This window comes from Tenrec ecaudatus, chromosome 1, assembly GCF_050624435.1.
Source record: "Tenrec ecaudatus isolate mTenEca1 chromosome 1, mTenEca1.hap1, whole genome shotgun sequence".
In the NCBI taxonomy this organism is placed as follows: Eukaryota; Metazoa; Chordata; class Mammalia; order Afrosoricida; family Tenrecidae; genus Tenrec; species Tenrec ecaudatus.
Genome location: NC_134530.1, coordinates 170,880,085 through 171,024,263, shown reverse-complemented (window position 1 = coordinate 171,024,263; position 144,179 = coordinate 170,880,085). Strand labels below are relative to the sequence as shown.

At 45.2% G+C, this 144,179-nt stretch overlaps 1 protein-coding gene and 3 pseudogenes across 1 annotated transcript; 2 read left to right on the top strand and 2 right to left on the bottom strand.

Annotated features, from left to right (window-relative positions):
- Positions 1-42,079: 42,079 nt before the first annotated feature.
- Positions 42,080-49,380, bottom strand: LOC142438614 (ferritin light chain pseudogene; annotated as a pseudogene).
- Positions 49,381-78,931: 29,551 nt separating this feature from the next.
- On the bottom strand, positions 78,932-114,984 carry VANGL2 (VANGL planar cell polarity protein 2). The gene is made up of 8 exons (XM_075563665.1): positions 114,667-114,984; positions 98,739-99,002; positions 98,487-98,607; positions 90,184-90,791; positions 89,324-89,460; positions 88,692-88,827; positions 83,600-83,831; positions 78,932-82,703 (listed from the first exon to the last, which is right to left on the bottom strand). The coding sequence occupies exons 2-8, from the start codon at positions 98,807-98,809 to the stop codon at positions 82,443-82,445; spliced, it is 1,566 nt and encodes a 521-aa protein (XP_075419780.1). The 5' UTR covers positions 98,810-99,002; positions 114,667-114,984; the 3' UTR covers positions 78,932-82,442.
- Positions 101,110-138,617, top strand: LOC142438597 (zinc finger and BTB domain-containing protein 14-like; annotated as a pseudogene).
- Positions 138,618-138,882: 265 nt separating this feature from the next.
- Positions 138,883-143,936, top strand: LOC142438581 (RAB6-interacting golgin-like; annotated as a pseudogene).
- Positions 143,937-144,179: the final 243 nt, after the last annotated feature.

Genomic DNA, 144,179 nt, shown 5'->3' with positions numbered 1-144,179 from the left:
GGGATGTTTTCTTAATATAGAATTACTCTTTATATAAAGCTCTTTCTTATACACTTGTAAGTCTCCCTAGATTTGTTTCTCTAGTCTACCTGAATGAACACAGTAGTGTTAGCTGCTGTGGAGCTGGTCCAAGACTCATGGTGACTCCAGGCAAAATTGAATAAAATGCCTCATGGTCCTGTACCATCCCTATAATGGGTTGTGAATTAGACCAACATGACCCATAGGGCTTCCAGTGACTGCTTTTCAGAAATAAATTGCCATGCCTTTTTGTCCTCACTCATCTTAGTCTGGAAGCTCTGCTGAAATCTGTTCCGCATTATAGCAACATGCAAGCCTCCACTGACAGACAAGTGGTGACTGTGCCTGAAGTGGATTGACCAGGAATTGAACCTGGAAATCCTTAATGGAAAACCCTTCGTGGCACAGTGGTTTAATCACTAGGCTACCAACCACAAGGCTGGTGGTTCAAACCCACCGTACACTTCTTGGGAAAAAGATAAAGCTGTCTGGTCTCATAAAGATTTACAGTCTTGGCTTGACCGGAAAACACTCCTAAAGGTCAACAAACATACCTTGAACTATTTACAGGCTTTTTGTTTTTCCGTCATTGGTTTTGTTGTTGTTTTCTTTTGCTGCTTTGTTTTGCTCTATCTTGTTTTTGTGCATATTATCAACTCTGAAGGTCTATCTAGATAAGATAGGCTGGATAAACAATCTGGAAGAGAAAACAATCGGACCAATGGTTCCAGGGGGACATGGGAGAGGGGTGGTGGGGGAAAGGAGGTGGTGGTATTGACCAACCCAGGGACAAGGGAACAACAAGTGATCCAAAATCAGTGTCAAGGAGGGTGTAGGAGTCCTGGTAGGGCTTGATCAAGGGCAATGTAAGCAAGAGGAATTACTGAAACCCGATTGAAGGCTGAGCGTGATAGTGGGACAAGAGGAAAGAACTAGGAGGCAAAGGGCATTTATAGAGGTCTAAATACAGGCATGTACATATGTAAATATATTTAATATATGAGGATGGTGAAATAGATTTATGTGCATATATTTATAGGTTTACTATTAAGGTAGCAGATAGACTTTGGGCCTCCACTCAAGTACTTCCTCAATGCAAGAACACTTTGTTCTATTACACTGGCATTCCATGAGGCTCACCTTCCCGACATGATCGCTGAAGACAAATGGGTGTTTAAGCAAATATGGTGAAGAAAGTTGATGGTGCCCAGCTATCAAAAGATATGGCGTCTGGAACCTTAAAGGCTTGAAGGTAAACAAGTGGACATCTAGCTCAGAAGCAACAAAGCCCACATGGAGGAAGCACAACTACCTGTGTGATCACGAGGTGTCGAAGGGATCAGGTATCAGGCATCAAAGAACAAAAAAAATCATATCATTGTGAATGAGGGAGAGTGCAGAGTGGGGACCCAAAGCCCATCTGCAGGCAACGGACACCCCCTTACAGAAGGGTTTCAGGGAGGAGATGAGCCAGTCAGGGTTCAGTGTAGCAATGATGAAACATACAGCTTTCATCTAGTTCTTAAATGCTTCCTCCCCGATCACTATCATGATCCCAGATCTGCTTTGCAAATCCAGTTGGGCCGGACAATGTACACTGGTACAGATAGGAACTGGAAGCACAGGGAATCCAGGACAGATGATCCCTTCAGGACCAGTGGTGAGAGTGGCAATGCTGGGATGGTGGAGGGAGGGTGGGGTGGAAAGGAGGAACCTGTTGCAAGAGTCTACATATAAGCCCCTCCCTAGAGGCTGGACAGCAGAAAAGTGGGTAAAGGAAGATGTCGGACAGTGTAAAACATGACAAAATAATAATAATTTATAAATTATAAAGGGTTCAAAAGGGAGGGGGTAAAGAGGAAGGGGGACAAAATGAGGAGGTGATACCAGGGGTTCAAGTGTTCAAATGTTTTGAGAATGACGGGGACAATAGAAATGCGGGTGTGCTTGACACAATAGATGTATGTATGGGTTGTGATAAGAGTTGTACAAGCTCCCAATAAAATGATTAAAATAAAAAAGATTTACAGTCTTGGAAGCCCTAGCAGAGCAGTTCTAGTTTGTCCTATAAAGTTAGCTATGTGTCAGAATCAACTCTATGGCAGAGGGTTTGGTTTGTTTTGGTTTGTTTTTGATTTTATCTCTAGTGGCGTGGTGGGTTGTGTGTTGTGCTGCTAACCACAAGTTCAGCAGTTTGAACCCACACTCTGTGGGGTGAAAATGAGGTTTTCTGTTGTAAAAATTTTACAGTATTGGACTCGGAAACTCACAAAGAACGTTCTATTCTATCTTATGTGAATCAGAATCAACTCAATAGCAATGAGTTTGGGTTTTTTGGATACTTCAGGAAAGGCAAGAATTTTGACAATGCCCAAAGACCAACAATTTCTCAATGCCCATAAAAAGCCTCACACGTGTGTGTTAACCGAACTCAGATTGGGGTCCAGAAAACCAGGAGAAGATGTGATTGCTGTTGTTGCTGAGTCTGTTCTGATTCAAAGCAATCCTGTATACAACAGGATGAGACACCCCCAATATTCAGGTTTAATTCCTGGCCCATCCACCTCATGCGGTCACCACCTGTCTCTCAGTGGAGGCTCGCATGTTGCTACAATGCTGAACAGGTTTCAGCAGGGCTTCCAGACTCAGATGGAAGTTTCACTGAAAACAACTTTCAGGCTCTGGGTCCAGGGACTCGGGGAGGAGGGATTGTGTGAGTAGTCCGTGGGGATGCTTGGAGGAAAGGGATAAAGGAACCAGACTTTTAAATAAGGAGAATGAGGATGCGGATCTCTCCAACCCGGGGCTCAGGGCCTCAAGATAATTTTGCAAGTCCCTGAGGGGAAATGACTTGCTAAGCATCATTTGAAATATGTGATAGCAAATGAAAGTTGCTAAGTCTGAGAGGAAACCACTTCCTTTATCTACCGCTTCCTGAAAAAGCTCCAAATCCTCCGTACTGATCCAGTCGCTGCACATGTGTTTGGTCTCCATGTCCATCCTTTTCTTGTGAGACTAAAAGTAAACTGCTACTTCAAAGAATTGCAGAGCCCCTGCCTGTATAGCCACTCAGTAAGAAGATATAGCCACCACTTGAGAAGAGCACGACAGCACTAACAAAGTCTTATATTTATATATCAATTTTATATTTATAAACGTCTGCATGTTTTTTCTAATGTCCTTTGAGTTTGCGTACATTACATTTCTTTTTTTTCCCCTAACCCTAATCCAAAGTGTATATTACATTTCATTACACTCCATTTCTTCTATGCATTACCCTAGGATTCTCCCTCGGCCTAACATGCCTTACTTCTTGTGTTAGTCTGAGTTCTTTAAAGAAACAAACCCAGTGACACTTACAGACAGAAGGAGGCATTTCAAGAAAAATGACTGACACAGTTGTAGGAGCAGGTATATCCAGTCAGGTTTCCTGTTTATCGATCCTATGTTATCGGAGGTTTTCCCTGCATGGCATAGCTTAGGAGACGGATGGACCCGAGCTTGTCAGAACACCACAGACAGCAGGTGAATCCGAGGCCAGTAACCCAGGCTTATAACTGGAGAGGCAAATGCATGCAAGGTCAGCCGGTCAGATGGCAGACTGGGATTGGCAGGCAATATGGCAGGAAGTTGGTTCAAGCCCAGAGAACCGGAAGCTGATGAGCCATGTGCAGAATTCAGACCCAGCAAAAAAAAAGCACGCAAGCTGCCCCACAGCTTCCACCAACCCCCAGGATACCGCTTGTCCGGTGAACACGTATTGTGACGTGAATAAGGAAGCTGCGTTCCACGATAAACGTCTTGTAATGTGTTGGCTGCTCACAGCAGACCCCATCATGGGGTGGACTGCACTGTGCAGCGCAACATCGTGGAGAGATTGCCAAACCGATTGTCAAGCCACCAATAATCCTTACCCAGCCAAGTTGACATAAAACCTAACTATCACACCTCCCCCTCCCTACCCTTATTACTCCCTATGCACACCTTCCCCTCATGATCACTCACTTATGCGCCAGATTCAGACCAAACGGCCCTCCTCGCATGAGTCTTTCCTGATGCTCCAGATGCTGTCTGCTGCTGTTATTTACGCACATTGTACTATGCCTCTTCTCAGAGCAAATTTTGGGTTTTGTATTCAAATCATTCTTTCTGCAATTATCTGATTAATATCTTTCCTCACTGGACTCTATCAGGACACTATTTCTGGTGTTATTACCATTTGTATCCACAGTGCATGTTTCAAAGTCGCAATGCACTGCATTTTTTCCCCTTTTTTCCCATAGCCAGGGTTTCACGCACTACATTTTTATCGATTAATAAAAATGCAAAAATTTGTAGAACTTTGAACAACTTTACCTTGAATGTGGCAATTCTGTGATGTGTGTCTTTTTTTTATGCATGTCTAATGACAAAGATAGTTGGCTTTATTGACTGCAAAATATATTCCCTTGATTGGTTCTAATATATTCCCTTGATTAGGAATTCATTAAAATAGTATTGATTTTACCTCCTGTAATAAAATGTTTGACACAGCGAGCCTGAAGCTTCTATCCTTTAAAAGGCTACTTATAAAGTTAACCCTTGCACCATCTGAAAACCTGGACTTTGGGAGGCTTTCTCCCATTGCCTGCTTAGTGGGGCTCATAATGTATGGAATTTACCCTACTGGACACCTAATGTACAAAACTAACAACTGCATCAGGGGGCATGAGAACGGAGCGCTAGAAATAGAGATCTGTGTGTTACTGACGTTAAGGTGGTATCCATTTAAACTATTTTAAATTTGAGGTGTTAAATGTGAACTTCATGGTATCTAAAGTATATATACAAAATGTGAGAAAGGTCAGGGAGGGATTCACAATGGTTCACGAAGTGAAAAATCAATAAGTAGACACAAATGATAGCAGTATTCGAGAAAATGCGGGGGAAAGATATGACACGTAAAAAAATAAGAAGTGGCAGATGTAAGCCCTTCCTTGTAGATAATTATCTTAAAAGTAAATGTATTAAACTCTCCATCAAAAAGCAGAGTGGCATAATGGATGAAAATTCATGGTCCATCAATATGCTACCTATAAAAGATGTGTCTTATACACAAAGACACAAATAGGTTGAAAATGGAAGGGTAGGAAAAATTCTATGCAAATAATATCCAAAAGAGAAGGTACACTAATATCAGATAAATTACACTATAAATCAATATCCAATATAAAAGACAAACAAGATCATTATATAATGGCAAAAGTGTTAATTCACCAATTGACAGGACACAACAATTATATATGTACCTAACTTCATAGCACCCCCAAATATGAAATAAACTGAAAGAATTGAAGGGGGAAATATAAAATTCTACAATAATAATTGGAGACTTCAATAATATATAAACCATCTGTGAAGAAAACCAATAAGGAAATAGAGAACATGAAAAACATAGTAAGCCAACTAGACTTTACAGACATATAAAAAATACAAAGCTCTGAAAGTATACATTCTTCTACAGGGTACATGAATCATTCCTCAAAATAGACCATATTCTAGGTCGTGATAAATATTTAACTCTTATAAAGTATCTTCTATCAATGAAATTAAATAAAACTATAAATAAGAATGAATACTGAAAAGTACACAAATATATGAAAATTAAACACATTATGAGGCAATCAATAAGTGAAAGGAAAAACTCAAGAGAAAGTGAACGCATGACATATCAAAAGTTAAGGGATCATATTAACATGAGAAAAGCAATCTAAAACCTGACTTGAATGGTTAAAATCTTATCAGTTGATCCCCTCTCTAATGCATGTTAAGCCTGATCTGGTTTTCAACATTTTCTATAATTTTTTTGTTTTTCGTTTGTTCATACTGGGGTTTGTCTCACATGTGTTATGTTATTGGGGGGTCACCCTCTTGAATTTTTGTTATATATTTTTTTCTGTTTTTTAGTATAGGATCGATGAACATATAGGGACAGCAAGCAGAATAAGGGTTTCTGGGGGTACAGTGGTGGGAAAGCGGGGGCATGTAAAAGGAAGCTGATGTCAAGGAGTCCAAGAAGAAAGAGGATGTTTTGAAGCTGATTGTGGTAGCAACTGTAAACACTGCTTGATGTGATGGAACTATAGAACGAGACGATATAGTATTAGCGCTCAATGAAATGGAAAAAGAAAAACAATCTATACAATCCACATAAATAAAACAAAAGGAAAGAACCACATGATGATATCAACTGACACAGAAAATGCATTTGACAAAGCCAGCGTGCATTTTTGATAAAAACACTAAACAAAGTAGGAATAGAAGGGAAAGGACATAGATGTAAAACCAATGGGCAGCACTACTCTTGCTGGAGAGAAACTGAAAGCACTCGAGGATGCCCTTTGCCGTTCAAGATTCACTGTTGTGCGGGAAGTCCTGGTCAGAGCTAGAAGTCAAGAAAGGGAAAGGGAAAGACATCCAGAAGGCAAAGAAGTGAAATTATCTCTACTTGCAAATAATATTTTAAAAATCTCAAAGATTTGGCCATAAAATTGTTGGGAAATTTTTTTTTTAATTCAACTAAGTGGCAAGGTGCAAGACAAGGTCAACATTTACAGCCTGAGAAACCTGCAGGGGCAGTTCTCTCCTGTCTTGCAGAGTCACTGCGAGTTGGAGTCAACCCGGTGACACTAAGTCCACTGGCTGAGAAATCATTTAAATGGCCTCCATGAGACATTTGGTAGTTCTACTAATACTATCGTTAATCTAGCCAATGGTATTTAAAGAGTTTAAATTTCTATAGAGAAAAGGAGAATATACGTTTAAAAAATACTTAAGTAGGAAAACTTTTTAAACTGGAATGCATGAGATGTCCACTTAAGTAACTGACACTGTTTATACAAGTTAAAAACTTAAGTAACTGGACACTGTTTAAGAAAGCAATGAGTGAGAAAGGCCTCAGGCTTCCCTACCCCTTGAAAGATAGGCTCCTGCCATCCCCAGCAAGGAAGGCCAACCATGTAACCTGACATGGAACACCTGTCTGTCCTGCTCCCAGGCAAGGCAGGCCCCCGTTGTCCCCGCCCCACAGCAAGAAAGGCTCTCGCCCTTCCAGCAAAGGCAGCCCAGTATAAGTAACTGAACACTGTTTATGAAAGCAATGAGGGTTAGATACAAGGCAAACTTTTCAATAGCACTCACTCACTACGGCAAAACTATGTCCGCAGAGCTAAGACATATCACAAAGAGCAAAGAAAGTATGAAAATATGAAGGATGTTGTACACTTAAGTGGCCAGTGCTTGGGAAACCTCAAAAGCAAACGATCTGAAGTGAGGTCCGCTGACTTCCAAATCCACAGCCTTGATAGAGTGCTCCTAAATATCTTCTCACCCTAGAGTGATTCAGCTACAAGTTCAAAGAAGTGTTTCCGTTTCTTTAATGCGCAATGGGTCTATTTAAGGTATAATCTAGTTTCCTTAGTGGGGTTTCCAAATCACATAATTCTGATGTGATCTGTGAAGAAAGCTGTGTACCCTGAAAAGACAAAATCTAAATTCTAGGTAGCCTATAGCTCGCAGAAATGGTCACCATGGACTGAAATAAACTGGATAAAAAAATTATTTCAATAAGATTTTTTTTTCTAATGCTGGTGTCCTAATGTCCAGTTTTCTTTTTATTTATTTATTTTTAACATTTTTAGGGGCTCATACAACTCTTATCACAATCCATACATATACATACATCAATTGTATAGAGCACATCTATACATTCTTTGCCCTAATCATCAATAAGATTTTTTAATCTACGATAAGCTACAGACAATTTGAAATTTCATGAAAATAAACGATTTTCTTGTTCTTTCTACATTGGGAAGGAGCTTATGTGTCTAGTTGTGTTTTACCTAAAAATGTATTTTTAACCAAGGTTCAAGTAGAAAGCAAATGTTTTGATGATGATGAGGGCAACAAATGTACAAATGTGCTTGACACAATGGATGAATGGATAGATTGTGATAAGAGTTGTACGAGTCCCCCAATAAAATGATTTTTTAAAAGAAAAGAAAAATGCTAAAATCATAGGTCTAAACCCTTTCATAGTTTTCTTTGTTTGTTTTTATTGTTTAGAAATTTATCCTTGCCTTAGAGGCAGAGTACATAAAGGATGCACAGGGTTTTATTACATATACCTTTCAACCAAGTTGTCAACGAAAATTTTGTTATTTTTAACAGCAAGAAACCTACTTTTTGTCTCACATGCTTATGAACATTAAAGCTCCCACAAATCTTATAAGTCATTACGTTTTAGTCAGACAGATAAAATTTTTGTTGTAATTGCTGCTGTTGGGGACTTTGGGTCAGTTCGAACTCATAGCCAATCTGTGAAACCGAAGCAACACTCCCTGGTCCTGGGCCATCTTCACAATTGAACAATAGATGTTCAGTCTATCATTGCAGCCACTGTGATCTGCTCGTTCTTCAATACTGTAAAGGGGTTTGAGCAACAGATTTCCCCAACGCAACATGTCATTTGATTTCGTGACTGCGGCTTCCACGAGCATTGGTTGTGGATCCAAGCAAGAGCATATGTTTGGAGATTGTGTTTTAGTACCTCCAGGAGTGCTTGGAGGGAAAAATTGGCAGCCTCAGAAACCGGAAGGAGCCAGTCTACTCTGTCCTGTAAACATAGGATCTCTATGAGATGTAATCAACTGGATGACAGTGAGGTTTTTTAGTTTGGATTTCACATTTAAAAACTACCACCAACCCACTGCCACCAGGTTGTTTCCAGTCATCATAAGCCTGTAGGACCGAGTAGCCCTCTCCCTTAGGATTTTCAAGACTGTAAATCTGTACGGGAACCGAGGGCCTCAACTCTCTTCCAAGGAGCACCTGCCACATTTGAATTGCTGTCCTTGTGGCTAGCAGCCCCAAAAGGTCCGGGCCGCCAGGACTCCTTAATAGAACTCAAGATGTTGTAAACCTAATAATGTGTACATGGACTGGGAAAGAAACAATCCATGTCCCCCACTCTTTCTCAACAATCATGTTACTGTGATTCCCTGGAGCCAAACCACAGATGTCTAAGGTAGGGCTGTGCTTGGGAATTGCCAAGGCACAGAGGGATGAATGGGACCAAAGAGGAGGCCGAGGGTAGCAATTGCAAAAGAAGCTAATCTAAGGCCCAAGGACGTGAGGGGAGGTTGAGGAGACTCAAAGCTGTACTTGACCAGGGCCCAATGGCCTCGCGAGAATTCAGACCCACATTCCCAGAAATGTAGGTCCGAAGTGCAGATACCTTCAGAGTGGGTGAGGCCAGAAGATGCTACCACCACATACATCCTGGTGTTCCGTCTGGAGCACCCAGGGCCAGGGTAAGGGTGATTTGGGGAACAGCAGAAATCTCGGCACAAGCTAGCTAGTTTGCAGCAATTACTGGTCTAGTTTTAATTGTCTTGCAATTGGCGCAACAATTAGACATGGACTGTCTGTTTATTAGACATGGACTGTCTGTTTATAACATTCCTAAACAAACCCCTGATGTCAGACCAGCTGATAGAAGTAAGGGGGGTCTCCAATGTCTGTTATTTAATAAACAACTTTCAAATCAGGGAAATGTCAGCTGGAGCCCTCCACGTGGTCCACTAGTAGGGACATACAGAGCCCTTTGTCTCCTGAGGGGCTCTGCCCCATCCCCCTTACTTCTAGCACTCTCAAATGTGTTTCGAAGTCTGTGTTTTCTATGTGTGTCCGCCTGCTTATCACCAAGTCTCTCCCTGTAATGTGTGATCATCACCTGTATGCATGTACTCAAATACAGTCATGCAGCTGTGTGACTCCATGGGCCAAGATGCCATGTGTGTTCCCTCCAGAGCGTGTACTGCTGTGTGTAACTGTGTGCAGCTGGGGTGGGAGTGAGGGGTGCATGTCTCCACATCTCTGCCGGTGTCCACACCAGAAGGTTTCAAAGATAAACATCATTTCCTTTAGAGCATGTGGTTAGGCCGGTATCTAGGTTAGAGAAACTGATATTTGAAAAGGCAGCTTTTAAAACTCAACACAGATTCTAGCACCATGCTAACGCCTTAAAATAGAGTTAAGGCTCTGCTTCCAGCCTGCTCTATCTACTCACACCAAATAACTCTTATTTAAGGCGCTAATACATTAGCAATATCTCACTCCTTGAAATATTTCCTTCAAGTATTTTCTAGGACCGTATATTCTACTGATTATTTTCTCACTTTACCATTCACCCCTTCTAAGATAATTAGGTTTATTGTGCCAACTAGGCCTCCATAGGAATGTGTGGGCAGTTTAATCACACCACAGCTTGATTGGAGGGCTATGAGATAAATATTTTCCTTGGCCAGCATCCCCTCTCTCTTCCTCTCTGATGATCAGACCAGCGTGCTGCTGCTTGAGCTAGTTCTTTGCCTCAACTGTGTGCTGCACTGCCTGTGGGACAAGCCTACCCATGGATGCTGTTGCTAGAGCTTGAGGCTCCTTTGAGACCTCTTTGCCACTTTGCTGGTGCATGCATCGCTTGAATTCGAGATTCCATGGGGGCCTGCTTCACTAAGCTGCCACACGACTGACTGTTGCTGCTCCACCCTGCTGTCTGCCTGTCTGCCTATCTGCTGACTGCAGGCTGATTCTGCCTGTCTTGCCTGAGGACAAACTTCACTGTCTGCTTCCTTGACCTTGGACCTACAGCCCACACGAATTGAAGGACCTTCAGTGTATTAACTACTGCATGAAAGTGAGTCGTATGAAAGCCCTCTGTACTGCTGTGTGTGGACTAATTAGCCAGTATGTTATATTCCTTCTCACTGTATAAACGTATCCAGACATATATATATAATCCATACATATATATAAAATCCATACATATATATAAAATCCATACATATATATAAAATCCATACATATATATAAAATCCATACATATATAAAATCCATACATATACAAAATCCATATATATATAATCCATATATATATATAAAATCCATATATATAAAATCCATATATATAAAATCCATATATATAAAATCCATATATATATATAATCCATATATATATAATCCATATATATATAATCCATATATATATAATCCATATATATATAATCCATATATATATATAATCCATATATATATAATCCATATATATATATATCCTGGTTTGTTTCTTTAGATAACCCTGTCTTGCACACCTTCCTTTGTCTCCTTCAGTGATACTCTTTCATCTTTCTTTCTATTAGTAAATAAAATCTTGTTTCAATCCAAAAGAATAACACATTATTTTCTTCCTCTGTTATTTAATAAGCACTTTTATTTTCAAATCAGGGCAACATTTTGCTTGTGCATGTTGCATCCACTTACAGAGGATGGAGAATTCACTGTCTTAAATAATTTTTGCCTGCTGAATGCAACTTTTCAGAATAATGAAGTGCTTAATTATTACTTTGTTAGGATTAAAAATAGACTTCTGGAAAGTTTGACCCTTAACCCATCCTTAATTATATGATCACTTCATATTAAAATCTGGAGACACTCAGAAACTTTTTCATTAGACCACAAAGTAATAGTTTTGTTATTGACTGCTCTTAAATAGAGAAAAAATCAATTAGCAAAATTTAATTAGGATTTAAAAACAGACCAAGAAAGCTGCAAGCAAGAACAATTGTGGGTCAGGAATTTTTTTATGTTCCTAGAAAAAAACATCTTCTCGAAATGAAAGTAAAATACCTATTTTCAATAAGAGTGTTGTTCCACACTATCTTTTAACATAGATTTCTCCGAGGCTCAGGTCTTTGAATGCTTCACTTTTGCATCTATTTTCATTTCAAAGGTGGCTTCATCTACCTTCATAAGTTTAAGTACCGTTTACAAGTTGATAACACAAATATATGTATACACACACACACATATATATCTTGCAGTAGTTAAGAGCTTGACTAGAAACCATTAAGTTTACAGTTTGAACCTAACCAACTGTTCTATGGGAGAAACCTGGACATCTGCTTTCATAAAGATTACAGCCAAGAAACCTTATGAGGCAGTTTTACTGTCTCCAATGGGGTCATAATGAAGTGGAATCTCAGCAGCATCAACATCAACAATCTGATTAAGCCATTAAACTCCTTTCTTCTTTACTTAACTACCTCAAGGCATGTGTCTAGTAAGTTTCTGTTATTTAATTCATCCAAGCCTGAGCTTCCGATCTCTCCCAGTAACTTATGTTAAAAAAAAAATCAAAAACAGTTCAAATCTTATTGTGGTACGGGGTCCACAACACTCAAAAGGGTCCTCAGGAGCAACTTCACGATTATGGAACATATTAAAGACAGCCAGCCAGGCACAGGGCTCCCTGTCCCATGTCAGGACTGAGGGGTGAATGTATTTCCCAGTGGGTATATATACTGGGGCTTACAGATCTTTCATAAGGCATGCATGTCACACAGGTAACATATACATAGTCCCTGGGTAATGTCATAAGCAGGTAGCATAATCAACAAGCAAGGAGGTGAGTCAGTGTCTTGGCCTAATGCTAGTTGACCTCTGAGCCCTCCCTGTGGGTGGTGGGGGCGGGTTGCACCATTTTGTAGGGGGTTGGCTATAGACTCAGATTGCTCTTATCTACACAGGCATAAGGAATGCCAGACTCATGAAGGATTCACCTCATATGGCAGCTCCTTTAAGACTCCTCCTTAATGGAGAGCTATAGCATGGGGGTGGGAGGGGTGTATGTTACTTGGCCTGGGGAATGTGTATTTGAACATATTTCTATCACGGAACAAGGGAGATCTTTCTCAAAATCGAGCTAGTTTCCGTGCCAGTGGTTTTGAGCGTAGAAATAATGTTAAATGTTTCCTACCAAGCCCTCAGTTTACCCCAAAATCCTTTCTGTAAGAGCTGGCCTCCAATCTGCGATTATATGCTATGGGATTCCCTTCGCATTAGAGGCTGCATCACTGTTGCTAGTGGGGAGCATCATCATCTTGTTGCAGGTAGACACCTCGAGGGATCAATCTCTCCTCTGGATACTTTTCCTGCTCACAGGAAAGGATTCTGATAAAGAAGAGCTCTCCGACGGGAATCCGAGAAGGTGTGAATGGAATGCGTGAGTCTATTACAGAGGTCCTCTGGAGCCCTGGTTGGATAGTGATTATGAATTGGGCTGCAGTCTGCCTGGTCAGACTCCTCCGGAGAAAGACTGGGCTTTCTACTCCTCTAGTTAAAGTCTCAGAAACCCACACGGGGTCATTAGGAGTCAGCATTGACACGATGTTAAGGAGGTTGGCTTGGTTGGTGGAAAAGTCACTGTTTATCCCACTAATGGCAGCCCTCCCTCATAGATCCAGCAGCACTATCCGCGGTTCCCAGCCATTTTCAAAATTCCTGCTCCGCCCACTCCCCCCCACCCAGAGAGTTCATGTCCATCGTGCGGCTGTCAGATGATTTCCTGTGCCCATAAAAGGGCAGCGTTTCCTCCTTTCATTTAAACTTCCAAATCAAGAGGGGCCCCTTCCTGATTAAATGATGGATAATTTCCCCAAAGAACATATTAACGTGGGTCTTCTTGGTTTCACTCTCTTAGCTCCCTTTCCTCTTCTGCTTGCACTCTCTCTCTCTCTCTCTCTAATTCTTTTTTTTAATTAAATATCTTATCACAATGCCCCTCTCGCCTCTCTCTCTCTTTCTCCCGGCACTCTCTGACTCTTGTTCTAGCCCTCTGGGTTCTCTAACTTCCCTGGGAAAATACCCTAATGCCTTTTATCTTACTTCCTTTGATCTCTCCTAGCTTGAATATAGCCCTGTAGGTCCCATTCCCTAAAATAAAGCTGTAAACTGTTATCCTCCCTCCATCTCTCTCCCCTCTGAAATTGCTTACACTTCCACCTTCTGCTTACTTTCTGGCAGACCTTCTGCTATCAGCTGGTTTTCTGGAGGTACCTCCCAGGTGCATGCCCCCTTGCACCCCAAAATTCATGCTGTGTCCTCCCTAAAACCAGTGGTCCATTCAGCCATTGCTGGAGTAGCGTGAACATTCTGTCTTTCCCCACCTACACCCTTTCACTACCTCTTCTACTGAAAACAAAAGTGTCTTATTGGCCCATCACCTTCCTTTTGTGCTTAACAAATGCCTTCCATTGTCAACCGCCACGCCCCCCACCCCCCTCCTTTTACCTTATTCTGTTTGGCAAAGAATCACTCATCTAAATTTTGGCCAAAAAACAAAAACTAATTAATATCGCTGCTTCCTCTCTTATTTTTTCCAATTTATTCTCAACTTAAAATGATCCTTTCAAACTGAAGTCAGAGCATACCACTTAACTGTTCAAACCCACTGACTTTCCATATCACTCCTAGTACATTCTAGGATTGTTCATACATTCTTGAGAGCCTTACATTATTTTAATACACACACACAGCCCACCATTACTTCTATGACTCCATTCCATATTAATTTATCCCTCACTCTCTCAGCGCCACTGCCTCCCTGCTGTTCTTTTAACATGACATACAAATTCCCACCTCAGAGCCTTTTTCATTTGGCATTTCTACTCTTCGGAGGGGAATTCTTACAGGTATGCATATAGCTTATCCTCATCTTCTTCTAACCTTTGTTCAAATGTCATGGTAGGAGTTGGAGATACATATTTAGGAACTATTTGGATAGCAACTGGTCACCCAGGGAGCATGTGTACATCTTCTCAAAAGAGGAGATGACTAAGTAGAGAGATGAGAAACACCATCGAGGGGGGGGGGGAATCCCAAGAAAAAAGAATTGACAGAGAAGTAGAACCAGAAAATCTTAGTATTGCCAAGTTCAAGGAAGAGAAGGGGTCTAAGTTCTGCAGAAAACCTAACTAATGTAAGATATCAGAAACTACCTGGCATGGTAATATTTGAAACCAGTAAACATTTACTTAAGTAATTATTGGAAAATAGGAAACTACAGACTAAAATTGGATGATTTTGAGAAAAAGATTGCTAGAGAAATTAGGTGCTAGCAGGAGGTGGGGTAATGTTGATATACACGAAGGAATGTGCTCTTTTGAAAGTTTTGCTGAAGATAATTCAACAATAGTTGTAGCAATGTATTGGTAGGAAACTATCAGAAATTCAATCCACATTTACAAGCGGGCATGGAACAAGAGATTACATTGCTGACATCAGATGGGTCTTGGCTAAAAGCAAAGAATGTCATAAAGATGTTTACTTGTGTTTCATTGACTATACAAAGGCATTTGAATGTATGGATCATAACAAACTATGGATAACATTACCAGTAGTGGGAATTCCAAAATGCTTCCTTATGCTCATAAGGAACTTCTACATGGACATCATGGTCACAGAACAAAGGGATATTGAATGATTTAATATCAGAAAAGGTCATGTATAAATATATTTACATATGTTCATGCTTGTATTTAGATCTCTATAAATGCCTTTGCCTCCTATTTCTTTCTTCTATTTCCTTTAACTCTCCACTTGTCCCACTGTCATGTTCAGCCTTCATTTGGGTTTCAGTAATTCTTCTCAGTTACATTGCCCTTGACCATGCTCTACTAAACCTCCTACACCCTCCTCACCATCAATTTTTGGTCACTTGTTGTTCCCTTGTCCCTGGGTTTGTTAACACCACTTCCTTTCCCCTGCCTCCCTATCTCCCATGTCCCCCCAGAACTGTCAGCCCATTGTTTTCTCCTCCAGCTTGTTTATCCGGCCTATCTTATTTAGATAGACACGCAGAAACAATGATGTGTGCAAACACAGGACAGAGCAAAACAAAGCAGCAGTAGAAAATAAAACAGTAACTCCAATAACAACAAAAATTTCAGTGCCAAATAAAGCCTATAAATAGTTCAAGATCTGTTTGTTGATCTCTATGAGTGTTTTCCAGTAAAGTCTGATGGGGTGCCATGCCCTGGCCCCACAGCCTATTTTTGGGATACCCGGGGGTTGCTCTACTCCCCTTGCTGTTCTGTTGGCTGCCCTTAGTGATTCACCTCGGTGTGGTGGGGTACATATAAGAGCTGGAAACACAGGGAATGAAGGACTAAACCCCTGAGGACCAATACTGAGAGTAGCCATACCAGGAGGGGAAGGGGAAGTGGAGGAAGAGAAAGGGGGGACTGATCACAATGACCCACCTATAACCCCCTTCCAGGGGTTATATAACAGATAAGTGGGTAAAGGGAGACATCGGTTAGTGTAAGACATGAAAAAAAACCAATAATTTATAAATTATCAATGGTTCATGAGGGAAGGAGGGTGTGGGAGGGAGGGGGAAAACGAGCTGATAGCAAGGGCTCAAGTAAAAAGAAAATGTTTTGAATATGATGATGGCAACAAATGTACAAATGTTCTTGACACAATGCATGTAATTATGGATTGTGATAAGAGTTGTACAAACCCCAAATAAAATGATTTAAAAGAGGACCTGATGCAAAGGGCTTAAGTGGAGAGCAAATGCCTTGAGAATGATTGGGGCAGGGAATGTATGGATGTGCTTTATACAATTGATGTATGTATATGTATGGATTGTGATAAGAGTTGTACGAGTCCCTAATAAAATGCAAAAAAAGAAAAGAGGAGAAAAAAATGATTAGGGCAAAAAAACTAATAAAATATGGAAGGTTAAAAAAATCAGAAAAGGTGTGCATCAGGGTTGAATCTTTTCACCGTGCTTATTCAATCTGTGTGCTGAGCAAAATGTTGGAGAAGGTACACTACATGAAAAAGAACATGGCATCAACCTTCAGTATGCAGATGACACAGCTTTATTTACCAAAACTAAGAGGACTTGAAGCATTTACTGAAGGATATTAAGGACTACAGCTTTCAGTATGGATCACAACTCAATGTAAAGAAAATACAACTTTTCAACACTAGGCCAACATACATCATGTTAAATGCGAAAAGATTGAAATTGTCAAGAATTTCATTTTACTAGAGAGGTTTGCAGGTCCCAATCCCAACTACTTGGATGCCCCCCTACCCCCACCCCTCCAGAAGAATGCACTCCAGAGGACAACACTGAGGCTACAGCTCTACAGGAGGGGCATGTCTTATCAGAGCACACAGGAGCAAACGAAGAGGGAAGAAGAGACAGATCCTGGCCCACCCAGCCCCTCGGACGATTTTCCTGCTCAGAGCAGTCAATGCACAGAGAGGACAATAGGGCTGGCCCCACCATGAGACATGGCGTCCCTCACTGACCCTTAGCGCCACAGGGGACAACACTGGAGACACAGTGTGGGAATTGTGCCCTATCTGACCCCACCACATCAGGGTGAAACACTAAGGGTCTGCATCAGAGCAGCCAGGGGAGCAAAGCAATGAAGTCCCAGAGGAATACCAAGAATAGACTTTGGGCTCAGGGCACGGCACCCCATCAGACTCCACTGGAAAGCACTCCTAAAGGTCAACAAACACATCCAAGACTATTTATAAGCTTTTCTTTTTTTCTCATTAGTTTTTGTTGTTGTGGTTTTGCTTTGCTTTGTCTTGTTTTGTGCTTATTATTGTCTCTGCATGTCTATCTAGAGAAGATAGATGGGATAAGCAATGTGGAGGAGAAAACAATGGGACAGATAGTTCCAGGGGGACTTGGGAGAGGGGAAGGTGGGGGAAAGAAAGGGGGCTGGCAACAAACCCAGGGACAAGGGAACAACAAGTGATCTAAAATTGATGGCAAGAAGGGTGTAGGATGCCTTGATCAAGATAGGGCTTGAGCAAGGACAAAGTAGCTGAGAGGAATTACTAAAACCTGAATGAAAGCCAAACATGATAGTGGGACAAGAGGAAAGTAAAAGGAAATAGAGGAAAGAACTAGGAGGCAAAGGACATTTATAGAGATCTAAATACAGGCATGTACATATGTAAATATATTTTATATAAGGAGAGGGAAATAGATCTATGTACATATATCCATATGTTAAGTATTAAGGTAGCAGACAGACATTGGGCCTCTGCTCAAGTGCTCCCTCAATGCAACACTTTGTTTTAATAACCTGTCATTCTGTGATGCTCACGTTCCTGACAAGATCATTGAAGGCAAAGTGGGTGCATAAGCAAATGTGGTGAAGAAAGCTGATAGTGCCTGGCTATCAAAAGATATAGCATCTGGGGTGTTAAAGTCTTGAAGACAAACAAGTGGCCATCTCGCCGAGAAGCAATAAAACCCACATGGAAGAAGCACACCAGTCTGTGTGATCATGAGGTCTTGATGTGAATGAGGGGAGGAAAGTGGAGACACAAAGTCTATCTGTAGACAATTGCACATCCCCTCACAAAAAGGTAACAAAGAAGAGATGAGCCAGTCAGGGTAGAGTATAGCACCGATGAAACATACAACTTTCCTCTAGTTCTTTAATGTTTACACCCCCACCATCATGACCCAAATTTTACCTTACAAATCTGGCTAGACCAGAGGATGTACACTGGTACAGATAAGAACTGGAAACACAGGGGATCCAGGACAAATGAACCCCTCAGGACCAATAATGAGAGTAGCGATGCCAGGAGGGGCAGGGGAAGATAGCGGGAGATATGGGGAACCGATCACTACGACCAACGTATAACCCCCTTTCAGGGGAATGGACAACAGAAAAGTGGGTGAAGGGGATAGCAGTTGGTGTAAGACATGAAAAAAAATTATAAATTATCAAGGGTTCATGAGAGAAGGAGGGTGGGGGGGGAATGAGCTGATACCAAGGGCTCAAATAGAAAGAAAATGTTTTGAAAATCATGATGGAAACATGTATAAATGTGCTTGATACAATGGATCTATGTATGGATTGTGATAAGAGTTGTAAGAACCCCCAATAAAAATGATTTTTTAAAGAATTTCATTTTACTTGGATTGCCAATCAACACTTATGGGAACAGCCATCAAGAAATCAGAAGTATTGAACTGGGTGAATTTACTGCACAAGACCTCTTTAGAGTGTTAAAGAGCAGAGAAGTCACTTTGAAGACTAAGATGCCCCTGACTTAAGCCATGGTACTTTCAATCACCTCACATGCGTGAGAACATTGGACAATGAATAAGAAACAGTGTAGAATTGATGCATTTGAATCGTGGTGTTGGCAAAGCACATTGAAAATACCAGCCACGTACTGAACAACAAACATGTATGGAGGAAATTCAAACAGAATGCTTCTTAGAAGCAAGGTTGTCAAGACTCCCTCACACATACTTTGGACGTGTTATAAGGAGAGACCTGTCCCTGTGTAAGGACATGAAACTTGGTAAAGTAAAGAAGGTCATTGAAAAATGGCAAGGCTCTATATGAGATAAACCGTCAAACTGGCTGCAACAGTGGGCTCAAATGTAACAACCATTGTGAGGATGGTGCATTGCCAGGCCATGTTTTGTTCTGTACTGAGGGTTGCTGTGAGTTGGAGCCACCTCCACAACACTTCTAACAACAACAACAACAACATTGTAGAGCTGCTACCATGCATCTAGATTGCCCTGTCCTAGGCTTATTATTATGTGGATCACATAAATACTGATTTAAGTAAGACACAATGTTTTGTATTTTCCGGTGATTGGTAATAAAATGCATTTATAATTGAAATTGAAGAGTGTTATTAGGTGTTCCAATCCATGGCAGCCCTGATACACCAGGGGGATGTGCCTGATCTTACACCATCTTCACAATTATTGTTACGTTTGAGTCCACTTTGCAGCCACTGTGTCAGTCTATCTGGTTGAAGGCCTTCCTCTTTTGCGCTGACCCTCTACTTTACCAAATATGATGTCTTTGTCCAGGGATTGGTCACTCCTGATAACATGTCCAAAGTATGTGAGAATTCTAAGGAGCGTTCTAAGAAGTCCCTTCTCCAAGATAGATTTATTTGCCTTCTGGCAGCCCATGGTACTTTCAATATTCTTTACCCATATCATAATTCAAATACATCATTTCTTCTACAGTTTTTCCTATTCACTGCCCAGCTTTCACGTGCATTTGAGGGGACTGAAAATACCATCACAAGTACTGCCTAGTGCTCAACGTGACAGCCTAACACTTAATGAGCCTTGTGCAGCAGATTTACCCAGTGCAATGTGTCATTTGATTTCTTGGCTGCTGCTTCCACGAACATTGATTATTGATCCAAGGAAAATAAAATCCTTGACAACTTCAGTCTTTTTTCTACTTAACATGATGCTGTCTACTGATCCAGTTCTGAGTTGTGTTTATTTTACATTTAGTTGTGATCCACCCTGGAGGCGGTAGTCTTTGCTCTTCACCAGTGCCTCAGTACTCAAAGCATATCTCCTCCTAATTATTTCACTGCACTTTTCTGTCATCTGTGCTCTTGACATATATGGGCAAATGTGCTGTACAAGATAGCTTCATAGTGTTGAAGAGCAAAGATGACACTTTGTGGACTAAGATGTGCCCAAGTGTTTTCAATTGCTTCCTGTGAGTGTGAAAGCCCGATAGTGAATGTGGAAGACCAGGGAGAATTTCCATTCTGTTCCACATGGGGTAACCGTGAGTCAGAACTGGCTGAATGACACCTAACACCAACAGCCTCTTTGGGATATTTACATCTATTGTGTCTGGGTCTGTCCATTTGTCATACTTTAGTGATGTGTGTGTTGCTATGATGCTATGCTGGTTACGTCAATTACCATTAGGTTACCCACGGTGGCAGATTTCAGTGAAGCTTCTAGACCAAATGGCACATAGGGGGCAACTACATTTGTGGACGTCACAGGATGGAATAAAAATAATCAAATTAGTGCTTGAGTGGAGAGCAAATGCTTTGAGAATGATTGGGGCGGGGAATGTGCAGATGTGCTTCATACAATTGATGTATGTATATGTATGGATTGTGATAAGAGTTATATGAGCCCCTAATAAAATGTAAAAAAAGAAAAGAGGAGAAAGGAAAAAAAATGATTGGGGCAGGGAATGTATGGATGTGCTTTATACAATTGATGTATGTATATGTATGGATTGTGATAAGAGTTGTATGAGCCCCTAATAAAATGTTTTTAAAAAATAATCAAATTGACCATAAGAAGAGACTACAGAGAAGTTCAATATCAGCAACCAAAACAAGGCCAGCTGCCAACTGTTGAACAGACAGACCACCAATGGCTCAGGTGGAAGTTCAGTTTGAAGCTGAAGAAAACAAAAACAAGTCATCGGAGCCAAAAACACAACCTTGAGTATATCCCACTTGAATTTAGAAAATATCTCAATAATAGATTTGACATATTGAACACTGAAGACATGCGACCTGATGATCGGTGGTGTGACATAAAGAGCATCATATGTGAAGAAATTAAAAGCTCTTTAATGTCTTTCTAAAGATGTGAAAAGACCAAAGTGGATTCAGAAGAAACTCTGAAACTTTATTTTGACCTAGGAGTTGCTAGAAAAAAATTAAGTAAATGGTGCAGTAAAAGATCTAAAGGGAAATTTTCTAAGGGCTGCTTGAAAAGACAATGTTTTATAATGAGATGCAGAAGGGCCTGGAGTTGGAAAACTAAAAAGGAAGAATGTGTTCAGCATATCTCAGGCTGAATGAACTGAAGAAAAAGATTCAGCTTCAAGTTGAAATGCTGAAGGAGTCTATAGGCGCAATTATGGGATGGCGCAGAAAGCATCAAAAAAGATGAAAGGGATACATAGAGTCAGTATACGGAAAAGAACTAGTCAACATTCAATCATTCCAAGCGGTGGCATATGACCAGAACCAATGGTGCTGAAGGAAGAAGCTCAAGCTTCACTTAAGGCATTAGCAAACAAAAGCTCCAGGAATTGACAGGATATCAATTAAAATGTTTCAGTAAGCTAAAGAAGCACTCATTCATCTATGTCAGGAAATTTGGAACGTAGCTACCTGGCCAACTAAGAGGTCCATATTTGTGTCCATTCCAAAGAAAGGTGACCAAATAGAGTTGGGAAATTATCAAACAATATCATTAATATCACATGTGTACAAATTTTACCTCATATAGGAGCTGCCTGAAATTCACGCTGGATTCAGAAGAGGGTGCGACACGAGGGACATCACTGCTGATGTCAGATGGATCTCATCCGAAAGCAGGGTTATATCATCTACAAGTCTTAGGTTGTTAAGAATCTTTCTTCTTGCTGAATCAGAGAATGTTCTGTATTGTGTAAAAAATCAGAGAATGTTGTCTATAATTTTGCCACAATTATAAGAAAATAATTACCTGAATAGCAATGAGTACAAGGAAGAAAAATGTTCTGGAATGTTGTGGTGATGATTGGACAGCTCTTTTTGACATGATCAAAGTATTGAATTATATGACATGTGGGTGAAATGCCACTAAAACTCTTCAGAAATCCTTCCTCCAGTCAAGTACTTTATATAATCTAGCTTTTTGGATTATATGCTCAGCATGCATACTGACAATTTGGTGAAAGAATACAACCTTGATACACCTTTCTTGATATTAACCCACACATCATCTTCTTGTTCCATTTGAATAACTTAGTCTGTATGTAGATGCCGCATGAGCACAATAAAGTGTTCTGGAAGTGCCCCTCTGATCAGGGCTGTCCATAGCTTGCCCCCACAGTCAGATGACTTCCATAAACACAAGTAAATATGCAATTAATTTTTATAATTGTGGCCAAAGTCTACACAACAAAACATTCTCCAATTCAACAAGGAGTATGAACAACCTGAGATACGCAGATGATCTAAACCCGCTTGCTGAACATGAGGAGGACTTGAAGCGCTCCCAGAGAAAGATCAAGAAATGACCCCTTCACATGGATGACGACTCAATGTAAAGGAAACCAGAGTCCTGACAACGGGACCAGTAGGTAAAATCATGATGAATCGACAAAAGGTTGAAGTTGCCAAGGATTTCATTTTGCCTGGATCTGCAATCAATGCTCGCTGAAGCAGCAGTCGGGAAGAAATCAAATGATGCATTGCTAAAATGCTTCACAAGAGCTCTTTGAAGTGTTGAACAGCCAGGATGTCACTTTAAGGACTAAGGTACACCTGACCCAACCCATGGTGTTTTCAATTGTCTCATCTGCATGAACAATAAGGAAGCGTGGGAAAGAATCCATGGCTTTGGATTCAGGGGTTGGGGAAGAACACTTGACAGCACTCTGTGCTGCCAGAATAGCGTACAAACCTGGCTTGGAAACAGGTCAGTGAGAATCCATCCCTCTGAAGCAAGGATGATGAGAAGTGCCCTTACATACTTTGAATACAGGAAAGACCAGTCCCTGGAGAAGAACTTCATCCTTCGTAAAATAGAGGGTCTTTTAAAAAAGACGAAGAGCCTCAATGAGATGCATTACCACAGTGGCTCCAACAGTGGGCTCCAACATACCTACAATTGTAAGGATGGCGTAGGACCAGGCAGGGTACCCATGGTCACTATGAGTCAGAACCGACTCAATGACACCTAACAACAACAGCATTCTATCTGGATAAACTGTACAATAGTTTGCATCTCTTCAACTATGTATTCAGTGACCATGTAAATCTACCATGGAAATGGGCAAACGCTACAAATCATGGTTTCGCATTTCTTGTTTGTCATTTCTTTGAATTGGGGAAGTGGTTGTTAAACATTGGCCAGTGCACCACTGACTGCACTCCCAAGGGCACACTGAAAGTAATCCGTTTCTCTCGTATCTAGGACAATTGGGTCTCTCCTCCGTCCCGGTAGTTCCCTGTAAAGACCAGCGTCTGGGCCTGGGTCTACACAACAGACACGTGTCACAGTGTTTTTCTAAGTATGAGAGGCTTCCACTTCCCAGATGAATCCTACCAATTCCCTTAAAATTCCACCTGCTGAGGTGGGTTTTTGTTGTTTTTAAGATGTCTTGTAGAAATCTTTAATTCTCCTTTCTTCAGTAGCTAATACTGATAACAACAGATACACGCAAGAAAGAAACGGTCTAAAATTGGCTCTGGTAGTGATTGTACAACTCTTCCTAATATAATTGAACTATTGGATTGTATGAGATAGCCAATAAAACCCTTTTAAAAACAGCTAATGTACAGCACAGTATTTGGTATTAACATGACTTATGAGAGATCAGAGTGAGAAGAGGACAGGGGGGCTTGTTGTGGGTTTGGAAAAACTGAGTCTCCCTCATAGAACAGAGTTAGGAAAGTGTGAGTTGTTAAAGGCAAAATCTTAAAAACAAAGCAAATGGAAACTTCTCTCAGTGAGGGGGTAATAACAGTGAGGGGAGCGACCACCTTTTCGTTGTTTATGAGTCACTGCCTATGTTAATTCTCTCTGTTTGCCTTTGTTTTTCCACAAATTTTGAGGCTCTATCTTTTGCCTTACCCCACTCTCTCGGGTTATAATAATCAATGCCCCAAGAGAAGCCAGTTTTATGCAGTTGGGTGTTGAACGTTGTTAGGGAGCGAGAAATTACTTCTACATTGACACACTTTCCAGTCACAGTGAACCTACCGAATTAAACATGTAAAGTATCAGCACCAAATCGAGCCATCATCTGAAACCCCTTTCTTTCTTTGCCTCTGCTCCCCATCTCCCTCCTCTCTTTCTCTCTCATTCATTAAACACTCCCTAATTGGGCAGTGGTACCTTGCACACTGTATGGCAAGCATGGAGTTCCTAACCGTCAGGTTGGCAGTTCACACTCACCAGCTGCTCCTGGAAAAGGATGTAACTGTTGCTTCTCTAAAGATGTACAGCCTAGGGTCCCGGGAGTCTGAATCAACTCAGTGGTAATGGGTTTGGTTTAGATCCTGAGGAAAGGAAGACTTTGACATAACTTTTGAAACTCAAAACTTCACTACTGCTAGTCCACTGGAACTGTGAGAAAGAAACAGACAAATAAGACAAAACTATGTTCTCGGCCTGATTTACCCAATTTCAAATAACATCAGCATATCTACTTCTCCTTTCATTTAACATGTTCATGCAACTAGAAGGAGCGTGAGCTTCAGTGTGAGACAGCCCTGAGAAGAAACCTTGGTTCACTCTTCACTTGCTCTTTGACTTGGTACAAGCTGCTCAGCCTCTTTATGCCTCTAAGTCTGTGTCCTCAAAACACACAGAATCAGGAGGATTGCACCCAGGGCGGAGGCTCAATCCTTACCAACACACTTACAAAATAATTCCAAACTCACCAGCATGGACTCTGTTCTGACCCACGGGGACCCTTCAGGACAGAGTGGAACTACTCTGTTTATGGTACATTCAGGCCTCACCTTTCTTCCACAAAGCAGCTGGTGGGGTTTTCTAATGGCTGACTTGGGGGTTAGCAGCCCAGTGTGGGGTTTTCTAATGGCTGACGTGGGGTTAGCAGCCCAGTGTGGGGTTTTCTAATGGCTGACGTGGGGGTTAGCAGCCCAGTGTGGGGTTTTCTAATGGCTGACGTGGGGTTAGCAGCCCAGTGTGGGGTTTTCTAATGGCTGACGTGGGGGTTAGGAGCCCAGTGCATAACCCACGACGAGGCCAGCACTCCTAGCTGATAACGGCCAGAGCCATTCTGATTAATCAGTGATTGTGCTGAATTTGTGTTCACTTTTTAATCAGCCTGAGTAACTTAAGCAGTGTATGTAAAGAACCTGCCACGGAGTTTCCCTGAAGCCTAGTAGCAAGTGTTCAAAAGATTTTAGCTCTACCGTTTTCCTTCCTGCTCACCCACCCACAATCTTCACCATCAACAGTGCGGCAAGAAGAAAAAAGAAGAAGTGTGAGTCTTAGGTTCCACAGTTAATATCAAGGAACATTCAAGCACAGAGGTGAATGTGCTGCACGAAATAGCGAATCAGAAGCAGCCGCACTGGAGCAAGCCTCCTCCTGCCTGTGTCAGCGCATTAACCGCAAGACTCCGGGACTTCCTGAAAACCAATTCGTAGTTTTCAAGGGCAAGGGCACAGATGCTGGAGTCAAGAAGATATAGGTTCAGATTCTACTCCTACCAGGTCCTCTCTTTGTTCCCTCACACAACTCACTGAGCCTTCCTAGCCTCAGTTTCCCCGTGTAAAAAGTGTGACCCATATGCCTCGTCTCCCACACTATCTGAAAATTAAATGACGCCGTGAGACAATGTTTGGGTTGTTGGCTGCCATTGAGTCTGTGTGGTTTGTAGCATCCCAGGGGAAGGAGCCTGATGGAACAGTGCTTACACAGCAGGCTGCTCAACACAAGGTCAGCAGTGCACAGCTCCGAGCTGCTCCTCGGGAGAAAGAGGGGGCTTTCTTCGCCCCTGGAGTTACCGTCTCAGAACCCACAGGGGCAGTTCTGCTCCATCCTAGAAGGTCCCTAGGAGTCAGCCCTGACCTGATGGAAGTGGATTTATTGCTCGGTTTTAAATTGCTTTATTGGCATATATTTCATATATCATGCAATTTAATCATTCGATTCAGAATATTTTCTTCTCGTACTCGTGTCTGGCAGTTTGTCATGCTGTTGGTGGCTTGGGTGCTGCTGTGGTGCTGGAAGCTATGTCACTGGAATTTCAGGTGCCAACAGGGCCACCCTAAGTGAACGGGTTTCAGCCAAGCTCCAGACTAAGAAGATACGATGAAGACAAACTCGGTCCCCACTGTGGAGGAAGAAGCCACTTAAAACCACATGCATAGCTTTGAAGCATTGTCAAATACTGAAAGCTTAAACAGTGATATTGCTGACAGATGGGCCCCTCAAGTCTGACACCACTCAAAATGTGACTGAGAGCAGATGATTTCTTGGAGGGAGACAACCATGGGGACATGAATTCGGTAAAGCCTGTGGATGAGGAGTCTTTCGGTCTTGCTTTGCTGACGGGACATGCTATAACTCAAGGTAAAGAGGAACAGCTGCAAAAACCTTCTAATGATTGTAAATTGGAATGTGAGAAGTAAGAAAAAGGAAAATTGGAAGTTGTCAAAAATGAAATGGAGCACATGAAGATCAATATCCTAAGCATCAAGTGGCCATCTAGCAGGGAAACAACCCAGCCCACTTGGAAGAAGCACACCAACCTGTGTGATCATGAGGTGTCCATGGGATCAGGTATCAGGCATCAGAAGACCCCAAACAAAAAATATATCAATGCAAATGATGGCAGTCAGAGTGGAGACCCAAAGCCTATCTGTAAACAATTGAATATTCCACCACAGAAGGGTCACAAGGGAAGAACAAGACAGTCGGGGTGCAGCATAGCACCGATGGAACACACAACATGCCTCTCGTTTTTGAATGCTTCTCCCCCACCCCTACTATCATGACCCTAGTTCTACCTTACAAATCTGGCTAGACCGGAGCATGTACACTGGTACAGATAAGAGTGTTCAACACTTGAGATCCAGGACAGATAAACCCCTCAGGACCAATAATGGGAGTAGTGATACCATGAAGGTAGGGGGAAGGTGGAGGGAGAAGGGGCAGAAATGGGGAACTGACTACAATGGTTGATGAATAACAGCCCCCAACCCCAGGAGATGACCAACAGAAATATGGGTGAAGGGGACAGTGGACATAGTAAGGTATGAAAGTAATCATAATTTATAATTTATCAGGAGTTCATGAGGGTGAGAGGATGGGAGAGGGAGAGGGGAATAGAGGAGCTGATATCAAGTGCTAAAACAGAAAGAAAATGTTTGGAAAATGCTGATGGCAACACATGTACATATATGTTAGATACAATTGATGTATGAATTTTTATAAGAGCTGTAAAAAGACCCCAATAAAATTATATATCTCCTAGGCATTAGTGAGATGAAATGGAGTGATATTGGCCATTCTGAATGGGAAAATCATGCAATTTTCTATGCCAGAAATAACACAATCAAGAGGAATGGTGTGGCATTCGTTGTCAGAAAGGATCTTGCTAAATTCAACATGAAGTATCAAACTGTGATCAGATTCTATCTATCTGCCTTCAAGGAAATCCAATAAATACAGCTATTATTCAAATTTATGCATCAACCACAAAAGCTAATGATGTAGAAATGGAAGAATTCTACAAATGACTTCAGTCAGAAATGGATCAAACATGCAATCCAGATGCATTGATAGTTATTGGTGATGGGAATGGAAAAGTTGGAAACAGAGGCCTGGTAGGGTGTGATCGAGGGCAACGTAACCGAGAGGAATTACTGAAGCCCAAATGAAGGCTGAGCACGATAGTGGGACAAGAAGAAAGTAAAAGGAAGTAGAGGAAAGAGCTAGGAGGCAAAGGGCATTTATAGAGGTCTAAATGAAGGCATGTACATATGTAAATACATTTGTATATGAGGATGGGGAAATAGATCTATCTGCATATATGTATCGGCTTAGTATTAAGGTAGCAGATGGACATTGGGCATCCACTCAAGTACTGCCTCAATGCAAGAACACTTTGTTCTATTAAACTGGCATTCCATGAAGCTCACCTTCCTGACACAATCGCTGAAGACAAAGCGGATGCATAAGCAAATGTAGTGAAGAAAGTTGATGGAGCCCAACTATCAAAAGATATAGCATCTAGGGCCTTAAAGACTTGAAGGTAAACAAGTGGCCATGTAGCTGAGAAGCAACAAAGCCCACATGGAAGAAACACACCAGCCTGTGTCATCACAAGGTTCCAAAGGGATCAGTTATCAGACATCAAAGAACAAAAAAATCATATCATTGTGTGCTCACCTCCCAGATATGATTGCTGAAGGCAAATGAGTGCATAAGCAAATGTGGTGAAGAAAGCTGATAGCTCCCGGCTATCAAAAGATATAGCATCTGGGGTCCTAAAGGCTTAAAGATAAACAAGCATCCATCTAGCTCAGAAGCAAAAAGCCCACATGGAAGAAGCACACCAGCCTGTGTGATCATGAGGTGTCAAAGGGATAAAGTATCAGGCATCAAAGAACCAAAAAAACATATCACTGTAAATGAGGGGGAGTGTGGAGTGTGGACCCAAAACCCATCTGTAGGCAACCGGACATCCCCTTACAGAAGGAAGGAGACAAGCCAGTCAAGGTGCAGTGTAGCAATGATGAAACATACAACTTTCCCTAGTTCCTAAATGCTTCCTCTCCCGCCCACTATCATGATCCCAACTCTATCTTACAAATCTGGCTAGACCAGAGGATGTACACTGGTACAGATAGGAACTGGAAACACAGGGAATCCAGGGTGGATGATCCCTCAGGACCAGTGGTGAGAGTGGTGATGCCAGAGAGTGGAGGGAGGGTGGGGTAGAAAGGGGGAACAGATTACAGGGATCTACATATAACCTCCTCCCTGGGGGACAGACAACAGAAAAGTGGATGAAGGGAGACGTCGGACAGTTTAAGATATGACAAAACAATAATTTATAAATTATCAAGGGTTCATGATGGAGGGGGAGTGGAGAAGGAGGGGGGGAAATGAGGAGCTGATTCCAGGGGCTTAAATGGAGAGCAAATGTTTTGAGAATGATGAGGATAACAAATGTACAAATGTGCTTTATACAATTGATGTATATATGGATTGTGAAATGAGTTGTATGAGCCCCCAATAAAATGATTTTTTTTTAAGTTGGAAACAAAGAGGAAAGAGCAGTAATTGGAAAATCTGGGCTTGATGATAGGAAAAAAGCTGGAGATTCCATGATGGAATTTTTCAAAACCAACAGCCTGTTGGCCATAGCAAATACCTTTTTTTAAACAACACAACAGATGACTATAGACATGGACTTCCCCAGATGGAATACAAAGAAATCAAATTGACTACTTCTGTGGGAAGACACAATGGAGAAGCTCAGTATCAGCAACCAAAACCAGACCAGTGGCCGAGTGTGGAGCAGACCATTACCTGCTCATATGTACAGTTGGAATCCAATTGAAGAAAATTAAACAAGTCCACAGGGGTCAAAATAAAAACTTGAGTCTATCCCATCTGAATTTCAAGAACAGATTGGACACATTGAACACTAATGACAGAAGAATTAATGAGTTGTGGGAGGACATCAAGAATATCATTCATGAAGAGAGCAAAGGGTCTTTAAAAAGACGGAGCAAAAAAGATCAGATTGAATGTCAGAAGAGACTCTGAAACTAGCTATTAATCATAGACCCTCTAAAGCAAATAGAAGAAAGGATGAAATCACGGAGCTGAATAGAAAATGTCAAAGGTTAGTTCGACAAGACAAAGCCAAATATTATCAAATGTGCAAGGACCTAAAATTAGAAAAGCAAGAGGGAAGGACACACTCAGCATATCTGAAATGGATAGAACTCAAGAAACACATATCAAGCCACCAATTGCAATCCTGAAATGTTCACTGGGCATAATGTTGAATGATGCAGGAAGCATCCGTATGCAGAGTACCAGAAAACAACTAGTCGATAGTCCACCATTTCAGAAGATAGCATATGAGCAAGAACCAATGATGCTAAAAGGAAAAGTTCAAACTACACTGAATGCATCAGCCAAAAGCAAGGCTCTGGGTATTAATGGAATACCAATTAAAGTGTTTCAACAAGCTGATGAAGCACTGAAAGCTCTCAGTCATCTATGCCAGGAATTTTGGAAGACGCTACCTGGCCAACTGACCAGAAGAAATCCATATTTGTGCCCATTCCAAAGAAAAGTTACCCAACAAAATGCTCAAACTGTAGAATGATATCATTCATATTACACACAAGTAAAAGTTTACTTAACATCATCCAACAATGGTTATAGAAGCACATCGACAGAGAACTGCCAGAAGTTCAGGCTGGATTCAGAAGAGGACGTGAAACTAGGGTTATCATTGCCAATGTGAGCTGGATCTTGGTTCAAAGAAGAGAATGCCAGAAAGATGTTTACTTGTGTTTCATTGACTATACAAAGATATTCAACTGTGTGAATTATAATAAAGTATGGATAACCTTCAGAAGAATGGGAATTCTGGAACACTTCATTGTAAAGCTTCAGAACCTATACATGGATCGAGAGGCAGTTATACAAACAGAACAAGGGAATACTGCATGGTTCAAAGTCACAAAAGGTGGCATCAAGATTGTATCCTCTCACCCACCATACTTGTTCATTCTGTATGTTGACCAAATCATCAGAGAAACTAGATTATATGAAGAAGAGTGTGGCAACAGGACTGAACAAAGGCTTATTAACAACCTGCAAGACACAGCTGACACAACCTTGCTTACTGAAAGAGAAGAGGAATTGAGGTACTTGCTGATGAAGATCAAGGATTGCAGGCTTCAGTATGGATTGCAACTCAATGTAAGGAAGATCCAAATTCTCACAACTGGACCAATATGTAACATCATGATTAATGGAGAAATGGTTGAAATTGTTGGGGATTTTGTTTTGCTTAGATCCACAATCAATGCTCATGGAAGCAGCCGTCAAGAGATCAAAAGATAGATTGCATTGGGTAAATCTGCTGCTCAAGACCTCTTTGGAGTACTGAATAGCAAGGATGTTTCTTTGCAGACTAAGGTGCCCCTGACCCAAAACATGGTGTTCTCCCTCACGTCATGTACATGTGAGAGTTGGACATATAATAAGCAAAACCATAGAAGAATTGATGCATGGAACTTTCAACAGTCTTCTCCAGCACCACAGCTGATGCATTTTTCAGTATGATGCGTTGTTGACTTCCTGACTGCTGTTTTCATGAGGGTGGATTATACATCCAAGTACAATGAAATCCTTGTCAACTTCAATCTCGTCTCCATTTGTCTTGCTGTTGTTTATTCATCTTGTTCTGAGGATTTTTTTCTTCATATTGAGGTATAATCCATATCAAATCCATTTTGTTGTTGTTGTTGTTAGGTACCATTGAGTTGGAACCATAGCGACCCAAAGCACAACAGAAAAAAAAACACTGCCTGGTCCTGCACCATCTTCACAATTGTTCCTATGCTTGACCCCACAGTTGCAGCCACTGTGTCAATCCATCTCATTGAGCAATCCAGCTCATTGAGCAATCCATCTCATTGAGGACCTTCCTCTTTTTCCCTGTCCTCTACGTTGCCAATAACAAGGCTATAGTCTTTGATAGCTCATCAGTAAGTTCTATGAGTTAATGTTAAAACCAACCAATCATCTCAGTAATTCCACATCTCCATGCATATTCAAGAGACCCGAAAGCAGGGACCCAAACAGATATTTGTATATTGATCTTCATCGGAGCATTATTCAAAACAGCCAACTGGTGGAAACAACCCAGCACCCATCAACAAATGATTGAATAATCAAAAATACAGTACACACATAGAATAAATGACTGAATAAACAAAAATATAGTACAAATATGATTCTGCCACAAGGAGAAAAAAGTTCTGACACATGCTAATACATAGGTAAATCTTGAAAACATGCTGAGTGAAATAAGTCACACACCACAGGATAAGTGCTGTATGAGTCCATGTATATAAACCAGTTAGAACAGGAAAATGCACAGGGACCAAAGTCTATTAGTCTATTAGTCACTACTAGAGCCAGGGAACAATGAGGACTAGCGAGCTATTGCTGAAATTTCTGTTGGGGTGATGAGAATATTTCTAAATATGTAGTGGCGATGGCTGTACAACATGGTAAATGGAATTTTTGTTATTGAATCATAGATTTAAAATGATCAATTTTATTTTACATATATATATAAAACCACGTAAAAACAAATAAACAAAAGCAGCCAGTCAAATTACAGTTAAAAGTACTAGCAGAGAAATCTTTGAAGAACTCACAGATATATCCCATAGGGAAAATAACCAGAAATTGTAGATCTGCTCCAAGATGGATTGAAACTTTATTCTACATCTTTTGACAATCTAATGCCCTCTGGGAGGCATTGTTTCCATGGTCACCTCTAGCACCAAGTTTCTGCTTCCATTAAGTTACTTCAATTTGTTAATCATCTGTGTGTGGGTTTCTTGTTTTCTTTCACTTTTTATTGTGATCTAAGTGAAAGTTTACAGAGAAAATTGGTTTTTCATTCAACAATTCTTACACATTTTGTTTCTTGGTTGCAATCTCCACAAAGTCCTCCCACTGCCTCCTGTGTATACCGTTTCCATCCATCCTTCTCCCCATCCCTTACTGTCTTCTGAGCTTTAGCCCTGGCCAAGGAGTGTCCTTTTGATCTCCCGATTGTTCTAACGAGCACGTACCTCTCTGATCTTATTATTCACTCGATAGACCTGTCTATCATTTGGCTGAAAGTTGAGCCAGGCTTGAAGGGTCTTGGGGATCAAATCAGTTAAGCCCTCATCTCCTTTTAGAAATATTGAATTTTATTCCACATTTTTCCTCCCACTCTCTCCAAGGACCTTCTATTCTGATCTCTTTCAGAGTGGTTCTTGGTGCATCTGGGCACCATATAGTTCTTCTGATGTGTGTGCTTCTTACTACTTCAGTCCAGGAAAGGCTCAGGAGTCTTTCCATAATTTCCACCTAAAAATATTCAGTGACACCAGGCTGTTGTGTGGCTAGAGGAACATCCTAACTGTGCTGGAGATTTTTGGAGGAGGGCCTGGTTTACGCTGAAATAATACAAAGTGACAAGTACTCTTTTTATCTCTCCAGGAAGCATTTTCATCTCTATTCTTCTGATAATATATCCTGTCTTCTAACCAAAACTGAGGGCACGTGACCAATAAAGGTCAACCAGAATGTCCTATTTTCCTAGCATTGGTCATTGGCCAAAGGGAAGGACATATAGTCCAAGAAGGGCCAATGAGAACGGGACTCTGGCATTGTGCTAGGGATACTAGGACCAAACGCTCTTCTGTGATTGTTGAGCCGGTCCTGGCAGCCAATATGCTTCCTGTCACATGGTAAGGGGGCCCTGGTGGCATAGTGGTTACACGCTGGGCTGCAATCTGCATGGTCCGCAATTCAAAACTACCAGCAGCTCCGTGAAACAAAGACGGAGTTTTCTATTCCGATACATAGTTACAGTCTCAGAAATCCACAGGGGGTCGCTAGTGAGTGGACACACTTGATGGCAGCAAGTTTGGTTTGGACCACATGGCAAAGTCCTGTCTGCAGTAAAAAAGAGTGAGTTTAACATGAAAAGAGAAAGAGATGAGCAAAGAAGTGAGGGAGAGAGAGAGGGAGGGAAGGAGGGAGGGAGGGAGGGAGGAGGGAGGGAGGGAGGGAGGCAATGTTACCTCAAGTTTCTGGTTCCAGTGTCTGTGGCTCTACTGTTAGCTGTGATTGAGTTGGCTTATGACTCAGGGTACTTGATGCACCACAAAACAATGCACTCCTGGTCTTGCTCTGTACCTGTGATAGGTTGCAGATAGGCTTGGGTCCATAGGGTTATTGCTGGTTGATTTAGGTAGATCATCAGACCTTTTTTGGCCATTCCATCTTAATGTGGAAGTTCCTTTGAAACTTGTACAGTTTCATAGTAAAATACCACCAGCAAAGATGTGTTGGCTGATGTATATTGACCAGGACTCAAATCCAGGTCTCCCAAGTGGAAGGTGAAAATCCTGCCACTGGTCACTCTAGATTTCTGTAATGTCCCTGAAGTGTTACAATCTATCCAGGTTCTATAGACTAGAGAACTGCATTCCCTAAAATAAATTGGCCTTTGTCCTGGGTTCCTGAGATAACTCACCTCTTAGGACTTCCTGAGAAATTAAGGTACTTAATTATTTATAGGCTTCAAGACCAAATGGAGAAGCCACGTTAATGAGATGGCTCTTGAGTGGTGTTTGTGAGGCCAGGAAGATGACCGTACAAATGAGATCAGTTGTCCTCATGGCAGGAAGAGCACAAGATTCCACTAAAGGTTGTGCACACAGAGGCTCCATTGATTCCCTGGTTGGCGAAGAGCAGCGGTGCCCATGGGAGGGCACATACCCTTTGTGAGACACCAAGAAACACCACATTCCTACTCCAGCTCCACCAAAACCTGCTCGCCATAGCGGACCCTGCTGGTATTGATGTTGTGATGTGTTCCAACATCACAGCAACACTCAAGAACCCGCAACACGACAAACTGGCAGACAGGTAGTGGATGGGCCATTGTGTGTGCCTCGAAAGTTTAATATAGTAGGCTGTATAGAGGTTGATTCACAACTATGGGTAGCATGTAACCAGACATTCATAACCCAGGGACTGCCGTTACAGCATTCTCTATGGGTTCTGGGAGTGATACTCACAAATGATCAAATCCAGTAGAGTAGTGAGAGATGGCAAGTCAAAAGCACACGGGGTGGGGTGGGGGGCGGCATAAATATAGGGGACTCGGAAGCCCTGAGCTTACAGTTGGTATTCTGAGTGAGTCAACGGACTCTCATACTTGTAACCAGCAATTTGGAAGTAAGAGGAGCCCCAGGGATTCCCAGAGGGGTGTAGTGGCTTATATGTTGGCCTTCTAACCTTAAGGTCCGTGGCTGGAAAGGCCACCAGTCAACCTGAGGGAAGAAAATGAGGTTATCTACTCCCACAAAGAGTTACTGTCTCAGAAACCCACATAAGCAGTTCTAGGCTGTCCTATAGGCTCACTGTGAGTTGAAATAGACTCGATAGCAGTGAGAATTGTGGGATTCTCAAGATTGTATCTAATATTTTGAAAAGGTGGCAGGAAAATCCCATATTTGTTGCCAGCAGATCAGAAGTGAACAGCCTTGGTTGGCAGTCTGAAGGACTGGGTCCTTACACTTGTGAGATCTGACGCAGCTCTGGTCATTAGGTTTCAAAGAAGAAGAGCTGCGTGGGCAGCTGGTATCAGGAGAGAAGGTTAGAAAAGTGAAACACGGGAACCTGACATATACTTTCCAAACATCGTGAGCTATTATGGTTCATTTTCTATTTAACTTTCTCTCTCTCTCTTTTTTTTTTTTTTTTTGGCAAAACAAACTGAGAGAAGTTAAATGGCTTGTCCATCTCCAAAGGGAGTTGGTGGTAGTGTCATGGTTAGAGCATTAGGCTCCAAAATCTTGATCCAGGCTCCCAGGCCAGGAAGGAGGTTGGGGGTTGGGGATGAGGGAAGCATTTATAACCTGGCTCTAAATATCCTGAGTTTCTCGTCTTCGAAATACTATAAATAAATCACCAGTTCTCAAACACATTTAGAGCCAGAACATTGTACTTAAATGATATCCTATGCTTAGCAGAAATTTTAAAAGAGTAAGTGTGATCGTTCAGTTTCTGCCAAAGACGGGATTAGAGGTCGAAGATAATTGGGGAAAACACCTGTAAGGGAAGGGGAGAGATAACTGCAGAAGTTGGAGAGACCCTTTCAATGTATGACTAATCCCAACGGGAAAGGAAGAATGATTGAATGGGAAAGTCTCAGACAACCATGCATTCTAAGAAAGTTTCAGCCACGTTGACAGGGAGTCTGCAGGGCTAAGTCACTTTTCAGCGGATCTGCATCTTGCAGGATAGGCCTGGGTTCATACACTCCTTGCTCCATCATAGGCAAGGAGCAACCCATGAAATGTATGGCTTTGTATGTATGCATGGTGATAAGAGCTGTAAGAGCCCCAATAAAATGATTCTTTAAAAGAAAAAGAGAAATGTGTGGCTTTAGTCCAAATACAATGGTGGATTCAAAGAATAACTCCTGGGGTTATCAATAAACCAGGCTTGTAACAGGAGATCTAAGTGACACACATTCACGACTGCCAAATTAAAACAAAAACCCTTTTAAAAAGTTGCATTTGGTTCTTCCTATATCTTCTACTTGTTCTTTATTGCATTTGTCTGGAAAGGAGCGAGCGATGCAGAAATTATTAAATGGAAGTTCTAGAGTTGGAAAAATATGGCATCTAATGTTTATCCTCACTGGTAGGGCTTGACAGCTGTAGAAGAAATGACCAGTTAAGTTGACAACATAATAACAGAAATCGCTCAAACTGAAATAGTTCACAGTGGGAGAGGTGAAGGGGGTCTCATAAAAAAAGTGTGTCTCTCAATGCAGGTTGAGGTAATATTAAACAGTTGTTTTGGTTCAATAGTCTCCATGCAGTGTTGCTATGACATAAACACAAGCGGATGACTTTAAAGATCATTTATTTTCTCATAGTTTAGGGCATAGAAGTAGATCTCAATACAGGATGTGGTTCTAGGAGGAGCCCCTTCCTTATCATCTATTTCAGTTTCTAGTAGCTGCCAGCAAGCCTTGTACATGCATGTCTCTGTAGCCTACCTTCTTCTCTCTGTGCCTCTGTGGTTTAAAATTCAAAAATTAACCCTCATAGTTAATTAACACAACCAAGCAACTCCTATTTCCAAACACGATCCGATTTACAAGTAAAAGGGTCAAGTTTTCACTGCATGTTTTAAGGAAACAAAAATCAATCTGTAATAGCAATATAATATCAGAGAGATGGGGAGGGGAGAGCAGAAAGGTATTTAGAAGGAATGAGAGCTAACATCAATCCAAATTTGATAAAACTATAAACCCACAAATTCAAGAGACTCAATGAACCCCATGAAGAATAAGCATAAAAGAAAACTGCACCAAGAAATATCATAATCAAATTGCTGAAAACAATTGTGGGAAAGAAAACCTTAAGAGCAACTGGAAGAAAACAAGGAATATTATACACTGGAAAAGAGAGATAAAAATTGTTGCTGACCTGCTGCCCCAAATCTTACAAGCCATTAACAAAGCAATAGTGTTTTTAAAGTGTTCAAAGAAAATTGCTGAATTTAAAATTCTCTATCTAGAGAAAAAATCTTTTGAAAAGAAGAAAATTTAAAATTTCTCCAAACAAGGAAAATAAAGTAAAACAATTTTGGGCCCAATCGTCTGCACTACTAGAAATTTTTTATTTTGTCCCTTTTTTTTTTAAGCTAAAAGAGATTCTAGTTGGAAACTCAGATCTATACCAAGGAATTGAGCACACTGGGGATGGGAAAATTGTGGGTAAATATAAGACTGTTTTTAACTCTTAATTTCTTCAAAAGATAACTATTTAAAGCAAATATATATATGCAACAATGTGTTGTGGGAATTATAACTTATGCAGAAGTAAAATATATAGCAATAGGTCAACGGAAAGGAAAAAAGAACACTATAAAGAACATATTAGTGAGTTTGAAGACCTAGCAATCGAAGCATTCCAAAATGAAACAGAAAGCACTGAGGGTCAGGATGGGGATAAGGAGACTGAACACCATAAAGGAGAAGGGGGAAAATTCAAAGAAATCATGGCCAAAATGTCCCAAATGTAATGATAACGATTCATAGGTCCAAGAAGCTCAGGAAACTCTAACTACAAGAAAAGTTAAGAAAACTATGCCAAAGTGCATCATAATCCAATTGCTCAAAATCAATGATAAAAGGAAGAGCTTAAAGAAAGACATTATGTCAGAGGACTAAAGAGAAAAGTAAAAGCAAATGTCTCATGTTTAACAATGCAACCCAGAAACAGTGGAGTGACATTTCTCAGTCAGAAAAGTGAAGCTGCCCACCTAGAACTCTGCTGTTGTTATTGTTGTTTCTGTGCTTGGGTGGGATCAATCAGCTCCAATCCATAGCAACCCTCATAGGACAGAACAAAACACCACCTGATTCGTGCTTATGTTTGAGCCCACCTAGAATTCGATACCCAGGCAAAATATCTTTTGACTATTTCAGACAAGCAAAAGCTGAAATAATTCATCACTATCAGGCCATCACTGTAAGAAATGCTAACAGAAGTCCTTCAGAAGAACAAAATTGATACCAAGTGAATGACTCAGAGGAGTTGATCCCAGCAATCTCTGATGCTTTGGGGAGGACTCTCGAGGGACTGAAGAATTCCTTAGAAGCACCTCAAATAATCTCTAAGGCCCCTTTCAGTTGTCAGCTTTTATAATTTCCTGATTCCCGGTTGTGTTTTCTCTTCTTCACTTTGCTTAGAATCAAAATGAGCCACCACTTGAGCAATACGAGTGAATGGAGCGTGGATTCACAACACAATGAGTCAGGAATTTTAACTCACTAGATGAAATTAGTATCCAAAAATCATGATCTTCTCAGTGCTATTATCTTGATCGTCAGCAATTGGGAACATTACAGGGCAGTACAAAAAGACAGAATTTGGCTAAAACTCAGAGTCAGAAAAAACTAATAGTAAAAATCATGGTACCTAGCAGTCAGTAGAGTACTGAAGTTTAGGATTTTCAAGAGCTAAGCCAATTCTAAAACTAGTTGGATGACCTTAAGCCACATTCTCCTCCACAGACTGTCAATTTCTTCAAATTTATTCTTAGAATGTTAGATTAAATCATGGGCAGCTCTTCTAGCTCTAATGACCTGTGACTCAATTCATCAGATTAATCACATCCGGCCTCTGACAAGCCTGTACTTCTTCATTTGACTAATTATCAGTGGAGGGAAAAAATCCACAGCCCCCAAATAGCCATGAATTTTATCATTCAAAATTAAAAATATATAGTACTTACAATGGAAAATAGTTTCAAAATTTATACATCATACAATGTTCTTGGAAAAGCATTGCTGTAGGAAAGAGAACAGCATGATAGCTTCCAAGATTTTGCAGGGGTGGGGGTTGCCTGCAAGGAGCAGCATGAGGGGGTCTTAAGGTGAAAGAGCTATTCTTCCAATGGCAATGATGGATGTCTAACATACACACACACACACACACGCACGCACTCACACACCAGGGGTACGGATAACAGAAACGTGAGTGAAGACAGACAGCAGACAGTGTAAGATATAAAAAAATAATATATAATTTATCAAGGGTTCATGAGGGTGGGAGGGAAAGGGAGGGAGGGTGAAAAAGAGTTGTTGATAATAAAGAGCTCAAGTAGAAAGATAATGTTTTGTAAATGGTGATGATAACATATGTGCATGTTTGTTTGGTATAATTTATGTATGGATTGTTATAATATCTCTAAGAGATCCCGATACAATGATTTAAATTTTTAAAAAGAACTTATGTATCTTTTTATTTATTTTTTATAAACATTTTTTAGGGCTCTTACAGCTCTTGTAACAATCCATACGTCAAGCACATCTGTACACATGTTGCCATCATTATTTTCCAGACATTTATTTTCTATTGAACCCTTGGTGTCTGCTCCTCTTCACCCCTCAACCCCCACCTCGTAGACTCTTGATAAATTATAAATTATTATTATTTTCATATCTTACACCAACTGCTGTCTCCCTTCCCCCACAATTTCTGTTGTTCATACCCCTGGGAGAGGGGGGTACCAGTTATGTGTCAATCATCATGATCCGTTCCCCCTTCCTCCCTTCCTCTCCCCACCTCCCCCCTACCCTCCTGGTATCACTACTCCCATTCCTGTTCCTGGATTCCACGTGTCCTGAACTCTTATCTCTTATCTGTACCTATGCACATGCTCTGGTCTAGCCCAAAGTGAAAGACTGTACTAGGGTCAGGATAGGGGGGCGGTGAGGAAACCTCAAGGAACCAGAGGAGTATTGTGTGTTTCATTGGTGCTTTACTGCGGCCTGATTGACTCATCCTTTCCCTGTGACCCCTCTGTGAGGGAATGACCCATTTTCTACAGATGGACTTTGAGTCTCTGCTCTGATCCCCCTTGTGCTCAATAATATGATTTGTTTGTTTGTTTGTTTGTTTGTTTGTTTGTTTGTTTTGGGTCTTCTGATACCTGTTACCCAGTCCCGGTGACACCTCATGATCGCACAGGCTGGTGTGCTTCTTCCATTCGGGCTCGTTGCTTCTCTGCTAGATGACTGCTTGTTTAACTTCAGGCCCTTAAGACCCCAGATGCTCTATCTTTTTATAGCCAGACACCATCCGCTTTCTTCCCTGAATGCTTGGTAGAATTCTCCTGTGAAGCCGTCTGGCCTGGGATCTTCTTTTCTTGGTAGTTACTTGATAACCATAGCTATCTCTTCTTTTGTTTTGGGTCTGTTGAAGTTCTTGACCTCTATCTAGTATAGTCTAGGAAGGGATTGTTTTCCCAACTATTTGTCCATGTTTGTCATGTTGCTTAATTCATTCGAATACAACTTTCTTAGAAATTTGTGATTATCCTCTTAATCTCGTTGGAGTCTGTTGTGATTTCCCCTGTTTCATCCCTCATCCTGGTTATTGATGATAGCTTCTTCTTCTCCTTGGTTAGGCTTGCCAGCGGTCTGTTGATTCTTTCAAATAACCAGCTTTTGGCTGCATCTTTTTTTTGCAATGTTCTCTTGTCTTCCCATGGGTCCAAGTCTGCCCTCATTTTTATTATTTCTTTTATTTTGCTATTGGAGGGGTTGTTCTGTTGACTCTATTCTAGTTGCCAGAGGTTTTAGCATATCCCATCGGTTTTGATACATTGTATTCTCATGGGCATTAGTTTCTCATAACTTCCTATGCTCCTCTCTAGTCTGAGCCAGTACTCATTTGTGTAGCAGAAGATCGTTTTTTATTCTCCAATTTGCCCTTGAAGTTCTGGTTGTCCTTTTATAGACCTCCAGCTTTATGACATGGTGATCTGAAAAGGATGTCTGAGTAATCTCTAGGTGTTTGAATTTACTCAGACTCGACTTATGGTCCAGAATGTGGTCTATTTTTTTAAATGAGCCTTGTGCACTTGAAAAGAATGTACTTTTTTTGCATTGGGATGGAAGGCTCTATAAATGTCTATCAGGTCCAGTTGCCTAATTGTACTGTTTAGCTCCGTAGTCTTCTTGCTGAGCTTTTTTCTCAGTGATCTATCTTTCTCTGATAGCTGTGTGTTAAAGTCATCTACTATGGGTATTGATTCTGTGATATTTTTTCATATTTTAAATAGTTAGTTTGACAAATTGCAAGGATCTCTTGTTAGGCACATATATATTATTCTCACTGGTTCCTGGTTTACTGATCCTTTGAGAGTTATATAGTGCCCCTCCTTGTCTCTTGTTATGGTTTGCACCTTGAGATTAATTTAGTCGGATATTAGGATTCCATCTCCCGCTTTTTGAAGTTGCCATTTGCCTGGCATAGTTTCTGCCAGCCTTTTATTCTTAGCCTATCTTTGTCTGTGAGCTTAAGATGTGTCTCTTTCAGCTCTTTCAGGCAACATTTTTTTTTTTTTTTGCTGCAAAAGGAAGCTTTATTGTTTCCATTTGGTCCCCAGCTTGGGGAAGGGGCTCCAGGGCGGTGGCGCTGCAGACCGGTTCAGGCAGAGGGGCTAAGGCCGGCAGTGAGGAGGCAGAGGGCCGCTGGACGCCGCAGGTTCCTAGTCTTCTTTGAGAGTGAGCCTCTCGAAGAGATACTGGCCCAGGCCGGCCTGGGGGCTGGCCAGCCTGCGGAGGTTGGTCAGGTGGTCACCCATCTTCTTGAGGAGTTTCACCTCCTTGTCCAGGAAGTGGTTCTCCAGAAAGTCACAGAGATGAGGGTCAGTGTGAGTGGACCCCACGGCATGCAGGTCCAGAAGGGCCTGGTTGAGTTTTTTCTCCAGGGCTAGGGCAGCTTCCATGGCGTCCAGGGTTCGACCCCACTCATCTTGAGACTGCTTCTGCACATCCTGGAAGAGGGCGCGGCCGCCACGCTGGTTCTGCAGCTTCCAGAGATGCTCGGCCCCCTCGCGCTTCTCCTTCACCAGCTCGCGGAAGAAGTGCCCCACGCCTTCCAAGGCCACATCGTCGCGGTCGAAAAAGCAGCCCCAAGAGAGGCAGGTGTAAGAGGCTTTCAGGTGCAGGGTGACCAGACGGTGGACACCGGCCTCCACGTCGGCGGAATAATTCTGACGGATCTGAGAGCTCACGATGCTTCGGTTTGGAGGTCACCACACGCCAAATAAAAGTGTCCGCTGGTCCCAAGAGGAGGGGCTGGCCGAGAAGATGGTCCCCAAGTTACTTCCGGAAAGAAACCTGTTGCGTGGCGGAGGGTTGGCGGCAGGGAGTCCCCGGATCTGTTCCATTCAAACACTGTTGAAGCAAGACACAGATCCTCGGGACCACGGGGCGAGCTTCTCAGGCAACATATTGATGGGGGATGTTTTCTGAGCCAGTCTGCTAGCCTTTGTCTTTTAATGTCTGAATTGAAGCTGTTGACATTCGAAGTCATTAACCCTATAACGCCAAGCACAACGTTTTTGTAACATTTAATTAAAACGTATGTGGTACCAAACTTATAAAGCTTTTGGAGCCGACAACCATGTTGACAAAATCTTCACACTTTACTAGTACAAATACATACCGCTAGTCACGCATTTTAGTGGCAAAATGCTTAACTAGTGACACGTATTTTGGCCTATTGTGCGTTTGAGGTGAAATGGTCGTTTGGGTTCAGTGAATTTTACAATAATTTTCAATCTAGTGAAGTTTTAGTGTTGATATTTTTGTATATGTTCATAAAAATGTAGTTTTATGTCAACGTTGTAATACTAAATTAAAATACATTATACTTATTATATATTTCCACTTTTTCAAAACGTAGCGGATTCATTACATTTGTCTTTTGAATTGATGGTGACAAAATACCATGGCATGGATTGTGCTTTGTTTTATGGAAAATGGCAAATTTATTATCTAGATGGAAAGGGTGCAGGCTCAGACAATTGGTAAACAAAATGTGTATTATATTTAAAATTTTGGATTTTACCATATAAAATTTTAATTATATTGCTGTTCAAACTATTTTGATAACAATATTTATTTTTCCCACGATAGGAAGTGAATATATGCCCAATTATTCTGATTTGGATGAATTAGAAGACCTCGTAGTTAGTAAGGATAATACTAGTGAAGATGAGTTAGAAACTTCAGTTGTTGAAGTTGAAGAATCAATTCCAATAATTATAAGTTCAAAGGCATCTACATCAAGAAATTGAAGAATTCCTCTTTGGCAGCACATTTCTGGAGATGGTACCATTAGACCTATGCCTGAATGGTTAGGACAAATAGATTCTTCTGGGGTAATAAAACATCCTGTTGAACATTTTAGACATTTTTTCTCCAAGGATATCATTACTCATATTGTTGACCAATCATCTCTTTATGCAATCCAGAAAAATCCCAATAGACCTCTTGCACTGAGTAGCTAGGAACTTGAGCAATTTTGGAGTACACCGCTTGCTATATTGATGGTGAGGCTCTCAAATTCATGTTTATATTGGAAGAGCAAACTAAACTGTCCTATTGTATCTATCGGAAGTGATAAGTAGAGATACATGGGAAGATATAAAGTCCAAGATTCACTTCAATGATAATTCACAAATTCCCTTACCTAATGAGAAAACAAATAAATTATTCAAGATCTGGCCTTTGATAGACCATATACCAAAAAAGTTTCGGAAGATACTAATGCCCCAAATGATATATATGAATGAACAGATAGTTCCATTCAAAGGTAGATCAAGCATAAGACAATATATACATAGCAAACCACACAAGTGGGGATATAAATTGTTTGTTCTTTGTGATGACAAAGGCATCATGTATGATTTTTTTCATATATTCAGAGAGTTCAAAATGAGTATCGCCGAAGCTCTTTTCTTGAAGGAAAAAGTAATAAACCAACAAAAAGAGGCAGACCTTCTACTAGCTTTACTAATGTTGATTTTTCTAACAAAAAGAGAGGAGGTTCTGCCACCAAAAGTATTCCTGGAAGAGATGCCCATTTGAGTCATCTTCACCATTATCCTCAGGTCACAAACAGAGAAAGATGCAAAAATATAAATTGCAAGAGTATACCAGTATTTTTCTGCAGCAAATGCAAAGTTCATCTTTGTATCACAAAAGAAAAAAATTGCTTTCTTCAATTTCACACTAACTAAAATTATAAACAAATACTGTATTATATTTTATAAATAAAATAAGTTTTCAGGGTTTTTATTTAATAATAAAATAAAATGAAAATAATATAGAAATGAAGGTGCGTTTTTTATTCTTGTATTATAAATCCATGGACAAATGTGACAATTTGGTTACATTTTAAAACATTGCAAAATATATTTTTAATATGTTTTGGTTGTTATATATAACTATGAAAGTAAAGAATGAAAACAAAAAAATTTCTGAAATTAAAAATTCAGGCATTATAGGGTAACACAATCTGTGGATTCATTGCTGTCATCTCAGACCTTTTGTGTTGGGTGTCATTCTATCCCCTCATATCATTGTGCGGTGTTTGTGTGGGGGGCTCCATTTTGTCCTTTCCCTCTGAGGCCATGTAATTGTTATCAACGTGTTGGCTTCTGAGTGGAGTTGGGCTGTATAATGGTCTGCTGCTTGTGCTTGGTGGATGTTGGTCTTCTGACCATAGTGAGTCAGCAAGGATTTTCCACAGGGTTGGGTGTCTTACAGCATATTCTTTGATTTTTCCTTGTCCTGGAAAACTCTTACCTCACCATCTTTCTTAATAGATAGTTTGGCAGTGTAGAGGATTCTTGGACAGGCATTTTCTTCTTTCAGCTTTCGGAAGATGTTACCCACTCTCTCCTCATCTTCATGGGTTCTGCTGATAGGTCTGAGAATATTCTTATCTGAGCATGATTGTATGTGACCAACTCACTTTCTCTTGCTGCTCTTAAATTACTCTTTTCCTTCGAAGTTGGATAATTTCACTATATATGCCTTGGTGAGGTCTTCCTGGGGTTTAGTCCAGTTGATGTCCTCTCTGCTTCCTGTATGAATGTCTGATTCTCATTCATTAAGTGAAGAAGTTTGCATTCAGAAATTCCCTCCCTAATTTAACTGTCGAGTTTGTTTTGTCTTGTTCTGGAAGACCAATTATTTGAATGTTGTTTCTCTTAATAGTATCTGTCATTGATCACAGGTTTTCTTCCCACCCTTTGATTATCTTATTTGACTGTTTTTCTCGTTTGTTGAAGTCTGCCTGATTGTCCTTGAGGTCACTGGTAGGATTCTCTGCCTCTTCTAGTCTGTTCGTCAGATCTGTGTTCTTGTTCTTTTGTTTATGTTACCTCATCCATAAGCTCTTGTAGTTTCCTTTGGTGCATGGACTTCATCTCCTCTATCAGTGTGTCCTTATTCTGTGTTGCTTCCTTCATCTCCTGTATTACTCTGAGCAGCCTTCTGAAGATTTCTTTTTGTGGCAGATCCACATCTGATTCTTCTATGAGCATCATTATCTCCACTGTTGTGTTTTGTCTTTCTTGTTTTCTTATTGAGAGTGTTGCGATATGTTGCTGTTTGCATGCCCTTTTGCACCATATTTCTGGGAAGCCAAGGGGCCCTGGGTTCTTTCTCGGTGTGACTGGTAAAAGTGTTTTTGAAGATTGCCTGTGGCCTACCATGTTGGTGGGTTGGACTGCTTTGTAGCGACTCAATAGCCAGTGGCAGTGGGGTCCTCAGAGACTGGGGTGAGACTGGTGACTATAGGTGAGCCCCTGGACTGAGTTAGGGCAGACTTTTAGCTTGTCCAAGGGTCTTGTATGAGCTGTCAGATCAGGATTTGCAGTCTTTCAAAGAATAGAGCCTGTTGACCTTTCTGTTTTATGTTAAAACCCCTAGGCTATGCTCTGGAGATAAGCTTTGACTATCTTGTTATGTTAATGTATGGTAAAGGACAGACTTCTTCAGGTTTACATTCATAGTTACACATGGACCACAGCCTTTAATTGAAAATGTTTTTAGACCCAAAAAAAACTCCCCCTTTTTATATTGGGCTTGTGGCATGCCCTGGTGTCCAGGCTGTGCTACGCTGGTCCCCAGGGGAGGGGGACTGGCTTAACAGAGAGAGTTTTTGGGGGGCCGATTGGAACTGAATTCACCTCCAGCTATCCTGTTGTGCTCTATGGAACTGGTTCTGACACAGGTAAATATTCCAGCAGCTCTTCAATGCCTGCAAATTATTGTCTATCTTACCCACACTGTCAGGTGTGGAGCTGGGGACAGGTTGGGAGGGGATAGATGATGTATTCACTTTATTCCTGACTTAGGAGGGGAGTTGCTGAACCCCAGAATGCAAGCACAGGGTGGCTAGCTGTGTGGGGAACTCTGGTGTAGGGTCTTTTGGCTAGCTCTTGGAGGCTCTCTGTGAGCTTTGGATTATAACCACTTTTAGACAGCAGTCTGGGGAAATTGCTACTTGCTGAAGGATTCGGGTGTAGGAAAGGGTCACAGATGATTTATGTCTGGACCTGGTTCAGGGTTAATGGAGCTCGCAGGCAGGCACAATGAACTTAGAGCATTTCAGTGCATTCTCAAATCGCTTCATGGGTGAAAACCAAAGGAGAAGGTCTGACTGGACAGTAGTACACTGAATCTATTCTTAGCACCCAGCCTCCAAATTTCGGCCTCCTTATCTCTTAATTTTCTGGTCTGGCAGCAGGAGCACTGGGTGAGTAATTCTACCTGAATGCCATCTTGACTCCTGTCCCCTGTTCTGTATCTTGATTGTCATTGTTGTTTGTTGTTGTTGAGGAAGTTCTGACTCATAGAAACCATACATACAACAGAACAAAGAGAATACCACACAGTGTTTTCATGGTGATTACATAAATATAACCTTTTGTGAAAACTCAGAACGATGTGCCCGAAAGGATAAATATTTCTGTGAATAGATTTGAAGCTAAATAGATTCATATTTTAATATATAGGGCAGCTGTTTCAGTGATGATTCATACCCATTAAAAATATTTTCTACACATTTTTATACTCTAGGCTATTTTCTAGGTGTTAATTTTAACTTATTTGGATAACTCATCTCTTTAAAGTATTCTGACTTGCAGTCTATACTTAAAAACATATAAAGTCTGTAATTCAAAATTAATTCATCACAGTATATGTATGATCTTTTGAAAGAGATTTATTGATATATGATTTGTATGCCAGAAAATCCATCTTATTTATGTGTACAGTAAAATGATGTCAGTAGATTGACAGTTGGCAACCTTCATCACAATCTAATTTCAGAACATTTCATCACTCCAAAAAGATGCCTTATTCCTATTTGAAGTTTCAGGGACTTTTTAGGAGAATCAAAGCTGAGTAGCCAACTTAATAATAAATTGATCAACACAGAATTGCTAGATTTTCAGTGTTGGAAAGCTCCAAACTCTCTAAATCAAACTTTCACCCCATACACAAATGCCTTATAGTGAGAAAAGTGTAGTATAGTCAGTATAGTTAGCTAATGTTTGGTGATAAGTAAAGCAATATGTTATAAGACCACCTATTTCTTCCTCCTCACTTAAACTTACCACCATCAAGTCAATTCTGACTCATAACAACCCTACAGGACAAACTAGACCTGCCCTGTGGGTTTCCAAAGCTGTGATAGTTACAAGAGCAGAAAACCTCATCTTTCTCCCTCAGATGAGCTGATGACTTCAAACTGCCAACCTCATGGGTAGCCACTCAACGCACAACCCACTACTCCAACAGGACTCCTATTTCATCCTTAGCTGGCTTCAATATTTTAATGTAAAGATTAACTGTGTTTAAACTGCTGTTGTTGTACTGCCCCACCCCCAGAAGAATTTACCTTAGAGGACAGTACTGAAGCTGCAGTTAGTGGAGAGGGACATGTCTGATCAGAGCACACGGAGCAAATGAAGGGGAAGGAAGAGAGAGTGGAACACATCCTGGCCCACCAGGCCTGGAGGATGATATTCCCACTGTGAACAGCCAATGCACAGAGTGGACAATATGGCTGATCCCACTATGAGACACAATGCCCCTCACTGACCCCATGGCTCTACAGGGGACAACATTGGAGACTCAGTGTCTGTTTGGCCCACAATGACCCTGCAACACCGTGGCAAAACACTCAATGCTTGCAGCAGAGCAACGGGGAGAACAGACCAGGGAGCTCCCGAGGGAGTGCAAAGCATAGACTCTGGGGCCAGAGTGTGGCACCCCATTGGACTTGACTGAATGCCATGCCCAGAGGCCAAAAATCAGACCTTGATCTACTTACAGGCTTTTTCTTTCTTTTGTAAATTAATTTTTTTTCTTTTTTAATTAATTTATTATTTTATGGGTCATTGGTTTTCTTTTTGGTTGTCATTGCTGTGCTCTCCTTCATCACCTTGTCTTGCTATGCTTGCTTTTTGGTGTATATTATTATCTCTGCAGATCTATCCAGATTAGATTGGCTAGATGAACAATCTGGAGGAGAAAACAACAGGACCGGTGTTTCCAGGGGGACATGGGAGAAGAGGATGCAGGGGTAAGGAGGTGGTGCTGACCAACCCAGAGATGAGGGAGCAACAAGTGATCCAAAATTAATGGCAAGAAGAATGTGAGAGGCCTGGTAAGGGCAATGTAACCGAGAGAAATTTCTGAAACCCAAATGAAGTCTGAGCATGATAGTGGGACAAGAGGAAAGTAAAAGGAAATAGAGGAAAGAACTAGGAGACAAAGGGTATTTATAGAGGTCTAAATACAGGCATGTATATACATAAATATATTTATATAGGATGGTGGGGAAATAGATCTACTTGCATATGTTTATAGGTTTAGTATTAAGGCAGCAGATGGACATTGGGCCTCCACTCAAGTACTTACTCAATGCAAGAGCACTTTGTTCTATTCAATTGGCATTCCATTATGCTCACCTTCCCAACATGATTGCCAAAGCTTTGTCTAGCTCAGAAGCATCAAAGCCCACATGGAAGAAGCACACCAGCTTGTGTGACCATGAGGTGTAGAAGAGACCAGATATCAGGCATCAAAGAACAAAAAATCATATCAGTGGGTGCCCACCTTCCCGATATGATCACTGAAGACAAATGTGTGCATAAGCAAATGTGGTTTAAAAAAAGATATGACAAATAATAATCTATAAATTATCAAGGGCACATGAGGGAGGGGGGAGCAGGGAGGGAGGGGAAAAAAAGAGGACCTGATGCAAAGGGCTTAAGTGGAGAGCAAATGCTTTGAAAATGATTAGGGCAAAGAATGTACAGATGTGCTTTATACAATTGATGTATGTATATGTATGAATTGTGATAAGAGTTTTATGAGCCCCTAATAAAATGTTTAAATAAAAAAATAAAATATAAATATATATTTTTAAAGCTGATGGTGCCCAGCTATCAAAAGAGTCTGGGGTCTTAAAAGCTTGAAGATAAACAAACAGCCATCTAGCTCAGAAACAACAAAGTCCACATGGAAGAAGCATACCAGCCTGTGTGACCATGAGGTGTGTAAGGGATCAGGTATCAGGCATCAAAGAACAAAACATCATATCCTCATAAATAAGGGTGAGGGCATAGTGGAGACCCAAAGCCCATCTGTAAGCAATGGGACACCCCCTTACTGAAGGGTCATGGGGAGGAGACAAGTCAGTCAGGGTGTGATGTAGCAACGATGAAACATACAACTTTCCTCTACTTCATAAATGTTTCCTCCCCCCCCCCCCCCCACGATCATGATTCCAATTCTACCTTACAAATTTGGCTAAACCAGAGGATGTACGCGGGTACAGATAGGAACTGGAAACATGGAATCCAGGACAGATGAACCCTTCAGGACCAGTGGTGAGAGTGATGATACCCGGAGGGTGGAGGGAAGGTGGGGTAGAAAGGGGGAACTGATCTACATATAACCCCCTCCCTGGGAGATGGACAACAGAAAAGTGGGTGAAGGGAGACATTTGGCAGTGTAAGATATGACAAAATAATAATAATTTATAAATTATCAAGGATTCTTGATGGAGTGGGGAGGCAAGATAAAAATGAGGAGCTGATACCAAGGGCTCAAGTAGAAAGCCAATGTTTTGGGAATGATGATGGCAGCAAGTGTACACATGTGCTTGTCACAATGGACGGATGGATGGACTGTGATAACAATTGTACGAGCCCCCAATAAAATGATTTTTTAAAATGCTGTTGTTGTTGGGTACCACTGAGTCAGTGCTGACCCTTTGCAACAATGTACACAAAAGAAGGAAACACTGCCTGGCCCTGCACCTTGAGCCCATTGTTGTAGCCACTGTGTCAAACCATCTCATTACAAAGAGACAATTTTACCCTTAACCAGGTCTGTTTACACAGCTGATCTCTACTTTAAAATATTGAAGATGTGGGTGTGGATAATACCCATTATCCTCTAACCCTCAACTCACTTACTTGATTAAATTTCAACTTCAATGGTTCTATCACTTGATAGAAATCAAATGTAGCTCGGGTACTTCCAGGAAGCACCTTGGGAATATCTGAAACTTGAGAATGTCATTACTATCCAAGAAAGATGCCAGGAAGGGTTTTTAAGGGAATCTTAAGTGCTTAATATTCTAACAGAACATTGAAATAAGTAAAAGAAATCTTTAGTAACAAAACACTTTATATAAAGAAAGCCAATGAGCAAATTTGTTTTTAACAATCCTCGATTATTTTTTAACAAGAGGTCTTCCATTTACATTCTGCACCAGAACCTGCAAATCATGCAACTAGCATTTGAGGATGGGATGGAAGTGGAGGATGGCGATAAAGCATGTCTGGCTTAGAGAATATGAAGCAAAAAAGTAAGAAGTTAGGAGATGCTGAGAGGAAAACAACAAGAGACTGCTAAAAACCATTGAAGGAAGAATTTTGTGATTTAAAATGAAACACTAAGATGAATTGCACTTTGGTATCATCCCAAACTGTGAATTCCCTCACTTTCTACTAAGTGGGTAACAAGTTGTGTGAATGCTCCTTAGGTACAGTGGAAATATTGGGGGTAAAGCATCATCCTATATACTATTGAGGAATACAAGGAGAGCAAGTATGCTCAGAGCCCCAGGAAGTTATAACCAGGAAACAGACCCATCCATGGGTGGGCAACCTGTGTAATCACACAGGACCTCAAACTTAGAAGGGTCTCATGCTTGGTTTAATGCTCTACTCTACCCATCCTAAAATCCTCAACAATTTTTTAACAGCTTCTCCGTTTACCTTATGCACCACACCCTGTAAATCATGTAACCAGTTCTGAAGCCCAATGATTCCTGGAGATGGGAGTGAGGGAGATAGTAATAACTACTCCTTACATCTACACAGCCCTTTAAGGTTTCAAAGTAGCACTGGTAGTGTAGTGGTTACTCTTTGGACTGTAATCCTCATGGTCAGCAGTTCAAAACCACCAGCATGTCCTCGGGAGAAAGATAGGACTTTCTACTCCCATAAACAAGTACACAGTCTCAGAAACCCACAGGGGGCCCACTATGAGTCAGCATTGACTCAATGGCAGTGAATTTAGTTTGAAAGTATGAAGAGAAGGAAAGGCTAACTTCTCACCTTTTGGTTGGATGGTGCATCTGTTGATCTTTCAAGTCTCCACAGAGGAAGCACACCAGCCTGTGTGATCCAAGGATTGTAAACAACATAATCCAAATCTAAAGGAGGGAACGGTAGCAGAACTTAAATTCTGAGCACCAACTTGCAGAAAGATATGGATGACAGAGAAAGCCCAAAATCCATTTGCAGGGTGCCCTCTTGAATTAAGCCTCCAGTTAATGCCCTCTAATCACTGACCAGGGGTCTGAGTAGCCTTGCTCTCAGACCAGATGCAAAGTGGATTGTTGCAGCTATAGTTAGGATCAAATTCAATACTTTGTCACTTGTTCTCCCTTTTGACTCATTTTAAATTTGTTCTAGTTTTTATTTCAACTGATATTTTCTGTTTTATTTTGTTATTGTTAGAGGTCGTTTTGTCTTTTATGCTTTTCTTTATATGAAACCCAGGACAGATAAATCTGAAGGGAAAGTAAGTGGATTGATAATTTCCTAGGGTTATAGCAGGGGGTTGGGCAGAGCAAAGTGGAGAGCTAGTAATAAAGAGTACAAGGAAGAACACATGTTCTAAAATTGATTGTAGTGGTGATTGCACAAGTCTTTTTAACATATTTAAACGATTGAACTGTATGATATATGAATTATGTCAATAAAACAGTTAAAATTTGGAAGTATAAAAAGAACATGTAGTACATCCCACTTACATAATGCATAATGTAATAAATAAGCAACAAAAGCTGCAGTTTTGTAATCCCAACACATTGCAAAATAAAATAAATTATTATTTCAAAAGTCAGAAAAATGTTTGCTAGAGGGAGAAAGAGGGGAAATGACTGGTGGAGACCCCCAGAGATCACCGTTTTATTCTCTCCACTAGAGGGAGTTACACTGCACTTACTTTGTGAAGGAGCTCGAAAGACCAGGTGCTTGGCATACGGAGAGGGTTCCGTCAACGAGGCAGGCCAGGTTGTTGTTGTTGGATGTCATCAAGGTGATTCTGACCCGTTGTGCTACCTTAGGCACAACCCAACAAAACACTGCCCAGTCCTTCCGTATCCTCATAACTGCTCTTATGCTAGAGCGCGCTGCTGCAGCCATTCTTGTCAATCCAGCTCCTTAAAGCCCTTCCTCTTTTTTGCTGCCCCTCTACTTCACCTAGCAAGATGTCCTTCTCCGCGCACTGGTCTTGCCTGACAACATGTCCAAAGTACGTATGTAAGATAAAGTATGGCCATCCTTGCCTCTATGGAATACTTTGACCATACTTCTTCCAGGATGATTGGTTTGTCCCTTTTGAAGTTCATAGTTCTTTCAGTGTTGTTTGCCAGCATGATTCAAATGCACTGTTGTCGTTTGCTGCTTATTCTGATCTGACACTCAAAAGTCAGCTACCCAGCATACCTCAGGATGCCTCCTTCTTTCTCCTCATTCCTCTCAGGATGCTCCCAGAAAGAACATTCATTCAGCCTAGCCATGAATTATACATAGAATAGCTGTTAAATAACTCAAACTGTGTGATTAGCAAAGTAGAATTTAAGGGGCTTATGTCTATTAAATCAAGATTCTGTAAATATCAGCCAATCAGAATGTTTTTATATTTCTGTACTCCCTGCATTTAATTAAACTCTGGAAATTTCCTTTTGCTGCAGAACATTGGTGAAACCTTGCAAGGTACTTCCCTGTTGTGGGTGACTTGTTCCTTCAATAAACTCTGATTTTCATAGAAGCTCCAGTTTGCTCTTTAACCATTTCAACTTTAGGCTAATTCATTAAGGTGTTGTGAGGCGCCGTCAAGTTGATTCTGACTCATGCAACCCTATGTAAAATAGAGCAAAACACTGCTCATCCTCCAGTTGTTACCGTTAGGCCCATCAGCACATCCACTGTATCTCATTCACCTTGTCAAAGGGCTTCCTCTTTTTCACTACTTTACCAAGTATGATATCCTTCTCTGGTGACTGGTCTCTCCTGACGTGTCCTAGTATATATATTAAACCATAAAGCTACCACTTAAATGGGTCAAAACCGAGCAAACTATGACAAGTGCGTGTGGTTGAATAGCAAATGTGCATGTGTTTGTGTTTGTGCAATGTAATCTGTGCATGATGCATATCCTAATAAGGAATGTGGTTTAAAAAGAAAAGAAAGGACCACCGCCTGGGACCCAGTGAACCTAGGTCTCAAGAGGATGATTCTAACCTGTGTTCTGAAGCCACACAGGCACCCCTTAGACCTTGTTTCCTGTATAGTGGCAGAATGGTAAACTTTGGGGCTCGAGGCAGACCAAAGATTGAAGCTAGCCCTGTTACTTAAAAGCTGCATCACCTTGGCTTAAGTACTTTGTATTTTGAGGTGTTCCTGTCCCTCTCTAAAGCAGGGGTAATTGTAGTTCCTATCTTATGCACTGTTTTGACATGCATATAAATGTTGGACCTCCGCTCAAGTACTCCCTCAATGCAAGAGCACTTTGTTCTATTAAACTGCATTCCATGATGCTCACCTTCCCGACACAGGCGCTGAAGACAAAGCGGGTGCATAAGCAAATGTGGTGAAGAAAGCTGATGGTGCCCAGCTATCAAAAGATATAGCCTCTGGGGTCTTAAAAGCTTGAAGATAAACAAGCGGCCATCTAGTTCAGAAGCAACAAAACCCACATGGAAGAAGCACACCAGCCTGGGTGATCATGAGGTATCAAAGGGATCAGGTATCAGGCATCAAAGAACAAAAAAATCATATCATTGTGAATGAGGGGGAGTGCAGAGTGGAGACCCAAAGCCCATCTGTAGGTAACTGGACATCCCCTTACACAGAAGGGTTGTGGGGAGGAGATGAGCCAGCCAGGGTGCAGTGTAGCAATGATGAAACATACAACTTTCTTCTGGTTCATTAATTCTTCCTTCCCCCCCCCCCACTACCACTGTCATGAACCCAATTCTACCTTACAAACCTGGCTAGACCAGAGGATGTACACTGGTACAGATAGGAACTGGAAACACAGGGAATCCAGAACAGATGAACCCCTCGGAACCAGTGGAGGGAAGGTGGAGTGGAAAAAGGAAACCGATTACAAGGATCTACATATAACCCCCTCCCAGAGGAATGGACAACAGAAAAAGTGGGTGAAGGGAGACATTGGATGGTGTAAGACATAACAAAATAATAATAATTTATGAATTATCAAGGGTTCATGAGGGAGAGAAGGCTGGGAGGGAGGGGGGAAATGAGGAGCTGATACCAAGGACTCAATTAGAAAGCAAATGTTTTGAGAATGATGATGGCAACAAATGTACAAATCTGCTTGACACAATGGATGGATTATGGATTGTGATACAAGTTGTACGAGCCCCCAATAAAATGATTTTTAAATGCATGAGGTGCTATAACTGTGTGTATAAGTTTCTTAGCAAAATGCTTGACATGTTTAAAGAATTGACAAATGTCAGCCGTGCTGTTGGGTCTCATTTTCTTCTGCCGTATTTCTCCAGAGGGCTTCAGAAGAAGCAAGTGAAAGATTGTGCAAATTTGTTTTTGCAAAAGTACTAACTGAGACTATATATGTTTTTTAATTGGGGGCTCTTACAGCTCTTATCACAATCCATACATATTTCCATTGTGTGAAGCATATCTGCACATCTGTTGCCATCATCCTTCTCAAAACATTTTCTTTCTACTTGAACCCTTTGTATCAGCTCCTCCTTTTTACCTCCCTCCCTCCCCCAGGAACATTTGATGATTTGTTCATTTTTCTTCATCTTACACCGACCACTCTCTCCCTTCACCCACTTTTCTGTTGTCTGTACCCCTGGGAGGGAGACATACGTCAGTCATTGTGATCTGTTCCCTCTTACTCCCCACCCCTGCCCTTACCCTCCAAGTTTCACTACTCCCCTTATTGGTCCTGAGGGACTTATCTGTCCTGGATTACCTGTGTTGCAAGCTCTTATCTGTACCAGTGTACACCCTCTGGTCTTGCCAGATTTGTAAGATAGAATTGGGATCATGATAGTGGGGGTGGGGGAAGCATTAAAGAAGTAGAGGAAAGTTGTGTTTCATCAGTGCTATACTGCACCCTGACTGGATCTTCTTTGTGGCCCTTCTGACAAGGGATGTCCAATTGACTACTGATGGACCTTGGGTCTCCACTCTTCCCTCCCCCTCATTCCCATCGATATGATTTTGTTTTGTTTTGTTTTGGGTCTTTGATGCCTGGTACTTGATCCTATCGACACCTCATGATCACAAGGGCTGGTGTGCTTCTTCCATGTGGGCGTTGTTGCTTCTGAGCTAGATGGCTGCTTGTTTATCTTCAAGCCTTTAAGACCCCAGACACTATATCTTTTGATCAGCTTTCTTCACCACATTTGCTTATGCAATCATTTTGTCTTCAGCAATCGTATCAGGGAAGGTGAGCATCAGAGAGTGCCAGGTTAGTAGAACAAAGTGTTTTTGCACTGAGGGAGTACTTGAGTGGAGGCCAGTGTCCATCTGCTACCTTAGTACTTTGTAAAGAAATATATGTACTTCTCCTATCATTATATTAAAATGTATTTACATATATAATGTAAAGATATAGGTATTTAGACCTTTATAAATGCCCTTTGCCGCCCAGCTCTTTCCTCCGTTTCCTGTTACTCTCCTCGTGTCCCGCCGTCATGCTCGGCCTCCATTCGGGTTTTGGCCATTCCTCCCAGCTACACTGCCCTTGATCCAGCCCCTCCCCCAAGCATTCTATGCCCTCTGCACCATCAATTTTGGATCACTTGGTCTTCCCTTGTCCCTGGGTTTGTTGGGATGCCACTAGTTTTACCCCTAACATTCCCATATTAGTCTTTTATCAGTTGTCACAAACATAATAATATTACATTGAAAATGTTAGAGGGAAAGCAGCCAAAAGGACTAGAATTTCCACTGTTATCCTTGCTGTATTGGATGTGAGTGGAGCACGGGAGTTCCTCAAAGGAGAACTAAGAGCCATACTCTTCCTCATCCCAACCTCTTAGTGCAAAACTGAGATGGTTGAACTCAAGGGATTTCAGACCTTTAAAAAAAAAAAGTCACCCAGCATCAGTGATTTAATGCTCAACTGCTAGCTGAAAGGTTGGCGATTTGAATCATCACGAGGCTCCTAGGAAGACAATCTGGCTCCTGTTTCTGAAAAGTCACAGGCTGCAAGTCGTGTGGAGTCATTCTGTCCTGCGCACGTGGGATCGTGAATAGGAATAGGCTTCATGGCAACTAACAACCACAAGTAACCACTGAATGGGATACAAACATCTGATTGAAAAAAGGCGTCCAGACCAAGCTAACTCTACTGCCATCAAGCTGATTCTGACTCATAGCAACCCTGGCTAGGGAACTCTCGGATAGACTAAGGGGAACTGGAAAGTTGTAGGTTCACTGTTGAGCCAGATGGAGCAAAGAATATGGCCAGGGATAAGGGAAATGGGGGATGGGGGACACAGCTGACACTTGGCAGTCAAACAACACAGCTCAATTTAAAAAGAAAAAAACAAAAAACTCCTTGCCATCGTAAACCCCAACGCACAGCAACCCTATAGGACAGAGTAGAATTGCTACCTGGGAGCTTCTGAGACTGTGCGGCTTTACAGAAGTAAAAATCTAATCTTTCTCCAGCTGAGTGGCTTGTGGTTTCCCAACTGCTGACCTTGTGGTTTGCAGCCCAACGCATAAGCACCACCAGGGTTCCCACACAGCTCACGAATCGCCCTGTATCTTCAAACTTGTTATACCGAGAAAGTCAACAGATTTCTTTACAACAATGATTGGTGGCTATATGTTGTCCTGGTTCTATAGTACTTCTATAACAAAAATCCACACGTGGCTGGCTTTAACGAGCAGAAATTTATTTAACAAGCTTGAGGTCCAAATTCAGGGTGATGGCATTCTAGGGGAATGCTTTTTTTCTTCTGTCAACTCATAGTTTAGGAGGAGGTGTCTTGTCTCCTTTCAACCTGTGTGAGCCCAGGTTGAATACTTTGAACACTCAGCATGCTGTGTGTGTTGGCATCAATCTTACCCTGGGTCTACAGAGTTCTCAGCACAAGGTCCCCATGTGCAAAGGCCATGCTGTGCTCACTGCTCTTCCTTCTTGATGGCACTGAGGTTTTCTACTCACTTGTCTCCTTCGATGTCACATGACGTAAAAGATGATGCAGGCCATATCCCAGTAAAGATGTCGCAGCCCATCCTAACCCTCTCACATCTGATTGGCTGATCACATCATAGGGGTATTATTAGATCACGACATAACTGTCAAAGTATATCATTACATAATATACAAACCAATGAAAATCATAGTCCAGTCAAGGTGACACATATTTTGGGAAGACACAATTCAATCCATGACATATTGTTACAGACTAAATAAAATAACAAAATGCCTTGATGATTTAAAAATAATATTCACATATTCAATTAACTCAAAGTTTGAATAACATATCATTTGAGTCTCCTCATGAAGTTAACAGCACTACATAGAGTCACATGAGTTTTTTAAATATATAAGAGGAATGAAAATACAAAGGATAATGTAGTCTTATGTAGTCAGCATGTAGAAGCAATACAACCAAATGCTTCTTAGAAGCAACAACAGTGAGACTTTGGCTGGCTTACTTTGAGCCCATCATTCAGAAAGGTGAGTCCTAGTTAGTACAGCAGAGCAAAAATGAGGGAAATCCTCAATAAAATGAATTGGCACGAGGGCCATATGATGGCATATGACTGGGCAATATTTCATCCCGTCATACATAAGCTCACTGCGAATCAGAGATGACTCAACCATGCCTAACAGTCAGCAAGTAGTTTAACAAATAAAATAGTATTATGCAAATTACCTACTACTAAAAAGTTTGCTGAGCACAACAAAATATCACTAAGTGGCTGTAACTACTCTTCACGAGCAGTCATTTCACCCACACACAGCCACTACTCTGAATTTGGTGCTTATCATTCTATGTATCTTTTACATTTTGTTGACATCTGTGTCCATAGACAATAAGAGGTGTGAGCGCGCATGTTTTCATATTTTAAATGGTATGCAATAAGTGCTCTTCTCAAACGCTCTTCTTTGCCCAATATTATGCCTGAGAAACTCATTTAGGTTGATTCGTAATAGATGTAGTGTTAGTTTCACTCTGTATAGTATTCTATTACACCAATACCCACAATAATGGATATTTAACTTGGTATTTTTGTTGTTTACTTTGCTGGCTTTGGCAGAAGCCCTGGTGATGCCACGGTTAGGTCCTTGACGGCTAACGGCTAGACTGCTCGAAGCCACGCGCTGCTCTAGGGGAGAAAGATGGAGCTGTCTGCTTCTAGAAAGCGTACAGCATTAGAAACTCTGTGGACACTTCTTCTCTGTGTGATGGGGCAGTGTCAGCCAAATCAGCTCAGTGGCCCTGGGTGTGTTTTATGTTTGGGGTGGGGTGGGGAAGGGTATGATTTGCTTTGTTTTGCTTTTGCTTTCTTTAAAATAAGACTAAAAGATACAGGGTCTCAGAATTAGTACAGGGGCTCTGCATAAGAATGGAATCGCAGGGTTATCGGGTAATGGCTTCAAAAGTACTAGAGATTATTAAATATTAGCAGATGACTGAAGCCATTCTCACTCTCACGTGCGATGTGTAAGGAAGGTCTCACTCTGTTTCCTCTCCTCACCAGCATTTTAGATTGTCAGACTGCCAATCTGGTGAGTGTGAAATTAATTCCCCTAACGATTTTGATTTTGTATTTCTCTGATTACTAATAAGACAGATGATCATTTGGGGCTCACGCTTAGTTCCAGCCCCAATATAAAAACAATTAGCTCTGATGACATGGCCCTGCTTGGTGCTCACCCTCATGGAGAGATCCTGGGTGCTCTAGCAAACCATCGTGAATAAACTAGATGGTGCCCGGCTGTCAGAAAGAATTGCATCTGTGGGCGTAAAGGAGTGTCTTCAAACAAGCAGCCGTCGAAGTGAGGAGTCAGTAACGAAGTCCAGGTGGAAGAAGCACCAGCCTGTGTGATCCAAGGATTGTAAATAATAAAACTCCAAATCCAAAGGAAGAAATGGTATCAAGGCTTAAATTGTGAACACCCAGTTTGCAGGAGGCAAACAAGCGCTGCCACTCTAGTAAAACTCACTGGCATCCAGTTGATTCTGCCTCATGACAACTCTGTAGGGCCGGGTAAAACCGCCCCTGGAGGTTTCTGAGACTGTAACGGTTTACAGGAGTAGAAAGCCTCATCTTCTTCCGGAGGACCGCCCCAGGTGTCTAAAAATTCTAATGTGAGACCTGATTTTGGAGAAGGGCAGTGTTTGATAGAATTTGCAGAGGGAATGCCATCAGTTGGTAAATAGAAGGACAAAATACTTGTGGACAAAAAGAATGGTCACAACCTTAGCTGTGTTCGTAACCAAGCTAAGCATTTTTACAATACCCATTTTAAAGGAAAGAAATAAAATCTTTAGAAGTGTTCATTCTTCCAGAAGCGAGAAACCTTGGTTTTTTACAATTAATGTTAATGAAATGTCCAAAAGCAGAGAGTCAAGCCCGCAGCCTGAGCATCTCGGAGCCAGCGCGCCCAGCCGTGTCTTCTACCTGAGACTCCTTGCACCTCTTCAGCTCAAAGCAAGGGCCAACCTGACTGAAGCTCTCCCGAGATGACCAAGCAGCTGGACTATGACCAGGAGACCATTGAGAGCAAAGCAGCATCCACCCTCGCTGACTACCAAGTACCTCTCTGGCTGCCAGGTTTCAGGAAGGCCCTGCGCCTGGCCATGCGGGTGGGAGAGCAGGCCAGCAAACGAATCAGCAGCAAGAAAGAGCCCTAGTGATGACTGCAAATACATTTTAAACAATGGAAGTTTCCCACAAACTCTTTGAAGCCTTCTTATATAACTATCACACAAATTTTTGCCTGTTCTGTTATTTACAGGTTTAAGCCTTATTGACAGCAATTACAAGAATGTTTGCAAGCATATCATTCCATGATCCTTGTAGTTTTTCCATCACCCCTATCCTCCACCCCCCACTTTCTGTATACTGACTGTACTAACAACTAATAAAATTTGATATCTCTATAAAAAAGAAATGTCGAAAAGCATCACCAAAATTAGTATGCATGTTAATTTTGAGAGTAACATCTACTCCAACAAGGCAATGATTTCCACCTGAGAGGAATATTCAGAAATAAAAACCATTACTTCATACTAAGACTACATACTCAGAGCTGGATATTCATTCCTCTCCGCTATTAGTTCTCGTGCCTCGATTTTAGAAAAAAATTAATTCAATATGCTTTGGTATGACTTTCACATTGTTAGTCAAGACAAAATTGTCACTATAAAATGACACTACTTAAAACTTGGAAATTTTCATATAACATAATGTTATCAAGTGTCTTATAAGACAAAGTTTATAACACCTTGATTGATATTATCTTGTGTGTGATGCAGAAGAAATATGCTTATACATAGACAAGAATATGAAGCACACTAAAGTACAATGAACAATGCACTGTGTTAGGTGTTGCATTTTTTAAAATCATTTTATTGGGGGCCCATACAGCGCTTAACACAATCCATGCATCTATCCATAGTGTCAAACACATTTGTACATATGTTGTCATCATCATTTTCAAAACATTTTCTACTTAAGCCCTTGGTGTCAGCTCATTTTCCTTCCTCCCTCATATTCCCTCCCTATAAACCCTTGATAATTAGGTGTTGTATCTTTATCACTCCCAATTCTCATTTTTGAAAGATCTCAAAGTTTTATAACTAATTACCTCAAAACTGAATTACCACAAAATCAATTAAAAAGGTTTTTTTAATATAATATAAAGAAACGGTCCCAAAAGAGCAAGACCACCTTAAAGAGCAAGACTGCCTTAAAATGTTACACAGACTATGTAAGGGGACATTGAAAAATTCATGGGGAAAAATTCCATTATCTTTTCATTCCAGTTTTCCACAAACTGTTTGACCAACTCAATAGGTTGGCACAATGTTTTCTTTTCTATGTTTCATATAGAAAAACTAATTTACATACCAATATTCCAAGTCCATTGCCATTAAGTCAATTCTGACTCATAAAAACCCTGAAGAACAAAGTAGAACTACCTCTCTGGGTTTCCAAGACTGTAACTCTTCACAGGAGCAGAGAACCTCATCTTTCTCTCGCAGAACAGTTGATGGTTTTGAACTGCTGACCTTGTGGTTAGCAGCCCAATGCATAACCCACTACACCATCAAACAAACAAACTCACTGCCATCGAGTCACTTCTGACTCACAGGAATCCTGTAGGACAGGGTAGAACTGCCCCTGTGAGTTTCTGAGACTGTAAATCGTTATGGGAAGAGAAAGATTCGGCTTTCTCCTGTGGGGTTGGCTAGTTTCGAACAGCAGACCTGGTGGTTAGCAGCCCAACACACAACCACTGCACCCCCAGGGCGGCTTTACTACACCATCAAGGCCCCTTTGATTTATAGAGGTACCACTTATATATATCATGGAGGAGCCCTGGTGGTAGAGGAGGTCACGCCTTGAGCAGCAAACCCCAGGTCAGCAATTAGAAACAGCCAACCACTGACGGAAGCAGGAGGAGGCTTTCTACTGTCTCAGAAATCCCTGGGGGCAGTTCTAGTCTGTCCTATAGGGTGGCTATGAGACAGAATTGGCTGGGTGGCAGTGAGTGTGGTTTTGTTTTCCATTTAAATTACAACTCAATGGTGTGTGTGTGTCTGCAGATTTACAGTACTTTTCAATAGGATAGGCAATAATTACTCGGGTGACCTAAAGTGTAAGGGTAAGAAGTTTAGCACTGGTTCTCAACCTATGGGTCACGACCCCTTTGGGGTCAAAAGACCCTTTCACAGGGGTTGCCTGATTCATAATAGTAGCAAAATGACAGTTATGAAATAGCAATGAAAATAATTTTATGGTTGGGGGTCACAACACATGGGGAGCTGTATTAAAGGGTCACGGCGTGAGGAAGGTTGAAAATCGCTGGTTTAGGGAGTCCCATGTAACTTGTTTTTTCAATGTATTGTAGGAGAAACTGAGGACCTGGAAGAATGTGACTGTGGCCTGCTCCCAGCAACCCTGACCACAGGGCTCTCGGCACGCAAGCCTTAGCATGAAGCGTGCCTCTGCAGCCCAAATATGGGGGGCGGGGGAGGCGCTGTCATGCACATTCCAGGAAGGAAGTGTCTCCACAGCACATCCCCCCACCCCCATAGGTGCTAATATAAGCCTGTCGCCTACAGACACCAGGCTCACCACTATGCAGTTAAAAGGTGCTTATCTCTAAGAGCATCAGCTTGCTTGTCCCTTATTCTTTTCTTTTTTTAAAAAAAAGTTTTAATCTTTATTGGCAGCTCTTACAGATATCATAACATTCCATACTTCAATCACATCAAGCAGTTTTGTACAATTGCTACCACAATCAGTTTCAAAACATTTTCTTTCTTCTTGAACTCCTTGATATCAGCTCCCCTTTATCTCCCCCACCCCAGAACCCTTCTTGTTTTTCCTCCCTATGATTTTTTATCTTTTGCCATATCTTACACCTCCAATATATCCATTCACGTGCAATTCTATTGTTCGATCCCATCAAGTGGGGTTATACAGTCATCAATTCTAGCTCCACTCCCCCCCACCTCTCTTCCCATACCCGCAGGGAACCATTACTTCTGTTACTGTTTCTGAGGGGTTATTTATCTTGGCTTTCATCTTAAATATACAAATGAACATACACAAATCTAACATGATTAATGAGGCAAAACAAATAAAAACCATAATAGTAAGGGGAGGAAATATTAAAGAACTAGAAGATAGTTATGTGTTTCATCAGTGCTATACCGCCCCCTGGAATTTCATCCGTTCCATGTGGCCCTTCTGAGAGGGACTGTCCAGTGATTATCCTTACTCTTTTTTAAAATCATTTTGGGGGGGCTTGTTCTACTCTTATCACAATCCATACATACATCCATTATGCCAAGCACTTTTGTACATTTGTTGACATAATCATTCTCAAAACATTTGCTTTCTGCTTGAGCCCTTGATATTAACTTATTTCCCCCTCCCTCCCTTCTCCCCCTCTCGCTCATGAGCCCTTGATAATTTAAAAAGTATTGTCATTTCTTACACTGTCCAACATCTCCCTTCACCTACCTTTCTGTTGTCCTTCCCCCAGGGAGGAGGTTATATGTAGATCCCTGTAATAGGTTCACCCTTTCCACCCCACCCATTCTCTACCCTCCTGGTATCGCCACTCTCAGCACTGGTCCTGAAGGGATCATCTGTCCTGGATTCCATGTGTTTCCAGTTCCTATCTGTACCCGTGTATATACTCTGGTATAGCCAAATTTGTAAGGTAGAATTGGGATCATGATAGTAGGGGAAGTTGGGGGTGGGGGCGGAAGCGTTTAGGAACTAGAGGAAAGTTGTGTTTCATCTTTGCTACACTGCACCCTGACTGGCTCATCTCCTCCCCTCAACCCTTCTGTAAGGGAATGTCCAATTGTCTAGAGATGGGTCTTGGGTCCCCAATCTGAACTGCCCCTCATTCACAATAATTTGATTTTTTTTTTGTTCTTTGATGCCTGATACCTGATCCCTTCGACACCTCATGATCACACAGGATGGTGTGCTTCCTCCATGTGGGCTTTGTTGCTTCTGAGCTAGATGGTTGCTTGTTTACCTTCAAGCCTTTAAGACCCCAGATGCTATATCTTTTGATAGCCGGGAACCATCAGCTTTCTTCACATTTGCTTATGCACCTGCTTTGTCTTCAGTGACTGTATCAGGTAGGTGAGCACACAATTATGTGATTTTTTTGTTCTTTGATGCCTGATATCAGATTACTTCTGCACCTCGTGATCACACATGCTGCTGTGCTTCTTCGATTATCTTATTCTTAAAGAACAATTTTTACCTTTTGTCTCTTTCATACCTAGTACAACCTTTGAGCGATTCTCCTTGAGGGCTTGGAATATTCAAAATTAACACATTGCCCATTTTATTGTGTATGTATGACAAGAGGCTTGCAAACCTCGAGTACTATGAAACCCTAATGTATAAATGCTGGGCTCTTCTCCCCCTTCTTGCCTCTCCTGAGAATGGAGTCCAGTCCCCTGTGCTCCGCTATCTGCCTTTTTTGTCATCTTTAATTGTGCACATAGATCGCTCCACTGGACTGTTCAACTGTCGGGCTAGACCCCACAGTGTTGGATGAATTAGTATACTGTTTGCATTTTCATCTCATACTGATAAAAGTTCAGGGAAACGGTAGCAATATTGAAAACCTCATTTGCAAAGCAATTTATTAGCAGGCTTGTTTTTATTAGAAATGAGTAAAATCCATTAAAAATTTTTTGTTTTTATTTTGCCTAGTAATATTAAAATGCAAAGACTTGGTACAGAAGGATTTCTTCCAACCTTTTAAGATTATAACCTAGTTTTTTTTTCATCTTTCTACAAAGTAAAATAATTAGGCCTGGGGTCTCATGTGTTTATTTGTAATCAAACTGAGACTGAGCTTTTTTCTCCCTCTGGGAATTTTTGAGACATCCCCTCCCCGCCCCAAGAGATTTTCAGTGAACTTGTGTTCTGCCGGAATTTGCAAAACTGTTCCTGACTTGTTTCTGGATGCTGGTAGAGGTTGAATGTCTGCCATGGGACATCAAGGCACCAAGCCAGACAAACTGCCTCTCATAAACTGGGTGTTTTCTGGTTCACCAACTATAAACTAAAAGTGTCTAACAGAAATCCATCATAAGTGGACTAAACAAGTCCAGAAGGTACAAATAAGCTGCTTATGCAGGTGATTCAAAAACTGCTCCAACTTCTTTGACGCCTCTCCTTCATGCCACACCTATGGCCTCATAGGGAATGTTTTATGACCACTTAAAGAGGGTGGAAAATCATGGTCACATGATGGGGCCTCAGGTGGAAAATAATGGTTGCCTCACTACTCAGCTGCGTCTTCAAAGGGATGAAGGGAAATGTCTCCGATGGTCAGACTTCAAGCAGTTTAGTTATCCACTTCGTTTAGAAGGGAGCCGGCCTGAGATACAGATCTAAATTGATTCATGGGCAGCATCCAACAGGCCAGCAGGTCAGGAACTCAAAAACAAAGCACCCCACACCCCCCAACTGGTAAAACAATGAGTCTGGGGAACAACTGCGTGAAGTGAAGAATGTAAAGATCTTTGTGTACCATATAAACATGCTTTAAAAGATTAGAGTTTTCTAAGCTTAGAGTATGTCAGCTCTGACACAGACCTACTGTGTGCAGAGCATCTACCTGGGCTGTTCCACATCATCCCATAGGATTTAGCGGCGGGGGGGGGGGGGGGGTTGGGAATGGTAACCGATGCAAATGTGAAGCTCATGCTGCCTGCTGTGCCTTGAGTCTCTGCCCTAGATGTCTCTTGTCTTCAGTCAATGTCCATGAAATGGTGGCAGGCAGACTTGTTAGCTTACAAGCAGGGTAAAATCTCAGACTATTTGCTGTTGTTGGCAAACTGAGGAAGTTGTGGGGTTAGAGTTAGGATAGAAACGAGCTGCCCAAAGAGTGCTTTATTGCTATTCATTCCCCACTAAATGGGAGATGTTTTTATGACCATAGAGTAGCAAGTTGGGAGCAGGTGGGATGATTCACTGTCATCTAGTGGATTCAGACTCATAGCAACACTGCAGGACAGGGTGGAACTGCCTCTGTGGCTTTCCAAGACTACATCTTTACACGGATAGAAAGCCTCTTCTTTCTCTCAGAGCAGATAGTGGTATTGAATAGCTGACTTTGAGATTAGTCTACCCAATGCGTAGCCCACTACACTGCCAGGGCAACCAGGGTCCCCAGAATAAAATGCATTGTACTGGTAGTGAATACAGAGTTTTGGATAGACCACGTTGTTGTTGTTAGGTGACTCACAATGACCCTATGTACAACTGAACAAAAGCTGCCTGACCCTGTGCCATCCTGGCAATCATTGCTGTGTTTGAACCCATTGCTATAGTCACTGTATCAATTAATTTCATGGAGGGTCTTCTTCTTTCTTGCAGGCCTACACTTTGCCAAGCATGATGTCTTTCTCCAGGGACTGGTCTGTCCTGACAACATGTCCAAAGTACGTGAGACAAGTCTTCCTGGCTTCAAAAACGCATTCTACTTGCACATCTTTTAAGACAGACTTGCTTGTTCTTCTGGAAGCCATAGTACTTTCAGTAGTCTTCACCAGCACCATAGTTTAAGCGCATCGATTTATCTTTGCTCTCCCTTATTTAATGTCAAATTTCCACAAAAATAGGAAGCTATTAAAAGGCCCTGGCTTGCGTCAGGTGCATCTTAGTCCAAAAATAACATCCTTGTACTTCAACACTTTAAAGACCTGTGCTGCAGACTTCCCCAACGCTGTGGGATACAAAAAGGCTTTTCCCCAGTTTTTCTCTCCCAAATATATGCCAAACCTAAGAGGCTGCTTGCCAGCACATGGTGGGAGGTCAGATGTTTGGAGATATTCTCCCTAAAGGCATGAGCCATCCTGAGCAATCAGACCACTGTCTGGTCCACTGTAGGTGGGGCTCACACCCTACTGATAAGGAAAGTGATTGTTTCCCTGGAGAACTCAGAACAGGTCACACCAGCTCAGTGACATCCAAGGTTAGGCTGCCATCCTGAATCTAGGATCCGCCCATCTTGTACATGTGTACCCCTACTCCCTCCTCTTCCTATAGCATGTATACTCCTAGACCGTCCCCCTCCCATTGCTGTATGGTCTATGGTACTACCCCTTCCTGTGACATATGTCATTACCTGTAATCGGGGGCTTGCACACCCCCAAGTATATATAAACCTTGGTTAGAAATAAATATCTCTCTCTTCCCCTCTACTCCTCCTGCTCTCTGCACTGACCTGGCTGCTGAGATCATAGTAGGCCAGGAAGGTGGGCATACCACCACGAAATGTGTCTGACTCCTTTATTTTGCTCTCTCTTCTACTTCCCTTATTCTATATGACTTTAATATAATCTTTATATATTACTGCTGCTCAGTTGCATCTACAGACCCATATTTGTCAGGGACTGGTTTGATCTCTTGACTGCTGTTTCCATGAGCATTGAGTGTGGATCCAAGCAAGATGTAATCCTTGACAATTGCAACCTTTTCTCCATTTATCATGATCTTACCTATTGGTCCAGTTGTGAGAATTTTGGTTTTCTTTACATTAAATTACAATCCACAGTGAAGGCTGCAATACTCACTGTCAGCAAGCAAGGTTGTCATCTGCATATGACAGGTTGTTAATAAGCCTTCCTCTGATCCTGATGTCATGTTCTTCCTCACACTATCCAGCTTCTCTGATTATTTCCTCAGTATACAGATGAAATAAGTATGGTGAAAAGATACAATCCTGATGCACATCCTCCTTGATTTTAAACAATGCAGTAGTCCCTTGTTCCATTTGCACAACTACCTCTTGATGCGCAGGTTCCACATGACCACAATGGCATGTTCTGCAATTCCCATTATTCTCGAGGCTATCCAAAGTTTATTAATGCTCCGCACAGTCTAATGCCTTGGCATAGTCAATGAAACACAAGTAAACATATGTCTGGTATTCTCTGTTTACAGCCAAGATCCATCTGACATCAGCAATGATATCCCTTGTTGCATGTCCTCTTCTGAATCTGGCCTGAACCTCGGGCAATTCCCTGTCAAGGTACTGCTGCAACCACTGTTAAATGATCTTTAGCAAAGCGTTACTTGGATTTGATATCAATGATATTGCTCTCTAACTTGTGCATTCTGTTGGAATAGGCACAGACATGGATCTTTCTTTGGACTGGGCAGATATGGATCTCTTCCAGTCAGTTGGCCAGGTAGCTGCCTTTCCATTTGAGGGGCAAATATAAGTAAGTGCTTCCAGCGCTTCAGCAGCTTACTGAAACATTTCAATAGGTATTCCATCAATTCTCAGAGCCGAGTTTTTGGCTAATGTGTTCCATGCAGCGTGGATTTCCTCCTTTACTACCATTGGTTTTTTATCATATGCCACCTCTTGAAATGCTTGAATGTCGACTAGCCATTGTGGGTAAATGCATATTCTATCTTCTTTTGATGTTTCCGGCATCACTCAATATTTTGCCCATAAAATCTTTGAATATTGCAACTCAAAAACTGGAGTTTTTCTTCAGTTCTTTCAGTTGCAGGTATGCTGAGCATGTTCTTCCACAAAGCATTGTTTACAGGCCACTTTAAAACCTGACAAAAGTCATTACCTTTGGCCCCAGAATGAAGCACTAGAATGAAGCACTATCTTTATCTTTCAAAACCACTACAGGCTGACCACTTGACATTAGTTATTTAGAGAAAGCCTTTGTAAGAGAAGGTGACAATGATGTGAGATCTGAATAAGTGCCTGGGCTGGAAGACTAAATGGTCAGCATCTCAGGTCAAAAGGACACCTGATGCAAACCCGACATTTGAAATGAAAATGAGGGACAGACAGAATGAGGGGACTGGGGAAGTAAGGGCAACACTTAGGCTTTCCAGCTGGAGCAACTAAGTGGACACTGGTGCTGTTTAACCAAACATGATTATCAGAGAAGAAGCAGGTCTGAGCATAAAATAGGCTAGGCGGGCCATATTGACATCTGAAACACCTCGGAGAGGTAGACCTCAAATATGCATTGAGATTTGCAAAGTTGCAGTTCAACAAAGAAGTCAGGGCTAAATAAATAGATGACAGACAGACAGACAGACAGACAGACAGATAGATAGATAGATAGATAGATAGATAGATAGGAATACTTTAGCCTCTAAGAAAATTCAGTGTTTTTTGTGTGCCAGGCGCTAGCTAAGCAGTTTGTGAATAATTTCTCAGTAATACTCCCAACATCGCTATGAAGATGGCATTGTGTTCTTATTTTCATCTTAAAGACAAAGAAAGAGAGCAGGCATTTCTCCAACAAAGGAGGAGAAAGCAGAAGAAACCCTCACGAGGCCAAGCAGAGCTCACACTCAACTGCGCTGCGACGGCTGCTGCTGTTCGCAGCACTGGAGTCGAAGCGACACCATGTGTGGAGCAGGCTGCTCTGTTGGACTTTTAAGACTGTGATCTTCCATAATCAGGTCACCACCACGGTCTCAGGAAGCACCTCACGGTGTATTTGAAATGCCAACTTCAGGGCCAGTAGTTGTGTGTTTAACCCTCTTTACTAATTACACGGTCTGAAATGTATAGTGTTAGGTTGGGTTCGTTAGAGACAAAGCCAGTGACGTTTGCATGTGTTGCATGTAAAAACAGACACATATCAAGACATCGCTTACACCATTGTAGAAATAGGTAAGCGCAGTCCAGTTCAAGCCAGGCTTCTCCTGACTCATCAAAGCAGATGAGCAGAAAGCAAGATGACAAAGCAGACACAGCAGGGGGTACAGGCAGACAGATGCGGAGGTCCAAAGTGGGCCAAATTAATCTGCCGGCATTCCACTGATGGATCCTGGACTCCGTGGACAATACAAGCAGAGATGGAGGAACCAGAAGAAAGATTCAGCTCCAGCAGAAAGCAAAGAACCAACTCTCGTTCAGCTCTGCGTGGACTCTCTTATACAAAAAGGCTTACGAGCCCAAGGCGGGTGTTGTGACTCACCAAGGCTGTGACATAGTCAGTCATAAATTGAGCCACCTTTACCAAGGAATGTCTAGTTCATATAATCCCTATGTATATATGCATAACACTTATGTATGAGGAGACACCAAAAAAAACAAAATTTTTTCAAAGCTATGTATTTAAATTTTCTTTACTAACAACCTTATCACTTTCAAAGTACTCCCCATTACACTTAATACATTGGTCAAATCTGCGATTCCATTCTTGGAAACATTTTCAAAGTCATCTGTTTGCATGGCTGACAGCACCTCCCTCACTTTTCTCTTCACCTCTTCTATGTCGTCAAATGGCTGTCCTTTCGTGTCCCTCTTCACTCACAAAAACAAAAAGAAGTCGCAGAGAGTGAGGTCAGGTGTGTGAAGTAAGAGAGGTATGCTGTTTTTGCCAAAAACTGGCACACTGAGATGGCTGCATGAGTAGGTGCATTGTCGTGGTGGCAAAATCAGTCACCGGTCTGCCACAAACCAGACCGTTTTGTCACACACTGTACAGTCTTTTCAGAACCTCTCAATAGAAAGCTTGATTAACAGTCTGACCTGGTAAACAAACTCCAAATGCACTATCCCCTCACATTAAAATAAAAAGTGCGCATCATCCTGATCTTTGATTTCACTTGAAATCTTTTTGGGGGCAAGGTAACGATGGTGCCTTCCACCGTCTTGATCGGTGTTTGCTTTGAGGATTGTAAGAATAGTGCTATGTCTCATCACCAGTAATGACTTCAGAAAAAAAAAGTCTGGGTCGCTTCGGAGTTGTCCTTTCAAAGCACGGCATGTTTTCACTCGAAGATCTTTTTCCTGGTCAGTCAGAACCCAAGGCACAAATTTCACAGCGACCCTTCTCATTCCCAAATCTTCCATTAAAATTCACTGAACCAAGCTCCAAGATAGTCCAGATAACTTTCCATCTCTTCAATGGTCCTTCGTCATTCTTCAAGCCCAAGTGCATGAGTTTTGTCGACATTTTCGTCCGTTCAGGAAGACAGATGTCCAGAACAAGGTTTGTCATTAACTGATGCAATCGGTTCCCCCTTCCTCCCCTCCTCCCCACTACATTCCCCCACCTTCCATGTATCACTACTCCCATTTCTGTTCCTGAGGGGTTGATCTAACCCCTGGATTCCATGTGTTATGAGCATGTACCTGTGTACATGCTCTGGTCTAGCCAGAACTGAAAGGCAGGACTGAGTCACGATAGTGGGGGATGAGGAAGTCTCAAGAACCAGAGGAATATTGTGTTTCATTGGTGCTATACTGCACCCTGGTTAACTCATCCCTTCCTTGTGACCCTTCTGTGAGAGGATGTCCTATTGTCTACAGATGGGTTTGGGGTCCCTGCTCCGACCCTCCTCATTCGCAACAATAAGGTTTTGTTGTTTGGGGTCTTCTGGTGCCTGTTCCTGATTCTGTCGACACCTCTTGATCACCCAGACTGCTGTGCTTCTTCCATGTTGCTTTGCTGCTTCCCTGCTAGAGGGCCGCTTCTTTAACTTTAAGCTTTTAAGACCCCAGATGTTATATCTTTTGATAGCCGGCACCATCAGCTTTCTCCACTACATTTGCTTATGCACTCATTTTGCCTTCAGCAATCATGCCAGAGGATGAGCATCACAAAATTCCAGGTGGTTAGAACAAGGTGTTCTTCTGTTGAGGGAAGGCTTGTGTAGAGGCCCAAAGTCTGTCCACTACCTCACTGTATTGCCATATAAATATATGTGCATAGGCCAATACCTTTATTTTTATGAATATATTTACATAAGTGCACACCTATATTTATACCTATATATGTTATATGCTGTCCATATATATATATAGATATGGATATGTTATATCCATAGCTTAGCTTCCTAGATCTTTCCTCTGTTTCCTTTGACCTTCCTCCTGCCCCACCATCACACTCGCCCTTCTTTTTGCCTCTTAGTGATTCCTATCAGCTAGATTGCTGTTGCTCCACCACCACGGGAATCTCTACTTTCTCCTCATTGTTGCTTTTTGCACATTTCAATTTACCTTCCTTTGTCTTCTCAAGAGGCCCTTTGAAATATTTTGTTCAATTCTTATATTTTTAATCGTTTTATTGGAAACTCTTACAGATATTTTAACAATCGATAATTCAATTAGATCAAGCACAATTTTACAGTGGCTGCCATCATCATTTTCTTTGTTTAAAACATTTTATTAGGGGCTCATACAGCTCTTGTCACAATCCATCCATACATCAATTGTTTAAAGCACATCTGTACATTCTTTGCCCTCATCATTTTCAAAGCATTTGCTCTCCACTTAAGCCCTTTGCATCAGGTCCTCTTTTTTTTCCCTTCCCTCCCTGCTCCCCCCTCCCTCCTGAGCCCAAAATAATTATTTTGTCATATCTTGCCCTGTCCGAAGCACATTTTCTTTCTTACTGAACTCTTTGATATCAGCTCCCTCTTTCCCCTCCCTCCCAGAACCCTTATTAATATATATTATATATAAGCCGTATCTTACATCATCCACTGTGCCCATTCAACGTATCCATACAATTGTGTTATTATTCATTCCCCTCGACTGTGACTGAGGTCACACATTGCTATCAGTTCCCCCTTCACCCCCTTCACCACCACCCCTCTTCCCATACCTTCAGGGAATCACTACTCCCTCTTCTATTTCTGAAAGGGTTATCTAGCTTGGATTTCATGCATCAAATGACCTTAAGTATACAAATGAACATACACAGGTCTCACAAGATGAGGCAAAACTAAGGCCATAATAGTGGGCGGAGGAAATATTAAAGAACCGGAGGGTACTTTCATCAGTGCTTTACTGCACCCTGGATATATCATCCCTTCCACGTGGCCCTTCTGAGATGGATGATCCAATTATCTTACAGGTGGGTTTTGGGTCTCGACTTGTCTATATTGTTCCATTCTTTTACTTCACCTTTTCTTCTTTTCACTTTATTTTTTTCTATACACAAGAGGAATTTTAGTTATTCTATGTACAAGAGCAGTGGTTCTCAACCTGTGGGTCGCGACCCCTTTGGGGGGTCAAACAACCCTTTCACAAGGGTTGCCCAATTCATAACAGTAGCAAAATTAGTGCGTGATGAAGTAGCAATGAAAGTAAATATGGTTGGGGGTCACCACAACATGAGGAATTGTATTAACGGGTCACGGCACTGGGAAGGTAAGAACCACTGTACAAGAGGAATAGCCATTTTCCTTTTTCTTCCTTTTGCATGTTTTGAATGACCTGTTTTCTTCATATAAGAAGGTCTTGATGTCATCACATAACTTTCTTGTCTTTGGTCATTAGTGTTCAATGTGTACAATTTGTTCTTGAGATAGTCTCTAAGTTCAGGTGGAATACACTCAAAGTCATATTTTGGCTTTCATGGACTTACTTTAGTTTTCTTCACCTTCAATTTGAACTCTCAGTGAGCAACTCATGGTCTGTTCTGCAGTCAGCCCTGTACGAATATAACTGGTGATGCTGTTTCTCCATCATCTTTTCCACCTCATCTCTTTCCTATTTGATTCCAGCGAGATCCACTCATATAGTCATTGTTTATGTTCCTGAGAAAGGGTATTTGCAATGAGTAAATTATTTTGCCTCGGAAAATCCCATCGTGTGATCTCAAGTCATTTTTATCAAGGGCACGGTTTCCAGCTACTGGTCCTTCGTCATTTCCAGATTTTTCATGCCAATCACTGGGAATTATCAGTACATCTTGATTGCATTTGATCAATTTCAGACTGCAGAAGTTGATGAAAATCTTCTAATTTTTTCATCATTGGCATTAGTAGTTGGTGTGTAAGTGTAGCTACTTGTGCTATTAAGTGGACTTCCTTATAGGCATGTTGATATTATCCCGTCGCTTGACAGACAACAACGTGCTTCCAGACAGATCTTGAAATGTTCTTGGCAATGAGCGTGACTCCATTCCCCTCCAATTTGTCAGTCCTGGCATAGAAGTCCTTATGATTGTCCGTTCAAAACAGCCAATACCACTCCACTTCCGGTCACTGGTGCCGAGGGTCTGTATGCGTTCTATGTTACTTTGATGACTTCTGATTGTCCTAAATTCACACACTCCGCACGCAATCATTAATAGATGGTTTGCAGCTGTTTCTTCTTGTTTTGAGTCATCACAAAATACACCAGCAAATGAAGGTCCCTAGAGCTCTGCTCTGTCCATAGCACTATGAGCAACTTTACTTTGAAGCAGTTTGTTTGCATCTTGAGCGCCTTGCATCTGAGGGCCTCCTCTCACAGCACTGTGATAAGGCTCTCAGTGACCAATGCCTTTCAGAAGTAGACTGCTGTGCCGTTCTTCCTGTGTTGGTCTGGAAGCTCTGCTGAACCAGTTCACAGGTAAATAGCCATGGCCTGACTTCCAACATCACAGCAAGCACCTACAGTACAATGAACTGACAGATAAAGAATTACAGAATTTAAAGGGTACCTGTTATATTGGACCATTGGGAACAATAATTAAGGAACACGATGGGTAGACTTTTCAGCTCAGTAAGTCAAGAGTTGGCTTTGACACCTGCCCTTCCGGCCCAGGACCAGTAAGGCTTTGCAGGGGCCACAGTGCCCCCTTCTAGGGCAGGAATTCTTACCAAAACACAGCAAAAAAGCACAACCCATGCAAAAACAAAACACAGAGCGCAAGGGTTTTGTAAGGTTTCTCTTCGGTTGTATGTTTGTATTGTCTGCCTTTAGACGTGATGTTTGCGATGAGGTTTTGAAGTTTATGAGTTTCTACAGAAGCTGACCCCACGCTGGCCCCTCTGGCTGTGGGTACACTGGACTGCATGTGTGCCCATGACCCCCGAGGTGACCTCCCTCCTGTGGGAACTATGCCTCTCGGGGGGCACCCAGGCCTTTGTAAAAGTGTGTGGATAACACAGGACAGGTTTTATCTGAGAATAAAAGATACATCGATTTTTAAAAAAAAGGTGGCCTTGAGATGAAGAACGGAAAGCAGGTGAAACTATTCCTGCATAAACCCAGTAGACACAGAGTGGGCGGAGCTTTGAGAATGCCAGATGTGAGTTCGAGGAATCGTTTCTTTTGTTTGGGCATGAAAAAGATTGCGTACGAATTAAAAGGAGAAGTACAAGGAGGTATCAAAAATAACTGAATTCCACACCCTCCCCCCCCCCCAAAGCTATGTATTTAATTTTTTTTCACAAAACAGCTTATTGCCTTCAAAGTACTCACCATTACACTTAATACATTGGTCAAATCTGCAATTCCAATCTTGGAAATATTTTTCAAACTCATCTATTTGGATGGCTGACACCACCTCCCTCATTTTTTCCATCATCTCTTCTATGTCGTCAAATCACTGTCTCTTCACCCTCATCATTCCCAGAAACCAAAGGAAGGAGCACGGAGCAGGGTCAGGTGAGATAGGTGCGTGGGGCAGGAGAGGAATGTTGTTTATGCCTCAAACTGCCACACTGAGATGGCTGTGCGACCAGGTGCATTGTCGTGGTGGCAAAAACAGTTCCCCGTCTGCCACAAACCAGTCCTTTATGTTGCACACCGTTACAGACTCTTTACAGAGCCTCTAAATAGAAAGCTTGATTAACAGTCTGACCTGGTGGAGTAAACTTCAAATGCACTGGTAGTCAACACTGTCATCTGTTCGGGAAATTGACGGACATCCAGAACAAGGTTTGTCATCAATCAGCATTTCATCTTTTTGTGAAATATCCTACACTTGGGTTCTTCCCAGAGCGCTGTCCTTGTACGGTGTGTTCGATATCACAACAGTTTCTGTGGTGTTTCTCCAAAGCAGGTAACAAAATTTCACAGCCACACACTGTTCTCCTAAATCGGCCATCACAAAATAATAAGGTTCATGAAAAACTGCTTTTATGGAAAGATTCACTGTGACCAGAGAGAACCTTCCCACTGGCTGCATTGACTCAGAGCAAGTTGCTTGATACTCGCCTAGCAGGAAAAATGGATACTACGAAAGTTCCGCTTCATCCAGAGCAATTCCGGGGTTTTTTGGGAGGGTACCCGCTCATAAGTACATGATATCCTTTATGTGTCCCTATTATATTTAGGATTTTTAAGATTCCTTTATTCACTTGAAATTTTTTAATTTAGCATCAATTATATGGGATCAATTGGTAAAGATGCTAGGAATACTGAGATGAGCAAAATAAAGTCCCTCTGCTCATACACACTGCGCTGGCCCCTTTGGGTTCTTAAGGTCCCTAAATTCCTTGAAGAGAAAAGATCACTGATTTCTCTGGAATGTAGTCCAGGCTGTCTCTGCAGTCTGTGCACCATGCAGCCTTACCTGAGGTTATTTGGCCTCTCACCTCCCACAGGTTGAGTGGTCATTCAGGCTAAGGACGAGCTTCTCTTTCTTTGCATCCTTGGTGGAACCAGTTGCTGTGACGTGAAGTCCAACTCCTGGTGACCCCATGTGGGTCCATGTAGAACTGAGCTCCACACGGCTTCACCGGTGGATGGGTTTCGGTCATTGCCAGGCTTTCTCCCACGGTGCCTCTAGGCGATTCCAATGGTCCACTTGTAGGTTAACAGTGGAGTGCATTCACCCTCAGCGCCACCCAGAGACCGCATCCCAGAGTCCGGGAAAGTAGAAGGTGGGGGAACCTTCTGTTTGCTTTTAACCTTCTCAAACTCACTGTCATTGAATCGATTCCAGCTCAGTAAGACAAGGTAGAACTGTCCCTTTGGGTCCCCAAGACTGTAACTCTTCGTGGGGGTACAAAATCGCATCTTTCTCCCATTTTGAACCTTAAAGAGCTATGTTCCAGGCTAAGTATTTTGCTCAAAGCAGATCAGGTCCAGACAGATGTGAGAAAAGATCTTGAGGCTCTGTTCTGAGCACCACAATGGCAGCTACACATTTTCATTTTAAATAAACAGCTTGCATCAGAAATAGTTTTGTGCGGTATAAAAGGTCTGAGACCCTACATATTTATAAATAAGAGACATTTTTCAGGAATTGTTCTTAACAAAATGTGAACTCCTAGGTGATCTATAAAGAGGTCTGGTGGCACAGTGGGTTACACTTACAAGGTCAGCGGTTCAAACCAACCAGCCGCTCCTCAGGAAAGATGAAGTTGTCTGATGTCAAGATTTCCAGTCTCAGAAACCCTATGGAGCAGTTCTACTTAGTCCTATAGGGTCACTCTTAGTTGGAATCGACTCAGGACAGTGGGTTTTAAGTGATGTGTGTTTGCCTCACCTTTCAGTTGGTGACTAAACTCACCAATTATTCTCTGGGCAGCGACGACGTCTCTGAAATGGCTATGGTGTCTTCTGTCCTAGAGACCCCACTCCCATCCCTCACCTTGGAACCAAACAGACATGGGCTGGACTCTACCCAGAAAGAAATCTTGCCTTCTTCATGATCCTTACAACCACCCCAGGGAGTAGCCACCTGAATCCTTGCCGTCCTATTTTCCTTCTCTCTCCAGAATCAAGGTTGAGAATAAGCAAATCCCTTTTATATTGGCCCCCAAACCAAACTCACCGCCATGGAGACAATGCCGGCTCACAGCGACCCTCCAGGAATGGACAGAACTGCCCCTGTGAGTTTCTGAGACTGTACTCTTTCCGGGGGTAGAAAGTGCCCTCTTTCTCTTATACTTGCTCACTTCCCTCAGTGTTCTCAACCTGTGGGTCGCGACCCCTTTGGGGGTTGAACAACCCTTTCACAGGGGTCGCCTGATTCATAACAGTAGCAAAATGACAGTGATGAAGTAACAGCGAGAATAATTTTATGGTTGGGGGTGGTCATCACAACATGAGGAACTGTATGAAAGGGTCTCGGCTTGAGGAAGGTTGAGAACCACTGCTCCGGGAAGCCCTGGAACCATGACAAGTTTACACTGCCCCCTGCTGGCCTATCCATTCCCTGAATGCACCAACTCCACGGCCAGGGAGTCCTTGCTGACTCAGAATGACCCTCCAAGGGCAGGTGGAACAGCCCCTGTGAGTTTCCCAGACTGTAACTGTTGATGGGAACAGAAAGCCTGTGTGTCTCGGAGCAGCTGGTAGTTTCCAACGTGGCAAACCCTGCAGATCACAGCCCAACACGTGAGTCCTGCCCCCGCCCCTCCGCACCTCTGTTCCCCGAACAAAGACCATCCACTCACCCTTCCCTTCCCAGTTCTGCTCCTGCCCTTCGCTCCCAGGTCTGGAACAAAAGCAAAGCAACAGGATGCCCCCACAAAAGTCAAATGTCTTTATTTTATATAAAAAAAAATTATACAGTTTTAGTTCCTATGTTTAAGAAAACAAAAAAATCCCTAAATTTTCCATCATGTTTAGACCCACTGCAAACTGTAAAAACAAGCTTTTTATATATTAAAAAAAATTTACATTTTACAATTTTCTACATGCATGCACAAGGTCTCAGCTCTGTAATCCAAGAAGGAAAAGGAAAAAAAGAAAACCAAAATCTAGATCCAACAGTGGAAAACTCTACATTTACAATCTCACTTGGAAGGGTCTGGAAAAAGAGAAGGAAAAAAAAATCCCTTCCTTTCCGCACACGGAAGGACCAATCACAAACAAGCTTCACACACCAGGACTGAACCCATCAGCAGATCCTGCCCTACAGGGAGGGCCGAGGGAGGAGAAGACAGACTGACTGACAGACACCACAGAGGGGCAGGGGAGCTCATCTGGGTCCAAGAGAGGAGAAAAGCAGAGAGCTTGGGAAACGGATGTCTCCGATGAGCAGGTCCAGGGATCCCCATGTCTCCTCCCGGGTGTTCCATCGGGGCTGGCAGCAGGAATACTGGAGGGGGTGGAAGGGAACAATGAAGGCCCCGAAGGGAAGAAGCAGAAATGGAAGACGACAGCTGGAAGGACACGGGATGAAGCAGAGAGCAGGCAAAACGCTGGTTAGGAGAATGGGACCAGTGGGGGCGGTGACAGAGTGGCGAGGTAGGTGGAGGGCTGAGGCACAGTGTCCTAGAGTGGAGGGGCGGAGGCAGATGTACCAGGGGAATGAGAGAGGCAGCCCCCATCCGTATGCTGGGATGCGCCAGAGGGCCTGTGGGGAGAGAAAACAAAGGCCCAGCCGCAGCACACCCCATAGCAATGTGGGGAGGGGGCTGCAGTAGGTGGAGACACCCTCCGACCCCAGTGGACACCCCTGTGGAAGAAGGGGGGAAATCCAGCAAGTAGTGGGGCAGGCAAAACAGGGAAACTGCTCAGAGCGCCTGAGTCGGCTGCCCGCCCCACAGTAGTTCACAGCATGTAGACAACTCCTCACACAGGAGAAGCGAAGGACACACACACACACACACACACGCCTGGCAGTTCATCCTGACATTTTAACCAATAATAATAATAATAATAATAAGAGGAGACGAAGATACCACAGTTCTGACACAAAGGACCAAACGCTATCATTCTCGGTCGCAGCCCTTAGTGCTTAGAGAGATCGTTGAGGGAAAACATTTTTTTGTTGTAGGAAAAAAGGAATGAAAAAATCACAGTGATTAAAAACATGGCAGGTGCTGAAAATTAACACATCCCCGACCCTAACCTAGGGCAGCCACTAAGACCCCAAACACATCCCCTCTTCCTGCCCCAGCCCGCTCCTCAAACCACACCACACCCCACTCCTGCCCACAAAAGGCAGTTACCCCATCACCACCCAGGCCCCACTTCCCAGGACAGTGAGGTATTTAGAAAGGTGACCCAGAGGGCCTCCTCTGAACTCAGATTTTTGAAGAGATGAAAAAATCTCTTCCCAAGTGCCCCAGGACAAAATGTATTTTACACAGACCTCCCCAAAGGCCGTCCACCCCGGTCCAAGACTGACTGGTGAGGGGCAGGGGGATTGCCTCAGGAAGCACTTCAGTCCACCCCGCAAAGACAAGGTTAGCAGCAGATCAAGAGCCTCCCAAGAGCCTCCCGTGTCAGTGGGGGAGGGGGTACCTAAGCCTGCTTTTTTCAGAAAGGTTAGCAAGAAGAGCCCTGGGGCCCACTGGGCTCCACCCTGCCCACGACAAAGAGGAGGTCTTCTGGGGACAGTTCAGTGGGAATCTCAGCCCAGCACACTCGGCAAGTCAAGTACCAGGGAATTCTCCAGGGGGCAGGAGAGCCTATCCAGATGCTGTGTGCGTCTGGAGCACCGGCCTAGCCATCTGCTTCCAACAAGTTCAGCCAAGAAAACCCCAGTGGGGAAGTTTCATGATGGGTCACGTGAGGCAGCCCTAAGTCAAGGCTAACTGGATGGCTACAGGTTTGGTTGATCAGCTGGTTGGCCCAGAGGCGTGCTCCAGCTGGCCGAGCGAACTGCTCTCCCATGTGGATCTGGTCTACTGGCGACGGGTGCCTCCTAGTTCTCCATCCACGGGTTAAAACCACTTAGTGAGAAGGTGTCCGGCCTCACATTCACCCTGGCGATATATAGTAGAGGGTCAGCGAGTGGTCTTCAAAATGAGCCCTACGCTATCAGGAAATCGGACTAGGGGTAGAAAGTACGGACGTTAAATGGGGTGAAGGGCTGAGTGCTCACTAAAGGCAGCCATCCTGGCCCCTCGCCCAAATACAGAGGGGGGCCAGAGCCCAGACACCCAGGCAGAGAGAGAGGAGGGGGCCCTGGATGGCCAAAGAAAGGAGAGTCCTGAGGCAAACAACCGGACTTAAGGCGGGGGATGAGGAGAGGCACTGGCTCCCCTGCCCCTAGAAAGAGGTGAAGCCTGTCTCTGGCGCTGCAAGGAGGCCGGGCAGCTGGGGGTGGTTAGAAAACGCCTGCCTGAGACCACGGTGGCTGAGTCAGGGTCTACACGCCACCAAGGCTGTACAAGAGTCTGCAGGTGACCCTTCCCTGGGAAGGACGAGGGCACAAGTCAGTGACATCCCCAGAATTCTCGTCCGCCCTCCTCTCAGGCGCTGCCCAGCAAAGACAACTTGAAGGAAAGCAGGAGCGTGGTCAGAGGGTTTCTGCCTGGGTTTGCTTGTGGCCTCACGTAACCCTACCAATGTGAAAGGGAAAGTGGAGACGAGTATAAAGGAAGGCTCTTCCCATGCTCTAAGCGGATGTGGCCGGGGAAGGAGGCTCTAATAGCAAGAAGCAAATAAGTTTGGCAGGGAGACCCCTAAGCCCGGGGCAGTGTGGGAGGGCCGGGGGCATCCTTGCCACAAGACCTCACGGTTTGGGGTGAGTGGGCGGGAGGGACGATCTCACCCTCCCTCTGGAGTCTGGTAGCTGCTGCCCCAAAGGGGTTTGGCACCTTGGTTCTCTAGCGCCCTGTCCTTGTGCCCCCGAGAAGAATTTGCAGGGGCTACAGGAGAGAACTGCTACATGAACTTGGGTTTGTGAATGGGGGCGGGGGAGGAGGGTCTTCAGGAGGGAGAAAGTACAATGGGGGCGGACACCTGCCTTTTTAGAAGAGACTGTCATCAGGCAAAGGCAGGGGCAGGACAGGGAGAGAGGCACAGATTCCTGCAGGGCCTGGAGGGACGCAAAGTGAAAGGAGAAAAGCAAACAAGACACAGACTTCCCAGGCGCTGTTGGCAGCAGGATGGTCTCTCGGGGTTCGCAAGCGCGGCACAGAGCAAGGAACAGGGTGGGGGGGGGGGTTGGTCAATTCAAGTAAAAACACAAGAGCAAGAGGAAGGAAGGCGGCAGGACCGGACCGTGGCCAGGCCTGAGAACAAGCCCCTCCCACCACCCCCAGGAGCCCCACCCCAGCGTCTCCCACTGCCCCTCCTGCAGTACAGTCACACAGACGTCTCCGACTGCAGCCTCATAACAAACTTGTGCGACTTGGGATCCACAAATTCTTCGGAGAGTTTGAAGAACGGGACCTTCTTGGTGCTGACCACCAGGCTGAAGTCCTGGCGCTTTAAGAGAAAAACGATGCCATCCTTGAGCCCGTTGGTCACTGGCTCCTCGCTGACCAGTGTCCACTGTTTAGCCAGCCAGCGCTCCTTGTGGTACTGGATAGTGGGTCCGGCAGCCAGGTACCGCTCCAGGAAGGCCTGAGGAGAGGGGACGGGGCTGCTTAGGAACCTCTCCCACCCATCCCCTAATCCTTCATCCCCCCAAGACACAACTTCCAAAGCCAACCAAGATGCTCTGCTCATTCGACATATGTGAATTAAAACAGTAGCTCGCAGAAGCATTTGCTTGAGACCCACAGTGATGTGGCTCAACTGAATCCACTCTGGCGTCTGACACCCCTGTGCTCTTCTCCCCATGCCTACCATGCTAGGTCCTGGGCTGACCCTATCTAATTCTCCCTTCTTCTGCAACCTCTGGTATGGCGTGCCCCAAGCAGGTCTGTACCAGGAGGATGCCAGAGGCGTTGTAATGCAGTATCTTAATGCACCTGCTCACCAAGGGGGCTACAGGGGAAACAATCCTAGCAAGCCGGCAATCGAGTCAAGGGGCAGGCAAAGACTACCTGGTGGAGGTGGAGGTGGAGGTGGGACTCTGGATAAGGGACACTGAAATCCCAGAGCCCTTCAGAAATGAGGAATGAGGAGGGAGGGAAAAGAAGAGGAGCTGATACCAAGGGCTCAAGTACAAAGAACACGTTTTGAAAACGATGATGTCAACATATGTACAAACATGCTTGATACAATTGGTGCACGGATTGTTCTAAGAGACGTAAGAGGCCCAATCACATGATTTATTAAAAAAAGAAATAAGAAATGAGGAATGGGTACCATCATCCCTTCAAGTACCCCTAAGACTCTTTCCTCCTCATCTGTCTGAGAACCTCGTCCCCTGAAGAGAGGCGTGGCTGGGACAGGCTGAGCAGAGACTACCCTGAGACGAAGAAGAAAGGATTTAAAGAATACGGCACCAGAAAGAACCGGAGCCGGGCCCGAGGAAGAAGGGTAGGGCGCTGAAGAGGACAGAGCAGTCCTACCTTGGGGGTCATGTCATGTGTGATACAGAACTCCAGGTGCTGCAGGATGCTCTCCATGGTGTGGTAAGGCTGCTGCTTGGTGGTCCGCAGGTACTTCTGCATGGCGCGGGCCATGGAGGCAAAGATGGCCTGGGCGGCCTCCCGGGGGTCCATCACCTCCCTGGGGTTCTTCTGCTCCTCTTCCTGCAGCCGCTTGATGTGAGTGAAGGCCTCCTCCACAGCCACCACAAGCCTAGGGCACAGGAGGGGCCTGGAGCTGATGCCCACCTCCCCGCTTCTCCCCAGCATGGCTTGCCAGCAGCCTGAGCCAGGCCAGCTGTCTCTGCATCCTGCCCCTCACAGCCCACCCCCGCTCCAAGGAAAAAGCAAAACAGGCCAATCTGGAGACAAGGACTAGACTCTTAGAAGGTGTGTGTGTGTGTGTGTGTGTGTGTGTGTGAGTGTGTGTGTGTGTGTGTAAAGATGTACAAAGACTAGACTCTTAGAAGGTGTGTATGTGTGTGTGTGCGTGTGCGTGCGTGTGTGTGTGTATGTATCCAAAAATATAGCATCTGAGATCTTAAAGGCTTGAAGATAAACAAGCTAAGAAGCAACAAAGCCCACATGGAAGAAGCACATCTGCCTGTATAATCATGAGGTGTCGATGGGATCAGGTATCAAAGACCCAGAACAAAAAATATCAGTGTGAACGAGGGGGAGTGTGGAATGGAGACCCAAAGCCCATCTGTAGACAATTGGACTTCCCCTTTCAGAAGGGTCACAAGGAAGAGATGAGGCAGTCAGAGTGCAGTATAGCACCGATGAAACATACAACTTTCCTCGAGTTCTGTAATGCTTCTGACCCCCACCCCACTCTCATGACCTCAGTTCTACCTTACAAATCTGGCTAGATCACAGCATGTACACTGACTGGTACGGATAAGAGCTCAAAACACAGGGGATCCAAGACAAATAAACCCCTCAGGACCAGTATTGAGATCAGCCATACCAGGAGGGGTAAGAAGAAGGTGGGGGAGAAAGGGGGAATCGATCACAATGATCAATATATAACCCCCTCCTAGGAGGATGGACAACAGAAAAGTGGGTGAAGGGAAATAAGAGTCGATATAAGACATGAAAACAATAATCGTGCATAAATTATCAAGGGTTCATGAAGAAGGGAGGGGGGAAATGAGCTGATACCAAGAGTTCAAGTAGAAAGAAAATGTTTTGAAAATGATGATGGCAACATATGTACAAATGTGCTTAACACAATGGATGGATGAATGGATGGATGGATTGTGATAAGAGCTGTAAGAGCCCACAATAAAATGATTTAAAATAAAAAGAGTGTGTGTGGTGTGAGTGTGGGTGTCAAGGCCATGAAAAGCCTTCCCTCCCAAGGACAAGAAACAGCTGTGGAGCTCAGTGGGCCCAGCCCAGGGACACAAGGAGAACACATCTGCAGTCCAACCCAGGCCCAAGCAGGATCTAGAAGTGAAAATGACTGAGCGCTTTACCAAGCCCCAGGTAAACACCTGCATGCCTAGGATCCCGCAGTCACGCTTCATTCGCTGGCAAACAGGTGTCCATGAGTACATCAAAGCACAGATTTCTATGCCGTGCACCAGAGCACGGACATGACCTGACATCTGACAGGGGAAATACTGGCAGCATGGAAAACCAGCACGGGATTGATACCCAGACTACGCAGAGAACCCACTTCACATCAAGAGAAAGACAAGAAGTCCTCAAGAAAAAGCGGACCAAGGACGGCAACAGACACTTCCAGTGGGGCCTTGGTGCATCTCAAAGCACTGCGTTGAGGGGGGTCCAGGGGGAACAAGGGGATGGGATGAGATTAGGGGCTGGAGAAGAACAGGTGAAGTAGAATAGAGAGCTACCAGGAGGAAGCCTGAGACGACAGTGTGCAGTTTTTAACTGCAAAGTGTAAACCTATTTAAAGAGGTTTAAGAGTGTGCTTAATACAATTGAATGATGGATTGTTATAAGATTTATAAGAGCCCCCCAATAAAATGATTTTTTTAAAATGAGAGGTGTGATGAACCCAGTGCTCTGCACTCGCAGTGCCAGCTGGGCCAGCCGCAGGACGAGGTGCGGGCACAGGGCAAGGTAAAGAAAGGAGCCCCAGGTACTCTGAAGCCCAGGAACCCAACGCTTCAGTGAACCTGGACTAAATGTTTTGGTTTTGTTTGCTTTTTTAGGTTCCAATTACTAAATTCATGTCATGAAAAGAATATGTTACAATTAATCACACTAAGTGATACTTCTACACAAGTTCTGCGTGGTTACCAAAGATGTCCCTTTGAGGACTAAGATGACCCTGACCCCGCACCGTGGTACAGTCAATCAACCATGCGTGTCTCTATCTATGTATGCCAAAGCTGAACAATGAATCCGACAGGCCGAGCAGAATGGAAGCAAGCGCTCAATGGATGGTGCTGGGGAGGAAGGCTGAGCAGACCCTGGACTGGCAGAACAAAGACCTAATCTGTCTCCGGCATTTGTACAGCTGGCTGCTGCTGAGAAGTGAGATGGTAAGACTCGGTCTCCAAGACTTTGTTTGGACACGTCATCAAGAGACACGGCATCACGCTTAGCAGAGGGTCAGCGAAGAAGAAGAAGGCCTTGGCCCAGGGGCTGCGTTCAAGGCTGAAACTCAAGGATGACGGTGAGGATGGGGCTGGACCGGGAAGCGTTTCCTTCTGCTGTGCCCAGGGTCGCTCTGAGCAGAACCAACCTGATGTTGCCCTCGGATGCTAACCCAAAGGTTACATGTTCGGGCACACCCAGAGGTGCCTAAGATGAGCGGCCTGGCAAACTATCTCTGAAGAAAGCAGCCCTGGGCAACTCCGTGGAGAACAATTCCTTGGGGCCCTAGGTGGCTTGGCACAAGCTGGGCCGACTCCTTGGTAAAGAAAATGTGTGGATCTGTCCATGTCTACGGTTATCTTCATTCATTTGCTTCCTGAGTGTCTCAGTAATGTTCGGTGTGAAAAAGAAAAAGTTCCCCACCAAGAAATGTTTTGAAGAAAAGTATTTTGAGAATGATGATGCAACATATTGTACAAATGCGCTTGACACAATGGATGGATGGATGGATTGTGATAAGAGCTGTAAGTAAGAGTCCCCTGATAAAATGATCTAAAATTTAAAAAAGGTGTGTGTGTGTGTGTGTGTGTGTGTGTGTGTGTGTGTTTCCTCCCAAAGACAACTAATCCAACAATGACAACTAATGCAGCGGGGGCTTGCGGGGCAGGGCCCTTGGCGGGGAGAAGAGTAGCTATGCAAGAGACCGAGAGCCTGGTGGGAGCAGAAGCTACAGGGGCGGGAGGAGAACCCTGGTGTCTTCTCAACAAGGCCATTTCGGAGACAACGAAAGACATGCTATGACGTCACAGACATGGGGCTGGTGACCTTTGATGGATCCACTGCAGGGCCACCAACCACGTGTCAGAACAGGGTCGGGGGCCCCTGCCCTCGCTCTGAGGCTGCAGTTCCTGGGGGAGAGGGGCAGTGAGGAGGGCGGACCGGGGAGCCCCTGAGCAGGAAGGAAACAGCACAATCCTGGACGACCATGCCGCAGCAGGCACCCAGAGAGTCCCTGCAAATGAGGCTCAAGTGCACACTGTCGGGTGAGCACAGATACGTGAAGGTTTAAAAAAACAAAAACATTGACATCGAGTTGATTCCGACTCCTACTGGCCCTATTGGAGAGCGCAGAACCGCCCTCTTGGAAGAGGTTTCTGAAGCTGTCGAGCTTAACCAGAGCAGAAATCCTCTTCTTTCTTCCCCGGAGCTGCTGGTGAGGTAAGCGCCCGATGAAACACTGCACAGCCAGGGCGCCTTATAACTTGTATGACATGTACTAGTTTGTCACCATCTGAGGACTAGAAGTTCTCTTCTGCGGGCCCTGGTGGCGCTGTGGGATAGATAAGCCTGGACTCCCTCCGGCCATGAGGTCGCCAGTTCAAACCGGCCAGCCTCTCTGAGGAAAGGTTGAAGCTGCCTGATGCAGCAGAGATGGGGTCTCCGAAAAAGGGTTTGCTCCGGGAGTCGGAGCCAATTCCGTGTGTTATGTGCTGGCAGGAGGTCTGGGGCAGCCCCAGTCCCTGCAGGCGCCTCTTGACTGGACCCCTACCCTACCATGGTAGCGAGAATTCTAAAAATGGCTCCCGGAAAGAGTCCCAGCCTTTGGTTACCGGGTCAAACACTCAGGAATCGTAAAGGAAATCTGCAAGTGGAAAGGTAAGTTCCTAGCCTGCTGACCTTGAAGAGTCGCATTTTCTCTGGGTGGTGGCGGAAAAAGAAGGCAGCGAGAGACATGTCCCTGCTGGCCTCAAAGAAAAAGTGCACTGCCACGGGGTGCCCTGCTTGTGGGAGCCCCAGTCAAGATCTGAATTCCCCAAATACTAGTGGATCTGGCAAAGAGGCCCCCACCCCAGACGATTTCAGCCTGGGAGACCCAGTTAACCGGAACTCACAAAATTCCAAGGTAAGAAATGTATGTTGGCTGCAATTTCCCAAAGTGATCGAAACGGCACCCTGGGGCCTCTAGAACAATTTAGGGAGGCTGCAAAAGCAGATGTCTACACTTGATCCTGATTTATGGGTTGCCATACAAAAGTTTTTAATTGCCAGGGGAGCACTAAGTAATTTTTTTTTTTTCCTGCAAAAGGTGCTGTTAGGCCAAATAAATTTGGGAACCTACATCTTACAGCCTCTGAGAGTGTGGTGATCGGCGCCAAAAAACCAACCTCACTGACATGGACAAGTCCATTCCGACTCATGGCAAGCCTACAGGACAGGGGGAACTGCCCCTGTGGGCTTCCAAGACTGCAACTACTGGCGGGAGTAGAAAGCCTCATGTTTCTCCCACAGAGTAACCGGTGGTTTCAAACTGCTGCCCTTGTGGTTAGCAACCCAATACGTAACCCACTATGCCACCAAAGAGCCTCAAAAAAATCTCTCTCTCTCTCTCTCTCTCTCTCTCTCTCTCTCTCTCTCTCTCTCTCTCTCTCTCTCTCTCTCTCTCGTTTCAGCAGGTACAGAAGCCCCACACACAGCACCCCCCCCCCCTCCGGGCACCCACCTGGCTCTGCGCTTGCGCACCCTCCGCTCGTGCTCCGCCTCCTCGTAGTAGTACTCATTGTGGCTGTTGTCCCGCCGCCGGGCCGCCGCTGCGATCACAGCCCGGGACTGGCCCGTGGAGTTGTTGGTGCTGTTTTCTGCACAGAAGCAGGGCAGAGAGGGGAAGGTCACATGGGCACATGACCTCACTTCCCACATGTGACCTTTGGGGACAGCAACTGGCCAGTTCCGAGGAGCCTGTTCCCGCCACCCAGCAATACCTCCCGTTCCATCCCTCCAGGCCACCTCCGGGAGCGGCCCACGGGAAAGCACTGCGGGCGGCATGGGTCCGCACACGGTCCTCCCGGGTCAGGAGGCTCTGCAGCTCAGATAGCCAAACGGCTTAGAACCAGGGCGGATGAGCAGGAGTGGGGACCGAACTGGGGGTCACAGAATAGCATAAAGGGGCAGCGAGTGGAAATCAGCCGCCAAAGACCAGCCACCTGGAGTCATGGAAATGACAGAACAGAAGGGTTGGGACATGGACCAGGGATGGGGGGAGCAAAGGGAGAGAGGGGAAAGAGGACCAAGAGGAGGAGGCCTGGAGGCCTATGTAGGGAGAGACCAGGAGGGCGGAGGAGCCGGGCCGCTCACCCTCTCCAAGGGAGTACACCTTGAAGCCAGACACTTTCTTGGCCAGGACGGACTTGGGCAGGTTGAGGAGGGCGGGGTTGTAGACAGGGAAGTCATGGTAATACTTCTCCAGGATCCACACTGCCACGCGCTGGATGCTGTGGGGGAGACGGCAGGAGGGGGAGGGAGAAGGGGCAGACAAGGGGCGCAGGGGGAGGGACACATCAGGGCAGGTTGGCAGGGCAGGAAAGGACAGGGGACAGGGGCACGCTGCTTCCAAGGAGCCTGGCTCAGGGCCAGCGATCTACTTACCAGGCCCCCAGTAGGAGCCTTTCCCAAGGTTGGGCCTTGCTAGTCCTTCCCTGCTGAAGCCCAGGCAGAAAGGGCATCGAGCCTAGATCCCCAGCCGAGGGTTACTTCACACGTGTCCAGCACCATCCCCACAAAAGGTTCTCTACTGACCTCTGTGTGGCCCAGGGGGCAGCTTGCCTACAGTCTAGGAGGTGCTAAGGAATTGCTTTGCCTCTGAGGCCCCTCCTCTGGCCAGCTCCCTCAGTCCTACTCACCCGGTCAGTACTCATGAGAAGCTGAGCCTGGGAGAACAGGCAGCCCTGGGGGGCAGTCCAAGCCCCACCCCTTCCTCTCTGTGGCCCAGTCTCTGACATCTCCAGTCTCTAATGCCCGTTCCATCCTCCCAGCTCATCCTGCCCCAGGACCCGGGACCCCCACCTCCCTTGGCAGCAGGCAGCTGGATTGCCAACTGACAGTGTGCAAAGCATGTCGCGCCCCCTCCCCATCATAGCCTCCAAGCCTAACAGCGCCCGGCCTACCCCGCCCCCCGCCCCCCGCCCCACCCCCACACCTGCTCCCAGGTATCGTACCTGAGGTGGCCGACATTGTAGAAGCGGCTGGCCCCGTCCGTGGAGCGCACGACCTTGAGCGTGAACTGCGGCTGGAGCTGGCGCAGCTCCAGCAGGACCACGGCCAGGTAGTGCACGAAGAGCAGGGCGTCCACCAAGGACACTGCGAACTGCACCACCCCCTGGTAGCTGCGCTCGCGGGCGTCCAGGATGCGCACGCCGTAGAAGAGCCAGTAGGAGACGACGAGCAGGAAGACCAGCACCATGAGCAGGGCGCGCAGCACGAACACTCGGGGCAGGGAGGCCTTGGGCCGGCGGAAGAAGAGGGCCCAGCTGCCCAGCAGCAAGATGAGCAGCTTGAAGGCCACTGAGATGAAGAGCCCCTCACAGGCCGTCCCGCAGGGCTCCAGCTCCTCCCGCCACAGCAGCGGGGGCAGCAGCAGGAAGGCCAGCGGCGTAAGGAAGGACAGGAGCGCCAGCGTGGCCCCCGCCGCCACCCCCAGGTGCCGGGAGCAGTCCAGCGGGACACTGTCCTCCATGTCCTTGGCGATGCGTGTGAGGTCATCGTGGGAAATGCTATGCTCTGACGTGCCGGTTACAACTGTGGTCGTTTCACCCCAGTTGTCATCCTACAGGCGGGAGAGGGCCACACAATTGGGGGGGCGGGGACAGAAACAGAACAAACAGGAGAGAGACAGCCAGTGAAGGACGGGGAAGGAGAAGGAGGTAGAGAGAGAGACGGGAGTATAATCAACAAATAGGCCATCCTGGAAGTATTTACTGAGCTCCACTGAGTGCCTGAGGCTGGCCTGCAAATGTTGTTGTTGTCAGCTGCTGTGCAGTGGACTCCCCACTCATGGCCACCCCATGCACAATGGGACAAAACGCTGCCCAATTCTGCATCGTCCCCAGGATGGATGGTGGATCAGGTCGTGTGATCCACAGCTTTCACTGGCAGATTTTCGTAAGAGATCTTCAGGTCTTTCCGCCCAGCCGGTCTTCCTCCGGAAGCGCTGCTGATACCAGTTCAGCTTAATGGCAACATGCAAGCCTCCACCAGTAGGCAGGTGGTGACTACACCTGAAGTGCACTGGCAGGGAATCGAACCCAGGTCTCCCACATGGAAAGCCAGAAGCCTACCACTGAAATACCATGCCCATCCCGCCCACCCACCCCCATCAGAAGTATGAGTTGGTTACACCGTCATAAAGAGAAATGAAGTTGTGATGCACGCTTTGACAGGAATGAACCTTGGAAATGTGGATGAACTTGGAGGTCATTTTGCTAGATGAAATAAGTCAATCATAGAAGGACAAAGAGTGTTTAGTGCAGGGAATACAGGGTAACAGAAATAAGCAAGGATACACACCCAGAGGAAGATAAAATAGTCGAGTGGGACCTACTAAAGATAAAACACTTGTGTACACGGAGAGATTTCGTCAAGAGAGTAATGAGAACCCACAGATTAGGAAAGGATATTTAGTAACAGCATATCAGATAACGGGTTTATTACTAAAATCTATAGAATCCTACAAGTTTACAACAATAAAAAAACGAACAGCCTACTGAAGAGATGGGCAAAAGACTTGAACAGAAGACTCACATAGGAGGAAACCCGAATGGCCAATAAACATATGAGAAAATGTCCCCGATCATTAGCCACCCGGGAAATGCAATTCGAGACAACTATGAAATACCATCTAGCACAGTGGTTCTCAACCATCCTAATGCCACGACCCTTTAATACAGTTCCTCATGTTGTGGTGACCCCTCAGCCATAACATTATTTTGGTTGCTACTTCAATTTTGCTACTTTTATGAATCGGGCGACCCCTGTCAAAGGGTCATTCCACCCACAAAGGGTCGCAACCCACAGGTTGAGAACTGCTGAAAACCCACAAGGATGATCCAATTCAATAGCCCAATTCAGTAAGCAACAAATGTTGGAGGGGGTGTAGTGAGATAGGGACTCTTATCCACTGCTGGTGATCTGGCAGATACGTACAGCCACTGTGGAAAGCAATTTGGCAATACCTAAAACAGATGGAAGGCGAACTACCACACAACCCACCAATTCCACCACTGGGCATACACCCAGAAGAAACAGACCGCGACCAGAGATCTGCTCTCCAATGTTCAACGCTGTGCAGTTTACAATTGCAACAAAAAAAATTGGAAACAGCCTAAATTTCCATCAACAGATGAATGGATTAAACAACTCTGGTACATACACACCATGGAATACTACACATCCTTTCAAAACAGTCTGAAACTATGAAAAACCTCACCTCGCAGAACGTTTTGGTGAAGATTATGCTAAGTGAAGTTAGCCAAGTCAAGAACAACCTGAGTCCACTGAGGTTAAGTCCAAACAGCATAACAGCCATAAGGAAAACCCACACAACACGCAAGTCCTAGGCTGAGGACCAGAGATTTTGACAAAAGCCAGGCCAAACCCAATGGTTCGTATGTCATCAACACCAGATACAGATAGCACCTGCGCCGAAAGGCGTCTTTTTCTCCCTCTCATATGCCTTTAAGGCCCGCAGAGAGGTGGGGCAAGAATCGTGACTGCATTGGGGGGTCAGGGCGCTAACCAACCCAAGGGGAGGGTCGTGTTAACGTCTCCACAGTTAAGGGAGAGTGAAGTCGACTTCATTCCAGTGTGCCAAACGTGAGGGCAATGTTCCTGCTCGCAGCCATCAAGCAGGAAGCTAACGTGGCCCACATGGAAGAAGCACACCAGCCTGTGCAATCATGAGGTGTCAACAGGAAGAGGTATCAGAAGTTCAAAAACACACAACCAAATCAATGTGAAGGAGCGTGGATACGGTAGAGACCCAAAACCCACCTGTAAGATAATTAGGCAGCCCCTCTCAGAAGGGCCACATGGGATGGATGATCAATTCAGGGTGCAGTATGGCACTGAGAAGCTACATAACTATCCTCTAGGTCCTAAATATTTCCTCCCCTTACTATTATGGTTTCTATTTTATTTAGAACATTAATGATGTTAGATTTACATGTGTTCTTTTGTATATTTAAGATTGTGCGGTACTTGAAAGCCAAGATAGAAAACGCTTCAGAAATAGTTACAGGAGCAATGCTTCCCTGAGGGAATGGGAAGAAGGGGGTAAAGGGGACAAACGGAGCTGACAGCATTGTCAGTGTGCAGAAGGCTCCGGATGACCGTGGGAGGCCAAGATTCATTCGTGGAAAGCACATAAGGAATAAGCCCCCGGTGAAGTCCTCGGTCCACACTGGAGGGATGGGGCTACAGGTACTAAACAGAGAGCACTACGAGATGACAGAAAATCAAAGGCATAAATCTGACTTCAATAGTTAAGACTTTGTCAGCTGATTCCCAACTCCGATGCACGCTGGACCCGATCTGGTTTTCAACATTTTCTGTATTTTTGCTTTGTTTGCCTTTTGTTCATTCACACTAGGGAGTATCTCGGAGGTGTTATGTCGTTGGAGGTCACACTCTTGAAGTGTGTTATATACTGTTCTGGTTTGGGTTTTTTTCCAGTATATGCAACTCAGGACTGATGAACCTATAGGAACAGCAAGTAAGATAAGGGTTTCCGGGGGCGGGGGGTACAGTGGGGGAATGCCACGGAGTCCAGAAAGAAAAAGAATGCACGGAAACTGGTTGAGGCAGCAATTGTACAGTTGTAGTAGCCAGATGTAATGGAACTATGGAATACGACAGATGTATTTACGCCAATTAATGATAATTTGAAACAAAAGCACAAAGAGTGTATGTTGTTAGGTGCCATCGAGTCGGTTCTGACTCACAGGACCCGATGTTCAAGACAACGAAACACTGCCCAGGCCCGTGCCTTCCTCTGAGTCGTTCTTAGGTTTGAACCCATCGGTGCGGCCACCGTGTCAAGCCATCTTGGTGAGAGCCTTCCTCTTTTCCCTGCCCCTCTACTTTACCAAACACGATGTACCGATATTTTATGAGAGCATAATTATAAGGAAAACTAACCAAAAAAAAAGGTTTGCACACGGAAAACAAACCCTTTCTGATGATTACCGAGGATGGGAGGAAAAATGACCAACTAGATAAGAGACGTGCTGACCATGGCGAAGAGAATGGCCAGACACAATGTGCTCCCCTAGGCAGCACAACAAGAGCGAGGCACAGGAAGACACTACGAGGGACACAAGAGTAAGACTGAGGATCAAAGGCCGCAATTACTACACGCGTTGCGATCCTGCAGCGACAGCACGTCAATCACTTAGGAGTGCACACACAGCTAGAAAGGTATGCTAAAGAAGTGTGCGAGGTGCAGACACAGGTTCGGTTGTGATGTTTCTACACACATCACTGTAGGGTGCTGCGTGTATTTTCATAGAGCACACGAGGGGCAGTCATGGAAATGTATCCGACAGAATATTAGACGTAACCAAACACCTCACAGATCCAAGTTCCTGAGATCGCAGGCAGAGGGGGCTTCGACATTAATTGGCATAACAGAGTTCATAATGAAGTTGACCTTCATCTGACTCCAGTGTGTAGCACCTGACACCTTCAAAGCTTTCAAGTAGCCATAGAAGACACAACTCTCGGGCTCTTCCCACCAAAAGAGAATGAAGAAAACCAAAGACTCATGGGAGCAATTAGTCCAAAGAGTAATGGACCACATGAAGCACAGGCTCCCCTGAGACCAGAAGAGGTAGACAGCTACAACTAACTACCAGCTGTTCTGAGGTCACAACCCAGAGCCCCTGGAAAAGTGGGAGACAGGAAATCAAATTCACAAAAAGACCAGGCTTACTGGTCTGACAGACTGGAGGGACCCACCCAGACAATGGCCCTAGGACAGCTTCCTGAAGTCATTCCCAGGCACCAGACAGGCCCATAAAACGGTGACTAACACGCGAGAGGAACACGTTCCTGAGAACAATCAGTCCTAGGACAGCAAAAAGACATTTGCCCAAAGATGACAAGGTAGGAAGGGGTAGGAAATGTGGATGAAAGGAGAACCCAGGATGGACATGGACGGAGTGCTGACACATGGTGGGGAATGCAGCCAAATGTCATGGAAGGTTTTGTGGACAAACTGGGGGCTGCAAAGCTGGTCTACTCTGTAAACGCCAACCGAAGGCACAATTAAAAATGTCAAAAATAAAAACAAAACACGAGCTTCGGTTTCCAGAAGGAAGGGAGGAAAAAAAGGAAAAAAAATCTCTAGACACGAAATAACAACAATAATATATACTTGATCGGGGATCCACGAGGGTAGGAGGGGAAAAAAGAGGAGTGGATACCAAGGGCTCAAGCAGAAAGAAAATGTTTTGGAAATGATGATGGCAACAAATGTACAAATGTGCTTCATACAATTGAGTGATGGATTGTTATAAGATTTGTAAGAGCTCCCAATAAAATGATCAAGAAAGAAAAGAAAAATCTCTAGAAAGGCAAATGCATCGGGACCACCGCTGACTCGTGGAGAGGATGGGGAGAGTCCCTGTATTGGGGCCCTTCGTTTCTGCCACATCTCGGGGGAAATGTTGGAACTGGGAAGTGGTGCTGGCTGCACGGTTCAGTGAAGGTCACGAGGGTCGCTGGCTTATGCAGATAGCATGGTGGAAATGGCACGAATGTTTTGTTCCAGCTATTGCATGGTACGCAAGTCAATTAAAAGCACAAGAAGTGCGCGACTTGGGCCCCCGGGGAACTTTGACACCGGTGGCCAAAGAGGACAGCTGTGCGAGCTGTGATGGCCCTCAGAGGGGAGGACGCAGGACAGGCGCCTCGGGAGCTGCTCCGGCAGGGAACAGAAACGGGCCGGCTGCCAGGGGCCCTGGGGTCAGAGCGGACCCCTTGGGGGCAGGAACAGCTGTGAATGTGCCGCAGCTGTGATGTGATGTGACGTGGAGAAGCCGGGCAGCATGCGTGATTCCCAGCCCAGCTGCACACATTAGCATCACGTAAAGGGGTGCGGAAAAGAGCGCGGGTGCCCAGGCCCCACCATAGAGCGAGTGGAATCTGGGTACCAACCTTGAAAGACCAAATAGCTCCCTGGATGAGTCTAGTGTCCACTCGATGCTGAGAAGCGCTGGACCACGGGATCTACTCAGGATGTGATCTATGGATCCAGCAGCACGGGCATCACTTGGGATCAAAACCCCAAGCCCCAACCCACTCTGATGGAACCGGATACTCTCGACAGAATCCCCATGAACTGGTCACACAGTGAGAGAGCAGAACCCTCCCAGGCTCCACAGGATGCGGTGACTTCAGCAGAAGCCTGAGGGGCTCCGTCTGCAGGTGCACGAAAGGCCTGGGCGGGGGCCCTGAGAGGGCCCTGAGCAGGGTTTCACCAGGCAAGGGGAGGTCGAGAGGGGCTGGATCAAGCTTGTGCAGACCACTCTGCTCCGCCAATGGGCACTGCCTGCCCAGGGAGCTGCTCCAGGCTTCCGAATAAGGGCGTGCCAGACAAAAGCAGTCTGGTAAAGAGAAAGGGCAAATGCACAAGGACCACAGCTGACTCATGATTTCTGGCATGGGAGGATGTGGGGAAGGGAGAGAGAAGGTGTCTGACCAGTGCAGGGTGTGGGAGACACCAGAGCAAACTTCTTGCCGCTTGGAGATTCTGGTGTGCCCCGTGGCTCAGAAGGGCCATCTGAATGCTCACAGTCCGGGGGCCGCCTGCTAGAGGCACAGGGTGGGCAGACAGAGGTCCCCAGGTGCCCTTGTGGGTTCGTCTCCCTGAAGGAGGTGAGGGTCATCCAGCAGAGCACCAAGGCCCTTTGGTGCCCATACTCTGGACTCCTGGCCCAGCCAGGTGACAGGAATCCCAGGGGACTCAGGCTACAGGGCTGAGCTTCAGGGGGGGGTGGGGGGGGAGGCGGAGCCAGTGACAAGGGAAGCTAGGAATCACCTCATTCATTAGAATGCCTGTCGGTCCCTGAATAGGTCAAGAGACTCTAATCAGAAGAGAGAAACTGATGAGATGACCATGTGCAGATTAAGTGAGTGGGTTTGTTCCTCCCCCAGACCAGTGGTTCTCAACCTTCCTAATGCCTCAACCCTTTCATACAGATCCTCATGTTGTGGTGACTCCAACCATAACATTATTTTCGTTGCTACTTCATAACTGTAATGTTTCTACTGTTATGAATCATAATGTAAATATACGATATGCAGGATGTATTTTCATTGTTACAAATTGAACATAATTGAACATACTTAAAGCATAGTGATTAATCACAAAACAATATGGTGATTCTATATTGTGAAATATTTATGTTTTCCGATGGTCTGAGGCGACCCCTGTGAAAGTGTCGTTTGACACCACCCCCCCCCAAAGGGGTCGCGACCCACAGGTTGAGAACCGCTGCCCTAGACCAATGCCCAGGGACACCGTACATCCCCTCCCAGAGCATGAGCATGTCCCAGGTGGAACGAGCACATCTCAAGATCACTTCAGGAACTGGGGAGGGCAGGCCTCGGGGCATGGGAAAAGGAGGCGTCCACAGTTCCCTCAGCACTCCATCTAATCCCACGACCCTGGATTCCCAATGTCCGTCTCAAAGATCTCTTAAGACCTCAGCCCGGTGTCCCGGTAAACCCTGCCTCTGCTGTGTTCTGACCACTGACCTTCCAGCAAGAGAACCACAGAGGCTGGAAGAGGTGCAACAGCTCAGCCCCGGCCCAGAGAACTCTCTCCCTGGGTTGCCTCTCTGTCATCCCAGAAGGTTCCTTCTCCAGCGCCCCTCTTCAGCCCCTTTCTCCCACACCTTCTCCTCTAGAGGCCAGGTGGTGCTGTTCCAGAGGCTAACACCAGGGCGCACTAGAGCCCCCTCTCCTGAGGCTCAAGAGCAAATCCTAGCTGCCCCTCCTTCAGACACACTCTCCGGACTCTCAACCAGCCTGCCTGACTCGGGGGGGGGGGGGGGGGGGGGGCTAGGGAGAAACCAGCCAATTCCCAGTACAGGTCCCCCTGCCCCTCTGGGGATAAGGAAGAGGCGACTGCCCCCAAAGGGAACTTCACTGAGATGCCTGGCTGTGGAACAAGTCTGCTTCTCGATGCTCAGCGGCAGGAAAGTGGCACTGACACCCCCCTGACCTGATTCTGACAGCACAGCCAGGTTCCTAGGCCTGTCCCCTCTGTGATGGAACTTCCAGCTCCTCCACACGGTCTGGAAAATGGTCTTGCCCTAAGTTCTTTCAGCCCCCGGCAAGGCCTCCCAGGCTGGCGTCCGGGTCCCCTCCTAGACACTAAGATCTGTGTATCGATCTTTTTTTCACAGCTCCCCAGAGGACCCCCGCATTCCTATAGCCCTTAGCATCAGTGGAAACTCACCCGCTCATCCCCTCGAGTGGACTCGTTGTCCAGCAGGGGCTCCCCGGGAGCCTGGATTGTCACCGACTTGTCCCCACGGCTCCCATCCCGGCTCTTAGACCGGTGTCGGTCCCGGCGGTCCCTGCAGGAGGAGGAAAGGGGCAGGCACCGGAGGTCAGGGGCAGGAAGGGGGCCTCTGAGCAGCCACCCCCACCCGCCACCTCTCCCCTGGCCCCAGCCACCCACCCACGTCACCCTCACATGCACGCCCACCTGTGCTTGCGGGAGCTGCGGGAGTGGCCCGACTTGTAGGAATAGCCCGAGTACTGGGACTCGGTGTCCATGGCGTCGGAACGCCGTGCCTTGTAGCGCTCCAGGGCCGCGGGCTGGGGCCTCTTGGGGGGCCCCACAGCCACCTCCTTTAACACCGGCTTCTTCAGGCCAAGAGGCACCTTCAGGAAGTCAACCGTCACCCTGAGGGACTCTATTTTGCTGGACGGGGGGTGGGCTTGACTCAGAGAAAATCAAGCGACGCTCCTGCAGAAAGGAAGCAAGCAGCTGGTTAGAGTACCATCCATCCCCAGATGGCAAGTACACAAGGCTCAGATAGGCCCACCATGCCCACCTCTGTGCCCACCTCCACAGAGCCTGCCCCCTCATGGGCCCAGGTCCTCCTGCTCGCCTCCTACAAAGTGAACCCCATCCCGAGAGTATGCCCCCCCACCTGAATGACCAAAATGACCCAGCCCTGAACTCCCTGGAGGAGAGAATCCAGGCAGTGTTCTAGTCGCAGCCAGGAAAGCTGAGACTTGGAGAGGCAGGCTCTGGACTGGCAACAGGCTGAACTAATGGAGGCCTGGGCTGGCAGAAAGCAGCTGGTGTTACCCGGAGACCACCTCCCCAAGTCCTGCCCAGATTTTCCAGTCCCCCCAACCCTTCCCCTGCCACTCCCCCACGCAAACACTTTTTGAGCATGCCCACGGGGGCGGGGGTTGGGGGTGGCTATAGCTGCTTCTCTTGGCACCAGGTCCCCAACATCTATGTCAAACACACCCACAGGTCCTGGCCAGGTCAGCTTGGTCGCTTGCCTTAAGGCTGTGGGTGCTCCCTCTAGTGGTGGGAACGAGAAGAGAAGCACGGGATAACATGAGGGAGACTGGAGAGGGCAAGCATAAGCCATTCTCCAAAAGCCTGCCATCCTAGGATGGCAAGCTCATGCAGATTCCCCGGCCACTGAGGGCCTGCAGGGCAGCGTCTTTCGTCTATACCAGAGGTTCCCAAACTCGTTGGGCCTAACATCCTTTTTCAGGAAGCAAATAGAAAAGCACCCAGCAAGCCCCCTGGCAATGAAAACCCTTTACAGCAGAACCCCTAACGCAGTCATGCAGGATAAAGTGTGGGTATCTGGTGTTGCAGCTCCCGGGATCGTTCCAGTGCCCGCCAGGGGGAGGTATCGCCCACTCTGGGATCCACTGCTTACTTGTACTAATTCTGCTCTCCAGCGCCCTGTCCCAGCCCGCATCCAAGTCCTGCTCATTCTTCAGAACTCAGCTCCCACCCTCTCAGAGAAACGCTCCCCCCACCGACTTGGGCATCCAGTGTTGTCTCCCTCCCTTGGTTCCCAGTGACACAGTCATCACCATGCTCTGAGCAATCATTTCCTACCTCTCATCATTTGTCCCTCACATCTTTTTAAAGCACTTTCTATGAGCCCTGTATTCTGCTGGGCTCTGGGCCCTGAATGGAGTAGCGGTTCTGTGTGAGGCCGCTATCCTGGAGTCAGCAATTCGAAAGCACCGGCCACTCCATGGGAGAAAGACACAGCTTTCTACTCCTGTGAAGCATTACCGTCTCAGAAACCCAGAGGGGCAGTTCTACCCTGTCCTATAGGGTTACTACTTGATGGCAGTGAGTTTGGAGGTTTCTTAGCATGTATACAGTTGTGAAACCGATACTAAGTTTACGGTCTAGCAGGGATGAGCAGACAAAACGAGTAAAGGGGTAAGTTTAAGTGCCTGACTGTAGGAAGAATCCAAAGCAAAGCGCAGGCAGCTTCGAGAGAGAACGAGGGGAGGGAGGCAGAAGCCACTTTAAACCAAGTGGTTCACAAAGCGCTCTCTGGAAAATGACGCCTACAGACAGAGCAGAGGACTCAGCCTGGCCCAGAGTAGAAGGGAAACTGAGGTGACACAGCAAACTGCACGTGTGAGGCCTGAAGAAGGAAGGGGCTAGGTGGTAAGGAAAGAGCCCGTGGCGACGGAGCTCAGAAGGGAAAAGGCTCGAGAAGCCAATACCACAGAGAAAGCCAGGCACCGAGTGAATGCCAGACCCCCGGCTTTGGTGAAGAGTTTAGATCTGGCGAAGGCAATGGGGAGCCTACTGCAGCGGTACGGGCTTGGATCAGGGTAGCGCAGCCGAGTGGACAGAGACAGAGACATGCTTGGGACATCCATTGGCGTTGGGATCAACAAGTCCTAATGCAGGACTGGTTAGGGGAAGAATGGGTGAAGAACCTCAAGCGGGAGCGGGGTGGGGGGGGTAGCTGTGGCATCATTAAGGCAGGCGCAGGGCAAATTTGGAGACAATGCGCTCCGTTTCAGTGTGCTAAATTCTTGGCCAAGAGACAGGCAGTGACGGCAGCTGAATGTACACACCTGAGCTCCGAGGACGGGCCGGGCTGGAGGAATTACCCGTGTTCAGAGATCTGGGAATAAACAGGATCTCCCAGGGTGAGGATGGAATTAACAAAGAGAAGGTCCAAGGAGATGGGCGCCTGAGAAGTGGTGGGGAGGCAGAGCAGTGGTGTGTCAGACTGCAGGTTCCCCGCAGCCAAAAGCTTTGAGAGGGGGTCAAGATGAGGATAACCACCGCGTCAGCTGCTGCTGAGAGGTCGGTTCCGTGAAGCACTACAGTGGATTTGCTCTGTAGAGCTGTTACCTTTCCTCCAACTAAACTAAGCCGCCAGCAACCTGCGCGTAGCAAATATGATGGATGTCTGTTTGTATCCACCTACCCTCCCATGGGAATGGGGCAAGAAATGAATACACCAACCTGGGAAATAAATACACTTGTCTTACTCTCCGGGAAACCACGATAACTGTGGGGAGATGCAATCAATGCTAACCCACTCCATGATTCTCCTAACACAGTGGTCTGGAGCCGGTCCAGGGGCTAGTACAGTCTGCCAGGATCCCTTGTCAACGCAAGTATGTGACACCTTCCCCCAACCCTAAACCTTTCCAAGAGCCTTTGCCACAAGCAGGGCTTCTTGTCACCCCCTTCTCTGCAAATGACATCTTGGGCTTCTTCAATCTCTTCTGCTGAGAGCGAGTTCTTCCGGAGGACTTCTCTCTCGGTATACCAGTTAGATGTCTCAGCTGTACCACTGTGCTGGGTTTCCAGCCCATTCTTGCGACTTCTCCGCTTTACAACCCGAATTTCACGGGAAGCTCAGGGAGGAAGTAGGGCACAGAGCACGGTGGGGCAATAAGGAGGGGGAAGAACTGCCATGACTTTGGGTCTAGACACAGACACTAGAAGCCAGAATCTCCATATCCACCCGCTCCCCGGCCGAACACTCAAGCCCACCAGAGCCAACAAACAGCAAAAGGAACCTTAGGATGTGCGCCCCAGATGTGTGGATCACAAATCTAACTCTCCCCACGAACAAGTTACTTCCCGTCGCTCCCGCACGTCGGGCTGCGAAGCTCATCGGTAACATAGAGAGGATGATAATGGCTACTTCGTAGGGTCCTTCTGAGGAGCACGTGAGTGAACAAAGTGCTTGGAAACTGCTTGGTGAGTAATTAAAGTCATTAATAAGCTCTGGCTCCAGGACCATTCATACGCCAATCCCAGACACTCCCTCTGAGAATGGGGAAAGAGATCGCATAAACAAACCCTGTTGTTTAATGACTAAATAAGGAGTGTGGGCGCTTACACACACACACACACACACACACACACACACACACACCCAGAACCACCACTTCCAACACACCCAGGAGGGGAGTGAATGCCACTCTGAGGTCCTACTGAGATACTGCACACCAGACAAGGATGCCAGCCCCTCCCCACCCTTACCTGCCTCCCCACTACTTATTCAAGTGCCCACAAACCCTCCTCTCCTGGCCCGGTGGCTCCCACCCCTCCCAGCACGAGTCAGGGTGCTCAGAAAGCACCGAACTATGCGCCTCCTCCCCCCACCAAGCACAGGGGCCAAAAGTTAACCCAACTGCTGAGACCCCTGTCTGCTCTCAAGTGCCCACACCCCCCCCCACCCCAGGCAACAATTCCTAGTATTAGAGAGGCTAGCGGGGAGTGGGACAAGCAAAGAGAAAGGCAGAAGCCCCCCTTATTTAATCAGGCTCAGAAATCAGGGGTTTTGGAGGGTCTCCCGGGTGGGCAGTGTTCCCAGGGAGGAGGGTGGGGGAGGGGATCACTAGCTGAGATCAACAACAAGTGGAAATGTCAGAGAGACATAATGAGAGGGTAGGGAAGTCCGGCCTCGCAGGGCAGGGGGCTGCGTGTTTGGGGCAGTGGCGGGATGCTGTTAGAAGGGAATGTGTCCCTCTGCTTTTACCTTGTCCCCCTCCCCCCGGCAGACACATAAACACACACGTTCAGCCCCCTGCTCAAGCCAACCATGGATTCTCTGGGGTTAACAGAAGGCCAGAGAGGAGAGCAGGAGGGAAGGGCGCGCCCATCACAGAAAGGAGACCCTTCTCCCCGCCAAAGGCCTTTCAGAAATAAAATTAATGGAATGTGTCTCAGTATCATCCCAAGGGGACTGGGGGGAGGGCTGGGGGGAATGTGGGGGCTTTTGTCCGGGCTGCCCAGCTTCTCCCACATTGATCACCATGGCAACCAAAGCCCCCTGTTGCCTAGGTGATGGCAGCTGGGTCCTGGAACCCATACCCAGCATCCAAAGCGAGGGAGGTTATGGAGCTGGAGCGGGGTGGGCTTGGTGGAGGGTTAGGGACAGGGTGGGGAGAGAATGGGGTTTCTCCTCTGGCGGCCCCAGCTTTTGTCTGAGCGCTGAGATCAGGTTTCTTCAGGAAACAATCGGAGGCCTCTGGAAAAAAAAAATAGACTCAGAACCTGGCAACAAGCAGAGGGAGGAAGGCCCTGGGAGATGGTGGGCTGGGGGAGATTGACGTTGGCCAAAATGCAGACCAGAAACCAGGCCCGCTCCCAACATCCCAGTGAGAGAGGAGGCAGGGAAGTGGACAGGGCCTGGGACCTCATGAAGGTGCCCACGAGTGGGGCTCAGACTGAGGGCAGCTGACCCCACAGCAGTCTCTTTGCCCACTGCTGCGTCCCTGGTTCACCTCATCACCCCATCATGGCGACGTTAGAGCAGGGGGTGAGGAAAAGAGGCAGAGCAAAGATGAAGACCAAGCTGGCAAAAAGTGACACAGGGCCCCCAGGGACACCACCAGAGAAGGAAAGGTGGGGAGGGAGCACAATCCAGATGGACATCGAAGAGAGGACACCCACTGGCGCTCCCTGTGACCGGCAGCAGGTCTGAGGCACCAGGCATGAGGACCACTGGTCACTTTCTTGGGTTTGACTTTCAAAGAACGTCTGGCCACAGAGGGGAGGAAGATGGAAGCGAGGTCAAGAACCCGAAACTCTCTGACAGGAGCACATCTCTAGAGGGACAATGTTTCAAGCAAGTGGTTTTCCTCCCCTCGGTCAGGGGCAGGGGGGAAGATGGGTGTGATGATCCCTTCAATCCCCTGGGCGTAAAGGTGTCAGTGTCGTTCAGAGAGCCTGCCTGGGCCTGGCACTAAGAACTAAGCCTTCCCATGCTGGTTTCAAACAAACACACAAAAACACCACACCGCTGTCTAGTCGATTGCGGTTCATCATGACCAATGTCCCACTTTGGGCGGGACAGTCCCAATTTTTAACAATTTTTCCCTCATCCCGCGGCGTTTTTAAAAAGTCCCGATTTTTGGAAAGAATGCATGACAAGCTAGGACATACGGTTTTCGGCTGCCATTTCGCCAGGATATGAGTCTTATCAATGGTGTCCCGCTGGACCAATGTTAAAATCTGGTCACCTTACCATAGACAGCAACTCACTACCATAGAGCGGACGCCAAGGCACAGTGACCCGAGAGGGTCCTGACCACACAGGGCAGAGGAACACTGTTACTTGATGGAAGCACACTGCCACGTCCTTCTCCTGCACAGTGACTGCTGGGTGGAAACCAGCAACCTTGTGGTGTGCGTGGAGCTATGGGGCACCTTTCCTGATCACAGCCCCAGGAGTTCCCCAGCCATCAGGACGGCTTGTTTTCTAAAACAGCCAGGCAACGCCTAAACATGTGCAAATGACTTGGAAGCCCCCAACTCATCACCTGGCAACAGAACTCAGGGAGGGGGCGGGGCATGATGCAGTCATGCATATTCATCACGCTCCTATAGATTACAACTTAAAGGCCCCAGCATGCATATTCATCAAGGCTCCAGGAACTGAAGGACCAAGGACCCAGGAGCTTTTCTTAAGGGGCTTCCTGAGAAACCAATCATGGCACGGGAGAGGGTGTGGCACATGCCTGAGACCATGGCAACCTCAGGCCAAGACCTCTCCCAGACCATGCTGGTTATAATAAATGGGGAACTGTAAATGCAGAACCACGGGTTCTGGGAGCCATTCTAGAGAACTAGTAAGCCCGCGTGGGGTAAAGCGGCTCCGCTCAGGCAGGAGTAAGGACAGAGTCCAGCTCTGGATGGCTGGTGAACAGGGAGTGGATGTGTGAAGACCCAACTCTGGATGGCATAACCAAGAACCAAACTCACTAGATGCCAAACTCACAGGGACCCTGTTGGACAGGGCAGAACTGTCCCTATGGGTTTCCGAGGAGACTCTGCCTCTTTACGAGAGTGGAAAGCCTCATCTTTCTCCCAAGGAGCATCTGGTAGCCTCAAACTGCTGACCCTGGTGTTAGCAACTCCTGCTCTGGGTGGCTAGATGACTGAAGATAGGCTGCACAGGCAACAGGTGAAGAAGGCTGGAGAGAGGGGCTGGTTGGTTTGAGGTACAGAGAGTTAGTTATGCAGACCCCTGAGCCTTCCACCGGTAACTGATGGCATGGCCCCAGGTGACGAGGGATGGATTCTGAAGCAACTCTGGTGTTTAGGACAGCAGATTGTCACAAAAGAACTGACTGGAAATTGAGATCGTGAAGCTAAGAGAAGGCGAAGTTTAAATCTCTTTCCAGACAGGAATCAGATTGATGGCAGTCTTTACTACACACTGGTCATTAAGGTGGGGTTTGCCCACCTGGCCCTTGAGCAGTGAGTGTACCTCACACTGGGTCTAAATGCGGATCCCTGCACTCCCTCCACTGTCCATGTGGGCACCCTGGCTCCTTAATCCCTACTCGCATAGGCCCTCACACCTGAATAGAGGGGGGATGATGAGGTTGCCAATCCACTCACTACTCCCCACCCACAAGTGCATGGACAGTAATGCAGCTTCCACTCAAAGTACAAGATGCGCGCCCTCCAGGGACATGTAGATGGGGCGGGGGTGGGGGGGCAGCTGGAGAGGAGATCCCAGTACCAGCCTCCCGGACCAATATCCAAAAAACTAGTTGTCCACCCTGAAGGCAGAGAGTCCATCAAACCCTCAGGCTGCTATGAGGCAGGCAGAGATTCAAAGACACACTGTCCCACGACAGAGCCTCTTTGCCGCACTACACCTTGAGTTTCATGCACGTGCTTAATCCAGACACTTGTGGGGGGCAGAGGTACTCCACATGGAGTGAAAATGCATGCACCTGCTCAGCTTGCACGGGAGAGATGGAGGTGCCTGAGTCTTTAACTGAACCTACACCAGCCACCCACCCATCCCCACCCCCGAGCTCTCCCTTCTTCTCCCACGCCAGGTGGAGACAGCACGTTCTAGCAGGTTCCAGCACTAAGATGGAATTAACTCCAGGTTTTACAGATTCAAGGGTGGCTATTCCATGGTAACAGAACTACCATTTGAGCACTCCAAGGACGGGTAACTCACTACTCCACTCCTGAGGAAGCACAGTTTTCGGCCTCTTCTAATAGTCAGAAGGGGCCCTGGTGGCACAGTGGTTACGCACTGGGCTGCGATCTGCAAGGTTGGCAGTTCAAAACCACCAGCTGCTCCCAGGGAGAACGCGGGGGCTTTCTACTCCTGTAAAGAGTTACAGTCTCAGAAACCCACAGGGGCAGTTCTACCCTGTCCTATAGGGTCGCTACTAGTCGGCATTGACTCAATGCAGCGAGTTTGGTTTTTGGTCTAGACAGAGAACAAACCAATCTGCCTTGGAAGAGGTGCAGCCAGAATGCTCCTTAGACGTGAGCTTAGGGAGACTTTGTCTCGGGCACTTTGAGGGTGTTATCAGGAGAGACCGGTCCCTGGAAAAGGGCAAAGAAGACCCCGGACAAGAAGGACAGACTGGGTGGCTGCGGTAATGGTGAGGGCGGTGCAGAGCTGGAGGTGGGTGCTCCGTGCTGTTGAATGTAGGGTCCGCCAAGAACCAGAGTGGGCTCAGCGGCACTTAGCAATAATAAAGACTTCCTCCTTGACTACCCTCTCTTCTCACCAGCGACAAAGGGACAGAGAATAGACCGGTCTAGCCAAGAGAGCCCAGGACCAATGAGTCCCCACCCCACAAAAGGATGGGTTCGGTACCCATCATCCAGCACCGTCGCCCACAACGGAGGCCCATGCCGGGTTTCCATCTATCACGGAAAGTAAGGCACTCAAGAAGCAAGGCCAGTTCCAGACCCAAGACCAAAAGTGGGAGGAGGAATTGTCCCCCCACCCCTATCCACAAAACCTGTGTCCTTGCGTGGCAGTGCTCTCAGGGATGGCCGGATCTCAGAGAGCTGGGAGCAGGAGAGAGCCCAGCCACGGTGCCCACAAGCTGGCACACAGTGCTCCCACCCCCGCCCTGTCAACCAGGCACTCTCCCAGGACAGCTCTAGACATGAGCTCACCATACTTATAGCCCCAGGGGCGGGGGACAGGGGCCTTCTCCCAACTGAGATCAGTAGCAGAGGAGGAGCCCTGTTTGGGTCACCCAGGCATTGCTGCTTGCAGGGCAGTCTTTCACCACCAGACCCTGGCGCAGGGAACATCAGAGGGGAGAGGCCTATGAACTGGGCACCTGGCCAGGACACCTGAGCTTGAATTCTAACAGAAAGGGAGCTGGGGAAGCCAAAGCCAAGCCTCTCTCCACCTACTTCCTTAATATCCCTCAGTCTAAGGCAGGCAGTGAGGCAGGGTACCCTCCAAATCTCAGACACACACACACACACACACACACACACACACACACACTTGTATTCCCCCTCAGAAACCTGGAATGGTTCCTGCCCGCCACACCCAGCTCCACCTACCCTGGCCAGGCAGGTTCTGTAGAGACCTGCTCTGCTTTCTCTCTGGCACCCCCACCCCCACCTCAGCTGGTACAAAGTCCCTGCCGCCCCAACACATAACACATCACACGCACACTCATGTTCACACACACATGCACATGTGTGTGCACGTGCGCACACTGACACACAGACACACTATAGCACCCCATTTGCTAGCCTACACAAGACCCATTCGCAGTCATTCCGGAAGGAGACACAGAGGGGGAGCAGTAGAGAGGGTGAGTAATTCCGCTGGCATAGGTCCCAGGTGGGGGCCAGAAGAAGAGACAGGACGCTCCGCTGGTGGAAAGGTAACCACGGCTTCTAGTTGCCTGGATGCTCAATTTCATTTCCACTAATGGGCAGGCCCGGCAATGCCCACCCACCAAGCTTGAGTCTCTCCCCCCTTGCCCCGCCTGCCCACCAGGTGAGCTCTGGGAGGAAAACAGGCAGCTGGAGTCAGCAGTGAGGGGAGAAGACAGGCAACGCAACCGCAGTGGGCATACTGCGCGCACCCCGAGGGCAACTTCCTCATGCTGTGCACACACCCACCCTCACGAAAAACAAGGCGTCTCCGGCTCTTCATAGCGAACTGTCCTAGGTGGGTTCCCACTCTCCCTGGCCCCAAGGGACCCCCAAAGCCTGCTAGCCCAGCCCCTGGCTCCGAGAGAAAGGAGGCGGAAACTAAGCCCCTGGGCAGGGAAGTGAGCCAACTTTAGCTGCATGGGGCGAGGGGGGGGGGGCAGTTATGTGGAAAGGACTTTGGGGGAGGAACATATGGGGATCACAGTCAGGGAAGAGCAGCTTGTATAGAAAAAGCAGTCGGTTGGGTCCAAGGGTGTGAGACGAAGTGTGACTGGGGTCGAAGGGTGGCAAGCCCGGCTTTCTCCATCCTGAACATCTTTTCTTCCCAGCCCAGCCCAGGGCCTCTCATCTGGCCAGTCAGCTGGTTCTTATCTAGGAAACTGAGCCAGCACACAGGCCCGAGAGCCACCATCATGACAAACGTGCCCCCTGAGGCTCTCATCCTTTCTGGGGCTTCTCAACACCCCCATCCCGTACAGCTCCCACCTCCATTCCTGGGGTAAAGCAGGTGACAAAGGAAGTGTTTCCGCTCACACTTGGTTGTTTTTTAAGTTACCGAATTCACACCTCAGGCTCAGCACCTGTTCCTCTCCATTTTCCGCGCATCCGCGCATTTACCCTTAAAAATAAAAAAGAGCCCTCTCACCCACCCAAACATACACTTTCTCCTGGTCAGGCTGGGGGTTCCAGGAAGTCCCGGGTGAGAACAAGGTTTGGAGGGGCTATCATTAGGGTGTCTCCTGGGAAACCCTAGAAATGATGAGGGTGAGGTCGTTCCTGATCACAGAGAAGACCTTGTGGGTACTGATGGCTGGAACCCACTGTCACACAGCCCTCGTCCCCAAGAGGGGCCTCACAGGGAGGCAGAGGCCAGCTCTAGGAGGAGTTCTGCCCCAGAGGGACAGCCCTGGCCAGGGCTTTTTGGAATTGGGACCAGGATCCTCAATGCGATGCCATCTTACCCCCCACGTTCAAGGGCAGGCTTCTCTATCTGGGCTGCTCTGCTCCTGAAGCTGGCACTGAACTCAACTGCTTTTTCAAAGGGAGGGATAGATTATTCAAGTTCAAAATTAAAGGCAAAGCTGAGCAAAAACACATCTGATGGGAAGGAATGTGGGGAGAGATGAAGAGAACACTTTGGAGAAAGGGTGAACAAGGAAGCCAGACAGCCCAAGAACAGCCTCCTATGAACTTCGATGAGGTGCTCACCTTCGCTCCACTTCAGTTTCCTCGTCTGTAAAATGGGGATGTTAATTTACACTTCTAGAGATGATGAGTAGTCAACTAAATAATAGATACCAGAATCTGCCCCATATAGAGGCTAGTGCCCTGCTCTGCCTGTTCATTTAGGAGGCGCCAATCCCCTTCCTACGTGCTGTTCCCATAGCTGCCTCTTAAGAACTCCCCCATTATAGAGAGAAATCACCTTGGGGCACAAGTGGCCCTGGTCCCCAGCGGACTGCCCTCCCTTAGGCCATAGCCAGGTCCAGCAGAAGGAAGCAGCCCAAATCCCTCTTTATCTCTCTGATTCTTTCTTCGGGGGCTTCTGGGCCTCCAACCCCTCTACTCTCCTCCCACCAAGCCTGGTTGCAGTGAGCCAGGGCCTGGGCCTCAGTCTCCTCCCACACCCCTCTAGGCTGTAAGTCCAGCTGTGTGTGGAGTGGCAGGAACGGGGCCCCACCCCAGCCCCCAGCTTCTTCCCACTCTCCACTCTCACTACCCCACCCTGCTTGCCAAGAGAGCCTCGGTGCTGCTCATTCCAGCCCGCTTCTCCCAAACCCCTTCCCAGCTGACATGTCTGTAATTACCAGCCTCGCCAGGGGCACCAGACAAGTACAGCAACACCTCATTTCCAAAGGGCCCCACTATGCAGGGCCTCTACCTCCTCCTGGGGACCCTGCAGGAGAGGGATGTACAGATTCTCCCTGGCCCAGTTCAGTTCTGGCCAGACCAGACCACACCAGAGAGAGGAGAACAGAGGGCTGCCCCTGTCTGATCTCCAGAAACAGAATGAAGAAAGGAAGGGTTGCTGGTTGGGGTGGGAACGGGGGGCGGGCGGGGGGAGAGTGGAGGCGTGGTCAGGAGGATGTGCTCCCAAGGCCCTTTCTCCTCTGCCCGTGCTGCCCAAATCTCATCATGAACAGTGTGACTCACCTGGAGAGTGTGAGAAGAGAAATGTGAGGTCAATGCAGAAAGGAGGGAAGTCAGCGCCCAGAGTGAAAGAGGAAGATGGGTACCCGCAGGCATGAGCGTAAATCCACACTAAGAGCATCCCACCCAGGCAAGCAGTCGTCCTCTCTGCTCTGGTGGTCCCTGCACCACACCTGCATGCGGCACTCTCTCAAGCCACATGGAATCAACGCATTTATGCTCACCAGCCCTGCTAAAGCGAGGGGCCTGCCCCGCTGCCCCTTCATCCCCTTTGCTACCCACAGCCTGCCAAAGGCGAGCGGCACTGTTGCACTGCCAGGAGCCCGCTCACCTTGCAATCAGCACCCATCAGAATCTAGGCAAACACAGCTAACACTGAGTACTTACTGAGTGGTCTCTGATATTTCATGTATCCTCATCCATGGACGGAGTGGTGCTGGCGCTGGTGCCGGCGGTTAGGTGCCACCGGGTTGCTATGACCCTATGTAACAGAAGAGAGCTGCCCATAGAGCTTGCTTAACCCCAAGATCAGCAGTTTAAAACCGCCAGCCGCCCAGAAGAAAGACGAAGCTTTCTACACTTGTAAAGAGTTACAGTCTCAGAAACCCACAGGAGCAAGTTCTACCCAATCCCTATAGGGCCTCTGTGAGTCAGATTCCACTCGATGGCAGTGCCTTTGAGTTGAATTTTGATCGTCAGGCTTTCTCCCACAGAGCTCTACCCGCTGGGTTCAAAATGCCAACCTTCAGGAACGCAGCCAACTCCTAACCATTGCACCACCAGGGCTCCATAAGCCAAGGGGGGAAGGGCTATTGTTAACTCCAATTTACAGGTGAGCCCGCACGAAGATACCGATTTTATCTGAGGTCACAGAGCTAGCAAGCAGCAAAGCCAGGGAAGGAGGCCTCTGGAAGATCTCCGATGCCTTAGAGAAGGGCTCAGCCTGGGCTGGAAGATCAAGCCACCTATGCGGCTGAGGAATGGGGTTCCATACATGGCCCAAGGCTACACAGCTATGAAGTACTGATCCCAACCAACTCTTTTCTACTCTGCCATTGGGCCTTCAAGCACGGAGAGCTAAATATGACACAACAGACTAGTCTCTCAAACTCCAGAAGGGCTGAGGGAGGCCCCAGATCTCATCCCTCCCGCCAAAGTTTCTGGTCAAGTACACATCCCCTCCAACTAGAAGGATCCCTTGATGTCCGGATAAGCAGTCTGTCCTCTCTGCCAGGGAGGGGGGAGATGCAAGCTCCCTGGGTCCTCAAAGAATCAAGAGACAACAAAAATAATTCGGGCATGGAGTTGATTCCGACTCACAGCGACCCTGTAAGACAAAGTAGAACTGCTCCTGTGAGTCGCAAAGGCTCTAAATCTTTACCGGAGCAGAATGCCTCATCTTTCTCCAGAGGAAGCAGCTCACGGCTGTGAACTGCTCATTTTGCAGTTAACAACCCAACCCATAACGCACTTTGTGCCACCAGGGCTCCTGAATCGGGAGGTGAAGGAGGCGAAGCAGAGATGCCTGCCCAGAAAGAACCAGAAGAACTAATAAGAGGCAGGCGCCAGACAAGGGGGAAGAAGGAGCTAGAGTGGTCTCCTGCTGCCAAGCTGGAAGTTCTTTCAGAGATGGTACTTCCGATTGTCCGGCCACGATTCCTCCCCTTGGAAGAGAACCCTAAGTGGGATAATATATCCTGCACTAGTTGAGTGGACATGGAATAAAGGCACGAGGTATCCCAGAAGGCCAACGTGCATCATCTTCAATGCAAGTGTCTTGCTAGCCTCGGAAGTCCTAATCATCACACAGGTGTCAGGTTTAGGGAATTGTGCTTTTTTTTATTTTTTTTTTCTTTTGCTCCCCATCCCTTATCCCAACATTTTCCAACCACCACTACTTTATCCCCAGGCCTTCGGAAGGTTGAGGAACCCTGAGGACCAAATGGGGAACAGACCCATGGCTCAGAAACCATAATGGGTAATGTACAATCACTGCCCCAGCTCCTAACCCTGGGTGTCCGGACCTAACCTCCAACAGCAAGAATACACCTGAGAGGGTGGGGATGGGCAGCGAGGCTTGTGTCCTAAAGATGCCCGGCCCCTTTCCCTTCATTCGAAAAGAGAAAGGACCAGAGCGATGGGAAGGAAAGGAGATAGCTGCTGTTCCTCTGGAGAGGAAGGCAGCCATGTCCAAGACAGTTGCTGACTTCCCACTGAACTAATATGAAGGTAAGGGCAACCTGGGAGGGGGTGTGTGCCCTTTCCCAACACACTCTCCCACATGAAGCCCTAGTCCTCACCATCACATCTTGCTCCACACCAACAGCTCCATCCCAACCAGGCTTCTTTCCAGGAAAAAAGGAGAACAGCGTGATAAGCCACACAGACACCCTGGCCCAGACCCAAAGGAAACATCCCCTGGCACTGCCCTTCCCCAGGACTCCCCAGGCACCTTCCCGCTCCACAGATGGGAAGCCCACGAGGTTCGCCACCAAGTCCTGTCCCTCCAGGAATGTTCCTTCCTTCTGGTTCTGTCCCACATCCAGAACCCAAGGCTCCTCAGGAACTTTCCGATCCAAGAGGCAAAGTGGAGTTGGGAACTAAAGCGAATGGCAAGAAGGCTTTCCAAGAGAGCGGTCCACAGGGTGGGGGCAGGGGAGTAGAGGACCACAGAGGTGCTGTTTGAACTTCACTTGGGCTGGGAAGCCCAAAGTGTACCTTTCTCTGAGAATGAGAACTGCTCTGTGATGATGGGTACTGAAGTCCCTCCTATTCTTCTCCCTGCCTGCTCCAGGCCCCCATGTTCTGCCAGAACTACAACCAGACCCTCTGCACCCTATTCTCCACATCACACACCTTCCTCCAGAAAACCCATCTCTCAAAGCAGACATCTCCAGAGACAGCCATGCACTCCCACCCAGAGGCTTGAGACACTTGAACTCAGGCCTTCCAGGAATCCTGAATTCTCCCTTTGGGCTTCCTGCCAGGAATGCCTGACTGCAGAGACAGAGAGGTACCCCCAACCCACACTCGGACGGGGTGCCTACCCATCAACACAGGAAATACACATGCGAACACCAATGCACACACCTCCCTTCCCAATGCACAGGCGCACACACACCTATCCCAGACGCCCATTCTGCTCTTACACGCCCACCTTCCTCAGTACCTATGCACCTCTTCCCTATCAACCCGTTTTCCAGTACACACACATATAAACACAGCCCTTCCCCAGAGCACACACATAATTACACACCCAAACATATAGCAGCTACAGGGTAAGGCAGCACAGAGAAACACCTACCTACACATGCAAACCCAGGGGCCCACCTGCAGGAACGCGGAATACGTCAAGCCGTGCGTGTACACACACACACACACACACACACACACACACACACACACACAAAGAATCAGGTACACTGGTCCTCCGCCGGTCCCTTGGAACTCGCGAATGCGGGGCTCACTGCCCTCCCAAATGGGTAAGGATGAATGGGAAGAAGGATGCGGTGCCTGTCCCCTGGGCCTCCAGGATCCGGCTCCCCGGCTCACCAGCTCCATCCTCGGGTGGCAAACACACCCCTCTGCTCTCCCGGGCAGGCTCCCCCGACTCCACACTGTACCCAGAGCGCATAACTGCCCCGTCCCCCCAGGCACCCCTAGACACCCTTCCAATGAATACCTCCAGATTCCGAATCTCCTACCGCCTTTCTCCCCCCACCTCCAACCACACTCCCAGTCTCTGGCTTGAACCGGCTCCCCCGGGACTACTGCAGCCCCCGTCAGGCCCTGGGTCCCTGGCCCAGGAAAGTCCCCGGCTCTCCAGGCCCGGGCTCCGCCCCCTCCCAAAAGTTGGGCGGGGGGTCGGGGGGGCGCTGACTGTGCTGTGGGGTAGCGAACCGGAAGGGGGTCGCCTCCAACTCGCCCTCCCCAGTAAGCCACCCTGCTGGCTGAGGCCGGCACTCCCCAGCTCCCTTGCACGATTGTCCTCCGGTTCTGCGTCTTTCTCTTTTTTTGGCAAACTTTGCCCGCGCCCCCGCGGCCCGGCACTCACCCGCCGCTGCGAGCTGCCCGGGGGCTCGGCGGGCGCCCCACTCGGCCCGGCGCCTTTGTATCCGCAGCGCTCCGGGTCGCTCCGAACTCCACGCTCCCGGACGGGCAGCGCGGGGGATGGGGGGTGTAGAGGGGGGCTCCTGAGCCTGGCGACCCCCTGCTCCGTCCCAAGCCGCGGTCTCTTCCCCCTCAAAGCCCCGGGGGCGGGGGGCCAGAGGGGAATTGGAGGCGCTCAGGCTCCCATGGCCGGACCATGGATCTAGGAATCAAGGATCAGATCGGAACGAGCGGCGAAGGGGGGAGGGGGAAGGGTGGAGGGGGAGGGGACGAGAGCGGGGGGCGGGGGGAGAAGGGGCGGGGGAGCGCGCGCTCCCGGGTGCCACCTCCCGGCTGTTCCCGCAGTCGCCGCCCCTCCCGCCGCCGCGTCCATTGTCTGCGGCCCCGCTCTTCCCGGAGTCGTTGCTCCCCCAGCCCTTGGCCTCCAGGTGCCCCGCGGCCCTCCCAGGTCCTGGGAATTGGCCCCGGGGCCGTCGGGAGGAGAAGGCCCGGATCCTAGCCTCGGCCCCACCCGCGGCCCTTCAGTGGGCTGTTTCCTCGGACCTGCCGGTCAGAGTCCGAGCCCCGAGCCCCTGAGATGCCTCTGGTCTCTTCCGCAGGGCCGCGATCCCGGCTACACAAAATCTAGTGGAATCTGGGACGTGGGAAGATTGATTTTCCCCTAGGGCTGCGAGAAAAGGAGGGTCATCCATGATTTTAATTAGTAGGGAGAGACGCTCCCCTCTCCTCTGCATGCATACGGGGATTTCCCTGACACCATCCCCACCATCCCCGCCCCCCTTCCAAAAATAATTTAATTACTCGGTGTTCTAGCTGCGAGCGACGACCGCCCAGTCAGTCTGGGACGCTCCCTCATTAACACTTTTTTCCTCCCTTCTGGTTTGAGCGTTGGGATTAATTACAAAGGGAACCCTTCCCTGGGGGAACGGGGGAGGGGGAGACGTCGAGGGCGCCTGGGGAGTTGGGACTGTGGAGGAAAGGGTGCTTGAGGTGGGGGGTAGGGGGCGTGAAGAGTGAAAATGCATTGGCCAGTCCCTAACCCCTAAGGGTGAGGACTCCTCGACCCCCCCAGTTTTAGAGGCCTTGAAGTCGAGGGTACTACCCCGGATTGTAGGGGATCACAAAATATCGGACACAATTGTGGCATTGTTTCTGCCCCAGCTCACTCTGCAGAAACCAGTTGGGGTTCAGAGTGGAGCAAACAGCCTGAGCCCACCAAGAACGACCTCCACCCTTTGCCTGGGCTGTGGGAAGTCTATTCCCCTTGAAGTGAGTGGATGAAAGTAAAAGGAGTGTTATTATATTATCGTTAGTATTTTTGATCTGCAACCCAGCACTTACCTTCAATTGTGTCACTTAAAAAGTACCTGTACACACGTCTCCCCAGACAAGACAATGGCCTCTCAAAATCGCCACCCCCAACTTCCCAAGGAAGAAGACGCCCAGCCTTTTCCTCACTTGTCTGAGCATTTCTGATCCTCCCTGGTGAAGAACACTTCAAGTCTGATTTCCACCTTTCTGCTCAGCCCTTGTGTGTTCCAAGATGGGAAACCTAAAGAAACGCATCCCTTCTTCACCCACACTTTTCCTCTCCTTATCCTTCTGGAAGCAAGGGGACTCCAAACAGCTCAGTTCCAAGACTGTGCAGTCTTGGGGGGGGGGGTGTCCCCCTAGTTAGCCATGTCTTGTTCCCTTGGTGCCCCCGTGTGGCTGGCAGAAGAGCTGGGGCAGGGTCAAGGGGGTCCCCCGGCCAGCCAGAGCACACGCAGCACTTCACAGTTGTGCAGTCTAACAGAGTACCAGGGCTGCCATGGCACTATGGGATTATTCGGTGAGTTTGGCATGAAGTATACTCACAAGATGCGGCTGTGCAAAGAGCCAGAGAACCAGAAGCTGACTGTGGGACACTAGAATCACAGGGAGTTCAGCAGACTGAGGTCACCCAAAGCTGGAGACTTGAGGCAGATATCAAGCTGGAAACACTCCATCTCTCCTTTTCTCTTCTCTGAGGGTGAGATTGTGACCTAGCAATCGTCTCTGGACTAATCCATCTCTGTCAATTATGTGAAACTGGATTATGAAGGAGCAGTCCAACATTAAATCTAATTGTTGCGATTTGTCCCATCCAGCAATTCCCTGGGCTGTCCGCTACCCTCGCCACTAGGATGGAAGCCCATCTGGGTTCCACACATTAATTCACAGGACGAGGACAAGAGACTAAAAGGGGAGCCCCATGTGCTCGAGTCCTCAAGGGACTGGCCTAATTCCTATGAGAAAGGAGGGCGTTGAGGTGACACCCAACCTGAATTGTCCAAAGGGGGACAACTTCTGTGATAAGAGAGCCAGGAGTCTGAAGCACACACGGTGGGACAGATTGTGCGTTGAATACAGTCACTGGGTTTGTAGTTTGGGGCAGGTTTCTTAATTTCTTAATTCCTTAAAGCCTTAATTCCTGTTTATTTAGAAGAGATTAACAAAGGAATAGACTGTTGGGGGTTCTGAAGGGTAAGTGTTAGACTGTGACTGCAAGGTTGATTGTTCAAATCCACCCAGCTGCTCTTCGGGAGAAAGATGAGACTATCTGGCCCCTTAATGATTTCCTTAATAGTATAAAGGATCACCATGAGTCAGAATCAAATTGATGGCAATGGCTTTTTAAATAAGGTAATAAAAGGACCTGGCCCCATATACTCATGCTGACCCAGTCCCCGTCAAGTCATCTCCTCCCCAGTTCACAAGCTTAGAGTAGCAGGGATGGCATCCTCAGCAGACCAGAGGATTCTCGGGAACCCTGAAGAGTTGAGTGTCCAGGGAAAGCTGAAAAGGGCTCAATAATTGGCAGTGGAAACAGACCAGACCCAGACCCCAGTGACAAAGGCAGGTTGTCTGCGCTAGCAGAAGGAAGGCCCTCTCGCATACATCGGCTGACAAAGATGAATCCTTGGTACTTCACTCAGACATAGATGCCTTACATCCTAGCTAATTGGCTGAGTGATTAGCGATTGGTGCTCCCAGTAGTGTACCCACATCCTGCACGAGAATCAATGCCTTTTCTTGAAGCCCTACTGAGAAAGTCAGAAGCACACCCATCTCCCAGGATAATGAGAGTCCTTTCTTTCCCCAGTGCCCACCTTCCCAAGAAAGGCTACTCTCTCTCAGCACTTACAAAATTATTTTCAGACCCATTCTATACTCTGAAAATAACTGGATTTTTTTTTCTCTCCACTGGGGGGGAAAAAAGTGGAATTTAACTCTGCCACATGATGATAAGGTTTTTATGAGATATCTCTCTGTCACATAAAATCCTGACCTGTCTGATAACAAGGAGTGAGCCACTTTTGTTTCTATATCCCAAGTGTCTGGCACTGAGACGTCACAACGATAATATCTGTTCCTGTCCCTTCTAAAGCCCTCGCTTTTCCTATTCCTCACTTGGAATATCCCAAACATTTGCCGCTCCCTATCCCTCCTTTCTCATCAAGCCCTGGTAGTATAGAGGGTTATACACTGCGCATCGAAAGGACAGCTCTCCTAAAGCTCCAGCCTCTCCCTGGGGAAGAGGAAGACAAGGCTTTCCACTGCCTTGAAGAGTTCGTCTGCGAAACCCGCGAGGGCGGTTCTGCCCTGTCCTGTGGGCCTCGGTGAGTGGGACTCCTGATACTGAGTTTGGTTTGGGGTTTGGTATTCCTCCTACCTTTATCAAGTGTGAGCTTCTCAAGTCCCATCCCATGCTCACCCATCTATGAAGTTCCCTACAATTAAACCTGGAGCTCTCCACCTTGACTGCAGATTTTAATCGCCTAGAAAGCCTTGAAAACATAGCAGGACCCAGCCCAGACTCATTAATTAAACCAGAACTTCCTAGGTAGGACCCAGCTATTGGCATTTTAAAAAAAAAAAGTTTTTTCAATAAAAGTTCCCTTGGTGATTTTGATGTGAGAACCACAGAATTAAACCTCTTTCTGACAACCTTCCTTCTGTCTTAGAAGTGTTCCTGCCTCTGTCTCTGAAAACAATCCCTCTGGGTATGGGTTATATCTTGCTCTTGCCTGCCTCTGTTGGTCATTTCCAGTCTCTCCTGTTCCTAACTGACCTCTTCACTCATGCCTGTCTGGTAGAAACAATAAAATAAAATACCTGCAGCCTGCTCTTGCTTCAGCCTCTCTTTTCATTCCTCCTCAACCAACCGTAATAGGAGAGTCGCTTCTTCACTACCTGCCTCTCGCTTCCCTTCACTTCTCTGCTCCTCGCAGCCTACAGAGGAATCTTCTCAGTCTGTGTTCTTCTCCCGACTTCAGATGTTAATATTTCCCAAAACTTAGCCATGGGCCCTTTCCCTCCTCACTTTACACACTCTCCCAAAGCAATGACATTCTCTCTTGTGGCTTCAGCCCATGCTTATTAATGCTCCTCAATCCAGCTCCCTCTTCTGAGCATCATATTTCCAACCCCGCTACTGGACATCTGCAGGAGGCTTGGCTGCCTAGTGGTTATGCTCTGAGCTGTGATCCACAAGGTTGGCAGTTTGAAGCCACCAGCCGCTCCACAGGAGAAAGATGGGGCTTTGTATTCCTATAGAGGTTCGGTCTCAGAAATGCATACAGGGGCAGTTCTACCGTGTCCTATAGGGTCGCTATGAGTCAGCATCCCATGAGTAAGTGATTGGGCATCTGAGGCCCTCTGACGGCACTTCGGTGAACCATGGGGCTACTAACCCAAAGGTCAGTGATGTGAACCTACCAGCCACTCTGGGGAGAAAGATGTGGCAGCCTGCTTTCACAAAAAGTTCACCACCTAATGCAGCCTCATCTTTCTCACAGGAAGCAGCTAATGGGTTAGAACCACCAGGCTTTTGGTTAACAGTTCAATGCGTACTCTACAATGCCACCATAGAAGCCCTGTGAGGCACTTCTATTCTGTGCTGCAAGGTGCTGATGACTTGGAATCAACTGGATGTCAGTGGATTGCTGGACTTAGGACTTAATGGATTTAGGAGTCTCAGTCAGACAGTGGTTAAGTACTCAGTTGCTAACTGAAAGGTGTGCAGATCAAATCCACTAGCCACTCCATGGAAGAAACGTATGGCAGTCAGCTTCTCTGAACATTTCGGCCTTCGAAAACAGAAACGGGGCAGTTATTCTGTCCTATAAGGTCACGATGAGCCAAAGTTGACTTCACGGCACCCAGTGACCACCAGCATTTTAGCCTGGATAGTCCTCTGACACTGTCAATGTAAGAGGTTTAAAGGGGAACACGGTGTCTTCCCCCACCCCCGGGCCCCTTGACTGATCCAGGCCTTTATCCCTTTCAAACTGCCCTCATTGCTTTCAAATGCATACTTCTCTCTGTTGTCAGTACAATTCAATGTTCCCCCACTGCCGACAAGGTAAAGTCCAGACTTCTAGGGATTGTGTGTAGGACCTTTCCCTCCCTGTTGCTCTCTATGCTTTCAAACCCAGACGCTCAGCCTATATTATTCAACTATGTCCAACTACTTACTCCCCATTGTTTCCATTTGGAGCCTTCTTACCACATCTGCCTTCACGCAGTGCTTCCTTTGCCTGAAACGCCATTCCCTTCCTCTCTGCCTGAGAAACTATGTCCATCCTTCAAGACTCAACAGTGACCTCCTCTGTGACTGTGGCAGTTACATAATCTGGTGTCAATTTAGGACATGAGAGGATTAGGAGTGAATGGGGTAGAATCTAGGATGTCAATCAAGATATAACCAATGAGGCCTCTGTGTGCGCATGGCCTTCTGAGAATGCTGGGAACTCCTGTCTTTCCTCCTTGGAGGTGGGAGACACTTCTCTCTGTCTGCTCACTCCCTGAGAGACTCCCTACTGACAAAATACTACGCCCTGGGGGCTGCAGAAGCCTCATGCACCTACCCTGATGCAACCAGACCTCTGGAGCCAGAGAAGCCATATAGAGACCCCTGCCAGCGCTGAGATGCTTACAATGCCACTGGATCCGCAAGACTTCCCACCCACTGGCCTGTGATCCTCCTGCATTCGGCATCATTGCATGTATTTCATGAGTCTGAAGAGGACTTTATTGATTGGTATCAGACACGTGGGCTAAGATTGGACTTAGGGACTTGATCTGGACTGGGCTGGGATGTTTTCTCACTATTCTCCATATTCAACTGCTCTTGTATATAAAGCGCTTTCTTATACATATATGAGTATGTCTATGAATTTGTTTCTCTGGTCTACCTAGACTGACACAGCGACTCCACACCAACTTTCCCCAGCAGAGGCAGGTGACTCTTCGCCCTTTGCACTTAAGCCACTGTATGGTCATTATTTGTTTACATGTCTGTCTTCCCCATTGGTCCAGAAGCTCCTGAAGGGGCTGTAACAGTGCCTCATTTATCGTTGTACACGCTCAGAAACTCAGTGAACGGTACACAACATTCTGTGTTTGTCTAATGAAACAGGACAAAGGAGAAGAGGCGGGGAACACATAAATGGTGGACTACTACTGAATATTAAAGGATTCTACTTGTAAATGATAACGTTTTGAGGTTAAAAGAGATTTTTCCTTTATCGTATAGAGAAGGGAACTGGTGCAAAACAGGTAGCTCGTGGCTGAAAGTCACACAGCTCGCAGCGGCGGTAACAGACAGCTGTCCTGACTTCTTGCTCAGTCGTCTGTCCGCTATCCATGTTAACTGAGCACTAACTGTGGCATTTGAGGTCGTTTCTTTTCTGAGCCAGGTTCTCTTTAAGGCTGGCAAAAGCTACCAGCTATCTTCAGAAAGATACGCAGAATGTCACACTTTTTAATTTTCCCTAAGGCTTTTTAAATTTAAGATGTTATTGACATATAATTCACCAATAACACAACAGTTTAAACCTATTGGGAGGACGCGATGCAATCATCAGTCACTACAATCACTTTTAGAACATTTTCTTTTTTCTTGTATTGCTTGTTATTAGCTCCCCATTTGCCCCAATCTCAAGAAACTGTTCATCCAGTTACTGTCTCTCTCGATTTACTTATCCTGGATTTTATGTATTAAAAAAACACAACAGCAAGAAGCAAATATGCAAACATTAACAAAGTAAAACCTCAGCTGAAACGTCTGTATCTACCTCCCTGAGGAGTTGCCAACTGTTTGCAGAAAAACGGTTTCACATAAACTGGCATATACAACGTCAGTGGAGAAGGGTTCCAGTGTCTCCACATGTTTTGCCAACACTTGTTATTGTCTGTGTTCCTCGTCAGTAGTGATGGAGTGATAGCTCATGGTCATTTTTTTCACATATACAAGCTAATCGCTTAGTCATACGAAGAAGAGTTTAAAATGTTGTGATGTTCTTAAAAAAAGGAGCTGCGCAATCAATTCAGGACATTCTCTTCTCAGACTTGTTGTTAGCTCCCTGCTTCCCTCCACCCAGTTACCGTCCCTCTGGATCTACCTGTCCTGGACTTCCTGTGCAGAAAATCATGCAAAACAAAACAAAATCCTAGAAAGCAAAACAACAACAATGACTAGACAAAACACTGAAAAACTTCAATCAAAGAGAGAGCAGAAAACATTAAAAACCGAAACAACTTTACAGTGATCCAAAGGGAGATGAAGTGATAGGGTATTGTATTTGGACATGACTGCATCTGTCATAATTGACTTTACAATGCTCACTACTGAGTATTCACAAGCTAAGCTCTGATACCATTTCTTCCTGCAGATGTAAATGCTCTACAATCCTTGGATCACACTGGCGGGTATGCCTCTTCCATGTGGACTTTATTGATGCCTCACTTAAACAGCTGCTTGTTTGGAGACAAGCCTTAAAGACCCCAAACACTACCCTTCCTGGTCGCCGACCAACATCTGGTTTCTTCAGAACACTTTGCTGGAGAACCCATATCTTCGGTGATCTCTTCCTGAGGATGTACATCAATCAGAGCCGTCGTCTGTTTGCAAGAGACAAAGGGAGTCAGTCATCTACTATGTCACGGACGGTTTGAAAGGAGAAGGCTCCGGCAGCGGAGAAAGCCGTGAGTAGGCGCATGCAGCAGTCTAGACGAGAGACTGAGAACTCAGGCTCCACAGCCATGGGATTAGACAAGAAAGTGCAGGCGGATTGATGGAACTGAGAAGCAAGGCAGTATTTACGATGACTCGGAGATTTCGGATATATAGTGGATATATAGTAAGGGAAATGGTGATGCTACATCAAATTAGAGGCGACAGAGAGTGAGCAAGGTTAAAAGGTAGATCATGAATTTGGTTGTATGGGGTATCTTAAATGGCTAGAGGTGCTAAGGCATGGGTGTCCATAGGAAACGGGCAATACCATGCTGTCTCTGTCACTCTTCCTCAAGCCCCCTTTCCAAACTGCTATCCCCTGAATGAAACTCATGCCTTCCGGCCTCCACCCCCTTGCTCATTCCACACGAAGTGCGTTCCTCGGCTCAGTCTATCTGAAATGCCCCCTCTGAGTCATCATTCACATCCAAAATATCCCCAAGCCTAATTCAAATTCTATTTTCTGCACTCAGCCATTCCTGCCACCACCAATTGACCTAACTTCTCTCTTCTCTAAAATCCCAAATCTTTCTCTCCTCCTCACCTACACATTGGATTGCTAAACCACAAGGGCAGCAGTTTGAAACCACCAGCCTCTCTGCTGGAGAGAGACGAGGCTTTCTATTCCTGTAAAGAGTTACTGTCTGGGACACCTCGGACAGGGGCAGTACTAGCCTGTCAGATGTGGCTGTGAATCGGAACTGACTCAATGGCAGGGAGTTTGGTTTGGGGGTTTGGTGTTCCTGAGAAGTCATAAAAGGAGAAAAAAGAAACAGAGAACAAATAGTTAACAATGGCAAGATGAAACGTTTAAATCCTACCGTATCAATCGCAAGGAGCTGTGATCTTGAAATTGGACAGGTAGTGGACTGGTCACCACAAGTTCAGTTCAAACCCACTAACTTCTCTGAAGGCGAAAGGAGAAACAATCTGCTCCCGTAAAACTTACAACCTAAAAAAACAAAGAGTTACAACTTCGGAAACCCTATATCAGGGGCTATAAGTCTGAATCAGCGTGGGTGCATTCAGATATCACCAATGACATTAATTATGAATTATTTAAACACTAAAATTAAAAATAAGACTGCTTATATGATGTTAAGACCCCCAGGCACACCACAATTAGGAGGTAGAACAGAAGCACTAAAAATCACATTAGGCAAATTAAGTGGAATGTCCATTTAACTTTAACGCTATACCTCCAAACCAAGAAACCAGACCCCAGGAGGGTTTGCTGGTACATAAACAGCCTTAGAAGCTGCTCTTCTTCTTCTCCTTGTTGTGTAAAACTATGTACCACATAGATGAAAATAAAAACTGTAGCCCATGGAAGAACACACCAGCCTGTGTGATCGAGTAGTCCCGAAGGGATCAGTTATCAGGCATCAAAGAACAAAAAAATCATATCATTGGCTGCACACCTCCATGATAGGATCGCTGAAGACAAATGGGTGCATAAGCAAATGTGGTGAAGAAAGCTGATGGTGCCCTGCTATCAAAAGATATAGCATCTGGGGTCTTAAAGGCTTGAAGGTGAACAAGCGGCCATCTAGCTCAGAAGCAAAAAAGCCCACATGGAAGAAGCACACCAGCCAGTGCGATCACGAGGTGCCAAGGGGACCAGGTATAAGGCATCATGCAAAATTTAAAAATAGATATATATGTGTGTGTATGTATATGTATGTGTGTATGTGTGTGTGTGTATATGTATATATATATATATATATATATATATATATATATATATATATATATATATATATATATACCATATTGAATGAAGGGGGAAGTGCAGAGTGGAGACCCAAGGCCCAAGTGTTGGCCACTGGAGATCCCCTGACAGAGGGGTTTAGGAGAGGAGATGAGTCAGTCAGGGTGCGAGGTAGTACCGATGAAGAACACAGCTTTCCCCCAGATCCTGGATGCTTCCTCCCCACAACCACCATGATCCAAATTCTACCTTGCAGGGCTGGATAGGGCAGAGGTTGTACACTGGTACATATGGGGGCTGGAGACACAGGGAATCCAGGGTGGATGATACCTTCAGGACCAAGGGTGTGAGGGGCGATGCTGGGAGAGTGGAGGGTGAGTGGATTGGAAAGGGGGAACTGATTACAAGGATCCACATGTGACCTCCTCCCTGGGAAATGGACGGCAGAGAAGGGGGGAAGGGAGACTCCGGATAGGGCAAGATATGACAAAATAACAATGTATAAATTACCAAGGGCACATGAGGGAGGAGGGAGCGGGGAGGGAGGGGAAAAAAAAAGAGGACCTGATGCAAAGGGCTTAAGTGGAGAGCAGATGCTTTGAGAATGATTGGGGCAGGGAATGTACGGATGTGCTTTATACAATTGATGTATGTATATGTATGGATTGTGATAATAGTTGTATGAGCCCCTAATAAAATGTTTACCAAAAAAAGAGGAGCTGATACCAAGGGCCCAGTAGAAAGAAAATATTTTGGAAATGATGATGGCAACATATGTACAAATGTGCTTGATACAATTAATGTATGGTTTGTTATAAGAGCTATAAGATCCCTCAATAAAATGATTTTTAAAATTTTAAAAAACTGTAGCCTTTAGTCTGGATTTCAACTCAAAGTACAGAAAACAAAATACCCCACAACTAGACCAATAGACAACATAATGATAAATGGAGAAAAGATGGAAGTTGTCAAGGATCTCATTTTTCTTGGAGTCACATGCTCATGGAAGCAGCAGTCAATAAATCAAATGATACATTGTGTTAAGGACAGTCCGCTGCATGATACCTCTTTAAAGTGCTGGCAAGCAAGAATGCCAATATGAAGGATGTGATTGACCAAAGCCAAAATATTTTCAGTCACCTCACACGCATGTGAAAGTTGGACAGGAAGACTGCAGAAGAACGGATTTATGTTGTTGGAAAAGAATATTGAAAATGCCATGGACTGCCAGAAGAGCAAACAAATATGTCTCAGAAGAAGCTTAGCTAGACTGCTCTGCAGAATACAGAAAATCAAGAATTCCTCTCCCATACTTTGGACATGTTATCAGAAGAGACAAGTCCTTGGAAAAGGACCTCATGCTTGGTGAAATTAAAGGTCAACAATAAAGAGAAGCCTTTTATGGAGATGCACTGGCACGGTGGTTGCAGTAACCAAGGCTCAAACATAACAATTGTGAGGATAGGGCACGGTCAGGCAGTGTTTCCCTCCGTCGTTCATGGGGCTGTGAAGAGTCCGAATGGACTCACCAGCCATTAACAACTACACATATCACATTGCATTAGAAAATTCCATTTTTATAGGTCTACAAATACAATTTATTTCATCACGTATATTAATCAGCTGTGTAATCATTACTCTAATCAAGATTATTTTTTTCATCATTTTACAGAAACTCCGCGCTTCATATACAAACTTTCGCCTCCCACTTCTGGCAAGTACTCAAAACATTGGTTTCTCTACCTTTGCCTTTTTGTCTTTCTGTATAAGTGAGGTTGTACATTATTTGTCCTGGGTTTTTTTGGGGGGGTGTCCTTATGTTGTTGATGTATTTCCCTCAACATAAAATCTTGAAGCACCATTCATGTTGTAGCCTGTGTTAGTATTTATTATTATTATTTGTTGTTGTTGTTGTTAGGTGCCATAGAGTTGGTTCTGGTCCATAGCAACCCTATGCACAACAGAACCAAACACTGCCCGGTCCTGCGCCATCCTCACAATTGTTCCTATGCTGGAGCCCATTGTACACCCACCATGTCAATCCATCTGCTTGAGGGCCTTCCTCTTTGTCACTGCGCTCCCACTTTGGCAAGCGTGATGTCCTTCTCCAGGGACTGGTCTCTCCTGACAACATGTCCAAAGTATGGAAGACGAAGTCCTCAAGGAGCCATCTGGCCATACTTCCTCCAAGACAGATTGTCCTTTTGACAGACCACAGAACTTTCAGTGTCCTTTGCCGGCACCACCAGTCAAATGCCTCGATTCTTCTTTGGTCTTCCTTATTCAATGTCCAGCTTTCACGTGCACATAGGCATTTGAAAAATACCATGAAGTTAGTCAATCACAAAAGAGCAAATATTGCACACATCCACTACTACAAAGAGAAGCATCAATTAAACAAATCTTAGAGACTCGTTCCCAAACGAAAGGGTAGAAAGGCTACATCGCCCCGCTTATGTGCACTTCAGAAGGATGGCCTTGGGGGAGGAGTCCTCACGTACACTGGAGTCACTCCTTCAAGAAGGGAGAAACGGAAAAGACCGAACATGGGATGCTGTGCAACACTGAGGCAAGGCTGTGACAAATCAACAGACCCTCCGCAGGAACGACGGAACCCTTACTGAAAAATCAGGTGAGACCAGGGGAGGGAACATCTACAGTTTCGAGGAGGCCCTGGTGTTTCTTCTGTTGGTGAGGATGGTGGGTGACGGGGAGGAGCAGCCTCACATCGGGCAGGAATGCTAAGCAAGAATTGCAGGGAGCCTACAGGGATGATAAACCCAATTTTATGCTCCCGGGTAGACACTTCAAACATGTTTCTACCCAACTCTCAGTGAACCACACCATAGCCATGGACTAAGCACCATGATGATGTTAGACACCGGTCTTACCGGGAACATGGCATCCCCCAGGGCCACACCAGGAAGACCCAACTTAGAAACCCAGCTGAACAAACTGAGACCTACCTCAAAATGACCTGTACCCTTGGAATTAGGAATGAAATACTCTGATGGGAGAGGGAGCAAAGGATGGCCACTCCAAGACTGTGGACATGGCAGTCACTGGACCATGGAAGTCACTAGACGCCTGGCTTAGTGGGTGTCCAATGAAAGGGGACCCAGAGCCACCATATATTTAATACTTAAATGCTCACCCTGCATGAACATGACAGGTTTTAATCTGATAGTCAAGGTTCTGTAAAAAATGATACAGGAAAATATGCCCTAACAAATATCCCCATGCTCAGTGTAAACGGAGCTCCATCAATTAAGAAATCAGTCCGTACAAAGACACAACTCTTAGATTGCAGCTCACGGTTGTTCTATACTCAGATAAACTCCTCATATAAACAGTGTCTTCAATTCCATGTCCTTGGATGAATTATTGATGTTACCGATGCAATCAACTTATACCCCAGGAGTATGATTGACAATGTTTCTCTTTTTTATTTCTTTGTTGTTGTTTTTTTGTTTTCCTACCTTTTGTTTGTTTGTTTTGTTGTTGTTATTCTTGTTGAGGTTTTTTTTTGGGGGGGGTCATAATATGACCACCAAAGTAAACCAGCATCATTCAGAACTGTGAATAAGCAGATGGAAAAGGATATCAATAATGGTATAATCAATGAGACAAGTTGAAGTTGTTGAATTAGAGAATGTTTTATGGTGTACATTTTTGCCACAATTAGGAAAAAATTACATAAAGAACAATGAGTACAAGAAAGAAGAAAACGTTCTAGAATAGATGGTAGTGATAATTGTACAACTCTCTTTGATGTAATTGAATTATTGAATTGTATGACATGTGGATGAAGTGCTACTAAAAATTGATTTTTAAAGTACCATGCTACCAAAATTGATTCTGATAATGATTGTACAACTTTTCTTAATACGATTTAACTATTGAGTTATATGATATGTGAATTATATACCAATAACAATGTTTTTTACAAATACCATGACTTGGTTCAGGTGTGCCTTAGTTCTCAAAGTAACATCCTTGTTTTCAACACTCCAAAGAGGTCTTGTGCAGCAGATTTACCTAATTTAACTCATCTTTTGATCTCTTGACTGCTGCTTCCATGAGCTTTGATTGTGGAGCCAAGCAAGACAAAGTCCTTGACAACTTCAACCCTTTCTCCATTTATCATATTGCCTATTGGTCCATTTGTGAGGATTTTGGTCTTCTTTGTGCATCGAGGCTGCAACTTTGCATTTCATCAGCAAGTGCTTCAAGTCTTCTTCACTTCCAGCAAGCAAGGTTGTGTCATATGTACATCACAGGTTGTTAATAAGTCTGTTTGCAATCCTGATGCCACACTCTTCATCACATAAGCCAGCTTCTCGATGACTTGCTCAGCATACAGACTGAATAAATATGGTGAGAGGATACAACCTTGATGCCCATCTTTCCTGATTGTAAACAATGCAGGATTCCCTTGTTCTGTTTGCACAGTTACCTCTTGATCCCTGTACAAGTTCCACATGAGCACAAGGAAGGCTTCTGGAAATCCCATTCTTCTCAATGCTGTCCACGGTTTGTGACGATCCACATAGTTGAATGCCTTGTCACTGTCAATCAAACACAGTGAATATCTTTCTGGTATTCAGCTAAGATCCACCTGACATCAGCAAGGATACCCTTTGTTCCACATCTTCTTCTGAATCCCACTTAGACCTCTGACAGCTCCCTGTTGATGTACTACTGTAACCATTGTTGGATGATCTTCGGCAAAATGTTACAGGCATGGAATACCAGTGATATTGTTCTATAGTTTGAGCATTCCGGTAGGTCCCCTTTCTTTGGAATTGATACAACTATGGATCTCCTCCAATTGGCCAAGTAGCTGTCACCCAAATTTCCTGGCATAGTAGAATAAGTGTGTAATAGGAAGGTTTACTGTGCCAACTTGGCCAATAGGAACACGTGGGATTAATCAGGTCACACATTGATTGGAGGGCAAAGAGATACATGGCTCTGTAAGATCTGCCCATCTCTCTTACTCTCTGGTGATGAGAGCGTGCTGGAGCGTACGTGCTGCCGCTGGAGCTAGTTCTCTGACTTACCCTGGGAGCTACATTACCTGTGGGCCAGGTCAATCCGGGGGGCATGTAGCTAGAGTTTGAGGAGCCTTTGAGACCTGCTTTGCCACGCTACTGATGCGTACATTGCTTGAGCTTGAGGTGGATTCCGTTGCCTTTCTTGCTTTCAATATCCCATCCAGGCCTGCTTCACTAAGCTCCCCAGCTACTGACTGTTGGTGACCCGCCCTGCTGCCTGCTGCCTGTGCACAGACTCAGCCAGCCTGGACCACCGCAGCCCACATGAATTGAAGGACTTGCAGTATATTAACTGCTCCATGGAAATGAGTTGAACTGAACCCTCTGTACTGCTGTGAGTACTAATTAGCTGCTATATTCCTTCTCGTTGTATAAACCTGTATATATATATATATATATATATATATATATATATATATATATATATATATATATATATATATATATATATATATATATATATATATATTCATAAGTGTCCTGGTTTCATTTCTCTAGAGAACCCTGCCTGACACAAATGTTTCCAGTGCTTCCTCAGCTTGTTGAAACATTTCAATAAGTATTCATTGTATCAGTGCCTGGAGCAATGTTTTTGGTGAATGCTTTCAGCGCAACTTGAACTTCTTCCTTCAGCACCATTGGTTCTTGCTCATCTGCTACTTCCTGGAATGGTGGACTGTCAGCTAGCTCTTCTTGGTTCACTGACTCTGTGTGTTCTTTCCATCTCCTTTTGATTCTTCCTGCATCCTTCAATATTTTGCTCACAGAATCTTTCAATGTTGTAACCCAAGGCTGTACTTTTCTCTTCGGTTCTTTCTGTTTAAAATATGCTGAGTGTGTTCTCAGCATATCTTTGGTTTTCTAACTTTAGGTCCTTTTGGTTTTCTAACTTTAGTTCTGTGCATATTTCATTATAATGTTTGACTTTGTCTTCCCAAGCTACCCTTTCAATGCTCCTTAGAAGTGAGGGTAGCGAGGCTCCATCTAATATACTTGGACATGTTATCAGAAGGAACAAGTCCATGAAAAAGGAAACTGTGCTTGATAGATAGGACAGTGACAAAGAGGAAGATCCTTTAGAAGATGAAGCGTGACATAATGGCTGCAACAATGGACTCAAACACGGTAATGATCGTGAAGACAACAAAGATAAGGCAGTATCCATTTGTATAAAGTGTAGGAAATCTAACCCTTAGTGACAGAAAGCAGATCAAGGAACAAGAGTTTGCAAAGGATTTGAGGAAATGGGGGGGGGCGGGGGGTAGAGAATATATATGTTCATTTTCTTGAAGATGAGATAGTTGCAAAGGTTTTTACATACAACAGGCCTTCAATAAGTTCATGGAAACATTTCATTACCTTTTTTGAAGTTTCACAGAGCAGATCAGTTTTCCATTCAACAATTCATTCGCATTTTATTTCATCTCATTGACTGCAATTCCCACAATGAAACATCTTATAGCGTAATTCCTCCATGTGTTTTTCATTTGCATTCCTCATTCTTTCTAACCTTTCCTGAATTCTGAACTTTGGCCTTGGGGAAATGCTGTCCTTTGGATCTCAAATGATTGTTCTGAGATGCACACCTGCTCGGTGTTGTTCTTCTCCCTGTGTTGTTTTTGTTGCTGTTGTTAGGTGCCATTGAGTTGGTTCCAACTCATCGCGAATCTGTGAACAACAGAATGAAACACTACTCAGTCCTGCACCACCTCACAGTTATTCTTGTCTGAGCCCATTGTTGCAGCCGCTGTGTCAATCCATGCTTCTTCTTTTTCGCTGTCTCTGTACTTCACCAAAGCCCCCCTGTAATTACGTGTACTCTTTGGATGAAAATTGAGCCATGCTGGCGAATTTATTTCCATGCCTAAAGGATAACTAAGGGCTACAGTCTGAAGGATTCCACCAGTATCTATCTGACCAGTAAACCTAGTCTAATTGTAGTTCTGAGTTTTGTTCCACATTTTCCTGAAGCTACGCAAGGACTTTCTATTGTGTTCCCTTTCAGAACAGTTAGTAATGGTAGCCATCTAGCTCTTGTCTCACAAGATTGTGTAAACTGATATTCCCATTAGTCCATTGGGCTAATTGTTTCCACGTGCTTTCAATTTTCATCCTCTGGACAGAGATAAACCCAGAAGTTACACAGTTTAGATGGCCACTCATAAGCCTTTAAAGCTCTCCTCACTACTCACGCAAGTAGGATAACATTGTCTTTGTCTGTGTTATGCCAATTGTCCCAGAGACTATGATCCTGAGCTCCCAGGCCCAGTAATTCATTCCAATAAAGTGTTCAGTTATGTCTAAAACGTTTTCATAGTTTTGACCTCTGTACGCTCACCACATGCATGGATATATTTGCAGCAAAGGTAAAAACACAGGTACAGACATGCTCTGTCTTCCCCAGCTCCATCATTTTGGGCTGACCTCCTTCTAATGATGCGTTGCCCCCCACCCACCCACCCAAGCTAACACGTGTCTGCCTTCTGTTCAGTAACAACTTTCCCATGAACTTTGAAAAGCCTCCTTGTATATCAAAACTTACTGCATTGTACATGTCAAAAATGTACAACTTGTTGAAGGCCTAACATACATCAATAGAACTGTTTTAAAAATTCTATCAAATGAGAAAAAAGAAGGAAAATCCAATTAAAGATGGGAATAAGAAAAAGACATCCCCTATCACAATTGTTAATAAATGTTGTTATGATCATCCTAGCTCATGCATCAAGACAAGAAAAGGAAATAATAAATAAAAATTATTGAAAACAATCGAGCTAGAGCTGTCCTTTCAAAAGAGAAAAGTGAGTTATTCATTAAATGGTATTAGGACAATTAGGTAACTACCTAGAAAAAGTAGTTGGATTTCTACCTCATTTCTTTATTTATTTATTTCTCAAAACCATTTTAATATGAATATTCTGTCAGCATATATCTATTGTTCAATCACATCACACAGTATTGTACAATCACTACCACAGTCAGTTTCAAAACATTCTCTCGGGGAGGGAGGGGGATGGGGGGAAAAAAAGGGAAACCGAGCTGATTCCAGGAACCCAAGTGGAAGGTGAATTATGAGAGTGACAAGTGCAACAAATGTATAAGGGTGCTTTGCTCAATTGATGTATGTACAGATTGTGATAAGAGCCTTATGAGCCCCAATAAAAAGATATTTTTAAAAAAAAACATTCTCTTCTTTCTTTTTTTTAAATCTTTTTTTAATCATTTTATTGGGGGCTCATACAACTGTTATCACAATCCATACATCCATCCATTGTGTCAAGAACATAGGTACCATCATCATGGCAACCATGTTGCCATCATCATTCTCGATTCTCTTCTTTCTTAAACCCCTTGACATCAGCTCACTTTTACCACTCCCCACCCCCTCCCCACTACCACTGTACACCCTCTTCTCACCCCAAAACCCTTATTCTACTTGCTGACTCTATAGCTCATCAATCCTGGGTTTCACACACTGAAAAAACAGAAAAATTCAAGAGGGCCACCCCAATGACAAAATATATCTGAAATAAACCCCAATGTGAACAAACAGAAAATGTTGAAAACCAGATCTGGCCCAATGTGCATCAGCGGGGGGGTCAACTGACAAGGTTCTAATCATTCAAGGCAGTTTATCATTTTGGTCTTCTGTAGTCATCTCTCCAGTGCTCTCGGTTAGATAACCAGTTTCTTCCCACCCCTCTGTTATGGAGAGAGAAAAATCACTTTTTGTTTCCTCTGCAGATCTCACAAATGTATCTTGGGTTCCTACTGTCATCCACAGCCTTCTGCAAACCAGAATCTCACAGTTTAGACTCTGATACTATTCCCTCCTTTGGCTTTGGATTACATGCTTACAATCCTTTGGTCAATGATGTTGATGTGCTTTGTCCATGTGGACCTAGCTGACATCTCATTTAGAAAGCTGCTTGCTTGGAAACAAGCTTTAAGATCCCTATTTTATCTGATCGTTGAGCACCATCTAATTTCTTCACCACACTTTGCTTTATCTTCCGTGTCCCTTCCTGAGAGCGAGGATCAAGCAGGGCCATGATGTAAGAGCTAGTTGCACTTAAATTGGAGCTAGGATTTAGTTTTAGCCCAAAACCCATTCCTGGATCTATATTTTATCTGCCTTTGCCCCCCTTTCAAAACTTATTTCTTAATTTATGGTAGTGAATCTTATTGATCATCTCCCTGGGACATAAATACTGCCCATTGATACTGTCATTCATTAACCCCTAGTATCAATTTTTAAAACAATTTTGTTGGTACTTAATCCACATAGCACACAATTCAATAGTACAATCATATCAAGAAGAATTGTACAATCATTACCACAATCAATTTCAGAACATTTTCTGCCCGCCCCCCCCCCCATGACTAATTCCCCTTTAAAATTACTTGTGTAGTCACCTTAGGTTCTAATGCTCATTCCCCCTCCCACCTTCATTGTTTAGTCTCAACCCACACCCCCATCTCCCCTCCCCTACATCCCCTACAAAGCCTTGCATCAGCTATTATCTCTATGCACTCACTCCTATGCTTCACACACTGGCAAACCCAACAGAAACAATAAAGGACAAAAAATGAAATGAAGTGATAAGGATAAAACAATAGTAATATAAAGATAAAAATACAAACAATGAGTAAGAAAAAAAAAGGACCACCATCAATATTTTTAAAAACAGGGAAGAAGTTTGTGTTGTGGACCAAAAAGAGATCCCTGCACCTAGAACAAATTCAGGTTGGGCCTAGAGCAGTGGTTCTCAACCTTCCTAAAGCCGCAACCCTTTCATACAGTTCCTCGTGTGGTGATGACCCCAACCATAAAATTATTTCTGTTGCTACCTCATAACTGTAATTTTCCTACTTTTATGAATCGAGCAACCCCTTTGAAAGGGTAGTTCTACCCCCAAAGGGGTCCCAACCCACAGGTTGACAACCGCTGGTGTAGAGGGAGGTCAACTGACCAATTATCAAGTTTGATCCAGCATAATCAGCATTAAAGTAATGTATGTTTGATAGTAAAGTTGTTCCAGAGCTTTGCCTATGGCTAGAGGGGATCTGCCAGTGGCTTAATCTGACTAGATAGCACCAATTTTTTAAAGCCCTGTTGAGTGAGGGATTTGGGGCTAATTTAGGCTAACTCCCTATCACTTGTCATTATTCACTTGTACAAAATCAATCTGTTCGTAGCTGGATGCTATTTATAAAAGCAATGATATGATTGCTGAAGACAAATGTGTGCATAAACAAATGTGGTGAAGAAATCTGATAGTGCCGGCTATCAAAAGATATAGCATCTAGGTCTTAAAAGCTTGAAGGTGAACAAACGGCCATCTAGCTCAGAAGCAATAAAGCTCGCATGGAAGAAGCACACCAGCCTGTGGGATCACGAGGTGTCAAAGAGATCAGGTATCAGGCATCATCAGAACAAAAAAATCTTACCATAGTGAATGAGGGGCACATTGCAGTGTGGAAACCCAAAGCCCATTTATAGGCCACTGGACATCCCCTTACAGAAGGGTCTCGAGGAAGAGACGAGCCAGTCAGGGTGCGATGTAGCAGCAATGAAAAATAGAACTTTCCTCTAGTTCCTAAATGCTCCCCCCCTCCCGCCAATATGATGATCCCAATTCTACCTTACAAATTTGGCTAGACCAGAGGATGTACACTAGTACAGACAGGAACTGGAAACACAGGGAATCCAGGGCGCATGATCCCTTCAGGACCAGTGGTGTGAGTGGTGATAATGGGAGGGTGGAGGGAGGGTGAGTTGGGAAGGGGGAACCGATTACAAGGATCTACATGTGACCTCATCCCTGGGGGACGGAAAACAGAAGTGTTGGTGAGGGGAGACGTCGGACAGGGAAAGATATGACAAAATAATAATTTATAAATTATCAAGGGCTCAGGAGGGAGGGGGAGCGGGGAGGGAGAGGAAAAAATGAGAAGCTGATGCCAGAGGCTTAGGTGGAGAGCAAATGATGAGGACAATGAATGTACACATGTGCTTTACACAATTGATGTGTGTGTGGATTGTGAAAGAGTTGTATGAGCCCCTAATAAAACGATTAAAAAAACAATGGGAGTTGATTGTAAGGGAAAATGTACAATAATATTCACTGAAAATATCAGTCACGGGTTTGTCATAATAATGTCTATCTTAATGCAGTACTTAGCGCATTGATGTTGCTAAATCTGTGATTGCCCAGCTAGTGACAGTTTAACAATCTTGGCACAACTGTCTTCCACTTCCTCAGATAACAAGAATGTTCAGTCTTAAGTCCCCAAGTTACAACTACCTCATTTCTTATACCTAATGACATATACGTAAATTAAAAATTCAGGAGTAAAGTGATCACATTCTGAACAAAGAGTGTGTTAGACAGGGTTCTCTAGAGAGTCACAGGCTGGCACAATAAACTATCGCAAAGAGGAGCAAAGAGACTCCGAGATCCACAGAAACCATCTATCCAATGAACTAACAGACCACATGAAGGTCACTCTCCATGACTCTGAGAGCAGAAGAACTCAAAGATGCCCAGCTATCCCTACTGTCTGAAAGGGATCACAAGACATAGAGCTGGGGGAAGTGTGGGGGAACCCACAAACTCGTAAAAATAATACAGGCTTGGCTCTGACAGTCCAGTGAGCCGGGGTGGATGGCACAGGCTGGGCTGGCTGAGGAGACTGAAGCAGAATAAAGCATGGTTTGGTGCTGGCTCTGAGCCGTCTTCTGGTGAGGTCAGATCCGAGTTCACCAGGGCAGGAGGAGAGGAAGGTTGAGAGTTGAACATTGGCCATTAGATGTTTCCACCAATCCATCTGAATCACAGTGAACAAGCGTCAACAACAACGTCATGGAGCAAAAGTCCTTCAAGAGCAAAGCCCAAGACTTACCCTTCAAGATGGATCGACTCTATTACCTCCAGAGCAGCTGCTTTCTGCAGCAAACCAGTCCGACCACTGACCCCCCATTCCTCTGCTCCGTCTCGCACACCTCCCTGCTGGTGGTGGAAAGCACAGCGTGCCCAACGCCAACCCACGGAAGGGAGCTGGGGCTTGGAATGCCCATGACGAAACCTCCACAAAAAAGTTGACGTTTTAAGTACAGACCCAGATTGCAAACTGAAGAAAAAAACGTGAACTTGTTCGCAAGAAAACCCCCGACGGCCCATGCACGGGGGTGGGGGGAAGGATGGGATGGGGTGTTCACAGCTGGCCAGGCGTTCAGGGGCGTGCACGACTTCCCTCACCCCACCCCCGCCCCAAACTGAAATAAAAATTAAAATCCAAACATGTGACCACCCCTCAGACCCCTCCACGCCCCGCGCTCACCCCGCCCCGGCCAGTGTGGGGGTGAGCCGGGAGCCCGCGGGGCCTGCATTGTGCCAGGCTGCAGATCTGGCTTGTGACTGGGCCGAGGAATGAGGTGGTCAGCGCGTGGAGAAACCAGCCTTCATTGTGCACGTAGCTTTTCATCTGTATATCTGAAGCTATTGACGATGAGGACCATGATCTCAGAGCTTTGCTTCTGAAAACGCTAAGTGAAGGACGTCTGGAAGGAGACCTTTGCGATTTTGCCATCGTGGTGGAAGATGTGAAATTCAGAGCACGCCGATGTGTCCTGGTCTCTCAGCACCGACTTTTAAAAGCTCTTCAAGAAGCTTGAGGTTGGTAGCTCTTCGGGAATAACAATAGAGTTTCTTAGCTCGGATACATTTGAAGAGGTTCTTAACTACCCGTACACAGCAAAGATTTCCGTCAAAAGAGAAGACATCAACGAAATGATGCCATCGGTCCGTTACTGGGTGACCTCTGTTCCCCGAAAGGTGACTATCCAGTCCTGAGGAAAGTCACGGCTGTCCAAGAGCAAGTGTTGCCTGGAGATAAGTCGCCCATTGGTGATGCAGGATGATGATGTGGAGGAAAGTGGAGACCAGGACGACAGTCCTTCTGAGGGCATGAAAAAAGGCCCTACCCCAGTCAGGAGATGGCCAGTCCCCCAGGCGATGCTCAGGGTGTAGAAAGAGCTAGGCAGAGAGGAAGTTCGAAAAGCAAATTTCTATGGCCAAGAAAGAGAATCCATGAAGACCAAAAGTTTTGGGGTTCCAAACCCCTCAGGCCGTAACTTTTTTTTTCAACATTTTATTAGGGACTCATACAACTCTTATCACAATCCATACATATACATACATCAATTGTATAAAGCACATCCGTACATTATTTGCCCTAATCACTCTCAAAGCATTTGCTCTCCACTTACGCCCTCTGCATCAGGTCCTCTTTTTTTTTCCCTCCCTCCCCGCTCCCCCTCCCTCATGAGCCCTTGATAATCCACAGATTGTTATTTTGTCATATCTTGCCCTATCTGGAGTCTCCCTTATCCCCCTACTCTGCCGTCCATCTCCCAGGGAGGAGGTCACATGTGGATCCTTGTAATCAGTTCCCCCTTTTCAACCCACTCACCCTCCACTCTCCCAGCATCGCCCCTCACACTTCTGGTCCTGAAGGTATCGTCCACCCTGGATTCCCTGTGCCTCCAGCTCCCATATGCACCAGTGTACAACCTCTGCCCTATCCAGTCCTGCAAGGTAGAATTCGGATCATGGTGGTTGTGGGGAGGAAGCATCCAGGATCTGGGGGAAAGCTGTGTTCTTCATCGGTACTATATCGCACCCTGACTGACCCATCCCCTCTCCTAAACCCCTCTATGAGGGGATCTCCAGTGGTCAACACTTGGGCCTCGAGTCTCCACTCTGCACTTCCCCCTTCATTCACTATGGTATATATATATATATACACACACACACATATATATATATTCTTTTTTTTTTTTGCATGATGCCTTATACCTGATCCCTTTGGCACCTTGTGATCACACTGGCTGGTGTGCTTCTTCCATGTGGGCTTTATTGCTTCTGAGCTAGATGGCCGCTTGTTCACCTTCAAGTCAGGCCATAACTTTTAATGATGGAATGGGTGAAGTGAAAGACAAACAGACCCCAGGTTGGACAACAGTCGCCAGCGACCTGAAGTTTGACTATTTGCTCTACCCCAGTGGTTCTCAACCTTCCTAATGCCGTGACCCTTTAACACAGTTCCTCCTGTTGTGGTGACACCCCAACCATAACATTATTTTTGTTGCTACTTCATAACTGTAATTTTGCTACTGTTATGAATCATCATGTAAATATCTGATATGCAGGATGTATTTTCATTGTTATAAATCAGACATAGTTAAAGCATAGTAATTAATCACAAAAACAATATGCAATTATATATTGTGAAATATTTATTTCTAATTGCAAATAAATGAAATTTTTTCTTGAAGCATGGTGTAGCATGGGTAACAGTCTTAGTATAATGACAGTAAACTACATTGCTACATTTTACAACAGTATGCGTAAAAAGCCAATGCCAGTGTGAAGGTTGAGATAGCTTCTTTCTCACCAGATCAGAAATTCTTGGGGCAGTCTTTGCAAGAGCACAATGAAGATCATCTTCCACAAGTCTACATCTGTATTTAGACTTGATAACCAACAAGCTGGAAAACCCTGTTTCACAAAGATACGTTGTTGAAATGAAAGAAGAAGGCACAACACAGTCTCAGACAGAACAGGATATGACTGCAAACACTTAATCCAGAATTTTGTAACTGGCATTGTAGAGAAATCAGTTCTTGCTGCATCACTGTTCATAAGTTCAATGAACTCCTCTCATGCTGTCTCAGGAACATCTTCAACTTTGACTGTGAATGGGCTTCTAGAAAGTACAAATGGGGTGTCAGGTAGATTTGGAAAGTACGATGAAATTTCATCTGCAAGCATGTGCAAGTGTTCTTTCACAGAAATTATCATCATAATCCTTTTGTCTGGTTCAATGTCATGTTTCTCAAAGAAAGCAGATAAGATAGGCAACATGTAAATTTTGTTTTCATCCAATTTTTTTGCCAAAGCTGAAGTTTCATTTGGAATGATCAGATCTTTTCAGACAAATCAAGGCATGTTTCATTTGGTCCTTGCAGTGATAAATTTAACTCATTCAAGATGGCAAAGATGTCAACCAAGTAAGATATTTTCTGCAGTTCACTTTTATCACTGAAAAGTGCTTCGAACTGCGGTCTTGCTTTCTGATTAAGAAACATTTTGAGTTTATCACGAAGCTCAAACACATGTTTTAAAGCTTTTCCTCTCAACAACCATCTCACTTCAGCGTGAAACAGCAGAGCATTATTCAGCACATCCAACTCGTTGCAAAGTTGGGAAAACAGTCGACTGTTTAAAGTGCTTGCCTTTACAAAATTGATAGAACTTATAATGCCTTTCATTACTTTTTGTAACTCTTATGGTAGCTTCTTCATTGCTAGTATTCGCTGATGAATCATACAGTGAATTCTTATGACTTTTGTCAACTCATTCAGTACCAAACTGAAATCCAGATCGACTTCCTAGCATAGCTGGAGCACCATCTGTGCAAACACCACAAACCTTTTCCTAAGAAATCTTATGCTCTTTCAGAAATGAACCAACTGTGTCAAATACATCACCTATAGTAGCCATTTCAAAAGGTTTACAAAAAAGAAACTCACCTTTAAAGTCGCCATCATTAATATACCTCATGTAACTGTGAACAGTTTGCATCTGTAGATTCTTCAAGCTGGATGCTAAATATTGGAAGCAGAGCAGATTTAATTTCCTGGATGACCTGATCAAGAATAACAGCAGATATGTCATCTATTCTTCTGTGGACAGTGTTGATAGATAAGGAAATTGTACTCAATTTTATAACAAATTCGTCTCCGATCATAACTTGAACAATGTCTTTGTCTGCTGGCAACAGTAAATCCTCAGCAATGGTGTGAGGTTTCATAGCTCTGGCGATTCTGAGTGCCACCAAATATGAAGCTTCAATAGCTGCTACGTTTTGTTTGTGGTACTTGCCACCAGTGGCAAGTCTGGCTTTCTTGAGTCCATCAGCTTTGCTTCTAAAATAGTTGATATCCTTGCTGGAAAAGCTTGGATGCTTGCTACCGAAATGGCATTTTAGTTTGTTCAGCTTCATAGATTCGGCAGATAGAACTTCACAACAATTAACACATTGCAGTTTTTCAATTCCTACTGTAATTATTGAAGTAAAACCATACTGTAAAAAACCCTCACTACATTTTCTTTTCTTAACATTCTTCTCTACACAATCCATTGTCATGGGATGGTTTGCTAATGACAATAATATATAATATTAGTTTTAATAATGCAAAAAATGATATATGGCATAGTTCAATCAATACAGTTCATTAAAATTGCCTATAATTCAGCATTCTCTGTGTGTGTTTTTACATACCTGTTACTATCACAAGGGGGCAGTATTCACACCGATCTCAGCTGAATATAAAAAGACCGATCAGCATCCAGATTAAGTTCCCATGGTACAAATCTTTTTTTTGCAGTAGTTGATGATTTTACAGTAAATGATTTTACATTAACCCAGTAATTATAATTCATGAATTGTCTTTTTACCTCCAATTCTGCTGCTTTCAACACAGTAGCTGCTCTCTACACATATGACTGGTCCGCATAAGTACATTATGGTGCCAACCCTGTCACATACACCTGTATTTGTATGGGGTGTATGTGATGGGGTTGGCATGATGATGTCATCACACCAGGAAATACATTTCAAGGTTCTGAACAAACTACTTCACTGTCCTGCCTGAGGTCTAATATTAACATTGCCAGTAAGTCCTTTCTAGCCCTCCTTCCCCACCCCCTCTTTTATTATTTTAATTTGAGAAGTCTTATGTTTAGTTTAGAAATGAGAAACTTCTGTTCCATTTTATAACCACATTTTATGGAAGGGTCATTCGACCCCCAAAGGGGTTGCGACCCACAGGTTGAGAACCGCCGGAGTCTAGAGAACCCTGTCTAACACAGCCTCCATAAAATGATATTTTTAATAAAAAGAAAAGAAAATACTGGTGAGGAGTTGACACCACGAACACTGCAAATAAGAAAATATAGACAGGTATTACATTTATATTTGATATGATAATTTTATATCAATGCTTTCCCTTTTTTGAGGTACTTCTTTCTCCATTTGGATTGTCCCATACCTGCTTTGAAAGATGCAATCATATGTACCAGAGGCTGAACAAACCCCTAGATATAGTGGCCTGCAGCCAAGTTCTTATCGTTCCCCATCTTTTGGTCATTGACCTTTTGCCAGCAACAGGGCCAGTGGTAAGAAGAATAATAGAGGGCAAATAAGAGCCTGGACAAGGCTTGCTACATTTCCAACAATCCTAAGATCTACTAGATCAAAGTAATTGCTCATTGTTTTTGAAACTGGGTTTTTATTTACAATCAGAATTAGAACAAACAGGTATGCTTCTTCAAACACATTTGAATAAGTTACCAGAAAGCTATCAAACTTGTGGGCTCTCAGCAGCACCTGTCAGATCCATAAAAGAGATGCAATAAGCTTGATTAATAAAGGTGGAATCTTTTAAGTGTGTAAATAGGATAGAACTGTTGGTCGCATATGTTTCAAGTTTGGCTTTCACATTGGATAAATGTAACTTCCATCAAAAACGAACATCAGAATATTCTAACCAATGTTACAGATTGTCAGACGACCCACATGGAAGAAGCACACCAGCCTGTGTGATCATGAGGTGTCAACAGGATCAGGTATCAGGCATCAGAAAACCCAAAACAAACAATCATATTGATGGGGGCGTGGCGGTAAAGTGGAGACCCAAAGCCCATCTGTAGACAATTGGACATCCCCTCACAAAAGGGTCACAAGGAAGGAACAAGCCAGCCAGGGTGCAGTACAGCACCAATGGAACATACAATAGTCATCTAGTTCTTTAATGCTTCCTCCCCACCACTATCATGACCCTAGTTCTACCTTACAAATCCAGCTAGACCAGAGCATGTACACTGATACAGATAAGATCTCTCAATACACAGAATACAGGACAGATAAACCATCAGGAACAATAATGGGAGTATAGATACCAGGAGGGTAAGGAGAAAGTGGGGGGGGGGGGGGGAGAGGGGCAGCCAATTGTAATGATCGACATATAATCCACACACACACCCAGGGTGACGAATAACAGAAGCATGGGTGAAGGGAGATAGTGTAAGATATGAAAAAATAATAATTTATAATTTATCAAGGGTTTGTGAGGGTGGGAAGGTGAGGGAGGGAATGAAAAAATGAGGAGTTGATACCAAGGGCTCAAGTAGAAAGAAAATGTTTTGAAAAGGATGATGGCAACATATGTACAACGGTGCTGGACACAATGGATGGATGGATTGTTATGAGAGCTGTAAACACCCCCAATAAAATGATTTTAAAAGATTGTCAGACCAAATGCTTATGTTTTTTAATTATATTTCATCACAGGTGACAGTTTTAAGTAGAAATTGATTGGCTTTTCCTAGACACAGATTAGAATGAAAATTCTGTTACAGTTTTGGGGTACTGAACGTTCCTTTTAACTATTTCTTTAGGAATATATTGAAATGCCAATAGGTTGGGTTATGTTCTATAATAAAGTACTAATCTGTTTTTTAGAATATGTTCAATTTTAGGAAAATGTCAACTTTTAATTGATTTTTTTGTTGCTAGATTTTTTTTCAAAGATTATTTCATGAAAGAAGGAAGAAAGAAAGAAAGAAAGATAGATAGATAGATAGATAGATAAATAGGTCTGATTGGGAAATCTTCTAATAAGAACAATCATTACTGGAAGAGTAAAATAAATGTAAGAAATGTTTTTTGGCCAAAGCTATTGCAGAAACATCTAAAAGATCTCAGGCAGAGACCAGGAAATTAATAAGGATCCAGAAGGAGTCACATGCTTTAGATGACGTGATGTCGGCTGACATTGGGGTCCTTGGGAACCTGATCATTCAAGCCAGCCGAGATGGCTCAGACGCCTGGAAGCAGTCTGACAAGGCTGAAGCAGAGCACGTGACCGCAAAGCTAGATCCACAGTGTAAGACTGAAATGGAAGATCAACTCACTGAGCACCTCTCCACCATCATCCAGCAGAATGAGCTCCGGAAGGCCAGCAAGTTGGAGGAATTGATGCAACAGCTGGATGTACCGGCTGATGCGGAGACTTTGGGACTTGAGGTAGAAGCGGAGCAATTACTGCAGAAGCAGGAAGCAAAATCAGGAAAACAAACAGTTCCTTTTGACAGCCTTCTGAGGACAGGGTGACATTAGGATTTTCTAAAGAGGACAAAAAGCATCAGGGGCAGACTGTTTACTCAAAGGATGAGCAATGTGAAAATTACAAAAGCAGTTCCTTTCTTAGTCCAAATGGCCAGAATCAAGACATTGAAACAACTGTAAGGGACATGTTTTGTGCTCTGCCAACATGAAGTGCCAGTGGGTGTTCTTTTCGGCTAACATGATACATGTAAAGTGTACTTTCTGCTATACACTGTACTCTAACCTCGTGATAAACATCTCTTCAAAACAGGTCAATCTTTGAGTTCATGACTTTTTACTATTTTCCCCATGCTTGAGCATTCTGAAGTCCCAGATTATGACAATTTTACATCAGGGGTGGATATTTTACCTTGATTTGTGCCCAGTTCTTTCAGTGTGTCATTGTCAAGGGT

What these genes read in the sequence shown, in the direction of transcription:
- VANGL2 (XM_075563665.1), bottom strand. Translation starts at nt 98,809, where the DNA reads ATGGACACCGAGTCCCAGTACTCGGGCTATTCCTACAAGTCGGGCCAC. An exon ending in CCACTCGAGGGGATGAGCGG is followed by an intron (nt 90,792 to 98,486) that starts GTGAGTTTCCAC and finishes TCCCGCCTGTAG; the next exon opens with GATGACAACTGGGGTGAAAC. An exon ending in GGTGTACTCCCTTGGAGAGG is followed by an intron (nt 88,828 to 89,323) that starts GTGAGCGGCCCG and finishes GCTTCTGTGCAG; the next exon opens with AAAACAGCACCAACAACTCC.